The sequence below is a fragment of the Trachemys scripta genome, chromosome 12 (assembly GCF_013100865.1).
Source record: "Trachemys scripta elegans isolate TJP31775 chromosome 12, CAS_Tse_1.0, whole genome shotgun sequence".
Taxonomy (NCBI): domain Eukaryota; kingdom Metazoa; phylum Chordata; order Testudines; family Emydidae; genus Trachemys; species Trachemys scripta.
Genome location: NC_048309.1, coordinates 32519914 through 32662584, shown reverse-complemented (window position 1 = coordinate 32662584; position 142671 = coordinate 32519914). Strand labels below are relative to the sequence as shown.

General features: G+C 49.8%; 3 protein-coding genes across 3 annotated transcripts; 1 reads left to right on the top strand and 2 right to left on the bottom strand.

Moving 5' to 3' along the window:
- Positions 1 to 2348: 2348 nt before the first annotated feature.
- On the bottom strand, positions 2349 to 15228 carry LOC117886222 (CMP-N-acetylneuraminate-beta-galactosamide-alpha-2,3-sialyltransferase 2-like). Its single transcript, XM_034787886.1, has 7 exons — positions 15038 to 15228; positions 11942 to 12544; positions 9523 to 9713; positions 7938 to 8117; positions 6970 to 7015; positions 5871 to 5990; positions 2349 to 3742 (listed from the first exon to the last, which is right to left on the bottom strand). The coding sequence occupies exons 2-7, from the start codon at positions 12224 to 12226 to the stop codon at positions 3575 to 3577; spliced, it is 990 nt and encodes a 329-aa protein (XP_034643777.1). The 5' UTR covers positions 12227 to 12544; positions 15038 to 15228; the 3' UTR covers positions 2349 to 3574.
- Positions 15229 to 26254: 11026 nt separating this feature from the next.
- LOC117886033 (arf-GAP with SH3 domain, ANK repeat and PH domain-containing protein 2-like) lies at positions 26255 to 103646 on the bottom strand. Its single transcript, XM_034787668.1, has 26 exons — positions 103437 to 103646; positions 93800 to 93874; positions 88982 to 89031; positions 88748 to 88877; positions 82241 to 82326; positions 81675 to 81750; positions 80175 to 80261; positions 78590 to 78690; positions 73459 to 73528; positions 72627 to 72714; positions 71726 to 71774; positions 70710 to 70873; positions 68180 to 68313; positions 67514 to 67605; positions 63472 to 63658; positions 47327 to 47412; positions 45524 to 45639; positions 38696 to 38763; positions 37407 to 37514; positions 36593 to 36815; positions 35805 to 35981; positions 35082 to 35145; positions 34121 to 34176; positions 33259 to 33404; positions 31581 to 31703; positions 26255 to 27326 (listed from the first exon to the last, which is right to left on the bottom strand). The coding sequence occupies exons 1-26, from the start codon at positions 103644 to 103646 to the stop codon at positions 27252 to 27254; spliced, it is 2841 nt and encodes a 946-aa protein (XP_034643559.1). The 3' UTR covers positions 26255 to 27251.
- A 2522-nt stretch (positions 103647 to 106168) lies between these two features.
- GDF5 (growth differentiation factor 5) lies at positions 106169 to 110462 on the top strand. Its single transcript, XM_034787479.1, has 2 exons — positions 106169 to 107089; positions 108790 to 110462. The coding sequence occupies exons 1-2, from the start codon at positions 106456 to 106458 to the stop codon at positions 109656 to 109658; spliced, it is 1503 nt and encodes a 500-aa protein (XP_034643370.1). The 5' UTR covers positions 106169 to 106455; the 3' UTR covers positions 109659 to 110462.
- Positions 110463 to 142671: the final 32209 nt, after the last annotated feature.

The window sequence follows — 142671 nt, the reverse complement described above, 5'->3', positions numbered from 1 at the left end:
ATTTCCCCATCTGGTTTGGGAACCAGAACCACTGGAGAGGCCCATGCACTTTTAGAGGGGCGGATTACAACCATTTGTAACATGTTCTTGATTTCCCTTTTTAGCGGTTTTGGCTTGAGGAGCCATCCGGAAGGGTTGAGCTTTAATTGGGCGAGCATCACCTGTGTTAATGGAGTGGTACGCCCGTTCTGTTTGTCCTGAGGTGGCTGAAAACATTGGCACGAAGCTGATGCACAGCTCCTGGATTTGCTGTTGCTGCTTATGCCCAAAGGTTATGGAAAGACTCACCTTTTCTATGCCACCGTTGCTTTTTTCTTTATAGTAGACTTCTTTAGGCCACTTAGCGTTGTCTTTTTTCTGGGCTGTAAAATGGAGAACCTTTATTTCTCAGGAATAAAAGGGCTTTAGAGAATTAACATGGTATACTTTGGATTTTAGAGTAGGGTTTGGGAACGCTATGAGGTAATTAACAGCTTCCAGGCGCTTTCGGACCATAAATGGCTCCTCCCATGAGGCTTTCATTTTATTGGCCTGAAGCACTTTCAGGACCATGACTTGGTCACCTACTCTGAAGGAACGTTCTCTGGCATGTTTATCATACCAGGCCTTTTGCTCCTGTTGAGCTTCCGGTAGGTTTTTTTGATCAAGGGCTAGAGAGTCTTTGAGAGTGTTTTGCAGTTTGGTTACACAGTCCAAAATGTTAGTTCCTGGAGAAGATGTAACCCCCTCCCATTGCTGCTTCACCAACTGTAATGGCCCCTTAACTTCATGGCCATAAATGAGTTTAAAGGTTGAAAACCCCAAACTGGGATATGGTACAGCCCTGTAGGCAAAGAGCAACTGCTGCAATTCTAAGTCCCAATCATTGGTGTGCTTATTTATGAATTTACGTATCATGACCCCCAAAGTTTTATTAAACTTCTCCACTCAGCCATTTGTTTGATGGTGGTAAGGGGTTGCAACCAAGTGCTTTACCCCACAAGCTTCCCAAACACGTTTTATGGTTTCTGCCAGAAAGTTAGTTCCCAAATCCATAAGGATTTGAACTGGTGGGAAGTGCTGGTACCAGGATAAAGGGATTGCTAGCCTGTGTATGAAAACCTGGGAAACCCAAGTTGCAAATGTCTGCCAATGCCTGGCTCACGCTTTTAGCCCTGATGTTGCTTAGAGCAAAATCCATGAAGGTCAGTATGTACAGCTTTCCTCTGGGTATTTTATTAGGGAAAGGACCCAGAATATTTACAGCTAGATGCTGAAATGACTTTCCCAAATGGCTTTGGTCCTATTCATCCTAGCGTGGCCACTAGGGTGATCGTGGGCTAAGCTCAAGAGCTTTTCTCTATACTTAGTTGGAACTACCAACTGTTTTGAGGATGCCAGTCCTCCTTGTGTCCACCAGAAAGGGTTTCCTTGTATAAGAGTCCTCCTTCTACAACAAACCTGGACCTATTAGAAGAGCTGAGAGGCGGTGGGTTGTTCTGTGACGCCGTCCAAGCTCACTTGAGGCTTTTATCCGCTTTCTGCTTTGCCTGGAACTGCTTCCTTGATGTTGGAGACATTAGTTCCTAGCTGGATTGTGGACTTGTCTTGGTCCCACTGGAAGCGATGCAGGTGATGCGGGTGTCTCCATCGATTGTGAACCGCTCTCCGCTGGTGCACTAGGTGGTATTTCAGGCTCCGGTTGAGCTTCTTGCACCAGTTTAGCTGCTGCTGGAGATATAGGCTCTGTGGGACCCTTTGGTGCTGGCTCCCCTGACTCTGGTGGGGTTGCAAGCACGGGCTCTGGTGCTGACTGCTCCACCAGTTCTGATCCTTAGGCTGGTTCTGGCTGGGTCCCAGGAACTGGATCTGTAACTGCTGCCATGGTCCGGGTCTGGGAATTCCTTCCTACAAGTTGATGCATGAAGGGGCATACGAATGTTTGGCATATGTGCCACTTAAATACCTTGCAACGCCAGCTATAACAGTGCCATGCAAACGCCTGTTCTCACTTTCGACTGACGTAAATAAGAATAAATGTAAACAAACTTGTTTGTCTGAGTGACTGGCTGAACAAGAAGGACTGAGTGGACCTGTAGGCTCTGAAGTTTTACACTGTTTTGCTTTTGAGTGCAGTTATGTAAAAAAAGTCTACATTTGTAACTTGCACTTTCACAATAAAGAGATTTCACTACAGAACTTGTATGAGGTGAATTGAAAAATACTATTTCTTTTGCTTATCTGGTTTTCAGTGCAAATATTTTTAATAAAAATAATAACATAAAGTAAGCACTGTGCACTTGTGTTCTGTTTTGTAAGTGAAATCAGTATATTTGAAAATGTAGAAAAACATCCACAAATATTTATAATAAATTTCAATTGGTATTTTATTATTGATTAATGGTGCAATTCAAACTGTAATTAATCACAACTAGTTTTTTAATCTAGTTAATTTATTTTGTGTTAATCGCTTGAGTTAACTGCAATTAATTGACAGCCCTATCTGGACCCTACTGTTACTTAATTAGTTACACTCCTGTCTTATGGAGCGATGGTCACCCAACGGCCTTCCAGTGTCATTGAGATGGGCCTGGCTGTGAGCCTTCTTCATGAGACACATATCCGGTGAAGGAGCATAGCCATATGTCTGCACCCCCAATAGATCCAAAAAATCCATTGGCCTTAAGCAGCTCCCCCCACCCCCACCCCCATCCTGCTGCTGGTTTTACTCTGGATACTCCCTTCTTGTAGATTTTGCAATCTCTTAATTGGCATCTGGCTTAGTAGGCAAATAGGCATCACTTGGTGAGGCACACAGTACACAACAGCCAAATGCTAGACAGGGAGCAGTCTATTCCCCCCGCCTGCAAGGGCCATGTCTGAGGTGTAACCTCCTGGGGACCTGCTTTCACTGCAAGGCTTTAAGATGCTCATTTCCAGTATGGCTACACAATGCCTTAAATATTACCCAGCAGCCATCCATGGCACAGTGCTGATGCCCAGGGGGGATTACTGGCTCTCGGGAAAGACCTCGCATGCCTCCCTTTGGTTGATTACTGTGCACACAGCTGTCCCGGGGCTCCCTGTAAAACCCTGTGCCCCCCTGTGAACGGCTCTTCAGCGTCTCTTCTCTCATTCATATTCAAAGTAACCAGCGAGCAGGTCACAGGCGCCCCGAAAAGCTGCAGCAATGTGCGGCTGGGCAGCACCACACACTGCAACGCCCCTGGGCGGCTTTGGGCAAGTCCCAGAGCCGCGGTTCCCCAGCTGGCCAATGGGACCCTGCCCAACCTCCCGGGGTGTTGAGAGGGTAAAGCCATTGCTGAGTGATGACGGGGGGCTGGCTACTGGGATAGCAAGACACCCCCCTCCAGAGCTTCCCCTCTCAGGGAAGAAAAGCGAGAGGAATGGGGCAGCATGGTCAGTATCTAGCTTTGACGAGTACTTGGTTCTGCTGCAACCCCGAACAGTCCCGCTCCCTGAGCCAGTGGGGCTGGGCGTGGATAGCGGAGCACCCGCGGGAGGAAGCGCTGCCTGTCCGGGGGATGGCGTTAGGGTAGCAGAGGCTGAAGACGCCCTGGAGAAGCCCCCTTAGCTAGTTATAAAAGGAGATTTTGCCTTCGGCTGCCAGTTTCTTGATGAGGGTGAGTTCAAAGCCAGCATTGTGCACGCCGGTCTTGTGGAAGGCTCCAGGGTAACGGTTCGCTTCCCAGTAGTGGTGCCAGTTCCCATTGTTGTCCGCACCGTAACCAAACACTGCCACCTGCATGCAAACAGGCGATGTCAGCAGAGCCCCACATGAATTGGGGGGTGGGAGGGAGGAGTGTCCCAGGGGTTAATATGAGCCAGGGCTGGCTCTAGGCACCAGCAAAACAAGCTGGTGCTTGGGGCGGCACATTTTTAGGGGCAGCAGGGCCGGCGCCAGAATGCTGCCCCTAAAAATGTGCCCCAGCTGCCCTAGCTCACCTCTGCTGCTGCTGCTGCCGCTCGCGCGCCATGGTGCGCGAAACAGCTAATTCGCACGCCGCTACTCACCCTCCCTCCCAGGCTCTCAAACCTGGGAGGGAGGTGGAGATCCTGAGTGGCCGCGGCGCACGAAACAGCTGATTCGCGCGCCGCTACTCCCCCTCCCTCCCAGGCTTGAGAGCCTGGGGGGAGGAGGCAAGGCTGGGGATTTGGGGAAGGGGCGGAGTAGAGGCGGGACCGGGGGTGGGGTAATTAAAAAATGGGGGGGGCAGCCAAAATTGTTTTTGCTTGGGGCGGCAAAAATCCTAGAGCCGGCCCTGGCTGGGGCTCACTGAGAGAGGGGTCATTTGAGGTATTTTATTATTTACATGTAATAAAAAGAAATAAAACAACATTTTTAATGGCTAAAACAAAATAAGAAATCCTCCCCCCATTCAAAAAATTATTTAAAAAAAGGCACAAGGCCCTAGCCGGTGAGCTCCCCAGGCCCCATGCTGTGCTCCTCGGGGACCACGCTGACCTGCCCAGGCCCCACGCTGAGCTATCCTGGTACTACGCTGAGCTTCCTGAGGACCACACTGAGCTACCCTGCTACCATGCTACGGTCCCCTGATATCATGCTGACCTGCCCAAGCCCCATGCTGAGCTGTCCAGGTACCACGCTGAGCTGCCCAGGTACCATGCTGCACTGCCCAGGCCCCACACAGCACTGCCCAGGTACCACACTGAGCTGCCCAGGCACCATGCTGCACTGCCCGGGTACCACGTTGCACTGCCTGGATACCATGCTGAGCTCCCCTGATAGCATGTTGAGCTGCCCAGGTACCACACTGGCCTGCTCAGGTACCACGCTGACCTGCTCAGGTACCACACTGACCTGCCCGGGTACCCTGCTGACCTGCCCGGGTACCATGCTGACCTGCTGCTAAAGGGAAGCTTCTCTTATGGATCGTAACTGGTTAAAAGACAGGAAACAAAAGATAGGGCAAAATGACCAGTTTTCAGAATGGAGAGAGGTAAATAGTGGTGTTCCTCAGGGGTCTGTACTGGGACCAGGCCTATTCAACATATTCATACATGATCTGGAAAAAGGGGTAAACAGTGAGGTGCCAAAATTTGCAGATGATACAAAACTACTCAAGGTAGTTAAGTCTAACACTGACTGTGAAGAGTTACAAAGGGATCTCACAAAACTGGGTGACTGGAAACAAAATGGCAGATGAAATTCAATGTTGATAAATGCAAAATAATATACATTGGAAAACAGAATCCCAACTACACATATAAAATGATGGGGTCTAAATTAGCTGTTACCACTCAAGAAAGAAATCTTGGAGTCATTGTGGATAGTTCTCTGAAAACATCTGCTCAATGTGCAGTGGCAGTCAAAAAAGTAAACAGAATGTTGGGAGATCATTAGGAAAGTGATAGAAAATATCATAATGCCTCTATATGGGCAGGGATGGTGTCCCTAGCCTCTGTTTGCCAGAAGCTGTGAACGGGTGACGGGGGATGGATCACTTGATGATTACTTGTTCTGTTCATTCTCTCTGGAGCACCTGGCATTGGCCACTGTCGGAAGACAGGATACTGGGCTAGATGGACCTTTGATCTGACCCAGTGTGGCTGTTCTTATGGACTTATGCATGGGTACCATGCTGAGCTGCCCTGGTACCATGCTGTGTTGACCTGGTACCATGCTGCAATTTGGGGCAGAGGCGAGCAGGGACACCAAGGGGGCCTACGGGCAGCCAGCTGCAGCAAGGGTGGTGTATGAGCTGGCTGCCTATGGTTTCAGCATGGAGGCTGAACCTGGCATCTGCTCCAGACTCCTCTGATCATAGCGTCTGGACAACATCTGTCTCCAACTTTTCCTGCCCTCATCACAGGCCAAGGGCATTGGCCCCACCCACTTGGACACTTACCTGATCACAGGTGTGCAAGGCAAAGAGCAATGCTGTGAGGCCAGTGGATGGATACCTCCCATGGTGCTGTGTCCACTTGTCATGGATGTATTTGAGAAAGGCAGGGTTCAAGATTAGCACCTGAGAGGAGGAGAACAGAACAGGGCCAATGCTATGAGATTCTGTCATCATCCTACCCAGTACCAAGAGGCCATGCCCGGAAGGCGCAGACCTACCCCTGCTCACTGCTGACACTCCTGTGTTCATCACTGTCCTGGAAGGGCTAGAGAATATCACAGTGAGAGCCCGTCTGGGACTGTGTGCACAGGGCTGGACACTTGTTGATGGGGCAGAGATTAGTACCTAGAAAGGGTGAACTTAGCTCCCATCAGGGCAGGAGCTCTATTGGATTAGTCTGCTCTGCTCTGAGATGAATGGCGCATCCTGGGTCTTGGCACGCTGCGGGCAGTACGTACCACCCGGTGCACAGCAGGAGAACACGCGCCACAGGGGCAGCCCACTCCTGAGAGCCTTCTGGGACACTGTAACCAGTTGTTGCCGGAAATGGCCAGGCCTGGGAATGCTACTCTTGGCATGCCAGGAGGATCTGGCAGAGCTCTCTTGCCCTTTGCTGTTTCCGAGCAGCGTCAGGAGCTTGGAGCTCTGCACTGGCTAGCTAGGAAAGATGGAGAGCTCCTGCAGCCAGTTCTGAGGAACACGGTCTATGAGGCTGGACTGGTTTGTCGCCTGAACGACTGGATTCCTAGTGTGTCTCAGGGATCCCAGAGCACAACTGGCCATCAGGCCTTTAACATGCTGGAAGCCACTTTACAAGCACCTGCACCAGACTCTAATGTACAGACTTTGTGTCGCCAGCTTCCCACGCAAGCGGGTTCCATGGTTAGTCCTTGGCCACTTGATCAAAGTTTACGGAAATTCTTAGACCCCCCCCCCCCCCCTTAAAGCAGTGTCAGGAAACTGTAAATGTCTGGCAATGTAACCATAAGGGCCTCTGATAACCGTCCTCCCCACAGACTGGCCATCCTCTACCCAGAGTCGGGAAGCAAATGTCCAGCACATGAGGTGGCTGGTGCTGGCTGTGTCCCCAGCCAGCCCTTACCTTGCTTCTGTCGGCTTCAATGAACTGTTTGACTCTTGTGTACGTGCTACAAAGGAAGAGGAAGCATGGTCAGTGGAAAGTGGTGTCTTCCGTACCATATGCATGGCTTTCTTCTGGCCCCACCCATGACTTCTACAATCCACCAGGGATGAGGCTAATGCCTGCGCAGACCTTCTTGGGAGCTGAATGGCTGCCTCCTCATCGGTGCGTCTGCTGGAGCTGCTGTCTCCTTGGCGCCATGCACTGACCTCAGCTCAGGAGCCAGGATGCCTTTCAGCACAATGCCATTAAGCCACTGAGCCAGCCCCTGGGCGCTGTGGAGCGTGTCTGAACACCAGTGCTGGAGCCATCAGCCATGAGACATGGCCCTTCCCCAAGGTCTGTACAAATGTTCTCACCCTGTCTAACCTGCTTCAGATCTGCCCTGTCCTTCGCCACCCTCTGGGGTTCAGTGAACCAAGCAAACATCATGTCTGGTGTGTGCCCCAGCCTGAGGGGGAGGAGCCCCTGAGCCTATCAACCTCCCAAGGGAGCCACTGAGCCCCCTCAAGGGACAAGGCAGGAGCAATCTAGCTTCCCAGAGCAAAGCCCCCATCCTGGGGGGAGGGGCAGCGCCAGTGTCCTGGGGACCCTCCATCCCTCATCCTAGGGTGGGGTCATCCTTCTGGGGGGCCTCCCGAGTTCCCTCTCCTTGGAGAAAGGGGTGAATCAGCTTCCATAAGTCAATGGAGCCTGGGCACCACCTAAGCCCCATCTCATGTGGGGATTTGTGCTGTGGGCACACTGGAGCCCACTGCCCCCTGGGATGAGCCAGCACCCCCAGAGCCCCCTCAGGCGTTGCATCTTGGGGAGACCCCAGAGACTGCTCAACCTCCACCAGAGGCAAATGAGCCATGCCCATCTGGAGCCTCCTGCCTGGGACACTTCCCTCAAAGGATCCCCCCGAGCAGATCAGGCCCCATGCTCACTAGCGCAGCTCGCCTGTGGAGAAGGCACTTGTCACCCATTTCAGGTCCAGTGGTTTAAAGGGGACAAGCACCAGGTGGACCCCAGGCGGGAGGTCCACAGCGCTCTCTGGGTACATAAAGCGGTGCGTTGTCCTCGTGCCGACATCCTCCTCGAACCCAGCAGTCTGCGCCCTGTTCATCCTGGGGGCACGAGGAGAGAGCGTGGCTCAGTCTGCTGTAGCATGCCCGGCCATACATGCTGGGACCCTGCACTCCCAGCCTCTCAGGGACCCTTCCTGGCCAGCTGGGTGGGGATGGGGCTCAGAGCCTGCTCTGGCCAGCTGGGTTAGGATGGGGATCAGGGCTCGCCCTGGCCAGCTGAGCGAGGATGGAGACCGGGGCTCGCCCTGGCCAGCTGGGCGGAGATGGGGCTCGGGGCCTGCCCTGGCCAGCTGGGCGGGGATGGGGCTCGGGGCCCGCCTTGGCCAGCTGGGCGGGGATGGGGCTCAGGGCCCGCGCTGGCCAGCTGGGTGGGGGATGGGGATCGGGGCCTAAGTTCCCTCTAAGCTGTGTGGCCATGCGACCGTGCAAAAGCCTATTAAGCACCGCACAGGAGCTCAAGGCTGTGGCAGGGAGAGATTCCTCTCCCCTAACCCCGGACCCAACCCAGCCCAGCCACAGACCTGCCACGGGCAGGGGAGACATGCCCCTCCCTTGGCCCAACCCGGCTCCGGCCTGGACCTGCCGCGAGCAGGGGAGAGGTGCCCCTCCCCCAGCCTCAACCCAGCCCCAGTCCAAGTGCTGCTGCCGGGAGATAGAGCTGCGGGGAGTTCTCTCTCCCCGTCACAGCCCCAGGACAGCCTGCACCCCCACCTGGAGCCCTCACCATGCCCCCCCCAACCATCTGCCCCAGCCCTGAGCCCCTCATCCCTGGCCCCATCCCAGAGCTCACGCCCCTAGCCGGCTGGGTGGGGGATGGGGCTTGGGGCCCGCTGTGGCTGGCTGGGTGTGGATGGGGCTCAGGGCTCACTCTGGCCAGATGAGGGCTCAGGGCCTGCCCTGGCTGGGAGGGAAGGATGGGGTATGGTTATTGCTATGGCTGGGAGGATGAGCTGGGGCAAGAGAGCCATCCTGGCCAGCAGGGAATGGGGGGGCTCGGAACTGTCTGTCGTCGTGGCCGGTGCTCACTGGGGCTGCTAGCCCAAGCTGGCTGGTTTTTTATTTTCAGATGTAGCCCCAGAGCTGTGCCCCGCTCTCCTCCAGCAGCTCCCAGATGAGCTGAGGGAAGACAGTGGGCGATGGTGATACAGATTCCAGGGAGTGCCTCCTACACGGCCTGGGAACTCCTTCCCGCCCAATGACCAGGTGGCTCTCATCAGCCTGGCTGCAGCACCAGGTGCCTCCTCACTGCTTGTTGGGAGGGAACAGCGCCGTGAGACACCCCCGGGGCAGGACAGGGTCCCAGGTTCATCTGCGCCTTTGCTGGGGCTCCATCCCAGGCCTGTGGGCAGAGATTTACTCTGCTCGACCAGAGTGGCTGCAGGGGGCCGGGCCCATTGGAGAGGTGGCTGGAGAGCAGGGGGTGAGCCAGCTCTGTCCCACTCACCTCAGAACCCAGTGGTGGGAGTCGATCTCTCGCCCGTAGTGGGAGCCCCTCAGGCGCCCGGAGTTCCCTACCACTGCACACGTCCTGCAGCGGGAGGGGTCCCAAGCATCCACCATTGGGGATGGGAGAATGTCAAACATTTGCTGGATTATTCCCTGGAGCTGGGCACGGCTCTTCGAGCCCTGCAGCTTCTAAAGGAAGAAGAACAAAGATAGGGCATGTCTGTGGTGCCACCAAGCCCAATGCCCAGCAGGGTGGTAGGGCCTGGGGGCTGGGCAAGGGCAGGCAATGCCTTCTCTGCAGGGGCCAGAAGAGCTGTGAGCCCAACCCCGCTGTGCTCAGAGGGCACACAGCACATCCCAGCTCCTGCTCTGTGACACCCCCTTTTTGCAGTCCTCCCCACCCTGCCTGCGCAACTTTGCCTAGGGCTGTCCCAACCTCCCTGCCAGCAGAGCTCTGCTGGCCACACGGGTGCATCTCCACTAGGTGTGTTGGTGTAATGAAGTTGGGAATTTCTGAATAATTTGTATGACCCTGGTGTGTGCCTCAGTTTACCTGATACATTGCATAGTTACCCAATAGGGGACAAGGATTAAGTTTGCTCTCAGGGCAGACTAAGGGTCACAGGTGTCGACTTTCCAAAGTTTCCCCAACCCGCCCCACCTCTTCCCATCCACACTCCACCCCCACCCCACCTCTTCCTGCCCAGTTCTGCCCCCTCCCCTGAGTGTGCCACATCCTCACTCCTCCCCCACCCCAGCCTCCCTGCATCCTGTGAAACAGCTGATCGTGGTGGGGGGGAAGGAGAGGGAGGTGCTCCACCCTCTGGTGGGTGGGAGGTGCTGGGAGGTGGGGAGGATCGATGGGGGGCTGCCGGTGCATGCTCAGCACCCACCCACCACTTTTTCCCTGTGGGTGCTCCAGCCCCAGAGCACCCACGGAGTCAGCGCCTATGCTAAGGGACATAGGTCTGGGTGGACTGACGCATCATTAAGGAACTGGTTGAAATTCACCCAGTTCAACAACAGGGCCAGAAAAAACAATGCAAGCTCCAGTGCCTCCTGGATTTCGCTGCCTCTCGGCAGGGCAATCAGGCAGAGAGCCCAGTTGAAGACCGAAGGACTGGAAGGTGGGCAGTGGGGCTTCTGGGGGACGCTGGGAGTTCTCTCACCTGGGAACTGACACAAAAGGTCAAATTGAGAGAGAGACAGAGACTGAAAATAGGGTTCACTACAGCATGGCTGGGGCTCTGGGCTGACCAGACTGGACTGTGCTAAGCTTCACTTTGTGCTAACCTAAGGACTTCCCATGCTGTGTGCCAGGGGACTAATAAACCCAACTGGTTTGAAACCCCTGTTTGAGTGTCCCTGTAAATACTTTGTGAGGTGTGTTAATCCCTGCAGAGTGGACAAGTCTCTCCCAGGAATCTGTCTCAGTTGGACTCACTGAACAGAGCTCACAGTATGAAGCAGGAGTACTGCAGCCCCAGAGGTTCCATCTTAGGAGGCAGTGAGACTGGGTGGCCTACCCTGAGGGAAGAGTGAGACCCCTGGGGATCTGGCACATCAAAGGGTTCCTCCAAGAGACTGTTCTAAAGCTGGGGGTGTAGCACTGAGCTTGTGGCTCCATGAGGTAGCTAACACACAGTCCCATCCTGATGCAGACCAGGTCAGCTGAGCTAACAGGCCAAGTTAACACCGATGGGGAGCCCAGACTTCCCTCGATCTGTGATCTTGTGGGAACACTCCAAACAGCCTGGCCTTCCCTTGAGTGTAAGTGTCCTAGTGAACACAAGGCCAGAGAGTGCAAGCTCAGCTCATGGGCCCCTGGCTGCTCACTGCAGCTCCCACTCTCTGGGCTCCCAGAATTGCTCCTGGCAGAGCTAAGCACAGCTGTACAGGCAGCTGCAGGTGTCAGAGCAGGGAGCTGCAGGCAGTGGACAGAAGCAGCCAGCAGGGACTTGGGAGGGGCCAGCTGAGCAGCTTGCCCTGCAGACCAGAACTGCCGGTAGGCGTGCTGGTCGCTGCCCTTTTCTATCCCAACCTCCTCTTCCCAGAGGGATCCATGTGGGGGTGAGAGGAGCACAGAACAGGCTCTCTGCGTGGGCAGCTGCTTGGGGAATGTGAAAGCACCCTGGCCCGGCCCTATGCCCCCAATCTGGGAGCACAGCAGCAGGGGCAAGCACCCATCCCCACTAGTCTCTGCTGGCCTCTTCAGCTGCTACAGCCTGTCTCCTGGGACCAGTCCTACGAAGAAGCCAGCCCTTTGTTTACTACCCACCCGTGCCATGGTGCCATGCCCCAGTCTACTGCTTTGCCCTTGCCGCAATGCTCTGAGGGGCCCAAGGGTGGGCTCTGCTGCCAACGGCCACAGTAGGAGGTGCCTGCATTGGTTTAATTGCTGTGATTCTGTAACTCACCAGCCACCACAACAGAACGTCTGGGGCGATCTTGGAGGTGTGCACCGTCAGCAGGGGATTTATCGCTGAGTCGTACCGTTCATTAAACCAGGCTGAGCTGCTGAGCTCCACAATACATCTGGCACAGCCACAGGGCTTGGCCTCTGAGACAGACAGAGGCCGCAGCATGTCTCCAAGCCTCCAGGAAGAGCCAGAATGCCCCAGGTACAAGGACTGATGAACCTGCCACAGGACAAGCACTGTGCACAGGGCTGCAGCAGCCCACAACTTCCTCCAGTGCTGCATCCTTCACTCCACCAGCTCCTCCCTGCAGAACTTCAGTGGGTCCGTTCCATGGGGAGGGGGCCCATGTGGGCTGTTCAGGGTCACTGCCTGTGGGTTCCTGGGCCCCGTCGTAGTTTCCCTGCTCTTACGGGATGAACAGGAGCCTTTCCTGGGTAGCTGCAGATCCCCAAGAACAGAAGGAAGGGACAGGCATGTCCAGCACACACAGGAGCCACTGGAGGTTTCCAGCCCTGATTCCCAAGTTAGCATTAGCACCAGTCCCCCATAGCTCTGTGCAGGGGACAGCTTCTTCCAGGCTTTGGCTCTCTCTGTCCCAGCCTGAAACAGACCAGATAACGAGTATCAGTACAGATTACAGTGCCAGGGGAGAGTCTTGCAGTGACTTGCCATCACTCAGGACAGAGTCTGACAGCACTGACTAGGCCGAGGACAGGAGGAGGTGATACCTGTATGGTCTGCAGTGGAGTTACACTGGAGCTGGACTGGGTGGGAGGATCACACCACAACTGGCACTGATTCTGTGCCAAGATAGTGCAGAACTGAGGCTGCAGTTTTCAAACTTTGGAACCAAAAGTTGCGCACCTCAATCCAGAGGAAAGCTTCCAGCGCTGTGGGCAAGTGAGGTGGAGGCACAGTTCCTGTGAGAGACTTATAAACCCTCCTGTTCATCTATGTCATAGCCACATCTGTGGGTAGGTCATCACTATGGGACCTAGCTGAGCTACAGGGGCAGAGCTAAGGTGGTTTGAATGTTCCGGCTTTCATGTGTTTCTTTCTGTAATTAAAATGCTCCAATATGTTTTTCTAAGTAATGTAAATGTATTTGTAATTTATTGTTACGGTAATGGCCGGCGGGGAGAGCGGAGCCCTGGCCGAGCTCTCCGCCCTCCTCCCGGGGCTCCGGCCGCCAGCGGAGCCGCAGCGGGCTCGCTGCCCTCCCCCCGGCTCTCCGGCTGGTCGGGGAGAGCGGCCGGCGGCCCGGCTCGGCGCCCTCCCCTGCCGCGCTGGGGGGTGAGGGGGGGGAGGGGCGGAGGCTTTTTTTGCCTTGGGTGGCAAAAAAGCCAGAGTCAGCCCTGGTAAGTAGATCAGGAAATGTCTAGGAAGACACGATTAGGTTTATCTCTTTTTATTTCTTTATGGCTTGTGGATTCCTCTGTGCTAACCCCAGGTGCGTTTGTTTTGCTTGTAATCTTTAAGCTGGACCTCAAGAAAACTATTCTTGATGCTTAATCGTCGTAATTGTTTTTTTTTAACCTAGCAAAAGCCTAAGTTCCCAGATGTATTTTCTCTCTTTTTTTATTAATAAAATTTATCTTTTTTAAGAATAGAATTGATTTGTGTGTCTTAAGAGGTTTGTGCACATGCTGTGTAATTAGCTGGTGGCAACAGCTGATTTCCTTTTTTTTCCCTTTCTCAGCTCTTCCCCGGAGGGGGGGTGAAAGGGCTTGAGGGAACCCCACAGGAAGGAATTCCCAAGTGAGCCTTCCTGGGCTCTCAAAGGGGTTCTGCACTTGGGTGGTGGCAGCATCTACCCATCCAAGGTCAGAGAAAAGCTGTAAGCTTGGGAGTTTAATACAAGCCCGGAGTGGCCAGTATTAATTTTTAGAATCCTTGCGGGCCCCACTTCTGCACTCGGAATAACAGAGTGGGAATCAGCCTTGATAGAGGCAATACAATTTCCAGGCACATGGATTGCCAGTGCAGGGTTCTGGGGGGTTCCATGGTATCATAGAGGTTAAGGCCAGAAGGAACCTCCTGCAGGTCACTAAATATCACCCACTACATAAAGGATGTGGACAAATTGGAGAGAGTCCAGCAGAGAGCAATGAAAATGATTAGGGGGCTGGGGCACGTTACTTATGAGGAGAGGCTGAGGGATCTGGGATTATTTAGTCTGCAGAAGAGAAGAGTGAGGGGGGATTTGATAGCAGCCTTCAGCTACCTGAGAGGGGTTCCAAAGAGGATGGAGCTAGTCTGATCTCAGTGGTGGCAGATGACAGAACAAAGAGTGATGGTCTCAAGTTGCAGTGGGGGAGGTCTAGGTTGGATATTAGGAAAAACTATTTCACTAGGAGCGTGGTGAAGCACTGGAATGGGTTACCTAGGAAGGTGGTAGAATCTCCATCTGTAGAGGTTTTTAAGGCCTGGCTAGACAATGCCCTGGCTGGGAAGATTTAGTTGGTGTTAGTCCTGCTTTGAGCAGGGGGCTGGACTAGATGACCTCCTGAGGGCCCTTCCAACCCTAATCTTCTATGATTCTATGATCCTGGTACCCCTGGTTTGAGCCCCAAGACTTGAACTAGACCAAAGCATTTCAGTCCTCAGGAGACTAAGCTGTTGTGTGTAAAAAGCAGCAAATGGGAGCAGCTGAGGGGGTGAGGACTTGTTCCTAGGGAGCTCTAGACTCTAAAGGCCTTGCCCTCCCTCCATCTGCCCGGCGCAAAGGGAGCCGACCCTTCCCCAGCTGCACTTAGCCACGCCACGGGCCTGGGTGAAGACCAAGCAAACGCTGCTCCTCTGAGGAAAGATGCAGTCAGTGGAGAGCCAACATGGGGTGGCCGCCTCATGCAGCCCTGGTGGCTGATTTAAAACAACAAAAAGCCGACCCAGGCTGGAGGCGCCGCATCCAGGAACCTGCTCCCCACCTGAGCGAGCGGGACAGTCTCCCTGCCCCTCCCCCCAGTCCGCCAAGATGCTGGGCATGCCGGCAGGGCCCGTGTGCTGGCACATGGCCCCTGCGGACTGCGTTACAAAGACGCTGCTGTGCCAGAGCAGAATGTAGGCCCCGTACTTGTGCTGCTGCACACTCACCTGGGGGGGAGGGGGAGCACCTCACCCGGCGGCACTAAGACGTGAAGATGACAAGTGAGCGTCCCAGCCTCAGAGGCTGCGGGGGGGCTTCAGCATGCCCCTTGCAGCCCCCAGCACTCTCCCTGCTCGCTCACTGCGCTGGGCGGGGAGCACACTTCCGTTCTCTGAACAGGAACTATTTGTGCAGAGCACAGGGGATATCTGCAGCCCAGAAGCCTGATAACAGCTCAGCCCTGTGGAAATGGCCTAAGGAACATGCGCATTGAGGTCTGACTGACAGCATCCCAGGGCTACCAGAGCAGGGCAGGAGAGCTTGTGCTGGGCTGAGTGACTCACTGGGGGGTTTGGGGAGCCATTACTACAGGTGCTTTCCTAGCCACCCCTCAGAGTGGGTTCTGGGACTGCCACACAGCTCCCATGGAGCAACCCTGCACAGGCCTGGCCTCCCCTGGCACCCTCAGGGAGGGAGAAGCCAGAAGACCCTGCAAAGCCACATGGCTCTCAGCCCCTTGGCTGCATGGACCCATGCAGCAGGGCTCCCCAGACAGTCCCATAGGGCCCTCTGCGCCAGGGGGCAGACACAAACCTTCTGCCCCTACCGAGGGGACCTTGTGGCTGATGCCCCTTCCCCACTGGTGATCCAGACCCCACAGGATCCCAGAGAGCAGCGTATGCCAGGGAGGTGCTGTCCCCTCCCCACAACCCTCTGCAAGGGTGCCAGGGTGATGGCCCCCCACAGCACAGTGTCCAGGCCAGCATATGCCTCCTAGGGCACTGCAGACCTCAGTCCCACAGGGAGAAAGGTCAGTATGCTCAAAATCTAATGGCTGGGTTTGGGCTCCAGCCTTCTCCTTGGGATGTGCACACGCACCCCTCCTCCAGCCCCCGTCTCTCCTGCCGTCCCTGTCCCGCCCCCCCCCTTCCAGCAGCTGGTCCAGCATGGAGCTGCTCTGGTTTTCCCCACCCCTGCTGCTGTCACAGGCACATTGTCGCTGCTACCCAGCCTGAGGAAGTCGGGGAACGGGGTCCTGCCGGGCAGGTTCCCAGCCCAGGGAGGAGGCCCATGGGGCTGCTGATGGGGGAGGGGCTGCCTGCAGAGATGAGGCAGGGGAAAGGAATCCCATGCTGAGCAGCCTCCCAGTGAGTGCCTCTCCTCCAGCCTGTGGAGAACCCGTGCAGGCAGCTCCCCCAGCCCTTGGGCATGGGTGGAGAGTGACTCCAACAGTGGCTTAGGCTGCAGCACACCAGGCCTGGCACACAGCTCTGCTCCCAGCCATTCTCACTCCCCCAGGCAGGCAGGGCAGGGCCATTACTGGCTCTGGAGGAAGAGATGGGGTACAACCCTAGGGACGGCTCTTTCAAGCCACAAAGTAGTTCCCAATGGGTGGCACAAGGATGATTGTCCCCAGCGGCTCCCTTGGCCTATTACTGAGCCAGTGGTTCTCAAACTGTGGGTTGGGAGCCCAAAAGTAGGTCACGACCCCGTTTTCATGGGCTCACCAGCGATGGTGTTAGACTTGCTGGGGCCCGGGGCTGAAGCCACCACCCGAGGCCGAAACCTGAGTCCCACCTCCCAGGGCCGAAGCCAAAGCCTGAGCCCCACCGCCTGGGGCTGAAGCCCAAGCTCAAGGTGGTAGTGGTGGGGGTCAGGCTTCGGCTTCAGCCCTGGGTGGCGGGGCTCAGGTTACAGGCCCCGCCACCTGGGGCTGAAACTCTTGGGCTTCAGCTTTGGCTCCCCGACTTGGGGTGGCAGGGCTCAGGTGGATTCAGGCTTTGGTTCCCCCCTCCTGGGGTTGTGGAGTAACTTTTGTTGTCAGAAGGGAGTCACGGTGAAATGAAGTTTGAGAACCGCTGATAGGCTGCCTGCCTCTCCCACTGGCCAGAGTTCAGTCTTATCACCTGTGCGCTCACACTGGGGCCTGCATTGCTCTCCTGCCATCCAGCCAGAGCCACCACCCCTCTGAGCCATAGCCTGCATCCTGGCACAGTTCTCAGACTCTCCCCCAGTTCCTGGGAGGCTGCCTCTGCTCACACATAGCCGCTGGCTTGCTCCTTGGGCCTGATCCTCATGCCTACCCCAGACTGAGCCTATCCCACAGGGCATCCTGGGAAGGGCAGGGAGCCACATCAGCTTTCATGCTCTCGGGGACACCAGAAGAATGGCACAGCAGCCTTGGAGGTCTCATTCCCCAGAGAAGTGCAGTGCTCCAGATGCATACACAATGGTGAGGGCACATATTTCCTCAAACTCAGCCTCACTGGTCGCATATGAAGGTATAGATAGAGGTGACAGTGTACGGTGTACTGGTATTATGGTGGCACAGTAGCAAACCCATTGTTAGGCATTTCTTTTTAACAGGAGTGAATGTCACAATTTGTTTTTAGAAGTGTTGCAAAAATAGATATGAACAAAATGTAGTCATTAAAATGGTATATTTGATTGTTCTGTGGCGGACTGGTGCAGGTCAGATTGATGCAAACAGAATACTAAGATTTCAAAAGTGGCCACTTGCAAACTATGTGAATGGGGCATCTCACCATTACTCAGATCCTTTTTGCAAAATCAGTAACATTCTGGGGTGTGCTTGTGTCTTACTCAATATTTCCATATGCTAGTTGGGACCGTGCCATCAAGAAAGCTGTCACATCCTGCCCTTTATGGGTTTTCACGGTTTTACTACTTCCTAACAACCACACGAAGCCAGTGTATTTGTTTCTCTTTCCGGCAGGGCAGTAGATGTGACACAATGCTGCTGCGACAGGACTTGCTCAAGTAGAAGATAAGCTGCCCTGTTTCCTGCGTGGGCATTATTCTGTTCAGGACTGATAATGCAAATAACCCTGAGCATGCTAATTGGATTTTCCAAGGTGTAGTAAATAAAGGCACAAGGGGCATATATATATATGAAGGGCCACTGAGACCGGTGGAAAATTTGCTAACAAAACTGTTTTCCACGGAAAATTGGATTTTCAACAAAACAATTTTTTTGAAAGTATCTGCATCCTCTGGAATATTTAGATATTTTCATTAAAAAACATCACCCCACAAACTGAAAATTGGGAGATGATGTTGCAGCGCCTCTTAGTTGTAGTTTGGTGCCTTGTCCACATTTTCCTCTATGGTCCAGGCTCACCCAGCTAAACTACATCTCCCATGCTGCACCATGGCCAGGGATTACCATGATTCACTGCCTCGCCTTCCCAAGAGGAAGACCACAGTGTATCATGGGAGACACAGTCAAACCCAAGAGTCCAACCTACAAAGGTGAATGGGAGCACAAGCCACCTGAACCCCAGCTCCTATGAGGCATCGCAACAGGATTCCCAAGTCAAATCTTTTGGTTTTCAGCTGAATTCTTTCCATTTTTGACTGTTTTTTTTTTTTTTTTGGTATTTCCATTTCCACTGAAAAATTAAAATTTTCCAAAGAAAATTTAGAAAAATATGATTGTTCCCTCCATTTTCATTACATTTTCCACATCAAGTCCCATTTTTCAACCGAGTGACAGCTCCAGCCTGAATGCCACCTGTGCAGTCCCTGCTGCCTTCCCTTGTGGTGCTGACGTACCGGCTGTTCATGAAGGATCAGGCAGCACAACTGCACCATTGCCTTCGGTCACTGTGCATCAGAGCCAACAAAACAGGTGGGACGAGCCAGATGCACAGATCCACCCTTCCCAGGCACTGACTGCTGGCAACGCTCACGCCCAGCCTTGTCTCAGCCCTGTGTGCGCTGGGCGCTGAGGCTGTCCACAGCCCTGTACAGGGATGCTGGGAACTTGTCAGGAACAGAGGAGGGCAGAGGAGAAGCAGAACTCAGAGGGAAGGGGGCTGTTATTGCGGATTCATAGTTGGGGGGCACCCATGGAAGCCAGCTGCTTCCCAAAGCCCCATCCTGCAACTGCAGTGCAAGAAAGGGTGGCAGCAGCCAGCGTTGGGTGAAACTGCCAGGTCCTGGCACACATCCCAGCTCAAAGGAGAGGAGCATGGAGGCTGACTGTGTTTATGACCCTACCCCCCACAGACCAATGACACAGTGGTGTGCACTTGGCTTTGGGCAAGGCCTACCCCTCTACCTTCACAGCTTCCCCACCCAGCTCACAGCAGCGTGTGCGCACGGCCCCCCTGCAGGGTGGCAGTTGCTAGCGAGTATGTGAATGGCTTTGGGGCTCATTAGGCAGGGGTGGCTACAGGTCCTTGGTGAGTCCCTTGGATGGCGCACGGTGCTTTGGAGACAGGGTTTCCCCAGCTGAGTACTGGGATTATGATAGACAGTGGGAAGAGGTGGCATGTGACTCTGGTGTATCCAATGCCAGATACTTAGGGGAGTGGCATAGCCATTTGGCCTCTGTGGCTTCGTTTGCTGTGGGAAAGGATGTAGTGCAGGCTTGTGCCTGCAAACCGGAGCAGGATGGGGTGTGTGTGGGAGGGGTCTTTTTTCCTTCTCCCCTTTCTTCTCTCACATATTTTAGCAGTTGGAAGAGTAGTGTGTGAGGTTAAAACAGGTTAAAAGAAAGCAGAAAGCCTACAAGGAATGGATGATGGGATGGATCAGCAAGGAAAGCTACCTCTTGGAGGTCAGAAAGTGTAAGGAAAAAATGAGAACTGCAAAAAGCCAAGGAGAGTTGAACCTTGCAAAGGAAATTAACACCAACTGTAAAAGGTTCTATAGCCATATAAATAAAAGAAATAAAACAAGGAAAGAAGTGGGACGGCTAAGCACTGAGGAAGGAATGGAGATTAAAGATAATCTAGGCATGGCTCAACACTTAAACAAATACTTTGCCTCCGTTTTTAATAAGGGTAATGAAGAGTTTGGGGTAGTGGCACAGTGGCTAATGGGAATGAGGAGACAGAAGTAGAAATCACCACATCCAAGGTGTAAGTCAAATTCAAACAGTTTAATGGGACCAAATTGTGTGGCCTGGACAATCTCCACCCAAGAATATTAAAGGAACTGGCACATGAATTTGCAAGCCCAATAGTAATAATTTTAAAGGCATCCCTAAACTCAGGAGCTGTACCCTATGACTAGAGAATTGCTAATATAGTACCTATTTTTTTAAAAGGAAAAAAAGTGATCCAGGAAACTACAGGCCTGTTAGTTTTACCTCAATTGTACGGAAGGTCTTGGAACAAGCTTTGAAAGAGAAAGTAGTTAAGAACATAGAGGTGAACGGTAATTGGGATAAAATACAACATGGTTTTACAAAAGGTAGATCGCGCCAGACCAACCTGATCTCCTTCTTTGAGAAGATAACTGATATTTTAGACAAAGGAAATGCATCTAATCTACCTGGATTTCAGTAAGGCATTTGATACAGTTTCACATGGAAAATTATTAGTTAAATTGGAGAAGATGGGATTAATATGAGACTTGAAAGGTAAGCAACTGGTTAAAGGGGAGAGTACAATGGGTCATACTGAAAGGTGAACTGTCAGGCTTGAAGGAGGTTACTAGTGGAGTTCCTCAGGGATCAGTCTTGGGACCAATATTATTTAACATTTTCATTAATGACCTTGGCACAAAAAGTGGGAGTGCACCAATAAAACTAGCAGAGGACACAAAGTTGGGAGGTATTGCCAATATGGAGGAAGACCAGAATATCATATAAGAAGATCTGGGTAACCTTGAAAATGGGAGTAATAAAAATGGGATGAAATATAATAATGCAAACGTATGCATTTAGGGACTAACAACAAGAATTTTTGCTATAAGCTGAGGACATATCTGTTAGAATTGACAGAGAAAGAGCTGGGTGTATTGGTTGATCACAGGATGACTATGAACTGTCAATGTGATGTGGCTGTAAAAAAGGCTAATGAAGTCCAATAATGCATCAGGTGAGGTATTTCCAGTAGAGACAGGGAAGTGTTAGCACCATTATACAAGGCACTCGTGAGAACTCCTCTGGAATAGTGTGTGCAATTCTGGTCTCCCATGTTTAAGAAAGATGAATTCAAATTGGAACAGGTGCAAAGAAGTGCTACTAGGAGAATCAGAGGATTGATGCCTTATGAGAGGAGACTCAAAGAGCTTGGCTTGTTTAGCCTAACCAACAGAAGGCTGAGGGGAGATATGTTTGCACTCTATAAATACATCAGAGGGACAAATACCAGGGAGGGAGAGGAGTTATTTAAGTTAAGGGCTAATGGTGGCACCAGAACAAATGACTATAAACTGGCCATCAACAAATTTAGGCTTCAAGTTAGACAAATGTTTCTAAGGCCTGGTCTACACTACGAGTTTAGGTCGAATTTAGCAGCGTTAATTCGAATTAAGCCTGGACACGTTCACATGACGAAGCTCTTTTTTTTTTTACTTAAAGGGCCCTTTAAACCGGTTTCTTTACTCCACCTCCGATGAGGGGATTAGCGCTAAAATCGGCCTTTGCAGGTCGGAATTGGGGTAGTGTGGACGGAATTCGACGTTATTGGCCTCCGGGAGCTATCCCACAGTGCTTCATTGTGACCGCTCTGGACAGCACTCTCAACTCAGATGCACTGACCAGGTAGACAGGAAAAGCCCCGCGAACTTTTGAATTTCATTTCCTGTTTGCCCAGCGAGGAGAGCACAGGTGACCAAGCAGAGCTCATCAGCACAGTTAACCATGATGGAGTCCCAGAATCGCAAAAGAGCTCCATCATGGACCGAACAGGAGGTACGGGATCTGCTCGCCATATGGGGACCTCTGGTGAGTGTACCTTTGTAAATATTACACATGGTTTAAAAGCAAGCGTGTTTAGTGATTAATGATTAATTTGCCCTGGCAATCGTGGCCAGTACAGCTACTGGAAAAGTCTGTTAACATGTATGGGGATGGAACGGAAATCCTCCAGGGACATCTCCAGAAAGCTCTCCTTCATGTACTCCCAAAGCCTTTGCAAAAGGTTTCTGGGGAGGGCTGCCTTATCCCGTCCACCATGGTAGGACACTTTACCACACCAGGCTAGTAGCACGTAGTCTGGAATCATTGCATAACAAAGCATGGCAGCGTATGGTCCCGGTGTTTGCTGGCATGCAGACAACATCCATTCCTTATCTCTCTTTGTTATCCTCAGGAGAGTGATATCATTCATGGTCACCTGGTTGAAATGGGGTGATTTTATTAAGGGGACATTCAGAGGTGCCAGTTCCTGCTCGGCTGAACAGAAATGTTTCCCGCTGTTAGCCACGCAGTAGGGAGGAGGGGTGAAGTGATCATCCCAGAGAATTGGGTGTGTGTGGGGGTAGTTGGGTTTGTGCTGCATGTTAACCTGGAAACCGCAGCCCCTCCTTTTACATTGCAAACCCATTTTAAATGGCCAACCCAAGGGGTGCTTGGTATGGGAAATGAGGGCGCTATTGTTTGAAACCATTCCCACATGTTAAGAAGGTTAAAAAAGCCAAAAGACTGTGGCTTACCATGGCTGCCTGCAAGCCGAAATCTATTGCCTGGCACTGCATGAGTGATCTCTCACACCAAACCAGCAGGCCCTCAATATAAGAGGAAAAATGCGACCTTGTAATGAAAGCACATGTGCTGTGTAATGTGAACAGCAAAATTTAACGTGAAAGAGTGTACCCATTGTTCTCTAAAATGTGTCTTTTTTAACCACCTCTCCCTTCTCCTCCACCAGCTGCAAATGTTTCTCCTTCACAGAGGCTAGCGAAGATTAGAAGGAGAAAACGGCGGACTCGGGATGATATGTTCTTGGAGTTCCAGATGTCCTCCCACGCTGACAGAGCACAGCAGAATGCATGGAGGCAGTCAATGTCAGACTACAGAAAAGCACAATATGAACGAGAGGAGAGGTGGCGGGCTGAATCGCGGGATGAACAGAGCAAGTGGCGGGCTGAAGATGATAGGTGGCGTCAGCTTGCAGACAGAAGGCAAGAGTCGATGCTCCGGCTGCTGGAGCATCAAACTGATATGCTCCAGTGTATGGTTGAGCTGCAAGAAAGACAGCAGGAGCAGAGACCGCCGCTACAGCCCCTGTGTAACCAACAGCGCTCCTCCCCAAGTTCCATAGCCTCCTCACCCAGACGCCCAAGAACACGGTGTGGGGGCCTCCGACCACCCAGTCACTCCACCCCAAATGATTGCCCGAGCATCAGAATGCTGGCCTTCAATAAGAGTTAAAGTTTTAAACTGCAGTGTGTCCTTTTCCTTCCCCCCTCCCTCACCCATCCCGGGCTACCTTGGCAATTATCCCCCTAGTTGTGTGATTAATTAATAAAGAATGCATGAATGTGAAGTAACAATGACTTTATTGCCTCTGCAAGCGGTGCTCGAAAGGGGGAGGGTAGGGTGGGGTGGTTAGTTTACAGGGAAGTAGAGTGAACTGGGTGTGGGGGGCGGAGGGTTCATCAAGGAGAAACAAACAGAAGTTTCACACCGTAGCCTGGCCAGTCACAAAACTCGTTTTCAAAGCTTCTCTGATGCGCACCACACCCTGCTGTGCTCTTCTAACCGCCCTGGTGTCTGGCTGCAGGTAATCAGCGGCCAGGCGATTTGCCTCAACCTCCCACCCCGCCATAAATGTCTCCCCCTTACTCTCACAGATATTGTGGAGCGCACAGCAAGCAGCAATAACAATGGGGATATTCTTTTCGCTGAGGTCTGAGCGAGTCAGTAAGCTGCGCCAGCGTGCTTTTAAACGTCCAAATGCACATTCCACCACCGTTCGGCACTTGCTCAACCTGTAGTTGAACAGGTCCTGACTACTTTCCAGGCTGCCTGTGTACGGCTTCATGAGCCATGGCATTAAGGGGTAGGCTGGGTCCCCAAGGATCACAATAGGCATTTCAACATCCCCAACAGTTATTTTCTGGTCCGGGAAGAAAGTCCTTTCCTCCAGTTTTCGAAACAGACCAGAGTGCCTGAAGACGCGAGCATCATGTACCTTTCCCGGCCATCCCACGTTGATGTTGGTGAAACGTCCCTTGTGATCCACCAGGGCTTGCAGCAGCATTGAAAAGTACCCCTTGCGGTTTATGTACTCGGTGCTTTGTGCTCTGGTGACAAGATAGGGATATGGGTTCCGTCTATCGCCCCACCACAGTTTGGGAATCCCATTGCAGCAAAGCCATCCACTATGGCCTGCATGTTTCCCAGAGTCACTACCCTTGATATCACCAGGTCTTTCATTGCCCTGGCAACTTGGATTACAGCAGCCGCCACAGTAGATTTGCCCACTCCAAATTGATTCCCGACTGACCGGTAGCTGTCTGGCGTTGCAAGCTTCCACAGGGCTATCGCCACTCGCTTCTCAACTGTGAGGGCTGCTCTCATCCTGGTATTCTGGCACTTCAGGGCAGGGGAAAGCAAGTCATAAAGTTCCATGAAAGTACCCTTATGCATGCGAAAGTTTTGCAGCCACTGGGAATTGTCCCACACCTGCAACACAACCCAGTCCCACCAGTCTGTGCTTGTTTCCCAGGCCCAGAATCGGCATTCCACGCCATGAACCTCTCCCAGTAAAACCATGATTTGTACATTGCTGGGGCCTGTACCTTCTGTGAGGTCTATGTCCATGTCAATTTCCACATCACTCTCATTGCCCTGCTGCAATTGCCTCATCGGCTGGTCCTGGTTTTGCTTTGGCATGTCCTGGCTCTGCATATACTCCAGAGCAATGCGCGTGGTGTTCATAGTGCTCATAATTGCCGCGGTGATCTGAGCGGGCTCCATGATTCCAGTGCTATGGTGTCTGGTCTGAAAAAAGGCGCGAAACTATTATCTGACAGAGGGAGGGAGGGAGGGGTGAGTGACGACATGGCGTACAGATACAGGGAATTAAAATCAACAAAGGTGGCTGTGCATCAGGGAGAAACACAAACAATTGTCACACAGAATGGCCCCCCCAAAGATTGAACTCAAAACCCTGGGTTTAGCAGGCCGTTGATTTCACGGAGGGAGGGGGAAGCAAATGAATACAGAACAAATCTATTTTTTACATCTTAAGCTGGCAGCCGACGGTGCAGCATAACTGATAGCCCTCGGCATCTTCTGGGTGCTTGGCAGAAAATAATGGGCACTTGGTAGAAAATAGTGTACTACGACTGATAGCCGCCATCATCATTGGGAAGGCAGCAGAATATGACTGGGGGACATATGGAGTTTCAGCCATCATCTGATCGAACTGCAGTATGACGATGATTGATACCAGTCGTAATACACAATCTACTGCCAAAAGGCAAGGGGCTGATGCTGTGTAGCAATGCAGCCCCACGTCTGCCAGCACCCAGATCGTCGATGAAGGCTACCAGTCGTAATACACCATTTACTGCCAAAAGGCAATTAGCTGCTGCGGTGTAGCAATGCAGTACCACGTTTGCCGGCACCCAGAGGACATATGGTGACGGTGAGCTGAGCTGAGCTGAGCGGGCTCCATGCTTGGCGTGGTATGTTGTCTGCACAGGTAACCCAGGTAAAAAGGCGTGAATCGATTGTCTGCCGTTGCTCTGACGGAGGGGGAGGGGCCTGACGACATGTACCCAGAACCCCCTGCGACACTGTTTTGCATCATTCAGGCATTGAGATTTCAACCCAGAATTCCAATGGGCGGCGGAGACTGCGGGAACTGTGGGATAGCTACCCATAGTGCAACGTTCCGGAAGTCGACGCTAGCCTCAGTACTGTGGACGCGGTCCGCCGACTTAATGCATTTAGAGCATTTTATGTGGGGACACACACAATCGGCTGTATACAACCGATTTCTATAAAACCGGCTTCTATAAATTCGACCTAATTTCGTAGTGTAGACATACCCTGACCAACAGAGGAGTGAAATTCTGGAATAGAGCTTCCAAGGGGAGCAGTGCGGGCAAAAAAAACCTAAGTGGTTTTAAGACTGAGCTTGATAAATTTATGGAGGGAGTGGGATGATGGGACTGCCTATAAGGGCATGTCGCCGATCTGCGACTGCTAGCAGCAAATAGTTCCAATGGCTGGTGATGGGACACTAAATGATGAGAGTTCTGAGTTACTTCAGAGAATTTTTTCCCAAGTGCCTGGCTGGTGGGTCTTGCCCACATGCTCAGGGTCTAACTGATCGCCATATTTAGGGGTTGTGAACGAATTTTCTCCCAGGTCAGATTGGCAGAGACTCTGGGTTTTTTTGCTTTTGTCTGTAATGTGGGGCACAGGTCACTTGCAGATTTAAACTAGTGTAAATGGAGGATTCTCTGTGCCTTTAAGTCTTCAAATCATGATTTGAGGACGTCAGTAACTCAGCCAGAGAGGTCTATTACTGGAGTGGGTGGGTGAGGGTCTATGGAGGTCAGACTAGATGATCACAATGGTCCCTTCTAGTCTTAAAGTCTATGAGCTCTCTCCTGTCACATGCCCCTGTCCACTGGGAACATTGATTGGTGTTTTTCTGTTCCAGCACAGCTCTGCCGGTGATTCCAGTGTGGCAGCTTTGGTGGAAAGAGGGCTCTGAACAGGGCTGGTAAAAATGCCTTAGCCTTAGCTATACTCCAGCTCCCACTAGTAGTAGCACCGGAGCAGAAAAACACTGAGAATTGTTGCCAGCACAGACAGGAACTGGTGCAGTTTCTATGGGTTTGGGTGTCAAAGTGGCTGCCAAGGTGAATGACTGGTTCAAATGGGAGAATGGAAAGAAGCCTGTTTTGGGCAGCTTCCTGGCTGGGATAGTGGAAGGGTTTGACTGGAATGGGACTTGGGGCCTGTTTGAACCTGAGTTAACTCACGTTGATTGGGAGGAGAGTGGATGTTAATCTGGAAACTAGGGCTGAGTGTGGAACAGACATCTGTGGTGTGTCTAGAGTGGCATTTACTATCCAGTTAATCAGCAGTCAGTTATCCCATGTTAAAACAGGCTCCAAACTCTGGTGTCTCTAAACTGGCATTCTCCCAGCTTTGGCCACTCCCAGCCAGCACCATGCAGGAGTGAGTGCCGCACTGCTGTGTGGGAGGCTGCACACTGAACAGTTGGAGCTGAAAGCAGGACTCAAAGACACCCGATAGGATACTTGATTGCAATTCAGGAGACAGGCAAAGCCCTGACCCCTCCAAGCCCCGCTTTGGGCCCCGTGGGCCGAACCACATACTGCAGGCCTGAAGGTGAGAGTGACAAGGTACAAGAGATGAGACAGCACAAGCTCGCCAAGTGTGTTCTCTGCAGGAAGCCTGCTGAAAACAGGGAGTCTGGGGGATCTGCACTTTGAGCAGCTGAGATGTTCCTTCTTCTGTCAGCCATCCAGGTCCTATTCACTCAGCACGTGAACAAATGATGCTGGGAAGACGCCTTTCCTGTGGGGCTGCCCTTCAATCCAGCCGTTCTGTGAAGAGAAAAGCCAGCAAAGGCTTAGTCAGCTATGGCTCTTCCATGGGGTTGGGTAGCCAGTGGAAAGGAACTGACTACAGTAATGACTGCAAGCCATTCCTAAAGCAGCCCGGACAGTGCCCAGCCACTCCAATCTCCACACTAGCCAACTCCCCTGAGAACAAGGCCAGGTTCTGGGCAGGTTACGAGGTTCTCAGCAAGCTTGCATTAGTTACTCTAGTCTTTCCTGAATCACTGAAGGCAGAATGGTATTGTGAGTGGATCTCGAATCCGGGCCCCTGGATCCCCAGGCAGTGCTCAGTCCACAGCCACTACCCAGCAGCTCACCTGAGCCACTGGAGAAGGGAACCAATGAAGCTCTAGCTCACAAAGGGCTCTGCCTCCGAAGCTCCTGATTGGGGGGAATGTCCAGCACCATGGACTGGCTGGGGAGCTCTGTTTAGATCAGAAAGGGACAGGAAGTTGTCTGAGCAACAAGAGGAATCCCTGGCTGGCTGCTGCTACTACTACTATGGACCCTGCCTGCTTGCATGACTCCTGGTTCCTGCCTTCCTCCCTGTTGCGGTCATCCTCATCCCAGACCCCCGTCTGTTCCCAGTTCCTGCTTTCCTGCCTCACTCCGCATCCCTGCTCCTATGCCCGACCCCGATGCTGACTCCAGCTTCGACCCGTGGCATGGCGCCTGACTCTAGCCACGAGGCCTGACCACCCAGGCCCCAATCATTACAGGAACCAGGGCACTGCCATCCAGGGTTCCAGCTAGGGTTTCCAACTGTCTAATAACCCAAACCCAAACACCCTTGCCCTGCCCCTTCCCCGAGGCCCCGCCCCGCTCACTCCATTCCCCCCACCCTCACTCACTTTCACTGGGCTGGGAGGGGGTGTGGGCTCTAGGCTTGGGCCAAGGGTTTTGGAATATGGGAGGGGGCTCTGGGCTGAGCCTGGGGCAGAGGGTTGGGGTGCAGGAGGAGGTGCGGGGTGCAAGCTCTGGGAGGGAGTTTGGGTACTGGAGGGAGCTTGGGATTGGGGGTTGGGGTGCGGGCTGGGGCAGGGAATTGGGGTGCAGGACAGGGTGTGGAGTGCAGACTCTTGGAGGGAGTTTGGGTGCAGGAGAGGTCTCAGGGCTGGGGCAGGGGATTGGGGTGTGAGAGGGGGTGAGGGGTGTGAGTTCCAGCTGGGGGGTGCTTACCTCGGGCGGCTCCTGGACGGCAGTGCAACTAGGCTAAGGCAGGCTCCCTGCCTGCCCTGGCCCCACACTGCTCCCGGAAGCAGCCAGCATGTCCCTGTGGCCCCTGACTCCGCAGCTCCCATTGGCCGGGAACTGCAGCCAATGGGAGCTGCAGGGATGGAGCCTGCCTTAGCAGGAGCCACCCAAGGTAAATGGGGCCGGGGGCACCTCACGCTTTCCCCTCCGCACACCGCTCCCGGAAGCGGCTGGCACGCCCCCGGGGAGACAGGGGGCTCCGTGCGCTGCCCCTGCCTGCAGGCACTGCCCCCGCAGCTCCCATTGGCCGCAGTTCCTGGTGGGTGCTGGGGAGGGGGGCGCAGTGCTCGGGCGGGGGGAGTCGCATCCCGGGGGGGCATGGGTGCTGGGCGGGGATTCGTGGGGCTGGACCAGGCTCCCTACCCAGATCCTGGGAAGTGGTGATCCCAGCTCCCTAGCTCCACATGCTGCGTCTGCTCCGCCCCAAGCCCCGGGCCTGCAGCTCCCATGTGGAGCTAGGATCTGAGGGAGAGGAACCCCCCCCCGCCCCCCCAGTAAGCACTGGCCCCAATCCCAAGCCCTGAGCCCACACCCGAACTCCTTCTGCTGGGGGGCAGAGGGGCCCTGAGACTGCCCCAGCGGCAGCCAGTGTTATCTGAAGTTAGGAATAGCGTCTATGCATCTATTACAAATGTGTTTACACCTGGGGAATGCAATCAGTCTAGATGGCTGGCTGGGAAGGGCCATTAGGGAGAACAATAGGTCTTAGAAGGTGCTAATCTTCCACCAGGGAGCCTTCCTGGGAAGTCTTCTTGAGGACGCTGCAAACAGCCTCTGAGTCATGGCTGCGGTGGCCCTACAGGGACATGTGACCACTGGACTCCATGATAATACTAGTGTTTTTCCACTGAGCAGGCGTGGGAATCAAACTGGGAGACAAAGGATTCCCGCCATATGCAAAAACTATTTAAGGTAGGGGAGCAGGGCCGGCTCTGGCTTTTTTGCCGCCCTAGGCAAAAAAGTCACCCGCCGCCCCCCCTCGCCCCAGCGCGGCAGGGGAGGGCAATCCTCCACCGGCCGGAGCACCGGGGGGAGGGCGGCGAGCCCGCCATGGCTCTGCTCTCCCCGGCGGCCAGAGCGCCGGGAGGAGGACGGAGAGCCCCCGGCGGCAGGAGCGCCGCGGGAAGGGCGGCAAGCCCAGTCGCAGCCCCGCTCTCGGGCTGGAGCGCCCCGCCGCGCCGCCCCCCTCCAGGCGCTGCCCCAAGCACATGCTTGGTGGGCTGGTGCCTGGAGCCGGCCCTGTAGGGGAGTGACATCTCCGTGGTTCATTCTTCACTGACTCCCTGCCCAAGAAAGAGGACTGAACTAGGGGAGAAGGGCTTAATCCAGGCTAGAGGGTTGTCTAGCCTGTGAAAGGAATAACTGGAGTTTTAAGCTGCAAGCAAGGGCAGGTTGCCTTCAAGAATCTCTGCAATCTGCCTAAAACAACATTTAGGGTGAGAATTTGCTGCACATATCCAATTTCTTTAGAATATTGTTTAGATTGTGTTTTTGTTTTATTTGCTAGGTAATCTGCTTTGATCTGTTTGCTATCCCTTATAATCACTTAAAATCTATCTTTTGTAGTTAATAAACTTGTTTTGTCTAAAGCCAGTGTGTGGAAATCATAACTGTGGGGCAGAAAGCTGTGTATATTCCTCTCCACATAGAGGGCGAATTTCATGAGCTTATGTTGCACAGATCTCTGTGCAGCGCAAGACGGCATAATTTTGGGTTTACCCTCTAGAGGGGGAGTGCACTTGAGTACTGGGCAGTACCTTAGCTGAGCCTTCCCATGCAGAGCTGATCTCAGCATCTGTGTGAATCTGCAGCTGGGTGTGTCCCTGCCTGTATGTGTGCTGGTAAAGTGCAGGCTGAAGCCCGAGGGAGGGCTTGGCAGTACAGTGTTAAGGGAACCCAGACTGGTGGGTCAGGCGGGCTCAGTGGTACCCCAGTCCCAGGTGGCACCCCAGAGATGGGGGAGAGGGGACCCGTCACAATTATTATTTTTTAATAAAATGGTGACATCTGTATTGTTTGTCTTGGAAGAGCCAGCCATAAGTTAGATTTCTAGATGTCCAGTAGAGATGGGACAGGTACAACTGGTTCCCAATATTCTAACATTTGCATTTCAAGTTTGTAGCTGGTTAGCGCAACAGCAGAACCTGAAGTGCTGAACGAGAGTAGGTGTGACAGGAGCAAGCGGATTAACAGGTATCAGTGCAAGAGGCAGAGGGAAGAAAGAGCCAATGAGGGTTTGGGCGAGCACATCAGAGTGGAGAGTGCAGAGGGCTGGGTGCAGAGCTCTGGAGATCAGCAAGGCAGGAGTGGGACTGCTCAGCTCTAACCAGGAGACCATGAAAAAAACAGGACAGCGCTCCAGGGGAGGCAAGGGAGGAAGGCAGCTTGGCTAAGATTCTGGGAGCTGTGGCTAGAGAGGGGCTTGGTGTGCAGGTCAAGGGGACATCAGCATGTGTAACCCACACACCTCCTGGGTTTCTGTCCCATCTAGTGGCACCGAGACCACTTAGAGAGAGAGTTAAAATGAGTCTGCTCTACAGCCTTAGTTAAGAGTCAGTGGCTTTTAGTTCATGCAGTAGAGACTCATACACTAAGCTCCAGAGACCCCAGGTTCGATCCCACCCACCAACAACCAATGTCTGTCAGTGTTACAAGTAGGGGCTCGTCCGGGATCTCAACTGGGAAGCCTCTGAAGCTTGGGATGTGCTTCCTCAGCTAGGGGAAGTATGTAACCCATACACCTGGGTGTGGTGTTCTGTCCTGTCTAATGGCACCAAGACCACTGAGAGAGAGAGAGAGAGAAAATGACCTGCCCTACAGCTTCAACTAAGAGCCAGTGGCTTTTAGCTCACGCACTAGAGACTCATGCACTATGCTCCAGAGGTCCCCAGTTTGATCCTGCCCGCCGGCAACCAGGGCTCTGTCGGCACTACACATGTGCACCGGAACCTGCAGTGCTGTACTACAGTGTAGTCCGATACTTACCCACCAATTGCAGTCCTCCTCTTCGGCCACAATGATGATCTCCCCCGCACGGAAGGTCAGCTCATCCTCACGGTCAGCCTGACAATCATACAGGGCTCGGACCCGGAAGAAGCGCGGTTTACTCTGGAAATCAGGAGGGGAGAACACCATCAAGCCTGGATCCCTTGTCTAATGCGTCCTGCACCATGCTCTTTGGTAGACACAAACACTTGCAGCCTGAGCACAGTGGCATTTTGGTCCCCAAGCCCCTGTGCACTCAGGGCAGGAGAGAATCCCCTCCAGGCTCATGGGTGGGGAACACCAACCAGCATGGGAGCAGGTGAGTGAGGGACATGCCATGGGGCCGCAGGGGAACAGGCTGGGAGAGTGCTGGGGGGAGAGGGGAGGCGAGTGCTGGGTGGCTGTGGGTGCTTTGGGAGCTCTGGAGGGGGTGGCGAAGGGCTGCAGGGGTCCAGAAGTGGGAGACTGTGTAGTGTGGCGCTGGCAGCTTCCTAACTGCAGTGTTCTTCCATATAATTGCCAACTTTCTAATTTCTGAAAACCGGACCCCTTGCCCCGCCTCTTTCCCCCCAAGGTCCCGGGCCCTGCCCTGCCTCTTCCCCAAGGCCTTGCCTCTTCTCTCAAGGCCCTGCCTCTGCTCCACCTCTTCCCTTGAAGCCCCACCTCTTGCTGGCTCCTCTCCCCCACCTTCACTCGCTGCTCTATCCTCCCCCTCTTTCCTCTTGCTTGATCCTCACCACCTCTCTCCCCCTGCCCCCACAGCTGGGCTCCCTCTGCTTCTCCCTGGCTGGGACAGGAGCTGCAGCCTCATGCGGACCCTGATGTCTGCCTGCCCATGAGATGCAGTGGGAGGATGTGGGTTGATGGCCTGGCGCCTCTCTCCCTCCTGCGGTAACCGGACTTTTGGTGTCTGGTCAGTAAATCTGACTGGACACTGCTAGGTCCCCTTTTCGACCGGACTTTACAGTTGAAAACCGGACACCTGGAAACCCTATAATCTTCCTGGAGACAGCAAGTCCTGTGTCCTTGTTTATTTGCTGCCCTGCGGGCCTTTGGGGGAGAGGGGGGCTTGTGTGGAGCTCTCCCGGGGGCAGGGAGCCAGGGGGAAGGGTTGGTGCTAGGAAGGGAGAGGTGGGAGAGTGAGGCACAGGCTCTGGCCTCCACAGGGCACCCCCAGGAGACTGAGGGCCTGATCTGCAGCATGCAGTCTTCACCTTGCACTGTGTGTACCTTCCCACCACACACACGCCTGCGTCTGCCCGGGCAGAGGAGCTGACACGTCCCCGGGGATGCATGCTCACCCACTCTGCATGTGCTTTCAGGGGAAGGGAGCAGGCAAGATGTACAGGGACCCCAGTCCCTCCCTTCAGAAATCAGGCCCTGTGGAGCTGCTGGCCGCAGGGCAGTCTGCTCCGGCTGTGGGGATAAGAGGGATGAGCACCTAGGGACTTGGGCTAGCCTCTGCTCCCCATGGTGTTTTGTGAATGCCCCCGCAGGGGGAGGGCTCCATGCCTGCAATCAGCTCCTGCCATTTCCACGTGGCTCTGCTGCCCTCTGAGTCCTGGGGTGCCAGCAGGGCAGCGCTGGAGTTAGAAGGGGGGCACGTTTGCCAACATTACAACCAAATACGGAGAGAAAAGGGGGATCTGAGCATGATATCCCAGACCAGAGCACCTACCAGGCCATCCCTCCTTGGGATCGGGGGCGGCACGTCCTGTGCTGGGCCAGGGCCTCCACCTGGGTCTTGTGAGGGCCACGGCAGCCCACGGCTTCTTCCTTTGCTGCGGCTGGCCTCAAAGAGCGTCTCCACTGTCTCCAGGGCAGCTAGGACACCAGCAGAACAGTCACCAACTCCCTCTCTTCACAGGCAATCAGCACCACCCACAGGGCAGCACAGGGCGCTCAGCCCCACCCTCTGCCAGCCAAGCTCCCTCACTACCCTGGGCAGCTGGCTGGGCAAAGGAGGGAGACAGGAGAACAGCTGGGCTGGGGCAAGATGGCAGAGGGCAGTGGGGCTGGGGTTAGATGGCGGAGAGCTGGGCAAGGGGAGGGATGGCAGAGGGGCTGGGGGAGAGGTACGGTGGCGGAGGGGTGGGCAGGNGGGGAGGGATGGCAGAGGGGCTGGGGGAGAGGTACGGTGGCGGAGGGGTAGGGCAGTGGAGGGTGGCAGTGCTGGGTGAGGGGAGGGATGGCAGAGGGGCTGGGGGAGAGGTACGGTGGCAGAGGGGTGGAGCAGTGGAGGTGGCAGTGCTGGGTGAGGGGAGGGATGGCAGAGGGGCTGGGGGAGAGGTATGGTGGCGGAGGGGTAGGGCAGTGGAGGGTGGCAGTGCTGGGTGAGGGGAGGGATGGTGGAGGGGCTGGGGGAGGGGTGAGATGACAAAGGGTGGTGGAGGGGGTTGGAGAGGGATGGGATGGTGGCGGGCAGCTGAGCTAGGCGGGCAGTGCCTCCAAAGTGAGGGGTGCAAGGGCAGGAAGCTGGGCCCGATGTGGCAGGCCGCGGGTAGGTTCTGGTAGCCAAGCAGGGCTCAGGTCGTCCTTACCAAGCTGTGTCGTGTCCTTGGTGGTGGAGTGGCTGGTGCCCTGGCGGGATCCGGTGCTGAGGGAAGCCGCAGAGAAGGGCTGGTCACTCAGACAGGAAGAGGATGGGTGGGGTGCAGAATGGGGCCCCAGGTACCCTGCGCTTCTGAGGCGCGGATCGGTGGGCAGCAGATCTCAGGTGGGCCCCAGGGCTCTGTGGGATTCCCTTGCTGGCTGCTGACTGCCAGCCAGCCCGACTGGCAGGCAGAGCCACATAGGAGTATGACACTAGCTGAGTTATGGGCTTGGCCCGGGGTCTTTCTCCAGTGGTGGAGGCAGCCCATCCAGGAGCCCCGCCACATCCAGCCGTGCTGCAGCCTCCATGGAGGGCAGCCTGGGCTCCTGCCATGGGGAAGGGGACAGGAGATGAGAGGGCAAAGCCTCACCGACACCTCGCCATAATGCCACGGCCACCACCCCTCCCACGGGAAGGGGCCATTGCACAGGGCAGCTGGCCAGACATGTCCATGCCAGGGAACTGGGACATGATATTTAGCAACAGCAGCACGTGACACCCAGAGCCATCACCAAGGGTCCCAGTCCTGGGAAAGTGGCCCTGGGAGACAATGGCTGCAGATGGCAGCGTCCCCCTGTCCCCCTCTCTCCCACCCCACCTGTTTCAGCCTCCTGTTGGGTGCGAGGCACAATCAGGACACTCACCTCCCCTGAACACTGACAAGCCGCCAGCTGTGCAGGGAGCTCCCAGAGAGCCCCAGGTTACCCTGCCCCACAGAGAGGCCTTCTGCCCAGGAAGCTCTCCCCTGTGATCCCCAGAGGCCCTGCATAGCTCGTCCCAGGTTCATGGGGCTTGTAGAGCCAAGTGACGTGACTAGGCTCCAGCTCTCTCAGCTTCATGTGAACTCAGGCCGAGGCTAAGGGGTGCCAGGGCCTTGCCCCTCAGTGAGCTCAGCCATGGGGAGTTACCTCAGTCTCCTGGGAGCGTCTCCTGCTGCAGAATGGCCTTTGGGAGGTGAGGAGGATCCAGAATCTGACCGGGAGAAGAGAAATGGCCTGGTATGTTGCCCGCGGGTGGTGCCTTCTCGGCAGCTGCTGACCCACTGCGGATGGGCAATGCGCACATCCACGCCATGCCCCACCCCTACTCAGCACCGGGGACACCCTCCCGGGCACGGGGCAAGCGTTCAGCTACTGCCGTAGCACCCCTAAGAGCTGAGCCTGGCCCAGAGTTGGGAGCGATGTACTACGCCAGCCAGGACGGCCAGGGATTCCCAGGTGCAGATGCTTTGCACTGGGATCACATGCGGCTCCGAGGTTCAGTACATTCCCCCATGCTCCACAGGCCTGGCCAAGGAGCTTCAGATCCCCAGGGAAGGGAACAATCCAGGGTGAAGGGCTGGCACAGGGTTAGTCCCTGGCAGCTGCACGGTTCAGTCCGCTGCCATCTGCGGATCCTCTCCATCCCTGTGCTCTCTGGCCTTCGGGGGGGGGGTGCATCTCCCAGGATTCAACTGGAAGGGCCAGACCCTGCAATCCCAGGGAGCTGGACATGCCCACCAGGCCAGGACTGACAGGAATGGTGTCTACCTCGGGCAGGGATGGATCCAAGGGTAACGGAGACAGAGTGAGTGTCCTCAGCTCCCCAAGCTTCTTCCCCACAGAGCCCCATCCTGCTGGCCAGTCCCTTACCTGGAGCCAGGCTGCTTGGGCTGGGCTGCGTGGGGCTGAGCGGCACCCAGGGCACAGGCTCTGATGAGGTTCGTCTGTGCTTGATGCTCAGAGGTAGCGACAGGATCTTCCTGACTCCGGGGTCCACAGCACTGGCCAGCAGGCTGGCAGGAGGAGCGGGCGGGGGCACATTGGGAGCTACACAAAATCAACAGCAAGTCTGGCACTGAGAGGAGAGCAGAGGGAGAGGGAGGGGGACATGTACAGGGTGGGGGCTACTGACAGTTTCGGTGGAAAGGGCCTCAGCTGGTGTACATCAGAGTAGCTACATGGACATTAACAGCAGGGCTGATTTACACCTGCTGAGAATCTGGCCTGAGATGGACAAAAACTTAGAGGGGCTGATACTGAATTGCATGGATAGCTACTAATGCTGCCCCTTGTAGCTGGGGGGCTGCCCCGCCTCAGCCCCTGAGAGGTCACCGCCCTCCCCACATGGAGATTCACTGAAGACATTTCCTCACAGACATTTGCTGCAGGTGGATTGGTCTGGGCCTGACTGCTTTGACAACGCTTGCTCTAGGCCTTGGCCCAGTGGTGGTCAGCCCCGGGGTTGGGGAAGGGAGCTGCAGGGATGGGGCATTGTCAGTGAGGCCAACAGGACAATGAACTGCCAATTTTGCCCAGGATAAGAAGGAAGGGCATCGCTATTGTTTGAAATCTGTCCAGCCAGACTCCCTTGCTCTGGGGCTGGCCCTACCCCACAAACCCCACTGCTGCGGCAGGGCTACCATGAAGGAAAGTCTCACCTCGGTTTACACTGCGTGGTGGAAGAGGCGGCACACATGGAGCAGAGCCAGGGGCTGCTGGAATGTGGGAGTGAGGGTGTGCATAGATGTCATGCAATTTCCCCTGGGGAGCTGGAATTGCACCCTTTGAAAGCCCTGCTGCATTTCCCCATGGCTGGGAGGCAGTGGCAGATGAATGGTAGCAGCTCTGAGGGCGGAGAATGCGCTCCTTCGGGGAACCCAACTGAAAAGAAGAGACAGGCGTGTTGTTTATGTGGAGCTGTGAACTGATGAAGACTTTTGGTCACTGCAACCTGGGCTGGATTCAATCCAGCAAGCTTCAGCCGAAAAGCTCTTTCACCCTCAACTGCCGAGTTCCCTGAGCACGATACATGCAATGTGTCGTGCCAATTTCTAAGCAGGCAGACGGACGGACGAAAGAGTTCCACACCCGGTAAATTACTGTAACGATAATAAGGCAGGTGATAAACAGCAAATAGCATGGCTGCAGCAAATCCCATTCCATTCCAGCCCAGTTTCAGCTCCTGCGTTGATGGCACAACATGGAAGAGAAAATGGGTGCCGTATTTTTGCTCATCTTCAGTGAAGCATCCAATACAGTTTCACATGATAACCTCGAAGGGAAATGAGGCAGGATCAGAGGCAGCTGCAATAAGGTGGACAGGCAGGATCTGCACACGTAGCCCTGGTTAATGGCTCAGTGATGGGAAGAAGTGCTGAGCCAGGTCTGTGCTGCGTCCATACCAGTCAATATATATGTGGGCAAGAACCTCGGCTTGTAGCTGGGGACAGCTGTAGCGTGCTGGGATCTCACCTTCTCATCCAGATCATCGTCGCTCTCATACATGTCATCCTGGCCCAGCCGCCACTCATATTCCACGTGAACACGCATGTTGAACTGATTGTTTTGAGCCTGCAGCAGCTGGAACACAGAGGAATCAGGCTCAGGTCAAACTCTCTCCTATACCCACCTACAGTGCCCTGCATCAAGGCTGAAAGTGGAGTGGGCAGCCCAGGGTCACAGAGACAGTTCCTGGGGGAAGACACACCTCAGTCTGAAGCAATGGTTTCCAGCTGATAAGCATGGTACCCAGGCTGCCCCACCTCTACCTGGGGACTTTCCTACAACCTTCCTTCTCTTCCCAGGACACTGCTGTTTGCATTGGAGCCCTAACACATGGCCCTGGGCAGCACAAAAGCAAGATTTCTGGGTGGTTTCTGCGCTCTGGGTGTGGGATCCTGCCATATGCCAGCGGGAGATCATACCATGGCAGACCGGCTCTGAGCCCAGCAGCTATAGCCACAGAGACCTCTCAACCTGGCAAATCCAGACCATGTCCCATCAGTACTGACTCTGATTTTGTTAGCTGGGAGAAGAAACACCTCTCTAACCTCAAAGTCTGCACTACCACTAGAAATGTCTCCAAATTAGCTGTCCCATCCCCAAAGTGGGGTCTGAATGAATCCCATTCTCTGTCAGCAACAGCAGACCAGACATCTGCCTGAGGTCACTTTATGTCCTGCTCTGCATCCCTCATGGGTACCAGCAGAACCCTAGCAACTCAGACAAGGCCTTGCATCAGGGCACCAGCTGTCAGCCAGGACCAGCAGAAGCAGCATGCATTACCTGCAGCACTCCTAGGCGATCCTGGATGAGCCGGGGGGGCAACCCCCATCTCTCCCCCTACCCCTAAGCTCAGAACCCCCTACCAATCAGGCAAAGTTCAGGTCAGATTCCAGACCAAGAAGAGACCAACCTCACAGAATTCAGCCAAGTCATCACATGGAGCCCGGTGCAGCCTGGGCCAGAAGCTTAGGTGTCTTGTTGGCACTGTGCAACTATGGGCAATAAAGCCAAGTGCTATGGACCTCCACTGAACAAGAGGCAAGACCTTAGAAGGGAGCTATTTGCCCAGCACACTGCTAGAGCTATGCTGGAGGGAGTGCAATGTGAACTCAGGGAAGCACCATGCAGAAGCAGTGTGGTGGGGCTGCCACCTTCCCCTTCTAACGAGATCCAATCCCTGGCTTGCTACTGAGTGCCCCACCTGCTGCGTGGAGCTCACACTCCAAGGGTGGAGACTGTAAGGTGCCATTTCTTACCAGTTCTTCACATAGGGAGTGTCTCATGCGCTTGGCCACATCCAGGGCCGTCTCTTCAGCTTCATTGGCTGTGGGGGAAAAGCAGTTGTCATGAGCCCTGTGAGCGCGAAGGCAGTTCCTGCTAAGGAGTCTGTCCTGGGAGTTCCATGCTAACCCCTGTCTCCTCTAGCTCTTGCTCTGAGTGAGTGAGTTGTTTGAGTGCTTCTATGTGGGATGCAGGATTTCAGAGCTCCTGGCGCGGCGCTGGCACAGGGGAGTTTAACATTTGGCTGCCAAGCCTTGGGAGTTTTGGCTTCCCTCAGATCAGGACACACCTTTAGCCCCCTGATTGGCCCCCCGCAGAATTTGCTCTGCACACGAGCACAGATATGTGTATAGCCAGAGACTGTAAAGAGGAGAAAACAACCAAATAGCCCTTGCTACTAAATTAGGGTTACCATATTTTGTGCCTCCAAAAGGAGGACACTCCACGGGGCCCTGGCCCCACCCCCTCCCCCGCCCCAACTCCGCCCCCTCCCCAAAGTCTCCGCCCCCTCCCCTGCTTCCCGCAAACATTTAATTCGCGGGAAGCCTGGGCAGGTAAGGGGGAGTGTGGGGGGAGGAGGTGCGGCCCAGGCTGGCCCCCCCGGCGGCTCCAGCCTGGGTCGGCTCGGGCCCTGGGGTGCCGGCCCTGGCCCCCGGCCGACCACCCCCGGCCCGCCCAGCACTGCCGGCCCCCGCCGGCCCAGCGCACCCCCCGGCTCCCGGCCCCGCGGCCCAGCGCACCCCCCCGGCGGCCCGGCTCCCGGCCCGACCCCCCGGCCCCGCGGCCCAGCGCACCCCCTCGGCAGCCCGGCCCGGCTCCCGGCCCGGCACTGCGCCCCTGGACCCCGGCCCGGCACCGCGAGTCCGGCCCCACAACCCCGGCCCAGCCCTCCCTCCCGATTTTCCCGGACATGCCCGGCTTTTGGGGATTTCCCCCCGGACGGGGATTTGAGCCCCCAAAAGCCGGACATGTCCGGGAAAATCCGGACGTATGGTAACCCTAACTAAATGGTTCCTGTCACAGGAGGCAGCCTTTAAAGGTAAATGTGTGACACCGCTGACAAACGCGTGATAAAGATACAGACACTAATTAGTTCTCATGATTTTACTGCCCGCCTGAACTTTAAAGTGGAATTCTTTATAAATCTCAAAGGTCAAAAACAGGTACATTTTTCATACCCTCATGCACAGCAGATTATTAGCTCTTTGGTCAGGGCTCAAAAACAGCCGGCATATGCCCATACACCATACCAGTACTGCTCCACGCCCGCTCTTTTGTTCTCCAGAATCTCAGCCCTCGTTTTTTAAGAAAGGAAGTCTCTAGCTGTGAGCTAGAGTATCACTAGTGAGCAAAGTATCACTTGTGCAGATGTGTCTGCTTGAGTCTGGAATGGCAGCTCTGAAAAGGGTGCCCTGCCTCATTCATCTTAGGGAGGTGATTGCTCAGAGACCTAGATATGAACATTCAGGTGTCACCATGGGGAGCTATTTCCTCCCCCTGGACGAGAGGAAAGTGAGGGCCACACACCTGCCGTTTACTGAGTAACAGCTCATGTTGGTGCTGCAGGTGGGTGGCACTGGGCAGATGCCACAATTCATTTCTTCCCCAGTCTAAAAGGTGCTGAACCCAGCAGAGCCCAAATGTTGTTCAGGCCCTGCCAAGGCAGAACCAAGCTCAAGGAGCCCAGTTGGCACACGATCATATTCTGAACATCGACATAATCTACTGTGTCTCATGTCTCGTGCTGGCGATGCACCAGGGTGGAGCTTATTTTGTGGGCAGAGCCCAGAAGAGTAACACCCACCTCTCTCCCCAGTCTGACCCATCTTTAGCTTTGAAACAAAAGTTAGCAACCCTAGTCAGAATAGAGTTGAGCTCCCTCAGCCACTTAGGCCTGAATGCACAAAAGGACATAGGATGGTTACACTGAGCATTGCAACGCCGAACTCTTGGGCACCTAGGAAATCCTGGGAACACCTTGTAACTCTCAAAGCCTGAGGTAGGCGCCTAGGAGCGGGGAGAGAGATGCACCTTAGAATGCAAATCACAAAAGCCAGCAGGCTAGGCGCCGAGGAGATGCCAACCAGAGGGGTGTGCACTAAGCCCCAGCTCTCTCTCAGGCTACGTCTACACTACTGAGGGGGGATCGATTTCAGATACGCAAATTCAGATATGGGAATAGCGTAGCTGAATTTGACATATCTGATCCGACTTACCCCACTGTGAGGATGGTGGCAAATCGACCGCCGCGGCTCCCCCGTCGATGGCGCTTACTCCTATCTGGGCTGGTGGAGTATGCGTGTCAATTCGGGGATCGATTATCGTCTTCACTACCGGGCAGGTAGTGAAGACAAGCCCTCAGAAGCAGGCGCCTTTCTCTGCTAGTGATTCTCAGCCAGAAACCCTCTTTGGAATTAGGTGCCTACGCCAGTTTGCAAGAAGCGGGTGGGGGAGGGAAAGCGAGCAAGCACAAGCATGAGAATGACTCTGTAGTCTGGTGGAGAGAGCACTCATCCAGGAGGTGGAAGACCCAGCGTCCAGGCCCCCTGCTTCAATGATTATTTACTTCTTTATCTGCAGTGGAAGAAATAAACAACCATAGCTGCTCTGAGGAAACCTCTGCACATCTGGCCAAGAAAGCATTAACTAATATTACACTGATATGCACAGAACTCTCCAGGGAGAAGTCTGGCCTTGGATTCCAGCTGAGACTTACCAAAACAGGGATTCCAACCCAAAGACTTTGTCAATTTGCAGTTAAAGTCCAGAGAAGAGACCACATTGGACACATAAAAGCAACCCCACTCAACATTAACAGGTATGGATACCTAATTGATACCTAAACAATTTAGACATCAGCAACAACTTTCTCAATGCCCAGCACCCAAACAACTTTAACTGTGCCACCAAGAGAAAGCGCACTCCATGAACGAATTGATCCATCCATCACAGAGCTTTCTCTCAGAACTGCACCTAAAAGCATGGGCACATTACTTTTATTATAGAAAGCTTGTGTCACCATTTCAGGGTAACTGCACCTTTGACCCCCTCCGTTGTCTGCTCAAGGGCACCCTTTAGATCTCAGGCCTCCAGCCATCTCCCCTCTCCCTTCAGACTGGGGGTTTAAAGGTTGCAGTCCCCATGCAACTCACGGTGATTATTCCAGTAGATCTAACCTCGCTCAGCACCTGCATTTTACTTTGATCCTCCAAGGTCTGTGAGTTACCTGGTACCAGACAGGGGTTACCTGGTACCAGACAGGTTTCACAGAGCATAGAACATTGATTTTAGGAGAAAAGTATTACAGAGGAAATATATCATACAACAAAGAAAGGTCTAAACACATGCTAGTTTATCAGAGGTCGCCTATCATCCACGTGGGGGCTCTGGTAGGTCATAGTCCTTCAATCCTTTGGGTAGGGTTTGCCCCATTGGTCAAAAGATCATGTCAGTTTCTGGGATCAAAAGCAGGACCTCCTCAGCCAGTTCAGGCTGGGCCTTTACAAGCTCTTCTTTGTCTCCTGGGGCTCTTGAATGGTCTGAATTAGTCTGTGCAATTTCCCCTGGGGGTGGTACTTCTCCGGAGTTGTCTACCTGTCCCACGTCTGCAGGAATTACCCTCACTGATTGGAGCTCCTGGAGTGATTGGAGCTCTCCACCAGCCAGCACACACTGCCTGGCTTACAGCGATTGAGATAACATTTATAAAATCCCAAGACTAGTCTAAGATAGGCCTGTGTTTATCACATCTGGTACCCCTTGTCATCAATCAGGCTTTTTGTAAAGCTAAAATCCAATCCAAGACACTAAAGGCACTTTATCAATTCAGGAATCCCTGAATTTATATGTGTAACAGAGTCCTTGGTGGTTCCTCCCTTGGGGGTGGGGGAAGGGCAGGAACCTGACAATGCCCAGTTATCTGCACTGGGGGGGTCCCAGCCCAGGCCCCACTTCCTTACTATTTGAGGGTGGGGGGCTCTGCCCTTTGTGGGCCCTTTTAAGTCTCTCCAGAGTGGGGTATTAAAAATGAAAGTCACAAACCCCAACGCATTCAGGGATACTCCCTCCCAGTGACCCCAGCAAAAGGGGAGGGGGCAACAAGTCTACAGTGCACCAAGGTACTGGTTTTGGGGAAATTGCTCTGGCCGGGCCTCTGAGTCAGGCTCAGCCTGTCCATCTTACGCTGGGAGTCTGTTGTTCAGGGTGAAGGTCTCCTGGCTAGGAGTCACTCCTGCAGTCTGCAGCTTAGAGCAATCCTGCTCCTCTCCCACCCTGCTGACTGCAGTGTCCTCTCTTTAAAAGGCCTCCTCCCTATCAGACATGATTCACAGGGCCAAAGGGGTGGGGCTAGCCCTTCCTTGTCTGCACGGGGTCTATACACCCCATCACAATATGCATCTAAAGTTTGTTACAGGGCCCATCGGCACAGCATGTAAACCCATCCAAAGAGTGATTTTTTCCTACTACTAATACCATGCACCCCTAATTAAAGACATATCGTTAGAGACAAAGCTACTGTATGAACTAACCAGATCTTCTACACCAGCTGAGAAAGATCCACATTCATTATATTAACATAGGAACTGTGCACATCATCACAAATCAGACACAGAATTACACACTAGAGCAGAGGTTCCCAAACTTATTCGGCCTACCGTCCCCTTTTCAGAAAAAAAATTACTCAGCGCCCCCCTTTTCAGAAAAAAAATTACTCAGCACCCCCCTGGAAATCTACCTTCTTTAAGCGAACAAACAGAAAGATGCAGTGACAAATTTGTGTTCTTTTATGTATCTATATTTCTACCTACGTCCTACAATATAGTAAAGAAAGATGTGTTATTAGAATATCGCCCACGACATCAGGTATACAGTGGTTTTTGCGTAAGATGGCAAAAGACAACCAAACTAAAATACTAATGAAACTAATAAACTGGGTTTTGTTCTTTGCTCAGCATTAGATATATGTATTTGATATTAAACTGTCAAATATCAAACTAAATTTATCAAGAAATAATTAATTAAAAAATAATCAATATGCAATTAAAAATCAGTTAATAGTTTTAATTTAGTTTGCCCTTATTTAAATAATTGTTCCTTATTAACACATGCCTTATTTACCAATTAACACAGATGATTCGATAGATATAAATAAATGTTAATAGTTAACATTTTTTTATGATTTCATTCCCATTTTCGTTAATATTGTAATAAAAAATATGACAAATATATTGACTGTACACTTCAAATAGTACTGTACCGACACAAGCCTGCTACGATTTTATTATTAGTAAGCACTAGAGACACAGAAACGTATGGTAGATATGTAAGAAAATGTATAAAAATACTCACGTGTAAATTGCTGTTTTATTGAAACAACAATAATACAATTTGCTTTGTATGTGATCCGTAATCCGTAAAGATCGAAGGTATTGAATATGAATAAAAAAATTTAAATACTTATTGCACTATTGTTAACTGCTTTTTACACAATTAAGAAACAATCTAAATTAGATTTCATACATGTCGCCTATTTATAGTATCGTATTGTAAACAAGTCATTACACGCACATATTCCTGCCGATGCATGCTGGACTTCCCGACAATGCGCGACACGCTCGCCTGCCAACACTTGCTTGTTAAGAGCTGTTGGCGGACTTGACACCTGATCAGTTATAATTTGTGAATTTATTTGGAAAATAAAGTAATCACTACAACTTTAACTCTGTTACACAACAGATGAAACATGTACGAACGGTTTTTCAAAATTTTCTTATATTCTTTCTTTATGCTTCCACTGCCCCCTTATTTTTATTCAATGCCCCCCAATTGCACCCGAGGCTACTACTGCCCCCCTGGATCGTTCCAGCGCCCCCCAGGGGGCGGTATCGCCCACTTTGGGAATCTCTGCACTAGAGGAAGGACACATATAAGGTTAGGTAACAGGAACACAAGGGAACAAGGGAGCTCCCAATAAACTGAAAGCAAAGACTGCTGTTGTCTCTAGCAGAGGTCAGGTCAGGGCCTAACATAATAACACAAATGGAGGGGCAGAGTTAAGGTTGTTTGGGAGGTGGTCATTGAGCATTTTTCTCCTTAATGGTAAGTGTGTGTGTGTGCACATGCTCGAGTATAGGTTGTTGTCCAAACTGTTAATGTCTGAGGGGTTTAAGATGGGTTTATTGTAAGATGGCTCTTGACTTGCACTTAACCTTAACTGTAACAAGGTTTTTGTTTTAGAATTCTCTACATCTGCTTAATAGGCATTAGTGACGCCTCAAACATGCTCAGAGCTGCTTCAGAACCACTGGTCACTAAAATACAAGTAACTCCAAGTAACTTCCTGTGGCCTGGAATCGTCACTCCTGTATAAAACTCAGGGTTGTCACATTTACAGTCACAGCCTCTCCTGTCCAGGTATCTCCTGAAGGAATCAGGATTCTTACAGCCCACTGAGTCATCAAGGATCAGCACCTGACTTCTCTAACCCGAGCTAAGCCATAATCCCTGTTACACACCATGTACTGCTGACCCTGTCGGGGCACCTCAGCGCTGCTCCTGAGACACACTGCCCTGTGGATTGTCAATGCTACACATTCTGTGTATAAAAGCCACTTGGTTCTTCATGCTTCTTCTATTGCATTTGGCCTAGTACCTGGTGCAAAGGGCTTCTATTCTGTTCCCAGTAAGACATGCAAGGTGCAGAGAGCAGACACAGGCCTACGAGTGAGACAGTAAAAAAATCAGGAACCCAATCCCAACACCTTCTTCCCTGTTTGGAGAACAGAGCCCGTGCAGTCACTTACTGATGGCAATGCTGGCTTTGGCTCTCACAAAGAGCTTGAGGCACTCGGGTTTATTGTGGAGGCAGCAGTAATGAAGTGGTGTGTTTCCCTTCACTGTCTGCTTCACAAGGCTCCCACTGAAGCAAAGGACAGTCAGTATCAGTATGCTTGAGAAAGAGCAGTTCTCGTCTATAACAATAACTGCGTGACATTCAACCCCAAACCCTTCTCCCTAGCTCACAGGAATGAAGATCAGAACGGACACTGCCCAGCATTCGGGCTTTTAGCCAAGGCATGTGAACTTAGGGATGCCAAACGTCTGGCATATTGTGCGGCTCTTGTGCACTGGGCAGCCCTGCCACGACCTGCTGACAGCTCACCTGGAACCTCAGACATTTGACTCAGCTGCGGGTAGCAACTGCAGTTCATCCTGTGACCACAAGAGGCTGTTGTGGCACGTGGCTTCGGGCAGGAGGGGACAGCTCGTTGTGGGGGTGGGAGTGTGACACACGCTGAATGGAAGGGACTGACTGGGGCCCAGATTAAGACAGGGTCTGAAAAGGGTCGGGGGAGGCTGTCTCATCCCAAGCTGCCAGATGCTGCCTCCAGTAATAAATCACACAGCATTTATTAAAATAATTAGGATTGTATGCAAATTATGTGAGCATATGCAAATCTTCTCATTGACATGGAATTTCCCCAATCTTGGCAGCTGTGTGCATGTTCCCCAGCAATGGGCAGTGCTGTGTGGCTGGTACAATACCCGCTCTACTGCAGCAGCAGCCGAACTCAGAACACGATCCTGCACTTGCGTACCAGATCACACAGGGCAGCACATCCGTGAAGACACAGCGATGCCAGCATGGAATTTTGCATGGAGTGAGCACACAGTTTTATCAGCTTTCAAGTTTTACAACCATATACGGTTGCAGGGGAAATGGGGGTTAGAGATTAAGAGAAGAGTTCACAGTACTGGAGGTGATGCAGAAGATAAGGATTTAGAAGGATCATCTAAGAGGAAGGATGGTTTTGTATAGGCTGGAACCCAGGAGAGCTGAATTCCATTCCCAGCACCAACACACTTCTTGTGTGACCTTGCACAAGTCACTTTCTCCCTCTGAGTCTCCATTCCCCCTTCTGTACACCGGAGATGATGATAACGGATCCTGAGCTCACAAGGGTGCTGGGAAGATAAATCCATAAACACTTGGGAGGTACCCAGACACTGTGGGGCGGCCCTTAGGGAGACAGACTTTAGCACTGGTTCCACCCCAATCAATGGCACACTGGGCTTGAATGCAGAAGGAACAAAAATGTACCTCCTCTTGTTCAGGAAGAACCAGACTCACTCTGAAAACCAAGAGCTGGCCCTTGGGAAGCCCATCTTCGAGCCTGGCTGGCCTGGAGTAGTGGCTAATGGGATATGGAGCCTGTCACCAGTGGACTGCAATCAGGGTGGGCGTGCCCATTGGAGAGCTGTTCAGTGGCGGGGTGGGAGGAGAGGCTTGGGCTGAACCATCCAGGGGGACAGGTGTCCTAGTCGGAAAATCTCCATCACCATTGGCACTCATTGCTCCCCTCAGCAGAGAGTCCAGGGAAGGGCCATGGCCAGGAATTCCCCTCTAACCCTAAAGATGGTTTCTCCATGTCAAAACTAAGGCACTTCCACAGGGAAATGCCCTGGTGCTGTCCCCTGGTGGTACTTCAGGGGATATCCAGAGGCACTTAGTCTCCAAGGCTATCCAGCACTAACTCCGCTGATGACCTTATGTGTCTTATCCTGAGCAGACAGTCCTATCCCTGCAAGCGCTGCAGTCAGCTTACCTGTTCTGCACCAGAAAGTCTACAATGTGTAGAGAGGTTCGGTCAGCTAACAACACTGCCAGGTGGAGAACAGTTTCCCCGGGTTCCTGTAAACGGGACACAAACAGCAAGTGACTGGATGCACCTGAGTTTCTCAGTATCTCCGTACAAAACAAGCATGTTCTACCCCTCCGTAACTTCCAGGACTTGAAGAATTGCCACCATGGATCAGCGATGGGGCCTGTCTAGCCCCAGACCCTGTCTCTGACTGTGGCCAGTACCAGCTGCTTCCAAGAAAGGCACAAGAAACCCCAGAGTGGACAAGTTTGGAATAATCCATCCATAGGGGAAGTGTCTTCCTCACACCCATCAGTTAGAGGCTTGCTCACGTCCTGAAGCGGGGCAGGGTAGGGTTCATATCCCCACTCTTTATGTAATATAACTGCAGATGAAGTCATCAGTAATTAAGATCAGCAGTACTGCAGTAGTGCTTAGATCAGGGCCCCGTTGTGCAATCACCAAATGGTAAGAGACAATGGTGACATAGTTTCCTTACTAGGACACAGATCTGGAAGGGACCTCCTGGGACAATGGGTCCATCCCTGCTATCACCGGCAGCCCTGTCAAATTATCATTATTACAATAATAGTAGTGCAATAACCCACCCCCTGGCACTGGCCCCTGCTCCAGCTGCAATGCAGCAGCACACAATTCTGTCCTGGGGAGAGGACAGCCAATGGGAGAGCAGCTCAAACTGGGGTGGTGGCCTTGAATCCACCCAAAGGGGCAGTTGGGAAAAGCTGTTAGAGGAGAAGAATCAAGATGCTGAGCTAGCGGGTGAACCGGAGCCCAGGCGAGGTGAAAAATGAAAGAAGAACAGGAGAATAAAAGTAGGGGACTGGGATGTGAGGAGGAAAGAAGGAAAATAACAAGGGTTTCAGGGCAGGAGAAGCAGAAAAATAAACAGACTTGGCAGGCGTGAGCAGGCACTAATAGAGAAGGGAAGTAGAGGGAAATAGTATCTACAGACTTACCAGAGACAGGGCCCCAAGGGAAAAAACTGAAAGGAAACAGAACTGGTGAAAAAGAGACTTGATCAAAAAGCTGTGTTAGATTAAAGCAGATCCGAAAATGGTAAACGAGAAGCGCTACCGGCTTCGGGCAGCCCCCGTGCCTCCAGACCCCAGCCGCCGGCCGGGCACTTCCCCTCCCGGGCTCCAGCTGCTCTGCTCTGGCGACACAGGGTCCGGAGGCAAGGGGGCTGCCCGAAGCTGGTAGTGCTGGCTCGGGCAGCTTGGCTCTTAAACAGAGCCGAAGTCTGAGTCGGGGAGGAGCAGAGCAGCCGCGGGAGAGGAAGTGCCCGGCCGGTATTTTTCCCGGACATGTTCGGCTTTTTGGCAATTCCCCCTGGATGGGGGTTTGATTGCCGAAAAGCCAGACATGTCCAGGAAAAAACAGACGTATGGTAACCCTAAGTGATTGTGACCATGTAGTGATGGGATACAGTTCAAAGGGGCCTAATGCACAAATGAGGGCCCACTAGGTGAAGAAACCCCACTTGTAGATAAATTCTGTGAAAAGAGATACAGTCACAGGAACAGCAAATCTAAGGAGCCCTTCAAGTCAAAGAGAAGCAAAGAACAGGCCAGCAAGAGTGGAGCTGGACTTGCAGCCAAGGAGAAGAAAAGTTGACTCTTCTGTGAAGTGACACAGTCTATTGTTAAGGAATCTCTTTGTTCTTCTTAATAACAATCCATTTGGTACTAACTGCCCAGCATGTACAAGCCCCAGAGGTTAACAAGTTGGTAACCTATAGTTTAGTACTATGAACAGTAACTCTTTGGCAATGTTCTACATGATTTAAGCTCCTGGTACAATTTGGGGGTTTTCCCTTATAAAGTTCTAAAAATTTCAAAGGACCCATTTGTCTTGGTTTGCCTTTGCCTCTCCTCCCAGTTTGCCTTGCCTGCCTGGCCGGGTCACCACACTATAATCACACAGTATTAGCGGGGCACCCAGAGGCCACAAGTAGAATTAGGGTCTCGTTGTTTCACAGGCACCTGAGCTAAACCAACTGTTCCCTCTTCACCCATTTGTACTGACATGTACAAACCATTGCAATGTATCAGCAAGGTGTGATTTTCCTTTGCAGAAGCCATGCTGGTTTCTCCCTTACATCCAGTTCATCGTGGTGGTGTATAATTCTAATGATTACTTTAGTGAATTTTCCTAGTGCTGAAGACTCAGTGATCTGTAATTCCCCACATCACCCCGGGCATTGTTTTTACACTTGCTACCCACCAGCTGACCAGTACTGTAGCTGATTTTAACAAGTGATTACATATTTTATAAGCAGCTCAGCCATTTCATTTCTCAATAATAAACAATACCCACTCGGCATAGTGCACTTTTCAACTGTATATCGCACGGAGCTTTATAGTAAACACCCCATTTTTCAGATGAAAAACTGAGGCACAGACTTGTCTAAGGTTACACTTCAGGTCAACAGCAGAAGTGCCCTACTCTCCTGAGTTCATATCCAGTGCCCTATCCAAAGGGACCACAATGCCTCCCATTGGATTCCTTTTAGATGTGTGCCATCTGATCCTGGAGACTCAATTTTTCAATGATCAGTTTGCTCTAACACTTCCTATATTGACACCACAGTTTCTGGCAGTGCCTCATCTTTATTCCAAAAATCACTTCCTTATCCTCCTTAATTGTTCCCTTTAACCTGCAGCAGCCCAACAGACTCCCTAGTTCTCTCACAGGACAGGTGTCCTGCTTTTGATACACTTCAAACATGTCTTGCGATTTGTTTTTATGCCGTTAGCTATTTGCTCTTTGGATTCCCTCTTATGCCTCGTGATTTCCTTCAGCCATATTGCCTGACATAGTCTACATGTTCTTTTACAGGCTTCACTAGTGTTGGCTTTCCAGTTTTGGAAGGATACCTGTTTAGTTTATATAGCCCTTGAACCTGCCATTTAGCCAGGCAGGTTTACTTCCTGTCTTTCTGCTTCCCTTTCCAATTGAGGGTACATATGTTCTGGGCACTGTTAGGGTTACTTAAACAGTCTCCATGCTGAATTCAAGGGTTTTAATTGCCTCATTTCTTACGTTAGGGTTTTTTACTTGTTTCCTCCTTTTCTTGAAGTTTAGTGTCACCGGTGCTCATTACTGGAATCTTTCCTCCTCCTGGCAGCCTGCCACTAAGGGTGTGTCCACACTGCAATTAGATACCTGCAGCTGGCCTGTGCCAGCTGACTTGGGCTGGCAGGGCTGGTTAATTGCAGTGTAGACTTCTGGGTTTGGGCAGCAGCCTGAAGTCTGGGCCCTTCCCACCTCGCAGGGTCCTAGTGCCTGGACTCCAGGGCAAGCGCGAACATCTACACTGCAACTGACCAGCCCCTTAGCCCGAGCGAAGTGAGCCCGAGTCAACTGACACAGGCCAGCGGCGGGTTTTTAATTGCACAGTAGACACACCCATCGTGGCTCAGCTATTCTTACTTCTTGATTTAACTCCTGTGTAAGGGCCTGTCTACACTAAAAGCTTAAGTTGACCTATATTAGGTCGACTTACAGCCACCGCAGTAATTAGTCCACGCTACCTCCTTGGGTCAATGGTGCACATTCTCCTCAGGAGCACTTCCACTGAGGGGCAGCGTGTGGAACTGAGAGCCTGGTCTCATCTCTGCTGGCGGCTCCCTGCCGGAAGCCCAGCTGCCCCACAGGCTCCCGGCCTCCCCGCGGGCGGGCACGGGACAAGCCACCTGGGGCTTCTCGCCTCCCCGTTCCCTGCCGGGAGTGGGGTCCAGCTGCCCAGGCTTTTTGCCCTAGCTCCCAGCTGGGAGCAGGGTCCAGCCACCCAGCTCTCCAGGGGAGCAGGGAGCAAATGGGTTCCAGCTGCCTGGCTTTCTTGTCAATTTCTCAGCTAAGAGCACTACCAGCCGTTGTAAGTAAGGCCGTGTCTACACAAACACTGTCGCCCTAACTACACCGACATAAGCCCTGCACCTCTTGTGGAAGTAGTCATTATTTCAGTGTAGTAGGGCACTTACGTCAGTGGGACAAGGCTGTCGTGCAGACACTGACATAATTAGGTCGACGTAAGACAGCTAGCTGTGCAGTGCAGACCAGGCCTTACTTAGGAAGTTGAGAACTGCCTCTCGGCTTGTGTGCTCTACAGCTAGCTGTTCCAAGAAGCAACTGATGTGCCGTTTGCCCTGTCGAAGTCACTCATTTCATCGTTTTGTTAGGCTGAGTTCCTTCTCTCATTTCTCTCTACAGGTATCCCTTTCCTGAGGTAACCATACTATTTATAGAGCAGTGGCAGTGACTTCTGAGTTACGGTTGTGTTCTATTATTTCACTTGAAGCACGTATTATCTTTCAGACTTTGGTTTGAAAACCTAATGTATCTGTCCCAACTGTTCAGCCCATAATCTGAGTAATGTGTGAACTTTCTGAGGATTTCAATAAATCTGTTAATTTCTGAGTTTTAATCAGTTAAAAATTGGCCTTTAAAAATTATAACTCAAAAAGAATGAGTTTTATGATTATTCAAGCCTCTCTAGCTTAAAAACTATGGCACACAGAAATGCATGTAGGGAAAGCGTGGCGTCACTCTTCAGATGTGACTAGTTTGCTAATTAACAAAAAAAAGAGAATGTATTAGTGTTATTTACCATAATTAAATCTGTATGCACTGTGCTTAGCTTATGGAAAGCATGTTTTAAATTGGCCACCTCCGTTCTCTGATGCAGTGTGGGGAAGTCTTTCTGAAAAGTGTGAGAAAGGATTACAATACTGCCTTTTGTCAGATGCCCCCAGGAACCTTCCCTGTGTCTGAAATTGGGGCGACCACGGTGTATGGGGAGTGGGCAGTGCTTGTTGGTACATTGGTGTTGGGCTAGAAAAGATCACGGACAAAGGAATGGATGCTTTGCTGAGATCAGGATCTCGCTGAAACTGAGATACCGAGACAGCTGGACAGTTTTACAAAGAGCAAGATCTTCGACACAGTAGCAGCTGCTTTGACCATGACCTGGATGCAGGGTGGGTTGATATAAATCAAGGTGATTTAAATCATCAAGTGGGAAAACTTCAATTTAAATAATCAATTTTAATCAACTTTTCCATTTGTATTTATTATTTTCTAAAGAAAGGTGCATTCTCATTGGTTAATATAACTATGGGCAGTTGGGGCTGGCAGCCTGAGCCCCACCCCCATCAGCGGGGGAGCCAGCAGCCCAAACCCTAGCTCGAGCCCCAGGAAGAGCAGGGCCCGGCGGTTGGGGCATCCATCACACTGAGGAAATTTAATCTTAAATTCCTGAAACTATTCATTTTTAGGAGGGGGTTCACGAGATTTCATAATTTAGTGAAAGGGGTCGCAGGCTGTTAAAGTTTGGGAACCACTGCACTAATTGAATTTTTTTCCCCCCATGTTAACTTCTCCTCACACCTTCTATAGGTCATCTCGATTATCACTTCAAAGTTTTTTCTTCTGCTGCCACTGATAGCTCATCTCAATTGATTGGCCTCTTACAATTGGTATGTGTACTTCCACCTTTTCATGTTCTCTGTATGTATAAATATCTTCTGTCTGTGTGTTCCACTCTATGCATCCGAAGAAGTGGGCTGTAGCCCCCCACGAAAGCTTATGCTCTAATACATTTGTTAGTCTCTAAGGTGCCACAAGTACTCCTGTTCTTTTTATTAAAACACGTTGATTTACAACTAAATAGAGCTTTTACACTAGATTTGGTACATCTTTTTGCTGCCTTGGAGGGTATATTATGCCTACATACACTTATTTAATCAATTATATAGCTTAATATTTTCACATTCTTATTAACTGTACATTTTAGTATGTTAGAAAATGGTGAATGATATATTGCTTATTTACTAGATAATTAACTTTTTGCTCATGACTTATATCACACTACATTAGGATGGTAACAGGAACTTAATTAAACACACCATATATAATTTATTTTTATTAAACAAAATAACCTTAAATACACCTCTACCCCGATATAACGCTGTCCTCGGGAGCCAAAAAATCTTACCGTGTTATAGGTGAAACCGCGTTATACTGAACTTGCTTTGATCCGCTGGAGCGCGCAGCCCCACCCCCCCGGAGTGCGGCTTTACCGCATTATATCCAAATTTTTGTTATATCGGGTCACGTTATATTGGGGTAGAGGTGTATTTTGGATACATAACTTCTCTTACCAAAATGGGTTTCATATTTACCACAAATAATTTATTACAAGGACAGAGGGATTCACTGTAGTCAGTGAATGAAACTGATTATTTCAGGTCAGCCTGGAAAAAATTTCAAATATACCTGAAAGTGACTGGAGCTTAAGTCCCTACTCACCGAAGTCTCCTGAAAATGAGACAACAGTCTCCTAAGTGACTTAGGTTGTCCTTCCCTTCTCGTTCTTATTCATAGATTGGAAGAGAAACAAGTTTTTCTGCTTTTTGAACTCTCAATTGATTTCCTAACTTGGAATGAATTAGTCCAAATGAAAAAAATATTCTTTCTGTCCCTGCAGAAGACGCTACTGCTGTCAAAAGCTGGTTTAGCATTTCAACAAACCCTGGTTCCAGGTGCTTAGTTACTGACTGCCACCAGTTCAGTGGTATGACTTTCTTTAAAACATCATCAAACATGTCCTGTGTGAATGGTTCACCTCCAGCCCTGAAATTCATTATGGTTGATATGATTAAGGGATGATTATTAAATGCCCATATCATAGCAGCATCTTCTTCAGCAGTTAGACATCTACCCTGGTACTTTGGGTTGAGGATATTAGCAAGAAAGTGAGGTGGAGTAAGTGCTTGATCCATCTATTTCTTTACTGTCTACATTTCTTTCTTTAATGTCTCTTGAAGTTCTTTCCAAATGTTAAGAGCATCAGCAATGCAACAGCAATCTTTCTGTGGTTTGTCCAAGGCCATGGAAACTGCGCATGCTCTGTAGGTGCGGCTGGATGGGGTCACCTGGGCCCAGAGCTGCTCTTTAACCATCTCAGTCCCAGTGTGGGTTTTATACATCCCATCACAGAGCTATTTATTAAGAGCTGGCCTAGTCTGATGACAATTTGTGAAGAAAATCATGACAAAACAGATGAAACTATCACAGCCAAAGTAGCCACCATTGGACTAAAGAGAAACATAAAAGATATGCTGGATATACTGAAACCAGTTATCATAGAATATCCAACTCTGATATTCTATGATAACTGGTTTCAGTATATCCAGCATATCTTTTATGTTTCTCTTTAGTCCAATGGTGGCTACTTTGGCTGTGATAGTTTCATCTGTTTTGTCATGATTTTCTTCACAAATTGTCATCAGACTAGGCCAGCTCTTAATAAATAGCTCTGTGATGGGATGTATAAAACCCACACTGGGACTGAGATGGTTAAAGAGCAGCTCTGGGCCCAGGTGACCCCATCCAGCCGCACCTACAGAGCATGCGCCAGCTGGAGGTGGAGCTTGAAAGGGAGCCAGACAGCTCAGAAGGGGCCTGATAGGGCAGGGAGAGAGCACCTGGAGAAGGGTGCTGCAGAACCCTTTCCCTGGAAGACAGAGCCTGTCTGCTGTGCTCAGAGGGGCTTCCGGTCAGTTACTTTCCTTTTCTTTACTGCTTTGTGTCACACCGGGAGACTTGGGCGGGAGCAAGGGTGGTAGGAAGTGGCCCAGGGACGCAGTCTTAAGGCACTCCCGGGTGCTGGACATTGTTGCCTCTTACAGGGTCCTGGGCCAGAGCCCAGTGGAGTGGGAAGGTCTGGGCTCTCCTACCAACCACCTTTGTTACAGAGAGCACAAGGCCCCTCACTTCCAAACTCTGCCTTGAGGAAGCCAGGGGAGGGTAAAGACTTTGAAAACTCAGTGGTTGGGACTGGACATCTGGCGGAGTTCACAGATGGATGAATTCCTACCCCAGTCATGAGGGCCTGGGACCAGGGCCAGTGCTACCATTTAGGCCAACCAGGAGGTTGCCTAGGGCGCCAAGATTTGGGGGCGCCAAAAAGCAGCACCCCCAATTTTTTTTTTTTTTTTTTTTACAGCGGCCGCCGCGCTGGGAGGGAGAGGGAGTCTGAGCCGCCGCCAGCAGCCCAGGGGTTCCCCGGGTCAGCGCGCCACCAGCAGCCCTAAATTCCATTGTATATCTTGGGGGAGAATTAGTTTGGTTGTCCCCCGGGGGACCAGTGCCGTTCAACATGTTCATACATGATCTGGAAAAAGTGGTAAACAATGAGGTGGCAAAATTTGCAGATGATACAAAACTGCTCAATATAGTTAAGTCCAAAGCAGACTGCAAAGAGCTACAAACGGATCCCACAAAACTGGGTGACTGGGCAACAAAAGGGCAGATGAAATTCATTGTTGATAAATGCAAAGTAATGCACATTGGAAAACATAATCCTAACTATACATACAAAATGATGGGGTCTAACTTAGCTGTTACCACTCAAGAAAGAGATCTTGGAGTCATTGTGGATAGTTCTCTGAAAACATCCCCTCAATGTGCAGTGGCAGTCAAAAAAGTGAACAGAATCATTAAGAAAGGGATAGATAATAAGACAGAAAATATCATATTGCCTCTATATAAATCCATGGTATGTCCACATCTTGAATACCGCATGCAGATGTGGTCACCCCATCTGAAAAAAGCCATATTGGAATTGGAAAAGGTTCAGAAAAAGGCAACAAAAATGATTAGGAGTATGGAACAGCTTCCATGTGAGGAGAAATTAATAAGATTGGGACTTTCCATTTTGTTAAAGACACGACTAAGGGAGGATATGATAGAGGTCTATAAAATCATGACTGGTGTGGAGAAAGTAAATAAGGAAGTATTATTTACTCCTTCCCATAACATAAGAACTAGAGGTCACCAAATGAAATTAATAGGCAGCAGGTTTAAAACGAACAAAACAAAACGAACAAAAGGAAGTATTTCTTCACACAACACACAGACAACCTGTGGAACTCCTTGCCAGAAGATGTTGGGAAGGCTAAGACTATAACAGGGTTCAAAAAAGAACTAGATAAATTCATGGAGGATAGGTACATCAATGGCTATTAGCCAGGATGGGCAGGGATTGTGTTCCTAGCCACTGTTTGCCAGAAGCTGGGAATGGGTGATAGGGGATGGATCACTTGACGATTACCTGTTCTGTTCATTCCCTCTGAACCACCTGGCACTGGTTATTGTGAGAAGAAAAGATAATGGGCTAGATGGACCTTTGGCCTGACCCAGTATTGCTGTTCTTATGTTCTCCTGCTTTCTTTAGTAAAGCTGAAGCAAAGTGGTTGCTAAAGAAGTATTTCAAAATTTCAACAACATTTTCCTTTTTCCTGCAGTTATTCTTAAGTCGGTCCTACAAGATGCATCAAATGAGCACTGCATCCATATGTTGTAAGTTTCAAATTCCCTTCTGAAGCACTTGGAGGAGAGGAAGGTGATCAGGATCAGTCAACATGGATTCACCAAGGGCAAGTCATGCCTGACCAACCTGATTGCCTTCTATGATGAGATAACTGGCTCTGTGGATATAGGGAAAGCGGTGGACGCGATATATCTTGAATTGAGCAAAGCTTTTGATATGGTGTCCCATAGTATTCTTGTCAGCAAGTTAAAGAAGTATGGATTGGATGAATGGACTATAAGGTGGATAGAAAGCTGACTAGATCATCAGGCTCAAGGGGTAGTGATCAACCGCTCGATGTCTAGTTGGCAGCCGGTATCAAGTGGAGTGCCCCAGGGGTCGGTCCTGGGGCTGGTTTTGTTCAACATCTTTATTAATGATCTGGATGATGGAATGGATTGCACCCTCAGCAAGTTCGCGGATGACACTAAGCTGGGGGGAGAGGTAGATATGCTGAAGAGTAGTGATAGAGTCCAGAGTGACCTAGACAAATTGGAGGATTGGGCCCAAAAAAATCTGATGAGGTTCAACAAGGACAAGTGCAGAGTCTTGCACTTAGGACGGAAGAATCCCATGCACTGCTACAGGCTAGGGACCGACTAGCTAAGTGGCAGTTCTGTAGAAAAGGACCTGGGGATTACAGTGGATGAGAAGCTGGATGTGAGTCAGCAGTGTGTCCTCGTTGCCAAGAAGGCTAATGGCATATTTAGCTGCATTAGTAGGAGCATTGCCAGCAGGTCGAGGGAAGTGATTATTCCCCTCTATTCGGCACTGGTGAGGCCACATTTGGAGTATTGCATCCAGTTTTGGGCTCCCCACTACAGAAAGGATGTGGAGGAATTGGAGAGAGTCCAGCAGAGGACAACAAAAATGATCAGGGGGTTGGGGCACATGACTTATGAGGAGAGGCTGAGGGAACTGGGCTTGTTTAGTCTGCAGAAGAGAAGAGTGAGGGGGGATTTGATAGCAGCCTTCAACTGCCTGAAGGGGGTTCCAAAGAGGATGGAGCTCGGCTGTTCTCAGTGGTGGCACATGACAGAACAAGGAGAAATGGTCTTAAGATGCAATGGGGGAGGTCTAGGTTGGATATTAGGAAAAACTATTTCCCTAGGAGGGTGGTGAAGCACTGGAATGGATTACCTAGGGAGGTGGTGGAATCTCCATCCTTAGAGGTTTTTAAGGCCCGGCTTGACAAAGCCCTGCCTGGGATAATTTAGTTGGAGTTGGTCCTGTTTTGAGCAGGGGGTTGGACTAGATGACCTTCTGAGATCTCTTCCAACACTAATTTTCTATGATTCTATGATTCATTATTTTCTTTTAGATTTCTTCTCATTTTAGCTATTGTGACACTGAGCCAGTGAGGGTTAAGCAACCAGCCGGCTGGTTGAAGTAAAAGCAACCTTTAAGGACATATTAGAAGAATATTGAAATGGTAAATAGGGCCATTCCTTATAGATAGTTAGCAAAGCCATGTTAAATAGAATCATAGAACTGGAAGGGACCTCAAGAGGTCATCTAGTTCAGTCCCCTGCACTCATGGCAGGACTAAGTATTATCTAGACCATTCCTGACAGGTGTTTGTCTAACCTGCTCTTAAAAATCTCCAGTGATGGAGATTCTACAACCTCTCTAGGCAATTTATTCCAGTGCTTAACCACCCTGACAGGAAGTTTTTCCTAATGTCCAAGCTAAACCTCCCTTGCTATAATTTAAGCCCTTGGCTTCTTGTCCTATCCTCAGAAGTTAAGAAGAACAATTTTTCTTCCTTCTTGTAACAACCTTTTACATACTTGAAAACTGTTATCATGTCCCCTCTCAGTCTTCTCTTTTCCAGACTAAACAAACCCAATGTTTTCAATCTTCCTTCATAGGTCATGTTTTCTAGACCTTTAATAATTTTTGTTGCTCTTCTCTGGACTCTCTCCAATTTGTCCATATCCTTTCTGAAATGTGGCACCCAGAACTGGACACAATACTCCAGTTGAGGCCTAATCAACGCGGAGTAGAGCAGCAGAATTACTTCTTGTGTCTTGCTTACAACACTCCTGCTAATACATCCCAGAAGGATGTTTGCTTTTTATGCAACAGCATTACACTGTTGACTCATATTTAGCTTGTGGGCCACTATGACCCCCAGATCCCTTTCCACAGTATAGAGGACTAGAGGTCCTTTATATTAACTATAGACAAGAAGTCTTGAAATGTAGGCCTGTATTGTTAGAGAATCAGAAGTAGATACTAATTGTTTATGTTTATCTATATCTTATTAGAAGTTGAACACTGTGATCTAATTAGCTTGTAGATGCTAAACATTGGTTCCTGTCTGTAATGTTTCATTACTATATTCTATTGATTCAGCAATCAAAGGGGGATATTAATATTTAGATGAAACTTGTGGTTTAATAATATAATTGTCTTTATTTCTCTTTGAAGTTTGTAGTAAACTACCTATGAACTGTCTGAATGGTTAATTGCCTTATGCTAATCAATGCAACTAGTTATTGCTGTATGCCTAGGAAATAGAGAATTACTTCAAAGCAACAATGTATATTACCTATTCTTCACCTAAGGAATGCCTCCTATGACCACTTGCTGCCAAGAGGCTTATCAGCTGCACTTCGGCTATAAAGGAATTTTCGAGCCTGATCCTTACCATCTCAGTTCTGCTTAAACTTGGTCAGGGGAAGTTGAAGTTGCAAGACTGAGGTCTCCATGTCTATTCTGGATTAGCCCTGCAATTCTTATGGAAGATTTGAACAAACTCTGAATATGTACTGCCTATTGTACAATATCTTTTAAAATTAATTTCAGAAGGATTTCTACTAGGGCTATCAATCACAGTTAACGCATGCGATTAACTGAAAAAAATTAATCACGATTTAAAAAGTTAATCGCAATTAATCGCAGTTTTAAACCAATTGAATATGTATTAACTATTTTTGGATGTTTTTCTACATTTCAAATATATTGATTTGAATTACAACACAGAATACAAAATGTACAATATTTTACAAATACTGTAAAAATGATAAACAAAATAAATAGTATTTTTCAATTCACCTCATACAAGTACCATAATGCATTCTCTTTATTGTGAAAGTGCAACTTAATTTACATAACTGCACTCAAAAACAAAACAATGTAAAACTTGAGAGCCTACAAGTCCACTCAGTCCTACTTCTTATTCAGTCAATCGCTAAGACAAACAAGTGTGTTTACATTTACAGGAGATAATGCTGCCAGCTTCTTATTTACAATGTCACCTGAAAAAGAGAACAGGCGTTTGCATGGCACTTTTGTAGCCGACATTGAAAGGTATTTACGTGTCAGATATGCTAAAGATTCGTATGCCCCTTCATGCTTCAGCCACCGTTCCAGAGGACATGCTTCCATGCTGATGACACTCGTTAAAAAAATAATGCATTAATGAAATTTTGACTAAACTCCTTGGGGGAGAATAGTATGTCTCCTGCTCTGTTTTACCCGCATTCTGCCACCTATTTCATATTATAGCAGGCTACAACAGTACCATGCGAACGTCTGTTCTCACTTTCAGGTGACATTGTAAACAAGAAGTGAGCAGCATTATCGCCTGCAAATGTAAACAAACTTGTTTGTCTGAGTGACTGGCTGAACACGAAGTAGGACTGAGTGGACTTGCAGGCTCTAAAGTTTTATATTGTTTTATTTTTGAATGCAGTTATTTTTTGTTCATAATTCTACATTTGTAAGTTCAATTTCATGATAAAGATAGAGATATAGATATAGATATTTGAAAATATAGAAAACATCCAAAATATTTAAATAAATGGTATTCTATTATTGTTTCACAGTGCAATTAATCACACAATTAATCTTTTTAATTGTGCAATTAATCACAATGTTTTTGCACACTGTTCGATTTCCTTCTCATATACTGTATCCAGCACCCTTCCTGCAATGTCTGCTCTGCCAGGTGGAGCACAGACTGCTTGTAATGACTGAATCATGTCAATGCAATGTTTGTTCTGAACAAGACAAAAGGAAAAATGTATTGCATAAATGAACTGAGCAACCATTTCATCTATGGAGCTTTGCTGGAATGTGCTGGTCCTGATTACAAATGATTACAAGTTGTAGATATTGCAAATGATGGACATTTATAACCCCGCCTGTCTAAGCTGGACCCTGAAACAAAAGGGTCAAAAAGTCACTATTACTCAGTGCACTGTTTTTTAAAAAAAATGGGATTGTAAATGAAAGATTCCTCCTACTGAAGTTGTTTGAAATGATATAATTTATTCTAAACCCATTTTCGTAGGGAAAATAATTAATAAATCATAAGAATTATCTAATTTTTTGAACCTTTACCTCTAGTAACATACCAAACTGCTTAGAAAAATTTTTAACGCCAAAATTCATAAATGCCTAATAAAACTTTACTTTTAAACAGGTAAACTTCACCTAGGATGCTTGATTATACTGAGCAATAAAAGATCACTTCAGAAGTCCAGCAGTAACAGTAAAAATGTAATTGATAAATACTCCCACAACAAACATACCAATTATATTCTGAACACAAATATATTGAAATTCATAAGCAATTAATCCACTCAAAACACAAATGTATGACAATAATCTAAGTAATCATTTACTAGCATAGTAAAGCATGGCAGGCAGTCTGTAAGAATGGGGCAAAAATAAGTTTACTAACCAGCTGATTCAGATTGGTCAGACAAGTCCACATCAGCTTCAAAGTTATTGCTTTCTGAGCGGCCCTTTATTAACGTTGTTTCCTTTTGACAACCAGGCCTTGCGTTTCCTTGTTGCACTGTTTACATTTGACTCCTGTTCCCTTTTTACCCAGAGGTAAAGGAATTTCTTGAAAATATTCCCAGATAGGTTTTTTTTTTTTTAAATGAGCTGAAGCCATGGCAGTTTTCCCCCTTCCATTTCTCAGGTGTTGAAATCAACCCAAGAGGCTGCACTCAGATGAATACTGTCCCTTAGTAAGTTTCCATGGTGGGTGGAGTCATAAATATTCATAATCTGAGAACTGAGACGAACAGAACTCAGGGAGGGAGAAGCTATAAAACAGGAGTATGAGACCCCCCCCAGATGGGTTCAGTGGATGATCCTGGTGAGATATATGATGGTGTCTCCTGGAGTCACAGGCTGGGTCCCAGCACCTGTGATTACTTTCTCTGTCTCTTAAACCCAGTAGCACAGCCCCGGGTCCACCACAAGATCAGGCCCTTACCACAGCACATGACCTATTGCGCCATATTCATAAAGCTTGATCTCCAAAGTTCGATGTTTGTCCCCCGATTTTTTCTTGATATAGAAAAGCAGTGGCTCATTGAATTAACGTATTTATTTTTTATTTCAATGTTTAAGAAGAGATTATAATAAGTTCAGGCCTTAAATTTTGTATTAAATTCAGATTTCATTGGGAAAGAAAAAATATTATAATTTAAAAAACAAAATAAAAAAAATCAATTTTAAATTTAAAAAGTCTAATTGTTTTGGTAAACCACTGCTTTTTATCCACCTTGGCAGGACGCCGGTCACACTGCTGAGCCGATTCAAGAGCAGAGTATGAGCCAGTAGAACAGCTTTTCAAAGAGCTTTTTGGTGAATACCAAGATCTTATTGAAAGTGCTGAGAGCGAGCTCTGAGCCCGCTGGGTCTCTGACAAAGGTCCTACCCATCTTAAGGCATCGTCACTGGGCTGGAGACCCTATCCAAGTCTCCAGAGACCAGGAAAATCATATGTCAAAACACTACACTGGGGATCAGTTAAAATTGCTCTACAGAAAATCTAAAGATGACGGAAATACAAAGTGAAGCCATCCAATGGAACTTTCCATCTGCTCAACCCAGAGCCATGGCCTCCCAACTAGCACAACCGCACACCCCAGAAAATCAACCCCAACCCTAGCTCTGCCTCTGCATTCCAAAGCTCTCACCACCTCAAAGCCAGCAGCCCTCTGCTCTTACCGCCCCTTCTGCACAGTTTTGGAGCCAGACTCTCAGGAGTCCAAGGGATGCTAGCTTCAGTGCAACCTTACCTGAAACAAAGCACACTGCTTTCATGCACTAATAGTACAGCCAGTGTGGCCAACTCTCCCAAATTTATCACAGTCACGGCATTCTAGACCCTGCTGGAGCCAGTCTCATGATGATAGGAGAAGCTACAGCCTTAACACATTTTAGCTGGCCTGGAGGAAACCCCCTCTGAATGGCTGCTTCCCACTTCCCCACCTCCTGGGGAAGAACAGCCAATCATAGCTGCTGCAGGAGGCAGGAAAGGAAGAAAAACAAACGGCAAAGAAATTGCACATCTACCAAGAGTTTGTGCTTCCTGACAGGGCCAGATGGGGGCACTGCCTCTGGAAAGCCAACACAGGTGCCAAAAGCAGCAGGAGCAAGAAGAAAGAGCTGAAACCTCTGACCTAAGGTAAGAAAAACTGGGGCCGTGTAGCAGCAGCCACTGGAGACAGAGAACCCAGACCCCTTTTTGACCCTGGACCCTACCAGAGGTGTTGAGTGCCTTACCACATGCCTGTGTGTCAGTCTCTTATCGCAGGCCTGGGCACTGCCTCAGCACTGTGCTCCATGCCTGTCCCCCCCGGTCAGTGACGTGGTCCCACTGCCCCAGTCTGCACTGTCCCTGCCTGGGCTGCTCCCTTCCATCTACACTGCCTCTTGGGGCACCCAGCACAGCAGCACTCACCTGCACAGGCTCCAGAACAAGCTCACTTAAATCCACCTTTTCAGCATAGGCCTGGAGCAATGCAAATAAGTCCTTCCACCTGATGGCTTCCTGTAGCTCCTGGCGCTGGGCAGCTGGGCTCCTAGAGCTCCTCTTGGCGTATTTCCTCTCGACATACTTGGAGATGATGAAATCTTTCCGAAGGGCCCTGGGGTGGTGCCAGCATGGGAAGAGAGTTAGAATTCACATGGGAATGCACAGGCCCTGTGCTCCTGATCCCGATCGCTCCTGCTCCACTCCTGGGCAAGGCAGGCATAGGCTCAAGGCTGCCAAGGCAGGCAGCCATCAGAGAGGTGGTGCTTCCCCTCCTCTCCTGCTGCTGGTTCCTTCTTACCTCTGCCCCTCCTTTCCTCTTGCCTGGCCCCCACCCTCCTGTACCGCTCCCCAGATCATGCTCCAGAAGCACTGCCAACTCTCGAGATATTTGGTGCTGTCTTAAACTGCAGCTGCTGCAGTCAGGTGATTATGTGAGAATCACGGTTTCTATTCTTCAAAAGTCAGTTTCTGGCCACTGGAAGCAATGTCCTACATGTAAGCGAAAGGCCCACAAATCAGAAGGCAAAAGACATCATCATGATTGGTATGGAGAAAGTAAATAAGGAAGTGTTATTTACTCCTTCTCATAACACAAGAACCCAATGAAATTAATAGGCAGCAGGTTTAAAACAAACAAAAGGAAGTATTTCTTCACACAACACACAGTCAGTCTGTGGAACTCTTTGCCAGAGGATGTTGTGAAGGCCAAGACAATAACAGCATTTAAAGAAAGAACTAGATAAATTCATGGAGGGTAGGTCCATCAATGGCTATCAGCCAGGATGGGCAGGGATGGTGGCCCTAGCCTCTGTTTGCCAGAAGCTGGGAATGGGCGAGAGGGATGGGTCACTTCATGATTACCTGTTCTGTTCGTTCCCTCTGGGGCACCTGGCATTGGCCACTGTCGGAAGCCAGGATACTCGGCTTGATGGACCTTTAGTCTGACCCAGTATGGCCACTCTTATGTTCTTATCAAATGTTATCATCTCATGATATCTGGGCTTGACACATGATTTTGATGTATTGGGTTAGCAATGCCGCCCTGCCTCAGGGGCACTCTGTAGATGTCTCCATATGGATTGCAATGTAAGGCATGGTGCTGTGAGGTGAGGGATGGGCAGGGCAGGAGTTGAGGAGGGAGCAGAGCACCAGCATGGTGCACAAGAGCACATCAACCCCTGCTGCTGCCCTCTGAACAGGTGGGCTTCAGGCGCTTTCACCAGCGGCAAGCACTGCGGGTCACAGAATGCTGGAAGCTAGCGATGGAGACACCTGCTGGCCCTTCCAGCCTATCCTGGCCAGGGCAGGATTGTTCCCCAGGGTTTCTTTTGGAGCATTTTGTCCCATCTCGTTTTAAATATCCAAGTCATGGGATTCCTGCCCTGTCCCCTGGGAGGCGATTGCATCACCTCATATAGCTCAGGGGGCACTTCCTGAGATGCAGCCTCTCTTTTCTCTCTCAGTTTCCTCCCATTTCCCCAGGTTCTAGCCCCACAGATCACATTTAGACCACCCCATGCCTAGTTGTGTGTGCCCCCCAGACAGTCTTGCTTTAGCCACGTTCTGCAGATTGAGCTCTCTATTCTTTCCTTACAAAGCAGAGCCTCTCACTTCATGGCTGGTTCCATTGCTCTCAGGCCTTCGTCTATATCTTTCTGACAGGGCAATGCCCAGAGCTGGATGCAGTGTTTAGAGATTCATAGATGTTAAGGCCAGAGGGCCAATTAGCATCATCTAGTCTGACCTCCTGCAAACACAGGCCAGAGAACCCATCCAGGGATTTCCAGATCCAGCCCAGAACTTGTGGTTGAGCTAGAGCAGAGCTTAGAAGGAGACCGCCAGCCTGGACTTCAATGTCCAGGGGATCTCGAAAGGTGCCAGTGCAGTCACCTCCCTGGTCTGTGATTGACACTATAACACTCTACACCCCAGGGGAGCACCCTGTAACCCCCATATTCGTCATTTGTCTATAGTTGTGATATTGCATATAAAGCAGGCCATGTAAGGTATCACGGGAAAGGTTATGATCTGCTGAAACCCACTGTTCCATCTAAATATGTGTATCATTAATGCATATGAAGTTATGAGAATTGTGTTGCATGGTTGTCACTTAAATATGCTGTGGGTTTGGGAAGCGCCCAGATACTAGCTCCCCAAAGACAATAACCAGGGGGATAACTAACGCCCAGGCAGGTGTGAAACAGCCATTGTCCAGCAAGGGAGCTACAATACAATGACTCACTTGCACAAAGCCACACCAGGGGAATTGCTCAACCTTGCCTGGTGACTCAGCAATGGCCACCAGACATGCCTGGACATGTGTTCTCCAAGCACATGGAACTAAGGGTATAAAACAGAACACAGTGGCCCCATGCTCGGTCTTTTCTCCTCCCCTCACCTATGCTGCAAGCAACAAGGATGCTCAGAAGACTTCAACAGAGGAGACTGGCCCAGGTTTAAGGGACAAACCTGTATATTGAGAACTGTAAGATTCAGAGGGGGTGAGAACATTGCTTGATCTAAATACTGTCTAGTGTGATAAGAGTTAAGGTTGAGACTGAGTGTTTAAATTTTATTTTCCTTTGGTAACCACTTTGACTTTTTGCCTATCACTTATAATCACTTACAATCTATCCTATGTAGTCAATAAATTTGTTTAATTGTTTATCTTTACCAGTGAGTTTGCCTGAAGTGTTTGGTAAACGTGCTGAGGTTTACAAAGGCTGGTGCATATCCACTTTCCATTCATGAAGTGGTGAACCAATTAATAATTTGCATTGCTCAAGAAAGGGTCTCGAGCAGTGCAAGATGGTATATTCCTGAGGTACTAGGCTGGGAGCTGAGGGAATCTGGCTGGTGCCTTTCTCTCTGTGATTTGTGAGTGGCTCTGGGGGCATTCATGCAATCTAGCTGGGTGTGGGGCTCCACATGCAGTTGTACTGAGTGATGATAGCACTGGAGGGGTTTGCTGCAAGTGACCAGTAAGGCATTGTGAGAGACAACCCAGATTAGTCAGTTAAGCGGGCACAGTGGTCCCACAGTCCCAGCTTGCAACCCAGGGATCCTGTCGCAGACACCTTTATCCAGGCAGCCCAGATTCCCTTGGGGCACCTCAGTGCGCTGGAAGCACAGTGGAATTTGCTGACTGCTCTCCAGCAGCTGTTCCTGTTCCCACCTGCTGTGGGCTTATTTGGTGTTATTTCTCCCTAGAAGGACAGTCTTGTATTTTTCCAAAATGAATCTCACCTTGTTATTTCTATTGTGTGTTTACACTCCCTTTGCTGGATTTCTGCCCTCACTCACGCTGGACCTGATCCCCTTTTGGGCTGTGCCCAGCACTGGCATTTACACCTGTAAAATGCTGCCATTCCAACTCAGTAGCATCCACTGCTCACCATGCCCTGGGGCATACGACCTACTGTGCCCTGGGGCAATGGGGGCCTGGGCCCATAGTCTGATCTGAAATGTAATTGATGTGAAGGTCGTTACTGAAGAGTTGGCACCCAAGGGTATGCCCCTCCCATGACACCTTCCCATGCGGAGGAGTGTTTTCCAATGCACTCAGCATTGCTCTAACTGCTCTCATTGACACCCAGGGAAATCTACCAGTAACATTAAAGGAAACCGGGCAACCATGCTCCAGGCAGCTTTGGAAATCTCAGCCCTGAAGTCACATCCCTCCTGCTTGAACTGCCTCTCTGCTGTGCCTGTCCTTGTTAAATGCCCAGAGCAGTCTGTGGAATCCTCCAGAAAGAAATGCTGGCCGGCTCCCTCATTCCATGACTGAGCGTTTCCGGAGGAACCCAGGCATCTGTTCCAAGAAAATTGGGAGGGCGATTGGGAATATACAGTGCATTCCAAACAGGTGCAGGAGATAGGCTAAGCACCCCAATGCTCCACAGCTAATGCCCCAAAGCCCTATCCAGAGAGGTTTGTCTTGGCTCCGGGCTCCTGAGAAACTACTTACATATCACTGCCAGTTGTGGGCTTCAGCAAAGGGCTGGGGAGGTTGGCTTCCAGAATGTCGTTAAAGCCAGAATTGCCAATGTTCTTAGCCAGCTGCAAAACAAACAGGCACAAAACAAGTTGGCGCAACATACAGCGCCATGCTGAGAGCTGGGAGCGCATGCCAGCCAGTGTACCGGGGGGGGGGGGGGGGGAGGGGGCTGGGCAGTAGAGCCCAAGGGCGGGGGCCAGGTAATCATGGGCACAGCGAGCCCACCTCTCCCTGTAAGCTTGCTTTGTGGCTCCGGCCCATGTGCAGCAGCGGAGTGGGGGGAGAGCCCTGAGGGAGCGTGCGTGGGCGGCAGCGAAGCAGGGGGGCGCTCTGAGGGAGCACAGGCAACGGCAGAGCAGGGGGGGTGTCCTGAGGGAGCACAGGCAGCAGCAGAGCAGCGGGACGCCCTGAGGGAGTGCACGTGGGTGGCAGCGGAGGGGGTGCCCCAAGGGAGCGCAGGTGGTCACAGAGCAGGAGGGGTCTCCCTGAGGGAGCGCAGGTGGCGGCAGAGCGGGAGGGGGGTGCCCTGAGGGAGCGCAGGTGGTCACAGAGCAGGAGGGGTCTCCCTGAGGGAGCACAGGTGGTGACAGAGCGGGAGGGGGCGCTCTGTGGGACCGCGCATGGGCAGTTCCCTACCAAGAGCTCAGAGGTTGCAAGCTTGTCCAGAGACAGCGACTGGATGCGGGAGTGGTGCACGCCCATCTCCCGGTGAATCCCGGAGCACTCGATGCAGATCAGGATGCCCAGGTTAATGGAGAGCCAGGCTGGGTCTGTTGGGGAGACAGCGCATTGCTCTGGTTAGCCCCATTATCCTGCCAAAAGTGCTGGGTAGTCACGGGCACAGGGTGGGGTGGGCAAGGCACCTTGTCAACCATTCAGTCTCACTCTATAGTGGAGCATCTGAGTAGGGGGTGGAAATGGAAAAGGGAGAGGATGAGGAGGGGGGATGGACTGGGACAGAGACAGGAAAGGAAGGAGAGTGGAAGAGAGGCTAAACTGGGAATGAAGGTACATGGACAGTAAGAGCCAGATTCCCCTTCCCAGACCAGGTGCACTTTACTGAGGGAGTTCTTGTTGGGCCTAGAGCTGTCATAGCTCCTCTGCTTTCCTCCATGCAGCCTCAGTTGCCCCAGAGGGAATGGCTGGAGCACAATGCTCTGTGGCAATCTCAAGCTGGTGGATGGTCCCTCAGGGACCACAGCCAGCTGGTGCAGGTCAGAGCAACCCCCAGGATGCTTTAGTCTGTGCTGGGGGACAGGCAGGGAATCAGGGAGGCATAACTGGACAGAATAGAAAATCTGGGCTGTAGAAAAAAATGTGTGAATCATAGAATATCTGGGTTGGAAGGGACCTCAGAAGGTCACCTAGTTCAACCCCCTGCTCAAAGCAGGACCAATCCCATACAGATTTTTACAGCAGATCCCTAAATGGCTCCCTCAAGGATTGAACTCACAACCCTGGGTTTAGCAGGCCAATGCTCAAACCACTGAGCTATCCCTCCCCCCAGGAACAGGAAAGGGAAGTGCCATGGGGTCAAGGAGCCGCTTGCCACTTGACTTTACACAATTGACTGAGTGGAGGATGGCAAAGGGGGCTGTTCATGGCAAACATGTAAAAATAATTTGAAAATGTTCCAGCTTTGGATGGGGGTGGGAGGAGAGTAGGGAGTCCCTTCCCCCCAGCTGGCCCCTGTTGGGTCTGGGCAAGGAGCTCACCTTGGATACTGTCATCCCCCTGGAGTTTGTGGATGGAAGCGGACAGGTCTGCTGGCTGCTTTGCCATGCTGTTGCTGTGGGTTGTGCATGCTGTGCGCAGCGGCACTAAGAGCAGGTCTACACTTAAAATGGCACATCTGCCTGGTGCAGCTGCGCTGCTGTAGCAATTTGGTGAAGATGCTCTTTCCCCGATGGCCCACGGAAATGCGCTTTCCATCGCTGCCGGTAGTGATGGGGCTGCCAGACTCCGACACTAACTGGCTGGATGACCTTGACCAAGTCATTCCCCTCTCTGTGCCTCCATTCACCCTGGGAAAGGGGCAAGTGCTGATGGGGTTTGTAGGCTGCTGCCAGCGCAGAGGTGATCGTGCTGCCAGTGCTCCAGTACAAGGCCGTTCCTGGGGTTTCTTGCCCGACATCCCACCTTTAATACTCACAGATTCCAAGGCCTCATCTAATCTGTCCTCCTGCATACACAGGCCAGCGAACTCCAAATAATCCCTGTCTTCATTCAAAACTTGCCAGGGATGGAGAAGTCACCACTCCCCTTAGTAACTCCTTCCGCCAAATGTACACCTCCTTACAGTCTGAATGTGTCTAGCTTCAACTTCCAGCCACTGGAGTGTTAGATCTTCTCTGCTAGACTGAGGAGCCCACCGGCAAATATTTGTTCCCCACATAGGTACTTCTAGACTAATCACATCCCGCCTTAACCTTTTCTTTGTTAAGCTAACTAGAGTGAGCTCCTTGAGTCTATCACTGTGAGGCAGGTTTCTAATCCTTTCATCATTTGCGTGGCTCTTCTCTGAACCCTCACCAATTTATCCGCATCCTTCTTGGACTGTGGGCACCAGAATCGGACCTAGGATTCCAGCAGCAGAGGGCAGGAGTGACTGAGTGGGAGGAGCCAAAGGGCAGGAGGGAGGGGGGCTAGAGGGACTGATTTGGGAGGTGCAAAGGGCTCAGCTAAGTGATGGCTGAGGGGACGCAGTCTCCTCTCACCGAGCAGTGGCACAGCAGGATCCTTTCATTGATTCTGGGGGGTCCAAGGAACTTGAGGGCAGATCCTTGGTCCCCCTCCCTCAAGGCTGTAATTCAGGGAAAGCTCTATGTGGGGCTCCTGCCAAACCGGGTATTTCTGCAGGAGGGAGGAGTGCAGGGCATTTTCCCAGAGAGTTGTGGAAAGCCCCTGAATGGTGCTGGTGAGGGGGGTGGGAGCAGTGGTGTGCTGGCTGGGGTGGGGGTAAGGTGCCCAGATGCTCCCTACCACCCATGGCTCCGGCAGCCCCATGCTGTGAGTGGAGTCCAGGGCTGCGGAGGGGCTAGCGACTGCCTTTGGGACGGCTGCTGGCTTGGCTGAAGTACGGTCACTGCATCACTGTGCTGGGTGCTGACTGTGCAGCGGCTCTAGGGTGTCTGTCCCTGTCCCATCCCCCCATGACTACGCTCACCTGGTGCTGAGCAGTCACAGCACACACTGTTCCCTGGCATGCACTTGATTTCCTCGATGATGGCCCTGGTCAGCCCCTCCATGCTGCTCTCTCGACTGCCATGCACCCGGCTGAATGCCACGTTGAGAGCCTCCTCCTTACTGTTGCTGAGAACAGAAATCCAGCTGCGAGGAGGAGGAAGCTGCTGTCAGAGGGGCCCCTGTTCCATGTCAGCAAGGGGGTACGGGCTCTGTACTCTGGTGCACGGGGGAGCAGCGGCGAGGGCTAGGCATGAGCCATGGCTGCCCTGCTGTGCTCAAGGCTAACATGGGGAGGGTGATGGGGCAGTGGAGACCTCGAGTTCTGCACATGCATGTTGCTCTGAAGAGGGACTCTGCCCCGTGGCCTCAGCCTGGCCCTTGGCAGGAGCCCCAGAGTGGCTGCAGAGCAGCATCTCAGGGCTGCAGAGGTGGGCACTGTGCTTCCAGACCTGCCCAGCACCTTTTGCCTTGCACCAACACTTGCCTGGGGTGGGCCAAAGCATTGGCTACAGGCCTGTGCAGGCTCAGAGGAGGAAGGCTCCTCCCCACACCTCATTACTGGCAGGAACTTGGTAGTGAGGGCCAGTGAACTCAGACAGGCCATTGACAGAGGCAGCCCAACAGAGAATGCCACTTTTCAGCCGCCACGTCCACAGCTGGGGATGGGCAAGAGAAGGAGGCTGGAGGCAGCAGAGCTTTGCAGGCAAGTCCCACTGTGCTGGCTGGTGCTAGGGCCAGGCAACATGGAGCCTGCTGGCTCTGCTGCTCCACACGCAGGCCCAGGAGCCGTTGAATTCCAGCCATGGCCTTGGGCAAATCAGGCATCAGCAGCCTCTGCCTCAGCCTGGCTACGCTGCTGCCCTCCCTCCTGGAGGGGCGAGGAGGACACAGGGCTCCAGCCTGTGGCAGAAGAGTGAGATGGCTCCCATTCAGCAGCTCTCAGGGCTGGTACTTGTCCCCCCCAAGGAGCCGTTCTGCTCCCACCCCGGTACTTACGCGGTGCATTCCTGCTCGTCCTCTGCCAGGAAGTGGTACGTGCGGTTATCTGAGATACACAGAACCATTTGTGTTTAGACCTGAAACAAACCAGCACCCAGAGGGAACCAACGCCGCCCAGAGCCAGCTGTCTGCGCTCCCCAGATGAGGGGTGTATGGCACAGTCCAGCACACAGAGAGGGGCCGCTCCTACCCCATTCATTCACTTAGCCTCTGCAGCCAATGTGCATAGGTTAGCACCCTGCCTGCCCCACCCGAAGGTGGTGCCAGGGGGGCCAGGTGCAAGAGCTCTGGACCACATGCCCGTAAGCCGCAAGCATCTGAGGCTGTGAAGGTGCTGCATCACTGAGCTCTACCGCTCTTGCTGTCAATCTTTCCTCAGCCCCAAGTCCTTTCAGGAAGCCATCCAGGGTGTTGTGTTTCACTGAATTGCACGAACAGCACCCAGCAGAATGGGCCCTGACTCGGAGCTGCAATACCAATACCTAGGAACTCTTGTGGTTGGCTAAGCTGCCTGCATTACAATGTGTTTGTAACTGAACCTCTGCTTTCCTCCTGCTAGTGCCACCCACCCAGGCAGACATCGAGCATGGACATACTCCAGCGAATCCCGCTGAGGAGATTCCCTTTCATCACAACACCCCAGTTCAGTGTTTGTCGAGCAGCTTGAAAGCTCAGAACTGCAAACGGCCTCGCAAACATGCCCTGTATCCCCATGCCCTGGGCCTGGCTTATAGCTCCCCATTGGAACCACACAATCAGTGCCCCTGCCATGCACCTTGCTGCCTGCTTGCATTGGTTCTCTGACATGCCACCTTCTCGGGGCCCTGAGTCAGAAATCCAGCACGCGGCTGCCAATTGGGCCTTCCCCAGGCATTACGAAACAAAGAATGGGACTCACGTGAAATGAGGTCGAAGCACTTCCTATCATCCGGGTTCGGCTTCACTTGGCAAGTCAGCAAATTCAGCTTGGCTGGTGGGCGGTTTAGCTAGTGGATGGAAGATGGAGCCTTAGTACTCGCAGCATTGCTAGGACAGCAACCCCTGGGGGCAGGTCCCTGCCATGCTCCCAAGCGATTAGGGTCATTGAGGCAGGGAACAGGGTGGAAGAACTTTCCAGCGGTTAGGGACAAACCTAAACTTGGGAGACTCAGGTTCAAGACCCTGCTCTGTAAGAGCCTGGGGAAGTCACTTAGTCTCTCTGGCCTCAGTTCCCCTCTGTCCATGGGGATAACAGCCCTGCCCTGCCTCCCTTGGGAGCTGTGAGGGAAAATCCATTGAAGCCTGTGAGCACTCAGCTAGGCCAGTGACAGGAGTCAGACAGAATGCAGTGGGCCTTCCCAGTAACCCAGGCACATTCTCCTTGCTGGTGCTGTCATCAATAACAATAAAAGAAATCACAGCAATGACCTTTCCCCTGCTCCCGGATGCTTGGTGCACTCGCCATGCAGGCTCTCAGTCTGGGCAAGACCCTAGTGCCTTTGCCTGTGGTCCACTGAGGGCACAGGGACTCCAGCCTCAATGGAAAGACTCCAGTGGGCATTGGGCCAGGCCAGCAGCATGGGGCCGGAGAAGATCATACTCCAGGGATTCCAGTCAGGCTCAGGGAAAACCACTAGACTCACTGTGGGTATCATCTGCACAACCCCCTGGAAGGGACTGAATCCCACAGGCCTTTTCAGCCCACCACTTCTGAGCATGGGCCATGAAGGTGATGAAGGCACCGGCCCTACCGTGCTGTGAAAGATGGTCAGGTAGCCATTCTGGATTGTGCACTTCCTCTTCTGCCAGACCTTCCTCAACCTGAAAATGAACCAGGAATTCTCTCATTTCAAAGGAGATGCTCAAAGTCCTTCTGCCCAGGGGGCTGGAGACCCCTTCAGCCAGGGACCAGCCTGTCAAAGGAGCGTGCAGAGCAGCACCACTGCAGGTAGCAATGCAGAGAGGAGAGGAGGGCACAGCTAAGGCCACAGCTTCTGCTCCTGACAAACTGCCTGGCTCGTGCAGGCGGGGGGTTGTAGCAAGAGCAAGGCGGGGCAGCCCTTGGCCTGCTGTGATCTGAGTGAGGTGGCCTGTGGCACACCGCAAGAGGCGTGATGGACGGGCAGCACAGCCTCTTACTGGAGACGATGTATACAGCATTTTCCCTAAGCAATGGGCTGCCATTGCTGCCAGTCCCAGCCTGGCAGAGCTCACTGCTAGGATGCGCTCCAGGCCGCTCAGTTCATGTGCTCCCTTCCACTTCTAGCTGTAGCCCTTGTCATGTCCTAGATTCTTCTCCTGCCTTGATATTTACACCCCACAGGGGTTTGTAAATTGCCTTGTCCCCTCCCAACCTGCAGGCACGGCTCAGCCAAGCTGGACATGTTACGCCCTTCCAGTCTCCTTTGCACATCAATCCCTTCGGCCCCTGATCATTTCCAGGGTTTACTTGGCCTCTTTGCTGCCATATTGCACTGCAAACTCATGATGGATTTGGAAGTGTCTGTAATAATCTATGCACGATACAAGGTGGGCAAGGTAATGTCTTTTACTGGCCCAGCTTCTGTTGGTGGAAGGGATAACCTTCCAACTTATACAGAGCTCTTCCTCAGGTCTGGAGAAGGTAACCAGAGTGTCCAAGCTGGAGGTTTTTAAGAACAGGTTAGATAAACACCTGTCAGGGATGGTGTAGAGCAGGGTTTCTCAACCCGTGGGTCAGGACCCAGCACTGGGTCACCAGAATGTTTCAAAAGGTCGCATGGCAGCTCCTGTGATTCCTGTCCCACGGGTCAGGCTGGACTCGCCTCCCTGCTCCAGGCACTGCAACCTCTGAGGTCCCCACGCCATTCAGATTTGGCCCAGCTGTCATCATGACAGGAGTCCCAGTGCGCCAAATGGGAGTGAGTGGCACTGCCACCTCAGGAGCCAGGTCACAACTCCACTCTCACAAAGTCAGGGGAGCAGGGCCAAACCTGAGCAGCGCTGCAACCCCTGAGATTGCAATGCCTAGAGCGGAGAGCCAAGTCCAGCCAGTCCCACAGCACTGGAGCTGCAGGAGCCACCACTCTGGGGTGAGTCCTGGGCAGGATCCAATTGAAACCACCCGAGGGCCTCTACCCCCAAACTATTTACTGGGTTGTGACAGGCCATAAACATTTACAAATGGGCCCCGAGTCCACAAAGGTTGAGAACCACTGGTCTAGATAATACTTAGTCCTGCCTCAGTTCAGGGGTTTGACCTAGATGACCTCTTGAGGTCCCTTCCAGTCCTAAATTTCTACAATTCTAAGGTGGAACAGATTGTTAAGCAAAAGGGTTTCACATGTTGTAGGAGACCACTTAAAATGAAGTGGGCAATTAGCACCTTTGCAGTGGATGACAATGGAGGGTTAGTAGGCAGCAGGGTGTGTTACAAATTGTTTTAATAGACCATAAATCCAGGGTCTCTGTCTATGTCGGTGTAACTTACGTTGCTCAGGGGGGTGGTTTATTCACACCCCTGAGCGACATATGTTTTGCCAGCATAGGCGGAAATGTAGATATAGCCTAAGTTCCCAGGCTCATCTTTTGAAGGTGTTGTCCAGGTTTCCTTTGAGAGCAAGGACTGAGAGGTCAAATGTGGTGTGAGCATTTTGTGAAAAGTGTTTGCCTACATGTGATCTGGTGTTTTTGTCTTTTTCATTTTTCTGTCAGAGTTAATTCAAGAGCATAGTGATTGTCTAGCTTCAGCCACATACTTGGGGGATTTGATGCAGTAGATGAGGTACACCTCATGTTGGGATAGGCATGTGTAGGACCCATGGAACTTGAAAAGTGTGTTGTGGGGAGTATTGGTCATCATAGCAATGGAGATATGTCTGCAGGTTTTGCATCTGTTGTTCTGGCAGGGTCTGGTGCCGCTTTGAGTTGTTGTGTCATGGTCAGTGGGGAGCCTGCTTCTGATGATGAGCTTAGTGAGGTTTGAAGGCCAGAAAAGGGGTTCAAGAAAGATTTCTTTCAGGATGTAGTCCCCATCAAATATGGGTTGTATCTGTTTGATGATACCCCATATGGATTCCAATGTGGGGTGATAGGTGACAACTGGGGGTGTGCAGTCAAAGGCTCTCGCTTTTTCTGTATTGAAGCAGGTTCTTCCCAGGTATTTGGGTGGCCAGTTCCATGATGCAATCTACTTCTCTGGTGGATTGTCCTTGCTTCGTGAAGGCAGTTTTAAGTGTGTTAAGGGGTGTATCCCTGATTTTCTCCTCGGAGCATAGTCTGTGATATCTGAGTGCCTGGCTGTAGATAACAGATTTCTTGGTGTGTTTGAAGTGGTTACAGGATCTGTGAAGGTAGGTGTGGTGATCCATGGTTTTCTTGTATATGGTTGTCTGTGGTGTTCCTCTTCATGGACTATTCTGGAAAAATGCCCCACAAAATCAATGATATACTTGAGATACATCCTCTGAACAGATGCCTTAGACTCCCTCATAGATTTCCACCACAACTTTAACAACCACCATTCATCCATTGAACTCTCTCTAGAACACTCCCACACCAGCATCAACTTCCTGGACACTACGATCAGCTTCAGCAATGGAACCCTACAGACAGTTATGCACAAGAAACACATGTTTCTACCTTCTACCTTCAGAGATCCAGTAACAGTCCCAGACATGCCAAGAAATCTGTTATCTACAGCCAAGCATCAGATGCCACAGAATATGTTCCCGAGAGAAAGTCCAGGATACACACCTAAACACACTTAAAACTGCCTTCACTAAACAAGGACACTCCATCAGAGAAGCATATTGCATCATTGAATGGGCCACCCAAATATCCCAGAAGAATCTATTTCAGTAGAGGGAAAAAAACCCTTCTGACTGCACACCCCTAGTTGTCATCTACCATCCCACACTAGATACAGCGTATCATCAAACAGTAACAACCCACACCTGATGCGGACTACATCCTGAAAGAAATCGGTTCTAGGCAGCTGGGAGTGCGGGGGACTGCGCATGGCAGACTGGAGGATGCTGGCAGTGCAAGTGGCGGGTGCAGTGACAACGCTGCTGGAGTGGTGACTGCACTGCAGTTGGTGGCGGCACCGGTGAATGCAGCAGTGTTTCTCTTTGTTCTCTGTCCTGGACTACTTGGGAGCTGCAGCAGCCAGGTTGATATGTGACTTCTCACCCAACTGGGCCTGGCTCGCGGAGGCAATGCTGCATTTAGGGGCAGTCCCAGACTGGGATCTGTCCGTATGCCCATGGCTGTGCTTCTTATGGTCAGAGCAGGGCTTGTCAGGCGGCGGCAGTATCGACAGATACATGGGCACATAGCCTCTTCCACGATGAACTTACAGAGACAAAGTTCCCTGGCTTCCCGTGTTCAGGTTGGGAACAAACGTCAAATGGTGCAGTGGGCCACAACATGGGCTTCGCCGAGGCAGTACGGCACTGTTGGTGCTCGTCGCTCACAGAGAAGGAGCGCAGGCACAAAGCGCAGTTTCTGAAGCTGACTTGCCAGGGCATAGTCCCCAGGTGAGGAAGTTTCCCCAATGGGAGAAGTCTGAAAGGAAACCTAACTAATTACAATACATTATAAAAACAAGAAAAATACTATTTGTAACTATGTACGCAAAGGCAGAACAGACTATCAACTCTCTTAGCTAGGCTAAGAACGCGGAGGAACAGGGGTTCCAACTCTGCCCATGTGGCGGTAAGAGGGAATTGGAGCAGAGTCGATGCACACAACCTCTTATAACCTTGGCTGTGAATACAAGGACAATGCATGATGCACGTCCGGGTCAACAGACACTGCTACAGAATTGTTCCCGCTCTGACACATGATGCACATGTGCACCCACGTTTGGAATCCATAGAGGGCCATCACTTGAAGAAGAAAGAGGTCTCTATCATAGCAGGAGTCGTGTGTAGGCCTGCTGTTGTTTTAAAATCCTTTTCTCTCATTAAGCTGTTACTGCTGTTCACAATAGACAACAGGAGCAGTTTGGGTCACTGTATTCATCACGGCTCCCCAAAGGAAGAAACACAGGTTCCTAGTCCAGTCGGACCTGTTGGTCAAATGTGGTTGGAAAACAAGGACCGGTCTGAGTGTGGGAAATCACAGGACTCCACTCACAGAAGTGAAAGCTAGAGGCCTCAGATCTGGAGGAGATGCATTCAGAGCGACCCAATGGAGACAGGTGCAGCCAACCTTGATCTGGGACACCATCATCGTACGCGTCTCTTAGCATCCCAGCTGCCCTGTGTTCCCTCCCATTGCGTATAAGACAGTGGAGCAGGAGACTTGGCTTCTATTCCTGGTTCTGCCATCCACCAGCTGTGGCCCCTTCACTGCCCTGTGTCTTCCCTGCCCCCTCTGTCACAGAGGGATCATGGTACTGAGCTCCTGTGAATGGCTTTGGTCTGTGCAGGAAGATCATTGTTCCATCATTTAATATCTTCCTTAATGTTGTGGGGAGCGACATTAGTGAAGTGTTCAGGGGAGGCTAACCCGGGCAGAGTGTCATGCCACTGAGCATGGGGAGGATAGGAAAGGGACCTGGAAAGACTTGGAACTGGTAGAAAAAAAACAAAGGAGGTTCAGCTTGGGAGTCTGCAGTGAATGCTCCTGGGACCACGTGCTGCCATCCCTAAGCCCAGCCCCCACGCAGATTGTCACTAGAAACTGCCCCCCCCATGTTATTTCTCATTCCCCTTTGTTTATGCTGCTGCCCCTAGTTTTCATTGCACACAGCACTGTTCCCATCTGATCCAAAATGAACGCATTGTGAGGGAGACACAGTATCAAGGTCAGCTCAGTAACTCAGCTGAGGGGGCTGCGGGGCTGCACTGGAGACCCTTAATGTCTACGCTACAGACTAGCGAGATCTGCACTTACCCATCACTTTTCTTAAAGAGGTTCCCCGATTTCTCAGTCCCATACTGCTTGTTCCCCTGCAGCTGGTGCATGTTGTACCGTAGCTGCTTGTTAGCAGAGTCCTAGTAGACAGAAAGAAGTCGCCGTTAGCCCATGCCCATCTCTCCCTAGGGTGACTCCTCCTGATGGGATATTCCAGACTGGCATCTTAGAAAGGTCCCATCCAGGGAGGAGATGTGATGTTAATACAGAGTGCAGCGAATGTGGCAAGAAGCAAACTCGGAGAGCAGTGTCCAGGGAGCAAACACAGACTGAACCAAGTGGTACAGAAAGCCACAGATCCCTCAGTCTGCTCCACAGCACTGCCCCATACCCAAACTGGGCATGGGAAGGGAGAGGGAGCCCGGCCCTGTTTCCAAACCACTGCAGGGCAGTAGTGACTGAAGCCATTTCTGCCTAGCCGCTCTCTGTGGCCTGGCTGAAAGGAGGGGTATGTGGGAGGGGACATGGCCACATCACAAAGCCACCACCAGAACAGGCCTTTTGCAGTAGCGGCAGCAGAGAGGCCAGTGACAGAGTAAGCCCTGGGGAAGCTGCCAGCGTGCTGGGTACGTGAGTGGTCAGGTTTGGATCTCCTGTCATTGGGGGGGTGCTTAATGCTGAGGGGAGTAGGTGGGAGTCTTACCAGAGGGTTGTTGGAGGCCTCCTCCCCCCATTCCAATCTCCCTGGGCCCCCTCATCTCCTTGTCTTCCCACAGCCTCTGGCAGGTACCAGAGGGGATCCTGCTGCTCCCTCTGTGCTCATCCCCTCTCTCTGGAGTCCCTACTCCCCACAGCTAGGGCAGTCTGGTACGGCCCAGCCTGGGGATGCTGCATGCCCCACACTGCACTGCCCGTTGGCATGTGCACAATCCCCAGGGAGCCTGCAAAGGGGGCATCACCAGGGTTGCAGGTGAGGCAGTCAGGACGGGCTGCCCTGGGTAAGGCCGTCAGGACGGGCTGCCTTGGAGAGGGAGGCAGTCAACAATCTCAATAGGCAGAAACCACGACAACACCTCAGCCTCAACCTACTCCCCTGGGACAGCCAGGCATCTCCAGCAGCTGGGTCTCTGTGGAACAGGAGGAGCGTGTTGCCGGGACAGAGGGGTGAGGGAGACATGCCCTCCACTTCCCATTCCCCAACTGCTCTGGGAAGAGTGGGCTCCAGTCCCCAGGGCTGCAACTCCAGCACCTTCCAGGCACATGAAATTCACTCACAACATCCAATCCACAGCCTCCAAAGGAGAACTCTGCAGGGCCATGGATAGAGCAGAGCCCTCACCATCCCCCTGGCTCCTCCGGATTTGAGCAAGGAGAGCTGCTTCCCTTTGGCCCCTTAGCTCCCTGGGTGGGGGGCAGAGCCCACCTCACAGGGCTCAGCCCATAGCCAGGAATGAGATGGACTTGCCATTGCCACCCTGCACATGCCTTGTTCCCTGCATGAGCTCCGGGGATGCTGTGCAACGCACAGTATTGGGCCGGAGTGACTGCTCTGATCAGTTGCTCCCCATGAATACTCCACCAGGCAGCCGTAATGGCAGTGCCTAGGAAGGGGGACACGCTTTACCTCTTTCTGCTCCAGTTGTAATGCTGCTTTCAGGTGATCCCGGAGGGAGCACAGCTGCTGCTTCTCCTCGTCCTGCCTGACCTTCATCTGAAAGGCATCACACCACAGTGATTCGCTTTGCCTCTGTCTGTACATCCCACTCATTCTCTCATTCTCTTAGGCAAGACAGGCATTTCTCCCCCACACTACATAACACATGAGTTTCCATTCCTGTGGGAAGCACCATATTGAAAACACGGCCCCCCCGTGCAGCACCACGGCACAGGGCACGTACTACTGTAATACAAGCTTCTCCAAAATCCCATCTCCTCCAGAGCAGCTTGGACAGAGCTATCTGCAGGTGGAGGGAACAGCAGTGTTTCCTCAGCGCTCCTCAAATGAAGCCATAGTGGCTATGGTTTGACTAAATAATATAAACAACGTTTGCTCAGGACATGTCATCATTACAACAGCTGTTTATGTTTCTGAACCGGGCACTGACTATCCAAAAGTCTGAACCTCAATATGGTCACCTCTTGAGATGAGTCAGTAATGAAAACAGTTAACAGGATCAAAAGTTCAGTTTGCCAGAAAATGACAGTTAATTTTCAACGTGCCTGTAGGGCAGACATAGCTGAAGGGTTTGTGTGTTTATAGCATTAACAGACACTGCAAGTGCTGTGTATTATGCCTTGTTCTTCATTCCTTGTATTGAGACAATGTATTGGAGGGTTTTTTTAAATGTTGTTTGTATTAATGTGCTACAAATGTAAAGAGACCAAGAGTGTTAAAAGAACTGGCACTGAGCCTTTTCTGGAGAACCCACCTTGGGCTGGTGAAGTCAGTCTCCATGCAAAATATCAAAACCAGCCAGCTGTACATCTATTAAACTCGAAATTACTGTGAGGGAAGCATGTAAGGAAGGCTCCAAAATTACCTGCAGTGTGTCTGAGGGCTCAGCACTAAAGATCAGTACTCCACCCAAATGAGGATTGCAACCTCGTCCTCATCAGAGAGAGATAACAAAAGCAGCGCTTTAAAAAGATGATAGGACCATGGAGTGTACAGTAGCATCCTCAAATCTTTTCATGAGCTGTATGCACTTATCCTAGCTATCAAGCCCTGGGAAATTTCCACTTAGCCTTTAAATCTTCTCTACTTCCTTAGGGGTAGGACTAACATATTTCAGGTTCCCAAAAAGAGGATATGGCTGGAGAGAGGAGGAGGAGGTGCTGGGGGGAGAGGGGTTGGGGTATTTGGTGGGGAGGCTGCAACCTCAGCTGTCAGCCCCCCACGTGGGGTGGGGGGAGGAGAAATCCTGGACAATTACTAATATTTTAAAAATCTACCCAGATAGAGATTGGCAGACCAAAACCGAGGTCATGACCCAGAAAAGCTGGACATATGGGAAGCCTCCTTAGGGGTAAAAAGAGACTGAAGGGGGTAGACATTCTTCCTGCAGGGCCCATGCCCCCCTCTTGCCTTGGTCCCTGGTGAGCTGGCGTTATGATGCATACTCACGCTCTGTAGCTCAGGGGTGAGCTTCTCTATCAACTGCTTAAGCGTCTCTGTTGCCCTTAAACATTCCTGGAAAAAACTAACAGGAGAAGCGAATGTGAGAGAATGGTTTGAACTGAAGCTCCTAGCATTGACAGTGCTGCATGTGAACAACATGCCGCTGAGCACTGCGGTCCTTAGAGCCTTTGCTTTGCTGTGTCATTATTAACCCTCTTGGGCCAACAGTCCTGGCCTCACACACCTTATCATTATCAGGAACCCCAGATTCTCATAATAACCAGTGACAACAAACCGAGGAGTGGGAAGCCAGCACTCTAATTGCTTTTGTATTGTACTGTCAAAATGCAAGTACCAAGTACTGTAACTTGCAGGACAAACACAACCGTAGAGTCCTATGGCTACACCATCTCCAGAGGGAGAGGAAGCTGAGCATGTTACCACATAGGTGGAGGGTGACTGCAGGATATTTGTTCACTGCAAAATAAATCAATGCCCAGGTCTCCTCAGTTAAACTGGGGACCTTGCAAAGAAAGGGAGGATAGGGAATAAAGATGACCGATCACTCTTACTTGAACTGAGCATTGCAATGCTTGATGTGGTTCTGCAGCAAGTCCACTCCTTTCTTGGTTTGAATCTCATTCACTTTGATCAGATACTGAGGGGAAAACACACCCAGGAGTTGGTTCTTGTTACCTGCTGGGTTCTGCATTGTTTACTTATCACCCTCTGTGTTGCCATGACTTATGATTTGGGCTCCCACTACTGCAGTCTTGCCATTCTGTGCTAGCTATAGACTTCCTGGGAAGCGAGCCAGAGACCAGCAGAGACTGCCTAACACAGTGTTGTGTAGCCTTAGTAGATGGTGCACTGATCTGTAAGCCTGGAGATTAGCCACAGCTATTCCACTAGCTCCTATTCACACTTCTGTGCTCTTCACAGCTCTTATTGTGAGTCAAGCTTTCATACAGATTCACTGAACGGGAGTGAGGTCATTTAATGCTAACCCAGGGCTCATACTAGAAGGCCAAGTCTCATTTACTTTGCCACACACCTCAGAATATACCTGTCAAACTAGGCTCTCGTGTATCGCACGATAACCCACTCTGGCTCGGTTAATCTCTAGAAGCTAGACCACATATAGAATGTTATGACTCCACTTCACTTCCATACTGGACAGGTCTGGTTCTTAAGGTCAGGTGTCAACGACTCAGGTGTTTACATCCAGAGGTCTTGGGTTCAAACCCCAGAGATGCCCCAAACAGGTACATTTAGCTACCCAGTCTGTAACCACAACACCACAATCTATTTTCAGAGCCAGAAATAGAAACCAAGAATCCTGATGCACAGTGTTCCACTGTCTCACAAATATTTGTGTAACCCACTGCCTGTGTGTGTGTTGTGGCTCCCTATCGGATGGTCCAGCATAGAGAGCAACAACATACAGACCCCAGTTACTCCTGTAATTAATGTGGAAGTGGTCTGTGTTGAAGGCTTAAATATGTATGTATAACAATTAGTGGAAGGACTCTGAAGTAACTACTGGAATGACTTTACATTGCAGAACCTTGTAATTAGAAGTGAATGTGGATGCTGTGCTAGTTTCTTTTACTATTGCATTTTCAGGGCATGAATTTGGCTAATGGGAGCTGGCCCTTTAAGAAAAGAGTGTGGCTGACAGTGTGTTTGAGATTAGGAGTGCGTGGGAGATTTTGCCTGTGTGAGCTCCAAAGTGGCCAGAACGTGAGTTAATAAACTCATCTTTCCAGAAAGCCACCTCCCCCTTCCTTTCCCGGTCACTCTTATGAGGGAACGGATGATTGAGGGTGTTGCTACAGACCTGTTTGCCCCTGTGTGGCTGTCCAGTCCAGCAGGGATACAAGCTTGTTCCTTTCTAATGGTAGCAACTACTGTATGGAAGTTACTTAACACGTCCTGGGTTTTGTTGCTTATAATGATGCCAAACTTTAACAAGCTGGGCTGAACTTATTCATGCCGAATATATGCCTCAGGCTCAATAATTTTGGAAAGTTTCAGCAGAAACGGTGTTTCCAGGGATGAGGTCAATGACAGCTAAGTAATTTTTAACAATACTGACCAACTTTCCAGCCTTTTTAACGCACTGTATTTCTTATTATGTGCACTGTGGCAGCAGGAGACAGGCCCAGCCCCGAGGAGCATCCAGCCCCCACAAGAAAGAGAGTTACTGAGTTTAAGGCCAGAAGGAACCACCCAGATCATCAAGTCTGACCTCCAGTATTGCACAGGTCACCACCTCCACCCAGCACCCACACATGAATCCAACACTTGAAATGAGACCAGGAAGAAAGACAGACCCACCCCGGAGGGGCAGGGCTAGAAGACAGGAGCAGAGTGCTGGACAGCAAACGGCATGGCAGGGCTGGGGTTTCTCTTCCCTTCTGGGTGACAGGTTTTTTTTCAGTTCTGTTCTTTTCTTTTTCAGTTTTTTTGTGGGGGGAGGAGAGAAAGGGTTGGCTTAGTTTATTTCTGTTTCTCTTACAAGTATTATAGGGCAGGGGAGGGGAGGGGAGAAAAGAGCAGGGGGAGGGAGAGAAGGAGAGGAGCCTGGGGGGCACTTGGGAGTCAGACTGTGATGAGTCAAACTGTGTGAGGAGGGGGTAGGAAGGAGCTAGAGCTGGCAGCCAAATCAGCACAGGAGAAGAGTGCTCCTAGCAATGCTGCAGATAGCCAGCTGGGCTCCTGGGACATCATCAGTGTCTGAGGGCCCCAGTAGGGTTGCCAGATGTCTGTTTTTTACCAGAACACCAGGTTGAAAAGGGACCCTGGTGGTTCTGGTCAGCACTGCTGACCAGGCCATTAAAAGTCCGATTGGTGGCACAGCAGGGCTGGCAGGCTCCTTCCCCAGCTCCGCAGCGCAGCTCCTGGGAAGCAGCCGGCATGTCCCGCCAGCTTGGGGGCGGCCACAGCGGCTCGACACACTGCTGCTGCCCCGAGCGCCAGCTCCGCAGCTCCCATTGGCCAGGAACCACAGGTAGCTGTGGGGGTGGTGCCTGCCAGCAGGGGTGGCACACAGAGCTACCTGGCCGCTCCCGAACTGGAGGAACATGCCAGTCACTTCCCGGGAGCCACCTGAGGTAAGTGCTGCCCGGAGCCCGCACCCCCTCCTGCACCCCAACCCTCTGCCCCAGCCCAAAGCCCCCTCCCACACCCTGAACCCCTCCTTTTTAGCCCCAGCCCAGAGTCCATACCCACTCCCACACTCCAACCCCCTGAGCAGCCTGGAGCCCCCTCCTACACCCCAAATCCCTCATTCCTGGCTCCACCCCAGAGCCCACACACCCAGCCAGAGCCCTCACCCCTCCCACTCCCAGAACCCCTCAGCCCCAGCCCAGAGTCCTCTCCTGCACCCTAAACCTCTTGTCCCCAGCCCCATCCCGGAGCCCTCACCCCCTTCCGCACCCCAACCCCCTGCCCGGTGAAAATGAGCAAGCGACGGAGGGAGGGGGGATAGAGTGAGCTAGGGGGGGCTCAGAGAAGCGGTGGGGTCTCAGAGAAGGGATGGGGCAAGGGTATTTGGTTTTCTGCAATGAGAAAGTTAGCAACCCTGGGTCCCAGAGAGGCCAGGCCCTGTGCCTGTTCCTGTTAATAGAGTTTCTCTGACTCCGGGCTGGGATTTCCTACCTGGGATTTCTTTCTGTCTCAAGGAAATGATCCTTGGTACCCTGGCCAGGGGTCCCTGCATAGTTCTGGATCCAGGAGTGCTGGGTGAGCAGTACTCCCAGCTGTGCACCAGCCAGTGGTGCCGGAATGGAGGGGGGGGCAGGGAGCCAGGGCACTCCCACCTTTTGAAATTGGACAGGCCTGGCCCGTCCACTTTTTGGCAGGGGCCCTCCTATTCCCCCCCAGGCCCCGTCCCCCCTCAGCCAGGACAGCGACTGGAGCCTGGCTGGGGAGCCTGGGCAACTGTGGGGAGCCGTGCCGCGGACCCTCCACTTGCCAGGGGTGAGGGTGGGGTCAAGAGTGGCCTGTTTCCTCGCCCTGTGGGCCCCCCACCCAGGGCAAGAGGGTCCACAGCTCCCCACATGCGGCTCTTACCTGGACATGGCTTGGCTGGGGGGCCGTAAGTAAGAACCACGTGGACAGCTGCCCTGGCCCCTGGCCCCCGCCCCTACCCCTGCTTTTGGGCAGGCCATGCCGCCCTTGGCACCATCTTTTCCCCTCCCCTGCACTGCTGCAGTGCCAAATGAGGCTCCTTGCATTTGCTCATGCCAGCTTGGGTTTAAGAGCTCACTGGCTCCAGAATTTGGAGCAGGGACTCAGCATTTTCAGGGGCTGTCCTGGGGTCAGAGAGGTACCTTTGCTCTCCCTGGGACACGTGGGTCAGATTTAGTTGGCCGAGTTATAAGGGGCAGAAAATTGCCATTTGCACATGCTCAGCATAGATTCTTAAGAATATAAGAACGGCCATACTGGGTCAGACCAAAGTCCATCTAGCCCAATATCCTGTCTTCCGACAGTGGCCAACGCCAGGTGCCCCAGAGGGAACGAACAGAACAGGTAATCATCAAGTGATCCATCCCCTGTCGTCCATTCCCAGCTTCTGGCAAAAGGAGGTTAGGGACACCATCCCTGCCCATCTTGGCTAATAGCCATCGATGGACCTATCCTCCATGAATTTATCTAGTTCTTTTTTGAACCCTGTTATAGTCTTGGCCTTCACAACATCCTCTGGCAGAATTCCACAGGTTGACTGTGCATTGTGTGAAGAAATACTTCCTTTTGTTTGTTTTAAACCTGCTGCCTATTAATTTCATTTGGTGACCCCTAGTTTGTGTGTTATGAGAAGGAGTTAACAACACTTCCTTCTTTACTTTCTCCGCACCTGTCATGATTTTATAGACCTCAATCATATCCCCCCTTCGTCATCTCTTTTCCAAGCTGAAAAGTCCCAGTCTTATTAATCTCTCCTCATATGGAAACTGTTCCATACCCCTAATAATTTTTGTTGCTCTTTTCTGAACCTTCTTCAATTCCAATATAACTCACACAGTATTTGAGATGTGGGCATACCATGGATTTATATAGAGGCAATATGATATTTTCTGTCTTTTTATCTATCCCTTTCTTAATGATTTCCAACATTCTGTTCGCTTTTTTGACTGCTGCTGCCCATTGAGTGGATGATTTCAGAGAACTATCCACAATGACTCCAAGATCTCTTTCTTGAGTGGTAACAGTTAATTTAGACCTCGTCATTTTGTGTGAATGGTTGGCATTATGTTTTCCAATGTGCATTACTTTACATTTATCAATACTGAATTTCATGTCCAATTTTGTTGCCCATTCACCCAGTTTTGTGAGATCCCTTTGTAGCTTTTCGCAGTCTGCTTTGCACTTAACAATCCTGAATAGTTTTGTATCATCTACAAATTTTGTCATCTCGCTGTTTACCCCTTTTTCCCGATCATTTATGAATATGTTGAACAGCACAGGTCTCAGTACAGACCTCTGGGGAACACCACTATTTACCTCTCTCCATTCTGAAAACTGACCCTTTATTCCTACCCTTTGTTTCCTATTTTTAAACCAGTTACCAATCCATGAGAGGAGCTTCTCTACTTGCTTGTAAATTCACTGAATGTTCCATTGCACCGCGCATGCTCCCTGACCCCTCCAAGGAGGAGGGAACTTGTGCAAGCTACATTTAGATGGCTAGGACAAAGGCTATACCCAGGGCCCCATGGGAGCTTTCTCTGGATGTTTCCAGTGCCCCATGCAGGACCAGCCAGACTGGGGACTCCGGGGACTTAGTGGGGGAGGAGGAGAGCATTTAACAAGGAGGGGGTTACATTTATGAGGCAGCAGGGAGCATTAAGGGGAAGGGACAGGCTGTAGCTACAGTGGAACCTGGCTGCTGCTCAGAAAGGACTAGAGGCTTGGGGGTGTTTAATGAGGTGTTGGGCGAAGCTGACAAGACCTGAGGAGCACCCGAGTCAGACAAAGCAGCTGTCTGGATGTCAGGAATAGCAAGAGCTCTGTACCCAGTGAAGGGCGGGACACAAATACAGCTGGCCTGGGCATGGGCAGCACATGACTCCCACATTTGGGAGGCTGGGCATGAGCGCTGGAAGCTCCTGAGAAGTGGGGGGGCCACTGGTGTCCAGACTGTGGCCCCACCCCCTGCTCTGCCTCGAGGCTTGGCCCCCTTCCCCGAGGCCACCCTACCCATCTTTGCCCCCTCCCACCACTTGCGCTTCTTCGCCTCCTCCCCCAAGGCCCCCACCAACTGCTCGCACCTCTCCACCCCCCTACCTGCCCACCACTTGGCGGGTGGAGAGGCATGAGCGGCAGGCGGGACCACAGGGGAAGAGGACAAGCACAACGGGGCCTTAGGGCAGAACATGGGCCAGACTATGGCACCTTTTTGGTGGCAGGGCTCCAAAGACACAGGCTGGCAGCACCCGCCTGTTTGGGGAGGCTTAGCATCCCCTGGCCTCTTCTACCCGCTGCCCATGGGGAAGGGAGAGCGGATGAGCACAATTGTAATTTCTGTCCATTGAACAAGGTGTCAGACTACAGGAAACAAGGCATCTGGTCAAAAATGAACACTAGAAACATCTCTGTGCCAAACAAGAAGCTGAAAAGCAGCCACTGGGACCTAGGCTGGCTGGCAATGGAAGAGGCCTTGATACAATCCTCACAATCCTTCAGACTTGCATCTGAAGAAGTGAGGTTCTTACCCACGAAAGCTTATGCTCCCAATACTTCTGTTAGTCTCAAAGGTGCCACAGGACCCTCTGTTGCTTTTTACAGATTCAGACTAACACGGCTATCCCTCTGATACAATCCTCACAAAGACATTCAATTGGAGTTAAAAAAAAAAACCCACAACCATGTGAGAATTAGGGGTCTTTCTCTTCAAGAGTTTCCTCTCCCCATCCCTGAGCCACTCTGCACCTTCCCTCCCATGGCCCGCGGCTGAGACTTCCAAGTTCACGGCAGGTGGGAGTTGCGGAGAAGAGGCCAGTGCTGCTCAGTGGAAAGGGTCATTGCTCTAGGTGCTTGGGATGCTGCTGCTCCCTCCCATCCCCCCTTACCTCACACATGTTTAACTGGAACATCCTGCGCTCCTTCTCCATCTCCTCCGCGATCTCCCCTCCCACCACCTCGCTCCGCACCAGCCCGTGCTGCTTCGCCAGCTCCCGCTTCTCCTTCTCAATCTTTGTGCTTGAAGAAAGGGAAAAAAAACCCTGAAAGGCTCTCTTGGGCCAGGCTTTATTAGAATTGGCTCCCAGTGAGCCTGAGTAGAGGATGGGGGCAGGTCAACTTACAGTTTATTCTCATAGTCTTTCCAGGCTTTGTCAAAAGGCTTTTTGAAGTCCTGGTAAGAGACGGGTAAGTGCTTAGTGACATTCTGGCATGGCAGAGCTTTCTACGCACACCACAGTGCGCTGCTAGCCTGCCTAGCCAGGGCCCAAATGTGCACTCTAGCCTGTTCGTTATGGCCACGTCAGCTGCCCAGCTAGTAAGTCAGCTTGGTCTGTGTGTCCCATGTAGTGGTATCCTATGGACATGTCATTCCGAACCTGCAGGGGCTGGAAGCTGTGCAGGGGACACCAGAGTGCTCTCTACAGCTACCCCCTCCCCCTCACCCCCATGCTGCTGGAGTGAAACTGTCGCACTCACCAGCTGGAGAATCTGCGTCATCTCACTCTGCACATCGCTGAGAGTGAGTTCCCCTATTGCTCATGCAGCGTGCATGAAAGTTAAAACAGGAACACCCCCCCCCAAAACACATGCACACACACAGACCCACACGTGTGTATACACAGACCCAGAGCCACACAGACATATGTTCACAGATGTGTGCACACAAGGATACACAGGCACGTAGATTTTAAAGCCAGACGGGACCATTAGAACATTTAAGCTGACCTCCTGGCTAGCACGGAATATTCAGTTTCACCCCATTACCTCTGCATTGAGCCCAGTAATTCGTGTTTGGTTAAAGCATCTTCCAGAAAGACAGCCAATCTGGATCTGAAGACACCAAGAGATGGAGAATCCACCTCTTCCCTTCGGAGTTTGTTCCAATGGTTAATCACTCTCATGGTTACAAATCTGTTTGGCTTCAGCGTGTAGTTGTTGGTTCTTGTTCTGCCTTTCTTCCCTAGGTTAAAGAGCCCTTTAATAACCTGGTATTTTCTCCCCAGAAAAGTGTCACAGATCCTAGCTAGCACCCCTTCCTGGCTGCCGACTAGGATTGTTGCAAGAGAATCCAAGCTGTGCTGTGGGTTTCCAGGGGGTTCCAAGCTCCTGGAGCCTGAATGGAGCCCAGCCACTATCTGAAGCTCAGGGTCCCTAAGCACACTCTCAGGCCACAGACCTTTTAGCTGGCAACCCCCAACTGTTGGAACCTGCTGTCCAGCCACTTAGCCCCTCTGGGCACAGCGCTGACCCTTCAGACTGCCCTGTACTCAGACACCCCTCTGCCAGAACTCCACCCAACAGCAGGAAGCTTCTGCTTTACACTTCAAGTCTTTCAGGGGCAGACAGCAGTTGTGAAGCAGTCAACACACACGCATGCACACACACATTTTATTCAATATATCAACTCTACGCTCTTTACACTTAGGCCTCGTCTACACTACAGGGTTAGGTCAACGTAAGACAGCATCCACACTGCAATGGTGCTCCCACCGATGTACGTCACCCACTGCATCGACTTAACTCCACCTCCACGAAAGGCGCAGCGCTTAGGTCGATGTAGTTAGGGCGACAGTGTCCACACAGACACTGCATTACTTACATCGCCTGTTGGCGCTCAGCTGGGTGCGGGGCTGACATCTGGAACCTCCCTCGTACCCCAGCAGAGCTGTCAGCGCCAGGACAGCGCCCCCAAATCATCACTTTTCTTCCCCTTTCAAAAGAGAACAGAGCAGGGGTACATGACAAGTACTCCAAGGATGTTCTACCCACCCTCCCCCATTTCGACAGCGCATCTGCTTTACTACTTATTAATTTAAACTTCATACAGTCAGTCAATCAACAGATAAACAGTTCCAATCACCACACCAAAACAGTTTCATGACAACATTATAGATCAGTTCCCAATCCCCCCCTCCTTGGGGCAAGGTGAAGTGTGTTTGCTCCCCCCATCCCCCTCAGGTTTAATTACACCTCCAGTGACCAATGTGAAACTATAGATTAAGGGGCAACTTTCTCCCTCCTTAACCTCAAGACTCCACCCAGCGGTTGCTTCACACCTCTCTAGGGCTTTTCCCACATTCTGCCAAGCATCGTTATTTGGCAGCACTCTACTATCCAGAGTCACCCTCATTCCAGGGGAGCTCTGACTCATCACCTTTCAGCTGTGCCTCAGTTTCCCTTTCCCTGCAGAGTTTTGAAACCTACCACCTATTAGCAGTGCCTAGTTTCCTTGCTCTCAGTGGAGTCGTGGGCCACAATGTTGCTTAGCTGTCCCAGTATCCCACAGCTATTAACATTCTGTCCCAGATCCTAGCAAGTGCCTCTTCCTGGCCTCCCCCTGGGATTGCTGTGAGGGCAATCTCAGCCTCTGTGCTCGGGATTCCCAGAGGTGTATCAAGATCCTGGAGCCTGAACAAAATTCAGCCATGGCCCCTGTCAGAGGAGGTATTTATATACACAAGACTTATTAAAAATTAACATCAGTGAGCCAGAGAACTCCTCAGCCAACACTTTTAGGCCTTCTGGGTGCAATATTTATCCCTAGCTGCCGCTGCTAACATCCTCCTCAGTTACTAATGGACTCGGAAGTATTTCTTCAGCCTCGTGTGACACAAGCACATCATCCTGCTTCTTTCCAAATCCAGAACAGAAATATTTATTGAACACTTCTACCTCTTCTGCATCCTTAACAATTTTACCATCTTCATCTAATAATGGGCACGTGCAAACACAGCTATCAATACAGAGAAGCACACCTGAAAGCAACACACACTTACACACATGTACCCGGGGTCAAGATGGATTCTCCACCACTGGCAATTTTTAAACCAAAATTGGATGTTTTTCTAAAAGTTCAGCTCTACTTCAAAGAGGAATTGATTCAGGGAGATTCTCTGGCCTGTGCTATACAGGAGGTCAGACTAGATGATCCCAATAGGCCCTTCTGGCCTTGGAATCTATGCAGCTAGGAGAGCCATGCACACCCAGACACACCCATAGCCACATGTGCACACACAAACACATAGTGGGGTGAGTTCCCTGGGAGAGTATATGTTAGAGACCACGGGGGTGGGCAGGAAACACCAGAGGACGGGGGGCGAGGAGGCCATAGGGGCCGTACGCTCACACCAAAGGGGCCCCACTGAGAGGTCACAGCAGGTGTACATTTGCCCGTGGAAGGCCACAGAGGGCATGATTTGACCGGGGAGGGGGCAGGGGTTTCTGGGAGGCCATGGGAAGTGCACACTCACCCCAGGGGAAACCCTGCTGGGAGGTCACAGGAGGTGCATACTCGCCCAGGGATGCCCCGCTGAGAGACCATGGGTGCCATGCACTCACAGGGGGACTCACTGGGAGGCCATGAGACATGCACTTGCCTGGAGGCTCCCTGGCAGGCCACATGGGACACGCACTCACCTGGGGGTGCCCCAGGAGGTCATGGGGGACATGCACTCACTTGGGGGCTCAATGGGAGATCATGGGGGACACACACTCACCTGGGGGCTTCCTGGGGGCCATGGGGACACTACGGTTGTCAACTGTCTAATCACAGAAACCCAGACACCTATGCCCCGGCCCTGCACTGCCCCTTCCGCAAGGCCATGCCCTGCTCTTTATCCACCCGCCTCTATCGCTTGCTCTCCCCCACCCTCACTCACTTTCAGTGGGCTGGGGCAGGGGGTTGGGGTGCAGGAAGAGGGTTGGGGTACAGGCTCTGTGAGGGAGTTTGGGTGCTGGACAGGGCTCAGGGCTGGGGCAAGTGGGTGGGGTTCAGGAAGGGGTGGGGATGCTGGCTCCAGGAGGGGGCTCAGGGCTGGGGCAGGGGTCTGGGAGGGAGTTTGGGTGCTGGACGGGGCTCAGGGCTGGGGCAGGGGATTGGAGTGCAGGAGGGGGTGAGGTGTGGAGGTTCCGGCTGGGCAACGCTTACCTCGGGCGGCTCCCAGGCAGAGCACAGCGGGGCTAAGGCAGGCTCCCTGCCTGCCCTGCACCATGTCGCTCCTGAAAGCGGGTGGCACGTCCCTGTGGCCTCTGGTGGGGCAGAGGGCTCCATGCGCTGCCCCTGTCTGCAGGCACCACCCCCGCAGTTCCCAGCCGATGGGAGCTGTGGAGTCGGGGCGGGGGCAGTGCGCAGAGACTCCCTGCCCCCCTCCCAGGGGCTGCAGGGACGTGCTGGCCGCTTTGGGGAGCAGCATGGGGCCAGGGCAGGCATGGAGCCTGCCTTAGCCCCGCTGCACTGCTGGACTAAAATCTCCTGGTTTGGCTTCAGTAGCCTCTGGGAGATAGAGCCTGATTCTGGGAGACTGCCAGCAAAACCAGGAGGGCCGGCAACCCTGGGACACGCACTCAACAGGGTCTCCTTGGGAGGCCCTGGGGACATGCACTCGCCTGAGGGCTCACTGGGAGGCCACGGGGACACACAGTCACCGGGGGAAGGGCTTTCTGGGAGGCCAGGCACACTCAGTGCAGGGGGCGTGCACACTCATCCAGTGAGGGAGCTGATTGGGAGGCCATGGGGGGCGCTCATGCGGTGGATGTAATGAGAAGCTATGAAGTATTTGGGGGTAAACAGGTTCTTTTGTTCCCACGGGACTCCCCTTGGTTCAGCTAAAGGGCTGTAGGCAAATTGGGTCACAGAAGGGGGAGGAGTGAAGAGGTGGGCGGGGACATTGCCCTGCTGTCAATCACATCTATGCCTGCATCCAGGCTGGAGAGCAGCAGTGGCAGGTGGCTGCAAGCCAAGGCCCTGGAGACAGAGATGGAGTTTTCTGGAGGGCTCAGGAGCATTGCTGGGCCCAGCTGCTCCCACAGAGCTCAGAACCCAGCTCTAAGCACTGCTACTGCCTGCTGCTAGTGAAACGGGGGGGGCAGGGAACATCCTTCAGCTGGTGCAGCCCCTCTCCCAGGGCCCATCCTGACAGGCCTGCTCAGCATCTACTCACCCCTTTGAGCTCTTTTAAGTCTCTCTTTACCAGTGAGTCCAAGGAAAAGTTAATGTTGTGAGACAAGCTCTGCAACTGGAAAGAAAAGAGAGACCCTGAAGCCTGCGTTGAGTGCCCCCAGCACAAAGCCAGGCAACAGGTCTCACCCGCTTAGCAGCCTACAGGAGGATCCCCCTCAGTGCTCTCATCCTGGACAATGGCTCCTTGGGGAAGCACTTATCTTACAGATTCTGTTGATTGCCATCTTTTCCCATGAGCCCTGATTCTGCAGCTGGAGGACAAACTCGGCAACCTCCACCCCAACTGGAGCAGGCAGGGTGTGGAGGTGTCAGGGGGAGCTCTGTATCATCCCACGCACCCTCAGGCAGGAACAGGGGCTGAGACTCCCTGCTGGTTCCTCACATTGTGTGGGTAGCTCAGAGGTTGTGAGGGAAAAGCCGGTGTGCATTGGCAAAGGGCAGGGTGGAAAATATTCTCCCACAACCAAATCCAAGGGGATTTTCACCAGCCTTCTGTAACGCATATGTCTGTCCCACTCCAAACACAGAGCTTCCAGAGCAGTTCAGACAGAGAAAGAGAGTTTGATACGGGCAAAAATGTTGGCTACTTTTCATTTTCTTAATTCTCAAAAAAAACAATTCTGCTCATATTTGAAAGAAAAAAAAAAGCCCTCAGACAGAAACCAGAGATGGAAAATTCCAGCCTGAAAGATGAAACTTGTCCAAGTTATAAGCAACTAAACAAGGGCCTCTAAAATGGATACATTTAGCTAACCATAACTAGAGAGATCACGTGCCAGCTCTAATTCCCAGACAGGAAACCTCATTCGCTTTTAGTTATCACTATACAAGGGATTTTTGAAACAAGACAAACACTGCAAGGAAAGGAGATTAAGTCATTTCACCATCTATTCTACTCTCTGAATATATCAGATACCCCAATAACTTCAAACCACAACCAAAGTCTAACTCAAAATGCAATTAAAACCTTAACTCTGACCCTTACAAGTGTGTTCCCAGCAGGGAGCGGATTCTGAGCAGGGTAATTCAGGAGTTGACAGAGTTACACAGGTGAAGAAGATCAGGCTCTGTATCATTTGTATTTCAGAAGAATCTGAAGGCTACAACTACGATGTGTTAGGTGCTGTACAAAGACATAATAAGAGCCAGCCCCTGCCCCAAAGGGCTACATTCACAAGGGGATTTTGATGCCTACCTGCCCTTTAGGGGCCCATGTCCAACATGCAGGCACCACTGGCATTCACAAAACCCCTGCTCAGCTGCCAAATATATTCCCTACATTCCCAACAAGCATGTGCAAAACTGCCTATGTCCTGATGACAGTGCTGAGCAGCTCGGCACCCTCGCTTATGCCTAGCCCTGGGAGTCTCAAACGAGACATTCTCTATGTAGCTGTCCGCGGGGCCCAATCCAATAGGCATACTCAGAGCCTTCCTCTCCCAATATCCAATAGCCTGGTGGTAGGGCACTCCCTGGGGTGTAGGAAACCCAGGTTCAAATCTGCCTGACCTGGGGCAGGGATTTGAACCCAGAGCTCCCCCATCCCAGATGAGTGGTCTGGGCACAGGACCACCTCTGTCATTTTTTGTAAGCAAAGACCTAATTCCTTTTGCTGCTCCTTGGCATTTCCCACTGGCTGGCCCAAGTGGCTCCCCGCTCAGCATGCTGGCACCTGAGCAACCCTTTCTTAGGCTCCCCGCTTCTCCAGGCATGCATGGGGAGCGGGGTGCTGAACTGGGGCTGAGGAATCCACAAGGTGGCCGGGTGACTAGGAGTTGGCGTTGCAATGCCCAGGTCCCCCTTGTGAATGTAGCCCAAAGCACTTAGCCCCATACAAACCATGACCCACACAGTGCTGCAGCTCTCGTGTCTCTTCCAATCTTTGGTAGTTTTCTTAAAGCCCCAGCTCCTCGAGTCATGTGAATAGGTGAGACCATCAGCTTCCATTAAAAAAGGAAGTTTCTAGTCCTCCTTGTTGTGGAGAAAAGCGTGGCAACATGACCTGAGTGCAGCCCACAGGCTCAAAAGCAGAAGGCAAAGTGAAAGAATCTGTTTATGTTTTTAAATCTCATGACTGTTGGAAGGCCTAACTCAGGCTTTTTAAATACTTGGGAGAAAGGACACTGGCTGAACTTCGCCGATGGACTTGGAAAAAATCAAATCCTGGGAGAGGAGCCTGTCTCAGTTCAGGGCAGGTCAGCTGGATCCCACAGTAAGGGCAGCCACTCTGGGCATTCAGCTCCCTAGTTAATTGCCTTTCCCAACACAGACCAGCTGCCCTAGGACACCTGTTTGCTTTCTCTTCAGAGACAGAGAACAGTGCAATTGCTACAGATACAAGTTACCACCAAAAATTAATAAAGAAGTAAAGATTTGATCAATTATAGATCAGTACGAGTTTCAGAAGTATTAATTTTAAGTTCAAAAATAGTACAAATGGAAGCAACAAAAATGAAACTTCACGCACATTTTCAGAAACATAACACCAAACAATGGTGTATTAATTCAGTAGAATATCCATCAGCCCTATCTTATCAGTGGGAGGAGAGTGTTTGTTTTCTCACTATACAAAGTAATGGAATTTGGCGTTGCCGTGTAGGAAGGAAAAGACGTAAGTCATCTTCAGTAGAAAGCCAGGAGCAATACTTGGAATTGCGGTTAATGCTGACTCGCATAGTTAGGTGGCTGAAAAAGGAGCGAGGGCTTTAAAAGCCCCATGTGTTAACTCACGAAACTCAGATCCCACCGATAACCAAAAGTCTGCATCTGGCATTTGTGAACATTTGTGCTGCAGTTCCTTGTCACTTGACAGGACAATAAGGCTTTCCTCTTCTTTTGAAGACAGCATATCTGTGGGATTCGGCTTAAAGCTGATGGGTTCCTGGTCCATTGATTACATTGGTCTTTGCCCACTTCAGGAAAGTATTCAGAAAACTGCTCCTGCGGACCTCCTAAATGCTGAACACTTACGTCCTGGATGCTGTCAACAGACAGATCGCTGCATTGTTGCACAATGTCCTCCAGCATTGAAAACATGGAAACAGATCCCTGCTGCACACGTGAAGACCACAATGTAAGTCTGTTAATGAATGCTGCTATCCGATCATTAGCAATGAGAACATTTGCATCTCGTCCCTGAAGTGCCGCATTCAGAGAATTCAGTCACTCAAATATATCAGCCAGATATGCCAAGGATATCCCATGATTGTCACTGAAACGCTGTACAAGTGGAGAGTTATCGGCAAGAAGAATACAGACTTCCTCACGCAGTTCACATGGATGTCCAAGGGCAAAGTGCTGACAAGACTAACAAACTTTTGCATGTAACAACAACTGTGTGTAGTTTGCCTCCATCTCTTTGCATAAAATGTCAAAAATCCTTGAATTAACTAGTTGCGACTTTATAAAGTTTATAATTTTTACTGCCACTGAAAGACCATTGCTGAGCTCCTCTGGCATCATCTTAACAGCCAATGCCTGTCTGTGGACCATACAATGATTCCAGGTAGCTGTAGGGGCCACTTCTTGTACCTTTCTCACAATCCTGCTATGCCATCCTGTCATAGACCATGCTCCAGTGCTGCAAATTCCAAAACAACATCCCCAGTCAAGACCAGTGTCTTGGACAAAATTATTTAATAGTTTTAAAAGTTCTATATCGGTTGCTTGTGTTGGAAGTGGACGGCAAAACAGAAATTCCTCTTTTAATTCTGTTGCTGTAGCAATTCGACTATACATCAGTAGCTGTGCAGTACTTGATCTATCTAGCTGAATTGAATAACATGGGCTCTGACGAATACTTTCTAGGAGCGTCTCTTTTACATTGGGGCCATCTCCACAACACGGCGTGAAACTGTGTCATTGGAAAATGGGATCACGTCTAGCTGTGATGCTGCTTTCTCTCCTATCATGACCGTGCATGTATATCCTTTGCAGCTGGAAGTAGTAGTTTCTCACCTATGTTGTGCGGCCTACCAGCTTTGGCAATGCGCAAAGCCACACAGTAAGAAACCTGAGTAGCCTTCATGTTAACACTTCAACAACTTTTGTCCTATTCACTCATGGAGTTTCCTCTGAAAAAACTCTAGGTTTAGCTACTCAGGTAACATGTCTTGTTTTGAGATCCTGGCATAGCTTGCAGGGCAGCATACTGTCATTTGCCAGTTCTTCACCACATACAACACATTGAAGCTGCTGGACCCGCTCCATATAAAGCTCAGTTTGAAATAAGCTTTGTCATATTTTCAGCTTTTGCATTTTGCTGAGATGTTTGCAGCTGCCCTCACTTCGGCTTTTGTTGTACACTTTACTTCCTTTGTCACAAAGCCATCCATTTCTCGTGTTAGCTCTTTCTCGCTGTAAGCGTGTTGCTGCTAATGGTTTTAAGTTCTTGGGGGGAAACCACACAAAGGACTGGTCACAGTTGCTAAGAGAGCCCTGTGTGGGACTAGTGAAGAGCCCTGCAGTGCCCGGTGTGGCTGTGGCTCCCCCTGTCTCCGTGGGGCAGGCTGCGGCTCTGGTGGCGGGAGCCAGGGCTGAGAGCCAGAGTCGCAACCTGCCCCGCTGTGACAGCGGGAGCCCAGGCTGAGAGCTGGAGCTATTAAAACACACACACACACACACATACATACAGAGAGCTTGCGCCTCCCTTTACACATTCCCATGCCTCTCTTGGGAGGTGTGGCCCATACTTTAAGAACTGCTGTTCTATACCCATTACCTCAGAGGCCTCATGGACTGTGGAAAACCTCCAACCAGTTCCCCATTGAGCTGACGCCTCAATATAGTATGTTCTCTTTCTTTTGAGCTGCCAGAAACCTTCTCCAATACACTTCAGGGGTCAGTTTAAACTTCAGCCACAAAGCTTGTTTTCAATTATCATAATCTTTGCAGTCTTCCCATAAGGGTAAAGATGTCCAGGGCCTTTGCCCAGAAAGCAGTGAAGCCAGGTCCCTTACCATGTTCCCTTGTCCGAGCTTATTTAATTCACATAGTGAGGAAGTCATTTGGAGTCTATGCCACTCACGGGCACAGGTCCATGGTGTCTGGCTCCACCTACTGGACAATGGTTCTGCTGCCACAGTTTCTCCATCTTGATCTGATATTGAGGCTCCCTGTCCTTTTCTCTCTTCTACTGCTGGTACTGGCGCTAACGTTGGGTCTTAGGGTACGTCTATACTTACTTCCGGGTCCGGCAGTAAGCAATCGATCCCGGAAGTGCTCGCCGTCGACGCCAGTACTCCTGCTCCGCGAGAGGAGTACGCGGAGTCGACGGGGGAGCCTGCCTGCCGCGTGTGGACCTGTGGTAAGTTCGAACTAAGATAGTTCGACTTCAGCTACGTGAATAACGTAGCTGAAGTTGCGTATCTTAGTTCGAAGTGGGGGGTTAGTGTGGACCAGCCCTTACTGGCACTGCTGTGGGTCCCAGACTGCTCTCTCTTGCTCTAAATCTGCAAGCTGCTGGGTTTCCAGATGCACTCTGTCCCTCTCCAGCTGAAGCCTCTCCTGCTCTACCTGTTGGGCGTCCAGCACTCCTCTTGCAGTGGTGGCCTTGGTCTGGATGGAACACAGTAGCTGACTGTCAGCCTCTTCCCTGTTTCTCTCCAGGGCGTTGAGTCCAAATTTCTCCCTGTCTGCTGGGCCCTCTGTCAGTAGACTGGATGTTCTCTGTGAACATGGACCATCATTCCTTGACATTAGAATATAGCAAATCAACTAAATATGATTTTATTCTATCTTCACGGCTAATCTCCCTTTCTCTGCATAGCTCAACAACAGATTTTTCTTCAGTTGTCCATAATTCATTTTCCCCATCTCCCTTTTCATTGTTCCTTTCCCCAGAGAGACTACTGAGGCTTTTTTCTCTGTGCCTCTCCTGTCTAAATAACTTGCTTTTGCTGCTGTTGGCATTTATGCAGTTGACACTGTTAAGAGATCCCACCAATGCTGCCACCATAGAGATTGTGGTTCAGGGTGGCTGCACCTGGATTTCCCCTCTGTGGTTCAGGAAGGGCACCCACTCTCACACTGGTAGCTCCCCAGCCATTGCCTTTTTGGGTGGAGACCCACAGCTCTCTCCCCTCTGACCAGGGTATTCCCAGACTTCACAGCTCCCTGTCTTCACTGTGTCATTCCCAGCACAGACCGGTTGCCCAAGGACACCTGTTTGCTTTCTCTTCAGCAGGGCCGGCTCAGGCTTTTTTGCCGCCCCAAGTAGCGAAGGAGATAAAAAAAAAAAAGCCGTGATCGGCAGCAGCTCTACCGCGCCGCTTCATTCCTCATCTCCGAGAGGGACTGAGGGACCCGCCGCCGAATTGCCGCCGAAGACCTGGACATGCCGCCCCTTCCCATTGGCCGCCCCAAGCACCTGCTTCCTTCCCTGGTGCCAGCCCTGCTCTTCAGAGACAGAGAACAGTGCAATTGCTACAGATACAAGTTACCACCAAACTCTTCCTAAGCAGGCCAAGTATATTCCATAGGTACAAAGCATTACCAAGAAAACAGTAAAAGAACAAAAGAACCTACCCGCATGCTAATAAGCTCACCAGAGTTACCCCAACTCCTTTTAATACCGCACCCTAGGAGCATCCTTGTGGTTACAAGGTCATCAGAGCTTCAGCTCAGAGCAAGCACCCAGTCATATGAGGCTTCAGTAGGCCAAGTCCTTCCAACCCTCCCCTAAGGAATGGGGCCATTCAAGGTTCAGGGGTCCTGCCCATTTGCTGGAGTAGGGAGAAGGCCCTGAGACAGGTTAAACCCCAGGCTTTTATGCAAAAGTCTTTTCTTTGTCTGATGGGCTCTGGAGAATCCAGTCTGCACAAGCATATGCAGCTCTCTCTGGGGGGTGACTTCAAAGGGCTGGGAATGGAGGAGGTACATTAGTATCCCCCCTCCCTGCTAGAGAAGGGGCACACACTGCCACAACAACACAGCCACAACTGCATTTTTCATACTGTGCCCAAAGGTGTTAACCCCAATTTCATACAGTTTAACTTAACTCAATAAAGCTTATCTTCATTCCATCAGGTTTGTCAGGATATTGCAAATCTGTCACAGAGCCTCCTCAACTGGGACAGAATATATTAGATGAAAGCTGTCAGTAGGCTCAAACCAGAAGGCTCAACCTGCAAATACTTGCTGCTAGGACTGCTACTTACTCCCATCCAGGAACTGCTCCCAGTAGGAACTGCAGGCTCAGCGCTTATCTTTCTTTTTGTAGGTGTCGGTGTGGTTGGGGGCCCTGTACTGCACAAGACCATAGTTATCAAATTTGCTGCAGAACTCACCATTTATGCAAAGCTGGGCTCCAAAACCTGAGTTTCCACTTTTTTTAAATGAACGTAGTTAACCTTGAGTATGACTGATGTAGTGTGGCATGCCTGAGTCTGCAGACAGCCTGAAACAGTAACTCTGAAAGGTGTGAACTGCCCCATTTATCTCAGTCAGGGCCCCGGTGACTCTGATTCTGCGGCCAAGTAATCTGGCCATGGAATTCACCATTTCTGCCATGGAATTCACCGTTTTCCTGCAGCTAGGTGCCTGACATTTATTTTTGTCTCCCTGCCCTGCTTGGACCTGCCCGTAGCTGCCACTTTCTCTTTAGCTCCTCGCACAAGGGGTCTTAACTAGACACCCATGTACGCTCCCTGCATTGCTCCATGGAGACAGGCAGCAGGGACTGGGGAGCCAGAACAGGAGTCCTGCCTGCAGGGAGGGGATAAGGGGAGCAAGAGGTGGGGCTGGGCAGCTGGGCTGCCTGCAGAATAGTACAGGAGCCACGGTCCAGTTACTGGTGCTGGGCCCATGGAGAGCAGAGCTAAAGGCCCTTCCTTGAACTGTACTGCAGCGACACAGCTGCACCACAATAGCACTCAGTGAAGATGCTGCTGACGCCAACAGGAGAGCTTCTCCTGCCGGCGTAGGTACGGCACCTCCCCGAGAGGCGGGAGCTAGGTAGCTATTGTCCCTCCCTACTATTGCAGGGCAGAGCAATGGCACTTGTAGTTCAGATGCCTAACACTTTCTATTATAAACAGTTCCTGCAGCTGTGGTGAAGAGCTCTAATGCCCCCAGGGCTTGCATTAGCATTTTGGAATTTGGCAAGAGGGTGGCCCCAGGCCCAGGGAGGGATCTAGTGGGGACCTCATGGAATCTGTTCAGATTTGCTTGAGTTACACACTGTTAAAAATCACCACTGCCTGCCGATGATTCACACAGCCAGCTTGGCCTGGGCTTGCTCCCAAGCTCCCCCAATGTTCCCTTTGCATTGCACATGCTCTACCCCACACCTCACTTCAGAAGCCCACATGGCATGGAACCCGCACACAGGGCACAGCCAAAACGGATCCGCCTCCTGCTGCTGCCCATCGAAACAGCCTCAGTCTCAGCTGAACCCTGACAAATACAGAGCTGAAATCAGGCTGGCTCCCCGGCGTTGTTATAACAAGTATTAGAATGATAAGAATCATAAGAATGTGTTTAATGCTCAGACTTTATTGAATGCTCATGCGTAGCTGCCTGCACCAATCTCACCTTTACCATCGTATCCCAGAATGGATAGTGATATTTGAGCAGTTTGTCTTGTGAGCCTCTATGACTGTGTAAATGACCAAACAGGAGAGAGCCACTGACTAGTATGAAGGGCTGACCTCTAACAAGCGTTTCTCCCTTCCCAAAAGGAAGGGGTCATCCATACCAGATGGACAGTTGTGGGATACTGCAAAAAGAAGACAAAAGATTTTGTTGTTGTTCTGCTTCTCCCCATGAAGATGAGTCAGGCAAGTGGACTCCTCCCATCAACTGAACTGAGTTTGCAGATCACAGCACATGGCAGGAAGGAGATAAAAATGCCAAACAAAAGGAACCTGAGATCTCTTTGCTGCTTGAACTCTGGGGGACAAAGTTTTCAAGGCATAAGCAAAGGATCCCCAGCTGCTTAGCGTGGGTTAGCCCTCAGGAACATATAGTGCTGATTATAGAAGCTTTTATTACCTTTTGGAACTTAAGCTTGGAACTCATTTGTGTATCTATGTTTACCTACTTTCACCTTGTAAATAACTCGTTTCTTTTTCCTAGTAAATATATCAGTATATATCAGTAGCTTATTATAGGACTGGCTACAAGCATTAACTTTGGTGTGAGATCTAAGGTGCAACTGACCTGGGATAAGTGACTGGCCCTTTGGGACTAGGAGTAGCCTGAGTATTGCTGTGATTCTTGGTGTAAGGGACCAGCTATCACAAAGGCAGGCTCACCTAGGTGACAAGACAGATGGGAGTAGCCAAGGGGACTGTATCTGACTCCATGGTTAGGCTGTTGTAGTGCCTGAGGATTACACCTGATACTTGGTTGGTGATATCTGAGTATAGAACTCCCCACCAATGTGGGGTGTAGGCCCTGCACCCTAACAGCCTGCCTTGAGGGGGGACTCACGCTCTGAGCACTGCAGGCAGCATTACAACAACTCAGTCCACAATTACACCATCACATGCTATTTTGTCCATATGACAGTGGCTTCATTTCTGGGTGAGGAAACCAACTGGGCCCCTCTACCCCTGACATACGCCCTGTGGCTGGGAGAGCACCCAGGCCTGGGGCACTTGGGCAGCAATTCTTACCAGACCCTTGACTGGGGCCAGCAGCTCCCGGGAGAACTCGGCAAAGGAGAGGAAGGCACCGGCCAGTTGCTCGTCACCATCACTCTGGTAGTTTGCAGAGAATTTTTCCTGGGCTGCAATATGAGCTTCTATGTGGCTAGCGAGATCTAAGCACAGAAACACCAAGCCCCAATCAACATGGATAAGGAGAGCAGAGAAGGAAGCTACCATCGGCTGTCCAGTCACCCACACCTCAACCCCCTCCCCAGACAGCTGTCAGCGTCTAGGCCAGAGTAGGACAGGGCTGGAAGGGGGAGTCAAGTGGGAGAGAGAATCACTGGGTCTGGGGGGTGGACAGGTGAGTGCAGGGGGAAGGTGGGGATTGGGGGNGTAGCTGCTTCACTGCTTTCTTGTGCTTATTTCCCTCACCCAAAACAAACAAACAAACAGAAAATAACAAAACTGTGACCTCCTCCTAACTGTCCTTAGCCACTGCACTTAAGACTCACTTAAAATCACAAATATCAGTGCTTAAAGTGTGAACTCCACTTGGGGTAACAAGCTGTACATACACCCTGCTCGCTGCACCACTGTGATGTTCCCCTGGTGTTATCTGGACCAGTGATCTGCTAGGTCACTCCAATCCCTGAATCTGGGGGCCAGCCTTACACTGCTCCGCTGTGAGAACCCCCACTCCTGGGCTATTCACACACAGCCCCTGGCATGTAAGCTGCTTGGATTATGCAACGGAATGACACTAGCCAATATCTCCGGTCCCAGACACAACCCTAGGAACCTCCATCTTGCAGTGTCCAGTTATGCCTGCTGGACGCTGCAAGATTATATGAGTTTGTCAATTTAACAAAGAAATTGATATGTACCAGGCTTGTTATCCCAAGGGGAGTCTCTGACACACTTCAAACCAAACGCACTGCTTCAGGTAGAATAAACAAATTTATTAACTACAAAAGGTAGATTTTAAGTGATTATAAGTCAAAGCACAACAAGGCAGATTTGATCAAATGAAATAAAAGCAAAACGCTTTCTAAGCTGATCTTAACACTTTCAGTGCCCTTACAAACTTAGATGCTTCTCACCACAGGCTGGCTGGTTGTCCTTCAGCCGGGCTCTCCCCTTTGATCAGCGCTTCAGTCGCTTGGTGGTGGTGTCTGTAGATGTAGGTGGAAGAGAGAGGAAGAGCATGGCAAACGTCTCTCCCTTTTATCATGTTCTTTCTTCCCTTTTGGCTTTGCCCCTCCCCCCCTCAGGGTCAGGTGAGCATTACCTCATCACAGTCCCAAACTGGCCAAGGGAAGGGGGGGTGACTCACTCGAGAGTCCAACAGATCCTTTGTTGCTGCCTAGGCTAGTGTCCTTTGTTCCTGTGAGGCTGGGCTGGGTTTGTCCCATACATGCCCTGATGAGGTGTGAACTGGAGAGTTTTGTCTGGGCTTGTTTTAAGCCATGAGAACACATTTTCATCCTCATAACTATATACATGAAATTACAACCTATAACATTACTATAACAACAATGCTCAGTGCATCATGAGCCTTCAAAGACACCCGACATGACAAACTTTGCATTGGATACCACACAATCATATTATAAGGATTGAACATGGGAGTGCGGGGTGTTTCCCCCAAAATACAGGGTGCCACAGCTACCTACGCCAACAGGAGGGCTTCTTCCATCAAAATAGCCCTGTCTACACTGGAGGTTAGGTCAGTATAACTATGTGGCTCAGGGGTTTTTCTACACCCCTGAGCAATTTAGTTATACCAAGATAACTTGCTAGTGTAAACCAAGCCTGTGACTGGGAGTTTTAGAATCATGTCTCTCTGGCTCCCTCAATGCCTTAGGTTGACAGAAACTCTATTTTCCTGCAGGGGACACTGCTGCTTAATTCTGGACAGAATCAGAACTGATGGGTAAGCTCTATAGTCAGGGAACGTTACAGAAATGGGGAAATCTGGAGAGGCATGAAAATGCTGTCTACAAATCAGGGAAACATTCCCTCTGTATTTCATGAGGCTTCAGTTCATTTGTTCAAGTGTTTGCATCAAACTGAAATTAACTTTATTTTCTAAAAGTATAACAATAAATGGCTTCAAAATATGTTTATTGTGTGAATGGATGCATATGACATTGTTAGCAAAGTCCTTCAGTTACCAAACAAAAAAGCAACTTCACTGTTGCAATTATCAGGAAAAGATTCCAAGTCCAGAACTGTTTGAAATATGTCTTATGAATCATAAGATATTTGAATGTATTTATTCCAATAGATTCTGTACAAGATTCATACTGTTAGTTTGTACTTTGTTCTGTTTAAATGTGAAGTTCATCTAAGGCTAATGTAAAGGTCGTATTGCCACTTTAAAAGGCATCCTCTGGAGTTTTGATCGTACAGAGTTGTTTCACATGAAGCAGAGTATGACTCATGCTAATGGAAAGGGTAAAGAAAATTTTTTTTAAAGAAATATATCGCAGTTAAATTAGTTTAGACAGCATGACATCAGAGAGTAATTAAATAGGTTTTTGTTGGAATTCCGTTTCCAATTCCTGAGTTCAGGTTTGTAAAAAATTTCTAAGCACCTGCAGGTCTCTGTGTGTGAAATATTTTCACTGGAAAGGATTCAAAACTTTAAAAAAAAAAAAGAAAGAAAAAGAAACTTGTAACACAGAGGCAGCATTACGCCATTCTTCCTTCTTGGAAAAAAAACCCTTCAGATTTAAACAAGACTCCTTCAAGCTTTCAGTCAGTTTTACAGAAGAAAAAGGGGTGGTAAACCTTCTCTTTTCAAGAACAAGTTCTTTTTAGCTGCTAACTGAGGCCAGGAGAAGATTAGATCTGAATAAATGAGCATTTCCACTATGGGACTGGATACAAATGTTAAACAAACAGATTTAAAGTGTATTAAGCTTAAAAGAAAACTATTCCTGCTGACTTCAGTTTTTAATTTCTTTCATGTTTTCTTATGCCAAACTGGAGGAACCTTTTCTGATTTTTTCTTTAGTGGCATTCAAAGGAAGACCAGAGGATGAAAATCTTGCACTTTCTCACTTTATTGCTTTGGCACTTGACTTGGTTTTACCTAGTTCTAGTTTCTGTAGTGTTGAGTAATTCCGAAGCAGGTCAGAGTAATCCAGGATCCAAGTTAGGATTGTTAAAAGCAGAAGGAAAAGAGACAAATCCCTCGCCAAGGGCAGGTACCTTTAGGACTGGAAACCATGGATATAGTGCTGGGACCTTAAAGGCGAGAGCTAAAAGCAATACTGTTCAAGCAGCAGCTCTCTTGGCAAAGAATAATGAATCAAAGAAGAGTCTCTCTAGAGAAGGGACCACAGACACAAAGGTAGGACAGTCCCCAAACAGACAATCTGGAGTAAGGACAGTGACCCCAAAGGTTCAGAACCTTGGCAGCAAAGCCTCGCTCAGAAAAACTGGCACAGGCAATACTGATGCCAGTTCTTACAAAACCAAAAAGACTAAAGAGCCTGTAACACAAAGGGAACCTAAAGAGACTTTCAAACACCCCCCTATAACGCCACATGAATACATGCTCTCCCTCTACAGGACTCTCTCGGATGCAGAAAGAAAAGGCATTAATGGAAGTGTAAAACTGGAGACTGGACTTGCCAATACAATAACAAGCTTTATAGATAAAGGACAAGGTAAGAAAGGAGCTACAGCATTTATGAGTGTGAGTGTGTGTGTGTGTGACATTGGTATGTGTGTGATGCATGTCTGCATGTATTGTTAATTGAAAAATAATGCTCATTAAAAATAGCTTGACTGATTCGAATGTAATCAGAATCATGTAACTTATAGGCAGTTTTTGTCTTTTCAGTTTAAGCTTAGAAGATTCTTCTGGCAGCAGGACATAGTATTTGTACGCTAGTTAAGCAAAACATTTAGGGACACATTTTCAAAGGCTTTTTGATGCCTAAAGATGCAGCTAGGTGCCTAATGGGATTTTCAAAAGCACAGGGGCACCTAACTCCTATTGAAATGAATGGCTGTTAGATGCCTAGGTGATTCTGAAAATCCACTGACTGCCTGTTTGCACGTTTAGGTGCCTAAACACCTTTGAAAATATGACTCGGAAGCTTTTTTCATACTTAAACTACAGTCGTTGGTAAAATACCATTTTATTTCTTGTTAGCCATATGTCTACAAGCATATGGCGCTGTAAAGACAGTGCTATTTCTGTGCTTTTCCAGGAGCAAAACAAAGAGCTTCTTTGTGAAAATGCTGGCCTCTTCAAGGGGAGACCTGAGACTCTGTGGCATGAGTTTCTGATTGTGGAAAATTTTGAGAAAATTGAGCTAGCCTAGTGCACCCCTTCCTCCAATAAATGAACATGCTTCATTTCCTGTTCATCGCGTAGCTTCTTATTGGTGAGATGGACAGTGTCCCAGATCAGGTGTTCACCTGACTGCTCAAGTAGGGCAATTGGAGCCTAATGCTGCTCTCCATGATGTTAGGATGCATTTTTTCAGGGATTTCAGTGAGCATTGATGGTGCCCATAGAGAGCAACTCCTGGGAATGCTATGGATGAGGGAGCAATGATGAGGCTGTCACCTGACAATCCATTCTAGAATGGGGACACAGAAGGCATTTAATGATCACAATTTGGCTGCTGTAGAGAAATGGAATGCTGTTCAGCAGAGCTGCATTCCAGATGAAATACTTGATTCTCCTTTGGAAGACAATGTCAATGTAACATGCTGAATTTAAATAGCCATTTTTCTTAATAATGCTTCTTATGAACCTTACCAGGCAATCATTCTGGGGGTTATATTTTTTGCTCCGTCAGAATAAGTTGTGAGCCTTGTGTAGTTAATAAAGCAGTTGTCCTGGTGCCTGGCAGTTCCTGGAGGATTTGGGTTTTAAAGGACAAATTAACCATTGTACTGTCTATTGGTGAAACTCACCTCTGTACAGGGGGCCACCATGAGGTCCAGGGACCACTTAAGCCCCACTTCAGTCCTATTTCAAGAATGTAAGTGGTGGCTATGCACTGTGAAGGCTCACACTTGAAGGAGGAATCTCTGCCAGTTGATACTTTGGGGCCAGAAAACACACACAGGTGAGATGACATTTCTTTGGCTGAAACAAGAAGAGTTCAGAATGCCATTTCACTACTGAGTCGTTAAGCTCCTCTGAGTCTCAGCTCAGAGCAGATTTTTATGACTGCGTCCGTATTGGTTAAAAGGCTCTTTATTATGACTTCCAAGACTGTGGGCTAATAGCGAGTGACCTTGTGAGTTTATGAGCAAACTTCAGAAGTAACAGGAGGAATTTTAGAGCTAATACTCATTCTTGTTTACAATAAACTTAAAAGTGTATGTGGTTTTTGTTTTGTTTTAGATGACCGAGCTCCAGCCATAAGAAAACAAAAATATGTTTTTGATATCAGTGCATTAGAAAAAGATGGTTTGTTGGGGGCAGAGCTGCGGATATTAAGGAAAAAGCCCTCTGAGACCTGGAAGCCTCATTCTCCTGGGAAAACTTCCCAAGTGAAATTGTTCAGTTGCCCCACAAACAGACAAGCAGCAACTCTCCTGGACTCTCGCACTGTCAGCATTGCTGATACACCAAAATGGGAAGTATTTGACATTTGGAAACTTTTTAGGAATTTTAAAAACTCCGTTAACTTGTGTTTCGAACTCGAAGCTTTTGATAGGGGGAGAGCTATTGATCTAAGGAGTATGGGATTGAATAGAACAGGGAGGCAGGTCAATGAAAAGGCTCTCTTCTTGGTATTTGGGAGGACAAAAAAAAGGGACCTGTTTTTCAATGAAATCAAGGCGAGATCAGGTCAAGATGACAAAACTGTTTATGAATACTTATTCAATCAGCGGAGGAAGAGAAGAGCTCCTCTAGCAACGAGGCAGGGGAAGAGGCCCAACAAGAACCTGAAGGCAAGGTGTAGTAAAAAAGCTCTCCATGTGAATTTTAAGGATATGGGCTGGGATGACTGGATAATAGCCCCTCTGGAATATGAAGCTTATCACTGTGAAGGGCTTTGTGAATTTCCTCTTCGATCTCACTTAGAACCCACCAATCACGCAGTTATCCAAACGTTAATGAACTCAATGGACCCAGAATCTACTCCTCCAACTTGCTGTGTTCCAACCAGACTGAGTCCTATTAGCATTCTCTTTATAGACTCTGCAAATAACGTGGTCTACAAACAATATGAAGACATGGTAGTGGAGTCATGTGGTTGTAGGTAGCAGCACAATCCCTCACATTAATACATTAACAAAGATACTTACAAAAATTGACAAGAACCTCTTCTCAAACAAGAGTAACTAATCCTTTTAGCCCTAGCACAAGTATGTTTACAACAACGGTAATAAGAAACAATCTGCTAAAATCTCACTGTGTCTGTATGTCTCTTAGTGGTAGACACATTTTAGCAGTAGTTCAATATGTTACACTCCAAAGTTAGCCCAGAATGGGGCTTTGAGTAAAGAATTCCATAATCATAAGAGAATTGTTCTCACTAAAGATCACTTCCAAGGAAATTAAAATTCCATACCACAAAAAGCTTTGCTGTTTTAATCCCTAAGGATATTGTTAAATGTAAAGTCAATAGGCAGCATATACACCTCTTAAAAAACATTACTGTTCCTTTAAATGTTGTTCTTAAGACAAGTCTGAGTCCCACTTCCAATATCTTCCTCCCCATGTCCATTAGGAAATGTGTGAAGAGAATACTAATGTCTGTAAGAGAAAATAATGTCCCTAAACACTCAGAGTTTGGTGTAAATAGTTACACTGTAAGATTAACTTTTCCAATTAGCTCTTACAATCATGTGTATATGAAAAAAAATCATTAAATATAATAATGTTGATTTAGTATTCGATTGTACATGGAGCTAGATAAATGCGGAAGCATATTTGTTTCGATGTATGTTTTGTTCCAAGCTTCATCTCTTTCTTAACTATTCACCCTATCCACTGGTATGTTGCAAGTTGTATTACTCTGTGTAAGGTTCAAGCTGTTCTCAAGTGCTCGTAGTAAAATTACTCAGTAACAGCATAAAATGTAATAAATTATTGACACAGTGCTGTGGTGTAGCTAGCTCTCTTAATCTGCACAATTATAATTTTACTAACATCATTTGCTTTGAATCCTGTACAATAAATACAATGGAAAGGGAGCTGTCAGTAAGGCAGGGTGCTAACGGTGTCGATCCCATGTTTGTGTGTGTACCTTTGATTGCCTCCAGTTGCATTTGTTCACTGTGGAAGTATCAGAAGAACTATTTGCTGAGAGAATGCAGGATGGTAGGGTGTGGGGTAAAGGGTTTATTAGGCTGAGTGTGGGATGAGAGTGGTGATTGCAAATGAGTGCCCCTAACCTTTAGTGCACTGTATTGTGTGCATGCTGCATCTATTTTAGAAATATTTTAAGGTATGAATTTGTCTTGGGACTATTTTTTGTATCCCTCCACTGTGGGTCAATGGCGTGAGGAGCCCCACACTGTCCACCTCGCCCCATGTGCTGCAGTGGGGTGGGGCAGTTGGCACAGAAGCTGACTTCTGCTGGCTTTATGCAGGAGGGGTGCCACCCCTCTGGTGAAACACAGTGAGACTCCAGCTCTGTTGTGCTGCCTGTGCAACTCAAAGGTACCTGATCATAATGGAGAATCTGGCAATTATATTTTTAGATCTAGAAAAATGATTGTAGGTAACTTCCCAATGTATGATCCCTTTCCAATGGTATAAAGCTTCTACCTGCAGGACTGAATATGACCCATCCTGGGCCTTGTGCCAGGGTGATTTTTATTTTTTTTACAGGGCTGGGGGAGATGAGAATTCTGCGTTTGGGGACTAAAGGGGGAAGCATCACTCAACAGCAGGTTGATATACATTTTAAAGTGATGGCTGCCTGAAGCTGCTCAGGGCTTTGTAATACCTTATTAGAATAAGTCCTGGGGAGATGGATCAATGAGCAGGTAGTTAAACATGCATGGCTCTGCAGTTTATCCCATAGTTCTGAAATCTGCCTCATGGTTATCACCCACACACAAGTGCTATATATTCAAGTACAAGTAGCTATTAGAAAAGGAAAAATGCCATTGTTCTGTGTATGCTGTGTAAACAAGCTCGCTGAACTTACATAAGGACTTTTTGTACTGATCCGTACATTGGTTTGTCTAAAAAAAAAAAAAGCATTCCCCCATCCCTTGGACTGAAACCAACACAACCTTTCCTGAAGGTAGAAAAATTTGGTGAAGTTTCTTATTCTGTTTGATGGAGGTTGTTGACAGCTCTTGAAGCCTGGGGCGGGGCAGGAAGCAGAAGGAACTCAGTACCCTGAGGAGATTTGCAACCCAATTATGTAGCTCAAAGAACCACAGAGTCATGTACTTCAGACATGAGCAAGATCAGCTTGTCTTTCCAGCCATTTGTAAGGAAAATTTCCCCCTTTCTTAATTTCATCTCACAGATTCTAATGCAGATAATTTGGATAAGCAACTGCTGGGAACTTCTTCAGACCAAACCTCTAAGCTTTACTCATCACTACGGGCTTGTCTACACTACCACGCGGGGTCGATCTAAGATATGCAACTTCAGCTACTGAAGTTGACGTACTTAAATCTACTTACCGTGGTGTCTTCACTGCAGTAAGTTGACAGCTGGTATTCTCCCGTTGACTCTGCTTGCGCTTCTCATTCTGGTGAAGTATCGGAGTCGATGGGAGAGTGCTCAGCGGTTGATTTATCGCGTCTATACTAGCCACGATAAATTGTCCCCCGCTGTATTGATCGCTGCCCGCCAATTCAGAGGGTAAAGTAGATAAGCCCCACCTTTCACTACAAAGCTGGAACTTTTAGGTGAAATTACAAAGAGATTTGCCAAGAATTCCAAGGACCATAGATTTCAGGCTCTTTCTCACATGTCCAGTTACTACCGCCTATCCACCTACCTTCACTGCCTGATACCACACTGCCACAACCCTTTGTGAAAAGTGTCTGCCCCAAATGTACTTTTGTCACTAATGCTGCATCAGAAGGCAAGAAGAAGAAACATTATACCAGGGAGCATGGGAGCAGGAGACATGATGGCTGGAAGCATGACAATAGGAGAGAGACATGGAGGATTTGTTTGTGATGCCCTACTACAATTCTTCCTGATTCCATCTCTTTCTGCCAGTCCCACGGCTGTCATTCTTACTGTCATACTTCTTAATGCTGTGCCTCCTATGGCAGCATTCTCCTGTCATGCCTCCTGCCACCATTCTGCATACTGCCATACCTCTGCACATGACAGATAATGGCATAGAGAGTACATTTATAAAGTTTGCAGATGACACCAAGCTGGGAGGGGTTGCAAGTGCTTTGGAGGAGAGGATTAAAATTCAGAATGATCTGGACAAACTGGAGAAATGATCTGAAGTAAATAGAATGAAATTCAATAAGGACAAATGCAAAGTATCCACTTAGGAAGGAACAATCAGTTGCACACATACAAAGTGGGAAAGGACTGCCTAGGAAGGAGTACAGCGGAAAGGGAATTGGGGGTCATAGTGAATTACAAGCTAAATATAAGTCAACAGTGTAACACTGTTGCAAAAAAAACAAAAATCATTCTGGGATGTATTAGCAGGAGTGTTATAAGCAAGACATGAGAAGTAATTCTTCCACTCTACTCCAGGCCTCAGCTGGAGTATTGTGTCCAGTTCTGGGTGCTACATTTCAGGAAAGATGTGGGCAAATGGGAGAAAGTCCAGAGGACAGCAACAAAAATAATTAAAGATTTAGAAAACATGACCTGTGAGGGAAGATTGAAAAAATTGGGTTAGTTTAGTCTGGAGAAGAGAAGACTGAGAGGGGACCTGGTAACAGTTTTCAAGTACATAAAAGGTTGTTACAAGGAGGATAGTCCCAGAAACAATGGGCTTAAATTGCAGCAAGGGAGGTTTTTTGGCCTGCTAAACTCAGGGTTGTGAGTTCAATCCTTGAAGGGGCCATTTAGGGATTTGGGGATTTAGTTGGGGATTGGTCCTGCTTTGAGCAGGGGGTTAGACTAGGTCCCTTCCAACCCTGATATTCTATGATTCTATGAAAACACTGGGAAAAAACTTCCTGTCAGGGTAATTAAGCACAGGAACAAACTGCCTAGGAAGATTGTGGAATCTCCATTACTGGAGGTTTTTAAGAACAGGTTAGACAAACACATGTCAGGAATGATCTAGTTATTACTTAGTCCTGCCTTGAGTGCAGGTGACTGGACTAGATCACCTATTGAGGTCTCTTCCAGTCCCACACTTCCATGATTCTATGATTTCTTGCTGCCACACCTCCTGTTACTATATCTCTCTTTTACTATCATGTGCTGTTGAGAAATCTGTAAGCTTGTGAACAGTATTTACTGGACTCAGCTGGCATTAAGGAAGCATCAGGTGAGGTTCCATAGTTAAGATTGAGATGAATTAAAGCAATTCTCCCCAAATTTACAACAATTACTCTTTGGGAACAGAGAGTTTTCTGAGAATTTACAAGTAAATCCATTAGTTATTTTACAAGTTAAAGTTAATTAACAATGAGCTCTTTGAGAAATTTAGCATCCGTCTGTTCAACCTTTTCTCTGTCCCAAATTTCAGAGTAGCAGCCGTGTTAGTCTGTATCTGCAAAAAGAACAGGAGTACTTGTGGCACCTTAGAGACTAACAAATTTATTTGAGCATAAGCTTTCGTGGGCTACAGCCCACTTCATCGGACGCATAGAATGGAACATATAGTGAGGAGATATATATACATACAGAGAACATGAAAAGGTGGGAGTTGCCCAACCAACTCTAAGAGGCTAATTAATTAAGATGAACTGTTGTCAGCAGGAGAAAGAAAACTTCTCCTGCTGACAACAGTTCATCTTAATTAATTAGCCTTTTAGAATTGGTTGGGCAACTCCCTTTTCGTGTTCTCTGCATGTATATATATCTCCTCACTATATGTTCCATTCTATGCGTCCGATGAAGTGGGCTGTAGCCCACAAAAGCTTATGCTCAAATAAATTTGTTAGTCTCTAATATGCCACAAGTATTCCTGTTCTTTCTGCCCCAAATGATATCAGTAACCTAATTACAGATATTCAGATTTCCCATACAGTTAACATTCAGTGAGATCTTGTGATTAGACTACTTTTGAAGAAATATTATTATCAGCTGGATGGAACCTTGTTATGGGTTGAGTTAAAATCCCCACCTAACATAAAAGGAGTGTGTGAACCTACCCTGGATCTTTGGGCTGAGTATTGTTTTGATAGTTGTGTGTGTAGGGGAGAAGGCAGAACAGAAAAACTGGGAAAGACATAGAGAGACAGCCAAACCTAAAGGAGCAGCTGAAAGCACGGAGATTGACCCTGGAAACAACCTGAGGAGAGGTTATTGCATGAGGCAAGCACACTGAAAAGAGATCTCTTGGTGCATTGAACAAAAGAAGCTGTTTCTGCTCTTTGATTCCTTCTGCATTCAGTAACACAGGACTTTATATATTCGTTGTAAATAAACAAAACTACATGAAAGAAAATACCAGACTTGATCAATTTCTACTTTCAGCTGGAACATCCCGAGAACCCCAAAACTTTGACAAGCTCCTGGGATAAGAAAGGAGCAACATTGGTACTCTGAGGATTGGGATCCCGTTTAAAAGGAGAGAAATAGGGAGCTGGTACGCCTGCTGAATCAAGATGGAGCAAATGATGGAATGCTTGCAGAAATAAAAGATGGCCAAGGGAAATTGAGTGCTGTTTTAAGTCTTGTTTTAAAGACTTCATAAGGGAACTAAAGCAGCATTTGGAGGATTCCCAGAAAGGGCTGAGGATTGCCTTGCAGGTGGAGGTCAAATCTCTTTTGGAGCAACTACTACAAAGTGTCCAGACGGGTTGGGAAGCCAAGCTGCAAAGCTTCCAGGCTGGAATGGCAAGATAGATCAAAGAGGTAACCAAAAACCTGACTGCCATAGACCAGAGATTCTTCCATGAAATAGTGGAGAAAAGGCAAGCTTTAGCCAGCTTGGAATATTCTAACAGAGATGAGCTGCACCAAGGACTTCAGGTGCTGAAAATTCAACTCCAGAAGGAAATTGAAGGGTCACAGATCAAAATGGAAGGCAGCCACCTGGATGAGGAATTGAATCAGACACAGGCCTGGGTCAGACCAGACATTTACAACAGTTTTCTAGCCTGATTGTAACCCACAGAGGCCAAGAGGGGAGAGGTCAAGCTCTCTGAGCTCCAGCAATGCAAAAACCCCACTATCTTTGAGGAAAAATTCCCTGGGAGGCTTATTTGGCTCAGTTCAACATTATAGCTCAAATCAATGGCTGGAAGATGGGCAGAAAGGGAGGTTACTAGTGGTCAAAGGGGTGACCCAGCTCTGCTAGTGCTGCAGAACTAACCACCAGAAAAGAGACTAAGATATTCAGACCTGGTACTAGCCCTGGACATGTGGTTTGGAGCTAGCCATCAATCTGAACTGGCCTGAGCACAGTTAAGGGCTAGAAGGAGAAGGAAAGAAGAAGCCTCACCTGAACTAGCAGAGGACCTGCAGAGACTTGTGTTCCTAGCATCTCCGGATACCACCAAGGCCTTTCAGGATAGATGGGCAATGGACCGATGTCTAGATGCTCAGCTGGACTTAGACTTGCAGATCAAGAACAATAAAAGGAGGCCAAAAACATTCTGAGAGGCTGTGCAATTTGCTACAGGACTTGTATCTTGCAGCAGTTCATAAGAGGAAGCAGCTGCTAGTGACGGAGAAGCTGATTACCATGAGTCCTGTAAGTACAACTCTTTTTCTAATATGTATGATGAAAGGGGGATTCTAATCTTGTCCACAGCCCTATTGAGTGATTGGAACAATCATAGAATCATAGAATATCAGGGTTGGAAGGGACCTCAGGAGGTCATCTAGTCCAACCCCCTGCTCAAAGCAGGACCAATTCCCAACTAAATCATCCTAGCCAGGGCTTTGTCAAGCCGGGCCTTAAAAACCTCCAAGGAGATTCCACCACCTCCCTAGGTAACACATTCCAGTGCTTCACCACCCTCCTAGTGAAATAGTGTTTCCTAATATCCAACCTAGACCTCCCGCACTGCAACAATGATAAAATTGGTTTGTAAAACAAGAAAAATTGGCAATAATGCAAAAATTAAAGGAAAGGAAAGAGCTGGTACTGTGACAACATTCACCACAAAAAGAAGGATTGTTATAAATTTGAGGCAGGCCAAGATGCACTGTAGCAAGTGCCTAGTGAAAGCCTCTCTCCCAGTTAGGGAAATGGAGGGACATCAGACTGAGGGGGCAAAGCTTGGGGGTACAAAGATGAGCCCCACAGCTTATGTTTAAATCTGGGCAGTTAAACAACAATAACGGGAGTTTGGCTATTATGTGTGTAATAGGACCTGTGCTGTGTATAGGGATAATTGACATGAACTCATATATAACAGTTATTCGACCAGACTTGCTAAAAAGGTTAGGGAATAGGGGATCCCAAACTGACCTGCCTAATTGGTCTGAAACGGAGGTAGTGACTAGGGCAAGGCCACATGTCCAAAAACGGGGAAAACTGGACTTTCAAAATTCGAGCAAGAGGTCTGGGTGGATGAAATAATGGATGAGCTAATAATTGGCTTAGATTTCATTATGGCTAATAATGTATAATCAGTGCCAGGAAAGGTGTCTTACAAATTCAGTCTATGGAAATTGCCTTTAAAGATATGGCCCGAGTGAGACAAATGGTTTATAGGTAATTGGTTTACAGTGAATGAACTGCCCTTCCTCTGGGGGCAGAAATCATTATAACAGCTACATGCTATGGAAGGTTTCCAGCAACAGAAAGATGGGGAATATTTGGAATCTGTGCTGAGATCCAGGGTCTTGGGGGAATCTGAGAATATGTCTACACTGCAGTTAAAAACCCACAGCTCGCCCGTGCCAGCCCACTCAGGGTTGTGGAGCTTGGGCTAAGGGGCTGTTTAATTGTGGTGTAGATGTTCAGGCTTGGGCTAGAGCCTGGGCTCTAGGATCTGAGAGGTGGGAGGGTCCCAGAGCTCAGGCTGCAGCCCAAGCTGGAACATCTACATCTCAATTAAATGGCCCCTTAGCGTGAGCCCAAGTCAGCTGGCACAGGCCAACTGTGGGTTTTTAGTTGCAGTGTAGACATAACTTTAGTTGCTAAAGTTCTTGTGGAGCTGAAACAAGAACTGATCCCTGCTTGTTTGCTGAATGTTTCTGACAAAGAGCAAACAGTGAAAAAAGGGTCTGCAGTTGCGAAGCCAGCCAGTGGTTCTGGTAAATGCTGATATAGAAGAAAACAACAAGGGGGAAAGAGGCTCCCAGAGTTTCTGTTGGACTTGTTCCAGCGCAGTGCTGTACACTTAAAATGGGGAACAGCAGAACTAAGGCTTGGTCTACACTACGGGGGCGGGGGGGGGGGGGTCGACCTAAGATATGCAACTTCAGCTACGTGAATAGCGTAGCTGAAGTGGCGTATTTTATGTCGACTTACCTGGCTGTGAGGACGGCGGCGAGTCGACCGCTGCCGCGCCGCTGTCGACTCCACTTCCACCTCTTGCCGCGGTGGATTTCCAGAGTCGACAGAAGAGCCATCGGGGATTGATTTTATCGCGTCTTCACTAGACGCGATAAGTCGATCCCCAATAGATCGATTGCTACCTGCCGATTCGGCGGGTAGTGAAGACATGCCCTAAGTCTAAGAGACTTCCTGGTTAGGAATCAGGAGTTGTTCTCCTAGTCCAACAAAGATATAGATTGTACTGCCCTGGTCAAACAAAAGATTGATACTGAGGGAACTGACCCATTAAACAGCCACCCCATTATCTACCCATAGGAAAAATGAAAGAAGCACAATAAATCCTTTAAGAAATGTCTCTGGAAGGCCTAACTGAGCCTTCAAACAGCCCTTGGGCCTCACCCATAATTCTGGTTAAGAAAAAGGACAGCAGCACCAGAGCCTGTGTGGACTATAGAAAATCAAATGAAGTCAGTTTAAAGGATTCTTATCTGTTATCACAAATAGATGGTACCCTAGCTTCTGTAGCAGGTTCAATCTGGTTTTCCACACTGGATCTTAGGGTATGTCTACACAATCGATCCAGCGGGGGTTGATTTATCATGTCTAGTCTAGACACGATAAATCGACCCCGGAGCGCTCTCCCGTCGACTCCTGTGAGAGGTGCAGGCGGAGTCGACAGGGGAGCAGCAGCAGTCGACTCACCGCAGTGAAGACACCGCAGTGAGTAGGTCTAAGTATGTCGACTTCAGCTACGTTATTCACGTAGCTGAAGTTGCTTAACTTAGATCGATTCTTGCGCTTACCCCCTCCTCCCTCCCGTGTAGACAAGGCCTTAGAAATGGGTATTGGCAAGTGGAAGTGTATCCAAAAGACAGATAAAAACTGCTGTTACAGCAGGACAAGACTTGTGGTAATTTAAAGTGCTGGCTTTTGGCTTGTGCAATACACGAGATGCATTTGAGAGAGTAATGGAGAGGGTGTTACATGACATACCCCGCTCAGCCTGGCAGTTATGCCTACAGGATATCCTGGTACATGCTAAAACATTTGAGCAGGAAGTAACACATTTACGAATGGTCTGTGATAAGCTGAAGCTGGCCAATTTGAAACTGTCACAAGGTGGCTGGCCCCTGTAAATGAAGCAGGTCCAGCTCCCCCGTGCCAAAACCGGTGGCCAATTAAGAGGGTGGATCAGCTCCCCGGGGTTATAAAAGCATGTCTACACAGCATTTTGGAGTGAGTCTCCCAGCCTAGGTCAACAGATTCAAGTTTGTGGGGTTCATCCTCATGCTCCAAAAATAGTTGTACAGACAGTGCTCTGAAATTGCAACTCAGGCTGGAGCTGGGGCTCTGAAGCCTAGGGAGGGAAGTGGCCTTCAAAGCCCGAGCTGCAGCTTCAAAGCACTGCCTATAATGCTACTTTTAGAGAGCCAGCACAAGTCCCGCTAGGCTGATCTTTTTATACATACAAAATAATGGGATCTAAATTAGCTGTTACTATTGATGAAAGAAATTGGAGTCATTGTGGATAGTTCTCTGAAAACATCTGCTCAATGTGCAGCGGCAGTCAAAAAAGCGAACCGGATGTTAGGAACCATTAGGAAAAGGATAGATAACAAGACAGAAAATACCATGCCTCTATATAAAGTCATGGTACGCCCACATCTTGAATGCTGCATGCAGATCTGGTCCCCCGTCTCAAAATAGATATATTAGAATTGGGAAAGGTACAGAAAAGGGCAACAAAAATTATTAAAGGTATGGAACAGCTTCCATATGAGGAGAGATTAAAACGACTGGGACTGTTCAGCTTGGAAAAGAGACGACTAAGGGGGCATATGATAGAGGTCTATATAATCATGACTGGCGTGGAGAAAGTCAATAAGAAAGTGTAATTTACCTTCACATAACACAAGAAGCAGGGGGTCACCCAATGAAATGAATAGACAGCAAGTTTAAAACAAACAAAAGGAAGTACTTCTTCACACAATGCACAGTCAACCCGTGGAACTCATTGCCAGGGGATGTTGTGAAGGCCACAACTATAATTGGGTTCAAAAAAGAATTAAATAAGTTCATGGAGGATAGACCTATCCATGGCTATTAGCCAAGATGGTCAGGGATGTAACTCCATGCTCTGAGTGTCCCTAAACCTTTGACTGCCAGAAGCTGGGACTGGACAACAGGGGATGTATCACTCAATGAATGCCTGTTCTATTCATTTGAAACATCTGGCATTGGCTACTGTCAGAAGACAGGATACTGGGGTAGATGGACCATTGGTCTGACCCAGTATGGCTGTTCTTATGATGCTTGCTCCAAAGTGCTGTGTTGACATACCCAAAAGATCAAGGCACCTGGGTTCTAGAGAGAAGAGGGAGCCAGTAAGAGGAGACTCAGAGAGTCCTGGTGAGAATCAATCAGGAGACTGGTGAGGATCTCTGGGGAAAGCTGTAGAGAGCAGAAAACTTTGTGTCGGCCCTCCTTGGGAAGAGGGAGGAATTGGCTATGAGACTTTATGGGACCTGGAAGAAGGCTGAAGGCAGGAGAGCATCTAGAGGGAGCTGTCTGGTGGCGCTAAGTTGGGGAGCTGGAACCAAGGGCTGAAGGCGGGGGAGCAGTGGAGGAGCTTACCTACTGACATCTCCAGGGCCGGAGAGCTGGATCCAGAGGAGTTGTGAGAGAGCCAGAGGGAGTGAGGGATGCTCCCCTGGCAAGGATGGCCCCAGCAGAGAGGCTGTGGAGGTTTCCCCAGGAAGAGCCGGTTGCACTCCAGCTGGAAGAGCTACAGAGACTATGCTGGTAAAAGGACAGGAGAGGACTGTGTTGGAGAGCCAGGGCATGGTGAGGGAAGCCAGGACTGCGCTGGAGAGCTGGGACGTGGTGAGGGATGGCAGGGATGTATGTTGAGTGTACTTGTGGGACTATGCTGGGGGATTTTTACTCCTGGGGGAACTCTGCTCCCCTGCAGGGATGCAGAATTCATATCTTCTGCAGATTTCTTGGCTCCCCTGCAGAAAAATGGGGGTAGGGGACCATACAGCAAGTGTGAAAAATTGGGACGGGGGTGGGGAGTAATAGAAGCCTATAAAAGAAAAAGACCCAAAAATCAGAACTGTCCCTATAAAATTGGGACATCTGGTCACCCTAAATGGGGGAGCCAAGAAATCTGTGGGGAAAACACGCCCCTTCTCCGGCAGCTCGGGCACGTCTGCTGTGAGCAGCCAGCAGCAGAGAGCAGATCACTACGGGGTGAGTCGGGGGGGAGGGTGGAGGCTGGGCATGCGTGCGTGCATCTGTGGACAGACCTAGGGGCTGGGGTTGGGCACGTGCCTGTGTGCAAATGGGTGAGAGAGACTCACTCTGTCCCTGTCCCTCTCGCTGCATCCCGGGCTTGGAGGCATAGGACTGTGTGAAGCAGGCTCTGTCCCTGAGGCCGAGCAGAAATGTAACAGCTAAGCAGGCAGGCTGCTGATGTTCCCATTGTTAGTTAATTGTTCCCATTCTTAGTCAAGTAAGGCTTCTTTCCCTTGCCAGGGTGGTGTAAAGAAGTCTTATTGTAAATGACAGTACAGGCAAGTCTCATCTTACGCTGGGGTTACGTTCCACTGTCAGCACGTAAAGCGAAAATTGCGTATAGTCAAAATTACATTGAGTGGAATGGTGGGCGGAGTCGCCCGCACTACAGGTACAGTATTTACATTGTTATTTTTCTCTTTTTGGGGTGGTTTTTTTTTTTTTGGTTTTGCTGAACGCGCAAAGCTGAATTCGCGCATGTTAAATGCACATAAGATGAGACTCGCCTGTAACAGAATCCTCAGCTAGGAAGGTCTGTAAGCTTTCTCGCTTTTTCCCCTGTGCCAGAGAGGCACAATGGGATTAGATGACAGCTCAAGATCTAATTTACTTATCCATTTAAAAAAAAAATTCAGGATAATGATTAGCAAAACTGTATGACTTTAATGTGTGAAAGTCTGAGCAATTTAAAGTGGCATTCTACTTTACAAAACACCAAAATAAAAGTGATGTAATTTACATGAAAACCCAGGATTATAACTGGAATGCAGGGTATTGGTTACCAAGTATTTGTAACTTAACTTTCATGTATTTAGAAAATGCTGAACAGTTATTGTGGGTTTTTTTCTTTATGGTACACCTCTACCCTGATATAACGTGACCCGATATAACACAAATTCAGATATAACGCAGTAAAGCAGCGCTCTGGGGGGCGGGACTGCACACTCCAGTGGATCAAAGCAAGTTTGATATAACGCGGTTTCACCTATAACGCAGTAAGATTTTTTGGCTCCCAAGGACAGCGTTATATAGGGGTAGAGGTGTAGTTTAAATAAATTACCAAAATAAGTGAAACTGGTGTGATTATATTGCATTATTTTGACAAAATATGCAGAATTTTGGATTTTTTGGTGCAGAATTTTAGATTTTTTAGCGCAGAATTCCCCCAGGACTAGATTTTGGACAAAAGTTGTGGGACTTTTGTGATATTTATGTGCACGGGACTTTTGTAATAAATGAACCCCACCATGGCTGTTTGCCCTCAGAAAGGCTTTGTGGACTATTCCTGGGGATTCTGAAGGAGGGAAACTGAGGCAGGTATGTGTCATGCTGTGGCCTGCAGCAGGAGAGCTCTCATGTGGGGCCGCCAATGGCAGAAACTGAACCAAAAGAAATGCTAGGGAAAATGTGAGGCCAGCCTCTGACAAAATGAAAAGTCTGTATGATCATATGGGGAAACTTTTAAAAGAGGGCGCCTGGACTGATCCCACAGTCTTAGACAAAAGATGATAGGAGCCCTAAACGGGATAAACCTTGGGAGGGACCCTATACAGTACTGACACAAAGAAATGAAGGATAGGATACAGTGGGGTCCCAGGACTAAACCCAACCTTATCCATAAGGACCATTTGTAAAGATATCAGGGGGACAGAATTTCAATTTGGCTGCCCCCTGTATCTGAGGCTATGTCTACACTACCGTCTATGGCGGCAAAACATATGTCGCTCAGGGTGTGAATAAACCACCCCTCTGAGCAACATCAGTTACACTGATATAAGCGCTAGTGTGCACAGCGCTGTCAGCAGGAGAGCTTCTCCCACCGACATAGCTTCTACTGCTCGCAGGGGTGGTTATTTTACACCAACGGGGGAGTTCTCTCCTGTCGGCATAAAGCCTCTTTACCAGATGTGCTGCAGCTGTATTGGGGCAGCTGTGCCATTGCAGCACTGTACATGTAGACATGGCCTGAGAATGTATCTGTGGAAGCTGAGGCTGCAAAAGTTGGTATAGAGGTGTATTCCCCATTAGAACAAAATGGGCAGGGTCTGAGTCAGCCAGCAAATTCCACAGAAACAATAGATGTACCTCAGGAGCACACTGGATGGAAATCCAGTGAGCGAAAAGCCCCAATGAGATTTGGGTGGAAATAAAGTTCTTTTGGGTTGGTGATATGAAAACATCTTAACAGAAAGACACTGTATATATGTCAGTAGCTTGTATCACTTTAAATTTGTGAAACTATTTCTTTTCCTTTCTGCCTGGGTTGGGTTAGTGGTTGCCACCATTTTAGGCCTCATCAGGACCATGAGTAAAGCTGAGGTGGGGGGGTGTTATGAGTTGGGCTGAGTTAAGCCCCACCTAAAACAAAAGTGTGTGAACCTGCCCTGGAGCTTTTGGCTGAGTATTGTTTAGGATAGGTGTCAGGGGAGGGGGAGGCAGAACAGGAAAACTGGGAAACAGCCTAAAGCAGCAGCTGAAAGCACAGAAGCTGACCCTGGAAGAAACCTGAGGAGAGGTTTTTGCATGAGAGGAGCAGGTTGAAAAGACTGCTCTTGGTGCTGAGAACAAAAGAAGCTGTTTCCTACTATTTGATTCCTTCTGCATTCAGTGATATGGGACTTTGTACATTCTGTGTAAATAAACAAAACTGCATCAAATTAAGTACCAGACTCCATCAATTTCTGCTTCCAGCTGGAACATCACCAGGGCCCCCAAACTTTCAGTAGCTGCTCGGGTCAAAAAGGGGCAACAATATGTTAGGATTAATGGTCATTTTTTGCCATTATTCTTCACAAATGAAAGTTTCTTCTTCTGAAGAATAGTGTGCTACAGAAAATTCCATGAAGAACTATCCTCTTTCAAAATGGCTGCCATCTCCCATTATTCTCAATATAAATAAAACTGCCCTTAGCAAAGATGCGCTCTTCAAAATGGCTACTGTTTCCAATTTATTTCCAAACGGGAATGAAGCCAAACTGCTCTCAGGGAAGATGGTAGCCCCTGACAGCATAGTTAACCACTTTCTTCCCAGAGGGCAGATTGGTTTCACTCCCACAGTGAGGTGGTGGCTATTTTGGAATAGGGCACCTTAGCTATTAGTAGACTGTAGCCTTACCCCCATATATTGAGAGCTCTAGAATCTGGAAATCTGGCCAGAACTTCTGGCTGCTTTGTGCTGTTCCAGAAAGGTGCAGAATGTACTGATGTATCTGGCTGTAAAAGTTAATATAAAAATATTTGAGGTTGCTACTTCATAGGTAATGTCTTTGGATTTTTCATTTCATATATGAAATTTTAAATAATTAAAAAAATGTACAAGGAACATAATTTAAAAACATACAGATAAAATCTATGCTAAACAGGACTTAAGGTTGAGAGTACATATCAGTATTTTATGGGTAAAATCATTACAGGAATGTTATAATTATCCCAAAACCAAGCATTACAAACCTAGGGAATTCAGAGTTATGGTTAAAGATAAAAGACATACAAATATGTTAAGGTGTGGAAAAGTCATTTTAGGCACCCAAACAACCTTAACTCAGCCATAGAATGAGACCATAAAGAAAGAAAAACCCTACTATGTCTTTAAAAATCAACTTAATCTAATCTGGGACTACAAATGCTAAAAAGCATTTAGTATCATTGTATGTTAATTGCATGGCATCACTAAAGGGCAAAGTTAAGGTTTTCTTTTAAGTTTAACTTCAACTCTGCACTTCCTTGATTTGCAATGCTGTTTGGGGGAATAAGGAGAACATCCTTATAATGGTTTTACCCTTAAATAACTCAACCTTAATTTTTATTTGGAAACTATTGAATGGCCTCAATGGTGGTGTAGAATATAGACTATCATGCAGACTTTTTGCTGATGTACTGTAACTGCCATAAAGGGGTGTCTGGAGCAGGCCTAAGTCTCCATAATTGATTATCAGGGTTATGGATCACTGAAGTCTGCAGTATTATCTGCTTTTCTGAAGGTAATTCCTGTATTCCTTATATGTCTAAAGTTTTGGGAGCAAAGTAGAACCACTTCCAAAGTGAGTTGCCCATTAAATCTTTTTTAAATTTCACATCATTTTTAGTATATTTCTGTTCACAATTGTAAATCTTGCCAGGGTTTCTCATAAAAATTTGCAGTTTGAGATATTTGGAGCTAGAATAGAAACAGACATATTCCAGGCTCAAAAGTACTACTAACAGTGGCCCTGTCTCTAACTACTACAAATAATAATTATCACAGAAAAACTCAAAAATACAGTCCAGGTGGACTTCATTCAGCCAACTTCCTTTCTGAATACAGAGGGTCAGCTCTAGGGCACCAATGTGGGAATGACGCACATGGAGAAAGTTGGGAAAAAAGCAGAGGCCGTTGGAATCACAAAAACTCCACACTGTTTTTTCTACTGGTAATCCTAATACAGTGTGCAAAACCTGGCACCCCTAATTATTGGTACTGTCAGCGGCCCCACTTTCCATGGGTGAACTGGCACTTGCAGTCCAACGGTAAAAGCACGCAGAAACACGAGTGATAAAATAATACAGGTTAAAAATTCAACTTTCCATGTTTATGACAGCAGGTTTCACTTTCACTGAGAATGCCTCATTTGTATTTTCTTTTTAGGGTCATTAGCTGTCCCTTGAGAGTCTTTGTAAAGGTCCAAATTTCAAATAAACAGAACACTATAAGACAGGTATGTAAAGCTAATTTTTGTTGTATTTGGCTAAAATATGGGTACTAAGCTAATAGGTAAACATAAAAGTATGCCATTTAAAACAATGCATTCCCATTAGTGTTTGAATATGTGCCTATACTCCATGTACACTTTTACATGGTTATGTCATTTCCTGTGTAAAATGTGCTTGTTTATACAGCAGCCGTATGAAAGATGCAGTAACCCGCTATGTAGGCTATTTGAAGCTGTCTTTAAGAAACATAAAAACCCCTTGACCCTTGTATAATAAAAGGTGTTAAAAGATACTGCTTTTACAACATCTTAGCCAAGCCTAATAAGAATGTACAAACCAAACAAAAAATCCGTAGTCATGGTCAATCACATGTTATTTCATGAATTACTATTGCTGTTGGGTAATAAAATGGTATTTTTAAAAGACAGACACAAAATTACACCAGATTTCACTGCTTCTCAACAACTTCTAATAAAGAGGGAAATCTGAATTTATTTTTGGAAGACAAATATCTATAGTAAATGCCCTTTGCTGGGTGCTTAGAACAGCCTATTTATTCTAGAAATTATCTAAAGTTCATTTATGCATTTATCATTTTGTCTGGTGGAATTATCCCCTTGTCCCCTGAAACCTAAGAATCATACTAACTGCAGTGATAAGGGCTGAGCTGATCAAAAGAAAAGCTCCCAGACACTGGGCTCAGACAGAATCTACACCTTGACCAAAGAGCTATCCAAAACGGAGGAGGAGACTGCATAAGCAGCATCAACCGACAGACTGTGTTAGGAGAGCAACTATTTGCTGAAATCTATTATTGCGAAGTCCTAATGGAAAAGATTCACCTTCCTGTGACTCAGCTGTCCAGCAAAATGATCAACAATAATAATGGGGAGACCCTCTGTCTCTAGGAACCTGAAAATGTCCTTGTTTATCAGGCCTGTCCAGATGTCCCTTTTGGTATGACACAAAATGTCATGTCCCAGATTTTGCCAGGCCTGCAGACTCTGGTGCCCTGGGTGAAGCTGCTGTCTAGAGGAGCTGGTGACATTGACAACAGGGGGTTGCCATCTTTCCAATTTCTGAAGACTGGACACCTCTGCTCTGCCTCCTCCACCTGTAGCCCCACCCTCTGCACCACCACCATCCCCCAGGGTCCCACCCTCCACTCACTCCCCCCACTCCCTGCACCCAGCCCAGGGACCACAGCACTCTCCCCACCTACCAGTTACCTTTGATTGGGGGGAGGCTCTCTCCATAAGCCACTCACACAAGTCTGTGGAGGAGCTAGGAATAGAAGCCAAGAGTCCTGACTTCCAGCCCTCACTGCTCTAAGCACTAGCCCCCACTCCCCTCCCAGAGCCAGGGAGAGAACCCAGGAGTCCTGACTCCCAGCTCCTCTCCCCCAGCTCCTCCAGGCCCCCAACACGGAGGCAAGAGACCATCCCAAACATGCCCAGGTGTCCCCTGCCCATCTGAGTCCGTGGAACTGGGGCAGAGGGCTGCTCGCTTCCATCTAGGGAACTTGCCCCATTGTTTGTAGCCACCCCCACATCCCTGGCAGCCACGACCCGCTTGTGCTGGCTGGCTCCAGAAAACGTACATGGAAATATTGGATCCGGGGCCTCCCTGCTTCTCCCAAGGGGTTAAATGAACCTTTGCTCCTGGTTCCTCTGCACCTCACAGTGAGGGGCTACCTCAGCTCCAGCTGGGGCGGGCTGGCTGCAAAGCACTAGAGCTTGACAACTTCTGCCGCCTGGCGCGAGCGGGTGTCCGAGTTCCCAGAGAGTGGCGTGGGGGCGGTTGGGCTTCTACCAGTCTTCAGAGGAAGCAGCCCCACATGGTGTGCCAAGCCCAGGCCCCTCTGCAGCCAGCAGGGGAAAGTGGAGCAGCGCCAGGTGCTGCTCTCCAAACAGCCCCTCTCCTGACAGCCGTGCCCCACAGGTAGCGGGCTGCCCCCTTCCTTTCCATGGCCTCTCTGGCGTGCTCGGAGCTTGCCCTCCCCTCGCCCACTCTGCTCGCAGTGCCGGTGTGAACCTGCGGGTGCTCCCCTTCCCCAGCCCAGCCCCCTCCTCAACTGGAGCCACCTCCCCAGGCTGCAAGAGGCCCAGATCTCTGAGGCTCTCCGTCAGCAGCTGAACAGGTGCCGGACTTCCCACCCTCTAGGCAAGGAGGCTGATCATGGTTACTCTGGTAAGTGGACTTTTAGCATCTTTCCAGACTTTCTGGTTGAAAACCAGACACCTGGCAACCCTACAACAGGCTGACAAGAACATGTGCACCTGAAAGCCATCCTACCACCAGGCCTGTCCACATGTTGACAATTTGCCATCCCTCCTCTAGACCTTCTTATGAACACAGCACACGAGTCCCTGAATCACCCTGTTGCCACATTAGCAGTCAAATCCACAGGGTGGCAGGGAAAGAGACACGGTGCCTGGCTAAGAACTGCCCACCTTCCATTCTCTTTCCCCTTCTGGAATTATACATTTACTTTCAATGTATTATTCAACTGCTAGATCTCTCTGAGCTTTACAGAGTTTCAGACAAGGGCTGGTTCCCGATAAATGAGTGAGACAAAGATGGTGCTAGAGCTTTGTGGAAGCCTGCTGGTGTCACACCCAGGGTGTGAGCAGTCTGACCCAGTGATTAGAGCAGGAGCTGGGAATCAGACTGGGTCAGATACTGGAAGATCAGAGTCTAAGGCAGGGCAGAAGGCAAACCAGGAGTCAGAAGACAGGCAGGTTCAGGTTACCAGATCAGAAGCAGCCTAAAGCAGGGAAATACCAGTTGCATAGACAACTTCCTGTTCCTGTACTGGGTTTTTATAGGCGTTATGAACCAATCAGGACCCCCAGCATTTTGCCAGTCAGAGTCCAGGACTGGAGTCCTCTCTCAGGGTTCAGCTTCTATTCTGGCAACTGTTAACAGGACACTGGGTAGCAGGTTAGACCTATCTGTCCTGTAGAGGAGTGTTCGAAACCTGTGGTCTCTGATAGTTGGTTTGCATCTGCAGACATGGGTATTTTCTATAACAAATGTGTCTTGTTCACAAAGATTTCTGATGCAAAAGACTGGTTGTTGTGACTACAAAAAGAAGTGTTTCATATTGTTGCTCCAGACTGTATCAACTTCAACAGACCCCAGACCTTTGAAGAGGCTGAGAAGATTGGGATTGTTTACTGTACAAAGAGATGACCGAGGGAACATAAAATTTATAAAATACTGGATGGTCTTGAGACGGTAGATCAGAAGCTTCTGTTCTTCCTGTCTCAAAACAATCATAGAATCATAGAAGATTAGGGTTGGAAGAGACCTCAGGAGGTCATCTAGTCAAACCCTCTGCTCAAAGCAGGACCAACCCCAACTAAATCATCCCAGCCAGTGCTTTGTCAAGCCGAGCCGTAAAAACCTCCAAGGATGGAGATTCCACCACCTCGCTAGGTAACGCATTCCAGTGCTTCACCACCCTCCTAGTGAAACAGTGTTTCCTAATATCCAACCTGGACCTCCCCCACTGGCAGTTGAACCCATTGCTCCTTGTTCTGTCATCTGCCACAACTGAGAACAGCCGAGCTCCATCCTCTTTGGAACCCCCTTTCAGGTAGTTGAAGGCTGCTATCAAATCCTCCCTCACTCTTCTCTTCTGTAGACTAAATAAGTCCAGTTCCCTCAGCCTCTCCTCATAAGTCATGTGCCCCAGCCCCCTAATCATTTTTGTTGCCTTCTGCTGGACTCTCTCCTATTTGTCCACATCCTTTCTGTAGTAGGGGGCCCAGAACTGGATGCAATACTTTATATATGGCCTCACCAGTGCTGAATAGAAGGGAATAATCACTTCCCTCCATCTGCTGGCAATGCTCCTACTAATGCAGCCCAATATGCCATTAGCCTTCTTGGCAACAAGGGCATGCTGTTGACTCATATCCAGCTTCTCGTCCACTGTAATCCCCAGGTCCTTTTCTGCAGAACTGCCACTTAGCCAGTCAGTCCCCAGCCTGTAGCAGTGCATGGGATTCTTCCGTCGTAAGTACAGGACTCTGCACTTGTCCTTGTTGAACCTCATCGGATTTCTTTTGGCCCAATCCTCCAATTTGTCTAGGTCACCCTGGACTCTATCCCTACCCTCCAGCGTATCTACCTCTCCCCCCGCTTAGTGTCTCCACGAACTTGCTGAGGATGCAATCCATCCCATCATCCAGATCATTGAACAAAATCGCCCCCAGGACCAATCCCTGGGGCACTCCACTTGATACCGGCTGCCAACTGGACATTGAGCCATTGATCACTACACATTGAGCCTGATGATCTAGCTAGCTTTCTATCCACTGTACAGTCCATTCATCCAGCCCATACTTCTTTAACTTGCTGTCAAGAATACTGTGGGAGACTGTATCAAAAGCTTTGCTAAAGTCAAGGCATATCACATCCATCGCTTTCCCCATATTCACAGAGCCAGTTATCTCATCATAGAATGCAATCAGGTTGGTCAGGCATGACTTGCCCTTGGTGAATCCATGTTGACTGTTCCTGATCACCTTCCTCTCCTCCAAGTGCTTCAAAATTGATTCCTTGAGGACCTGCTCCATTATTTTTCCAGGGACTGAGGTGAGGCTGACCCTGACTCTTCTTCTTCCATTTTTAAAGATGGGCACTATATTTGCCTTTTTCCAATCGTCTGGGACCTCCCCTGATTGCCATAAGTTTTCGAAGATAATGGCCAATCGCTCCGCAATCACATCAGCCAACTCCCTCAGCACCCTCGGATGCATTGCATCTCATGGACATTGCATTGCCTCATGGACTTGTGCATGTCCAGCTTTTCTAAATAGACCTTAACCTGTTCTTTCACCACCAAGGGCTGCTCACCTCCTCCCCATACTGTGCTGCCCAGTGGAGCAGTCTGGGAGCTGACCTTGTCTGCAAAGACCGAGGCAAAAAAAGCATCAAGTTCTTCAGCGTTTTCCACATCATCTGTCACTAGGTCACCTCCCCCATTCAGTAAGGGTCCCACACTTTCCCTGACCTTCTTCTTGTTGCTAACATACCTGTAGAAGCCCTTCTTGTTATCCTTCACATCCCTTGCTAGTTGCAACTCCAATTGTGCTTTGGTCTTCCTGTTTACACCCCTGCATGCTCAGGCAATATTTTTATACTCCCACCTAGTCATCTGTCCAAGTTTCCACTTCTTGTAAGCTTCCTTTTTGTGTTTAAGCTCACCAAAAATTTCTCTGTTAAGCCAAGCTAGTCGCCTGCCATATTTGCTATTCTTTCTGCACATTGGGATGGTTTGTTCCTGCGCCTTCTATAAGGCTTCTTTTAAAAACAGCCAGCTCTCCTGGACTCCTTTCCCCCTCATAGGCGCCGACTTTCCCTCTTTCCTCTGGGAGCTTGACCCCCACTTTGCCCCCGCCCCCACTCCACCCCTTCCATGAGGCCCTGCTCCTGCCCCACCCCCATTCCAACTCCTTCCCCAACTCCACCCCCTCCCTGCCCCTATTCCAACTTCTTCCCCAAATCCCCGCCCCAGCCCCGCCTCTTCCACACCTCCTCCTCTGAGCATGCCACATTCCTGCTCCTTCCTCTCCCTCAGGGAGTGTGCTAACACTTCAAAACAGCTGTTTGGCGGCGGCCGGGTGGGAAGTGCTGGGAGGTAGGCGGAGGAGTGGGGAAGTGGTGCACTCAGGGGAGGAGGAGGAGGTGAGGCGGGGGGTGAGGGGAGCTTGGCTGCCAGTGGGTGCAGAGCACCCACTAATTTTTCCCCGTGGGTGCTCCAGCACCGGAACACCCATGAAATCTGCATCTATGTTCCTCCTCATATTAGCCTCCCAGATGATCTTGCCCATCAGTTCCCTGAGGGAATCAAAGTCTGCTTTTCTGAAGTCCAGGGTCCATATTCTGCTGTTCTCCTTTCTTCCTTTTGTCAGGATCCTGAACTCGACCATCTCATGGTCACTGCTGCCCAGGTTGCCACCCATTTCTACTTCCCCTACCAATTCTTCCCTGTTCGTGAGCAGCAGGTCAAGAGGAACACAGCCCCCAGTTGGTTCCTTCAGCACTTGCGCCAGGAAGTTGTCGCCAACACTCTCCAAAAACTTCCTGGATTGTCTGTGCACTGCTATATTGTTCTCCCAGCAGATGTTAGGGTGATCGAAGTCCCCCAGGAGAACCAGGGCCTGTGATCTGGAAACTTCTGTTAGTTGTCCAAAGAAAGCCTCATCTACTTCGTCCTCCTGGTCTGGGTGGTCTATAGCAGATGCCCACCCCGATCACACTTGTTGCTCTCATCTCTTAACTTAACCCAAAGACACTCAACAGGCTTTTCTCCAGTTTCATACTGGAGCTCTGAGCGATCATACTGCTCTCTTACATACAGTGCAACTCCTCCACTTTTTCTCCCCCACCTGTCCTTCCTGAACAGTTTATACCCATCCATGACAGTGCTCAAATCATGTGAGTTACCCCACCAAGTCTCTGTTATTCCAACCACATCATAGTTCCTTGACTGTGCCAGGACTTCCAATTCTTCCTGCTTGTTTCCCAGACTTCTTGTGTTCGTGTACAGGCATCTAAGATAACTAGCTGATTGCCCTACTTTCTCAGTATGAATCAGGAGGCCTCCTCTGTTGCACCCTCCTCCTTGTGTTTCCTCCCTGTATCCCACTTCCCCACTTACTTCAGGGCTTATGTCTCCATCCCCTGGCGAGCCTAATTTAAAGCCCTCCTCACTAGGTTAGCAAGCCTGACTGCAAAGATGCTTTTCCCTCTCTTCGTTAGGTGGATCCCATCTCTTCCTAACAATCCTTCTTCCTGGAACAACATCCCATGGTCGAAGAATCCAAAGCCCTCTCTCCAACACTACCTGCGCAACCATGCATTTACCTCCACAATTTGATGGTCCCTACCTGGGCCTTTTCCTTAAACAGGGAGGGTGGACGAGAACACGACTTGCTTCTCAAACTCCTTTATCCTTCGTCCCAGAGCTACATAGTCTGCAGTGACCCACTCAAGGTCCTTCTTGGCAGTATCATTGGTGCTCACGTGGAGAAGTACGAAGGGGTAGCGGTCCGAGGGCTTGATCAATTTCGGCAGACACTCCATCACATCCTGAGTTCTAGCTCCAGGCAAGCAGCACACTTCTCGAGTTTTCTGGTCTGGATGGCAGATGGATGCCTCTGTCCCCCTTTGAAGGGAGTCCCCAACCACCACCACCCATCAGGGCTGGCTCCAGGTTTTTTGCCACCCCAACCGGCGAAGCAGAGAAAAAAAAAAAAAAGATAAAGCCGCGGCGGCACTTCAGCGGCAGTTCTACCGCGCCCAGAAGGACTGAGGGACCCACCGCCGAATTGCTGCCGAAGACCTGGACGTGCTGCCCCTTTCCATTGGCCACCACAAACATCTGCTTCCTTTGCTGGTGCCTGGAGCCGGCCCTGCACCCATCTCCTCCTCTTGGGAGTGGTAGTCGTGGAACCCCCATCCCAAGGACAATGCATCCCATGCATTCCGATTGCTGGGTCTCCTTCTGATATCTTCCCTCATTCTCACAATAAGAACAGGAGTACTTGTGGCACCTTAGAGACTAACAGATTTATTAGAGCATAAGCTTTTGTGGACTACAGTCCACTTCTTCGGATGCATATAGAGTGGAATAAATATTGAGGAGATATATATACACATCTCCTCAATATTTATTCCACTCTATATGCATCCGAAGAAGTGGACTGTAGTCCATGAAAGCTTATGCTCTAATAAATTTGTTAGTCTCTAAGGTGCCACAAGTACTCCTGTTCTTTTTGCGGATACAGACTAACATGGCTGCTACTCTGAAACCTGTCATTCTCACAATGGGTGAGTCAGGCTCAGGTGATGAGTCTCAGAGCCCTGCCTTGGAGGGAATGGGTGTGTGGTGGGGCAGATAATCCTCCACCAGTCAAGAAGGGGTTAAAGAACCAATCAGACCAAGGCACCACACCTGTATGGCTTGTTAGGCCTGGAGACAGGCCCTTAAAAGGAACTCAGCCCAATTGGGGGGTACTGGGTACTCTGAACCCAGCAGAGTGAGAGCCCATATCTTCCGGACTGGAGCACTGGGTTATGTAATGAAAAATGGCTTGAGAGCTCTGCCAGCCCAAGCCCTCTGAGAAGACAAGATGGCCCAGTTTATTTTTTTTTTTGCTGAAACCCCCAGGACTAGCTCTTGGCCTATAGTTGCACAGAAGGGTGGGAGCTGAGCCATCCTGTGGAACCTGAAAGACTGCTTCCCCTCCTTGGCAAGAGGGAGAGCCTGGCCTTTCACAGGCCCTGGAACTATTTCCCTTTTTGTTTTATACCCCGCAGAAGGAGGCAGACTTGGTAACAGGCACAGTCAGAGGGTTATATTCTATACCCTGGGTTTGGACCACAGTAGGGTTGCCAACTTTCTAATCACACAAAACCAAACACACATGCCCCACCCTCTTTTCTGATGCCCCGCCCATTCCTAAGGCCGTGCTTGCTCCATCGCCCTCCCTCCATCGCATAATCTTCCCCACCCTCACTCACTTTCACTGGGCTGGGGTAGGGGGTTAGAGTGTGGCAGAAGCATGGGCTATGTGCTGGGGGTGCAGGCTCTGGGGTGGGGCCAGGGATGAGGGGTTTGAGGTGCAGGAGGGGACTCCAGGCTGGGGAAAGGGGTTGGGGTATGGGGGGGGTGAGGGCTCTGGCTGGGTATGGGGCTGGGTATGAGGGGTTTGGGATGCAGAAGAGGGCTCTGGGCTGGCTGGGGCAGGAGGTTGGGGTGCGGAAGGGCATGAGGGTTCCAGCTGGGGGTGTGCGCTCTGGGGTGGAGTGGGGGATGAAGGGTTTGGGGCACAGAAGGTGACTCCAGGCTGGCTGGGGTAGGGGGTTGGGGTGTGGGAGGGGGTGCGGGGTCCTGGAGGTGCTTACCATGGCTCCAAAGAAGTGGCCGCCAGGTCCCTGTGGCCTCCAGTCACATGGGCAGCCAGGCGGCTTTGCGCTGTGTGGCACCGATCCCCACAGCTCCCATTGATCACAGTTCCTGGCCAATGGGAGCTGTGGAGCCAGTGCTGGGGGCAGGGGCAGCGCCTAGAGTCTGCAGGGACCTGGCGGCCGCTTCCAGGACCTACGAGGGGCCAGGGCAGGTAGGGATCCTGCCTTAGCCCCAGACCCCCACTGTGCCGCCGACCAGAGTCACCAATGTCCGGTCAAAAACTGGACGCCTGGCAACCCTAGACTACAGGACTGCTGTCACCTAGGGAATGAAGTATGAGGTAAGTGAAGCTGTGTTCACCCTAAGGGGGCAACCTCAATATATAAACTTCAACAGGGACATGCAATGAAATTAAATGGTGGGAAATTCAAAATTGAAAAAAGGAAATACTTTTTCACACAATGTGTAATTATTATCTCACCAGCAGTGTTTTGAATAACAAAATGTATCAAGGTATAAAAAGACAAAAGCATAGTGAGAGCCAATGGCTGGAAGTTGAAGCTAGACAATTCAGACTGGAAACAAGACATAATATTTTAACAATTTAGGGTAATTAATAATAGCACAATTTACCAATGGATGTCGTAGATTCTCCATCACTTGAAGAACTTGAATGCATTTTCTCTCAAAGCTCTCTTGTAGTTCAACCAGTAATAGTGGGCTTGATGCAGGAATCACCGGGTGAGATTCTGTGGCCCCCAGCATGCTATAAAACCTCCATAGCCTACCTGTGCCACAACAACTGTTTTTTTGCATATAAAAAGGGGTCGCAAGCAGGGCAATTGTTCAGGGCCCCTCGCCACAGGGGAGCCAAACACGCTCCCAGAGCCTCCACCCCAACCCCCCTGCCCCAGGTCAGAACCCCCACCCGCACTCTAACTCCATCCCAGACCCCACACCCCAACCCACTGCCCCAGCCATGAGCCCCCTCCCACACCCAAACTCCCTCCCAGAGGCTGCACCCCCAGCTGGAGCCCTAACCCTCTCCCGCACTCTAACTCCCTGCCCCAGCCCAGTGAAAGTTAGTGAGGGTGGGGGAGAGCGAGCGATTAAGGGAGGGGGGCTAGAGTGAGTTGGGGGACGGGGCCTCAGAGAAAGGACAGGGCCTCAGGGAAGGGTCAGGGCAGTGGGTGGGGCAGGGGTGTTCGGTTTTGTGCAATTAGGAAGTTGGCAACCCTAGGGGAAGCCCTGAGCCTCTGTGCCCCCCCCGCGGGACTGGAGCTTCGAACGCCAGCTCGCCCCACTGCAGGGGGAAGCCCTGAGCTTCTCCCCCGCGCAGGGCAGTATGTGGCCTGTGATTTATTTTTTTTCTGTGGGTCAGTGGCCCCTGATAGAAAAAAGGATCCCCACCCCAATTTAAGAATAGAGGTTCCACTAGAAACAAGAGAGACTGATGAAAACAAACAGTTACAATACCAAACAAAATAATAAAATGTGAAGTAGGCCCTGCACTTCTAAAAGTGACAATTCCTATCTAATAATGTAGTGCCCCCCCCCCCCCCCCCCCCAAAAAAAAACAAAAACAAAACAAAACTTCAGTCCGTTGCAGAGCTGGCTGGCTTCTTAGCAACCAAGATCCAATTTTTCATGAAATAGTCCCACTTAACAGGATATTTCCTCAGTGAATGGATCCAGAGGGCCTTTCCTCACACCATGTTGTACTGAAACAGCCTTTTGTCTCTATTCCTAGTCAGAGCAATCCCCTCTCTGTTGTAATGTTCCCTTTTTACCTCCAAATGGTTTTGATTGTTTGCAGTTGTCTCTGGCACTTTGCCATTGACAGTCTTGGGCTGGAGCAAAGCTAGACAATTGCATTACATCAGCGGCTAACCAGGAGGGCTGACAACTCCCTCTTGCCTGAATGAGCCATCACTGAGATATATAATCCCCTGGTGACTAACTTTACTCCAGACCATAAAGCATACTTTCAATGTAGTTACATTATTCCTTAAAATATTACTCCTACATACATCTCGCAATGATTGAGTTTTGAAAAATTATGAGCTTTCTGTAGATACCCTACATGGTGCCTCGTGTGGATAAATACCGTGAAAGACGTGTTTGATGTAGTAAGTTTGTCAGGCCTGTGACGAGGGTTGTTTGCAAAGAACAGGGGACCCTTTGCCAAGAGACCTCTGTGTCACACCTCCCCCGCTGACTTTGATGCAGTAGGGCTAGCCGCTGGCTATTCTGCAAGTGTCAGTTCTGGGCTCTCTTTTCTGGACAGGGCATCTGCAACCACATTTTCTTTCCCCTTGATGTGCACAATCTTGGTTTCATGTTCCTGCAGCACTATGCTTCAGTGCAACAGCCTGGAGTTGGTACCTTTGGTTCTGTATAAGCACACCAATGGAGAGTGATCTGGAGCCCCTAAATTTTCTATTGAACCGATCTGTTTTAACTGTTTGACAGCCCATATGATTGTGTAGCTTTCTTGCTTTGAGAAAATAGTTTTGTTCATTGGGGGTCAGTTTTTTACTTAAGAATGCAATGGGGTTGCTCTCCCTGCTTGCATGATTGGTAAGCCTGGTATTGGATGTTTCTGTACACTGCTCGAACACTTTATTAAAATCAGGACATGCCAGAACTAGCTTTTCTGACAGAACCTTTTTTTACTTTATCAAAGCCCTTTTGACAAGCTTCAGTCTACAGTAGTCTAGTTTATTCTTTTTACAAAGGTCTGTGACTGCTGATACAATATCTCTACAATCCTCTACAAACCTACAATAATAATTTCCCAAGCCTATGAAGGATTCTATTTGCTTTTTAGTTTGGGGTACAGGCCAGTTGACAATAGAGTCCACCTTTAGGGGATGAGGATGAATTTGTCCTTCCCCCACCCAATGACATAGATAAAGGACTTTAGCTTCTCCTTGTCAGGGGTGGAGGTGTTTGGTGTCTGAGCCCAGCAGTACTGCCTAGTGATAATACTGTGGGCTGTGTCGCCCAGTGGTGAGAGTCAGTGGCCAGAGGTAGAGGAACCCAGGCCCTCCCTGTTCTACCAGATTTCAACCCAGGGTCCAAAGAAATAATAATTCAAAAATGTGTGGCCTAGGGGGTGGGCACCCCTACGCCTGCTCCCTGGGCCACTTCCTACCCCAGCTTCTGTTCCTCTGTTGGCATCCCTGGTTTACCTTTGAGTCCCTCCTGATTTTTGTGGTCTTGCTGCTAAAAATGGCAATATCATCCATATAAGCAAGTGCAAAGACAAATAGTCTGTGTGACACCTGGTTAACAAGCCTCTGAAATGTGCCTTAATTAGTCCAAACAGTAATACATTGAATTCCTAGAGACCTGAATCAATTATGAAGACAGATTTTTTAATCAAAATTTTGTACAGTACAAAGATAAATGTCTTCCTGAAGTGTAAGTATGTTACATCAACACTATTACCTTTATAAACCAAACTTGTAATCTCATTCAAAAAATCAAATTAGTTTAACAAGATCTATTCTTCATGAACCCATGTTGATTTGCATTAATTACAATACCCTCTTTTAATTCCTTACGAATCAAGTCCTTATATCAGCTGCTCTATTATCTTGTCTGGAATAGATATCAGGCTGTGTCACAAATATAAAGGGAAGGGTAACAACCCTTATGTATGCAGTAACATAACCTCCCTCCTGGCCAGCAGTACAGAATCCCCTTACCTGTAAGGGGTTAATCTGTTCAATTAACCTAGTTGGCACCTGGCCAGAAGGACCAATGGGGAAAGAAGATACTTTCAAATCAGGAGGCAGGAGGGGGAGAGGAAGGTTTGTTTGTGCTCTCTTTGTTGGTTCCCTCTCGGGACAAAGAGAGAGACCAAGCAGGTAAACCAGTTCCTAACAAGATCCTGAAATGATACATCTAAAATTAAAGAAATTGTAAGTAATAGCAAGGAAATGCGTTAGATTATCTTTTGATTTAGCTTGTGAATTTTCCCTATGCTAAGAGGTAATTTTATTCCTGTTTTGTAACTGGGCAGCAGAATCAGAGGGAAATCCTCTGTGTTATAAATCTTTTTATTTACTCTATAAAGTTACCTTCCATCCTGATTTCGCAGGTGTGATTCTTTAACTTTTTTTTAATAAAATTCTTCTTTTAAGAACCTGATTGATTTTCAGTGTCCTAAAAACCAGGGATTTGGTCTGTGCTCACTTTGTTAACCTATTGGTTGGTATATTATTCTCAAGCCTCCCCAGGAAAGGGGGTGAAGGGGCTTGGGGGGATATTTTCAGGGGGATAGGACTCCAAGTGTCCCTCCCTGAATGTTTGTTTAAATCACTTGGTGATGGCAACAATACCGTCCAAGGACAAGGAAAGGAATTTGTGCCTTGGGAAGTTTTTAACCTAAGCTGGTGGAATATAAGATTAGGGGGTCTTTCATGTGGGTCCCCACATCTGTACCCCAGAGTCTAGAGGGGGGAGGGAACCCTGACAGGCTGCCAGTCCTATAAATTACCAGGGTCATTCCATTGACCCTTTTTTAAAATTGGCACAAATTAGCTTGATTCCAGTCTTCTGGAACTTTGCCAGTGCTCCAAGAATTATTAAAAATCAACGTTAACGGTCCAGCAAGCTCCTCTGCCAGCTCTTTTAAAAGTCTTGGATATAAGTTATCTGGACCTGCAAGTTATTTTCTTATTTTAAAATGTCTAACTGGCCTTAACATCTATGAATCAATGAATGAACAGCATTTGTGATGATAACACTCATGAATCAAGGAAAGTAAATTTGCTAATCTGTGGCTGTGATGGAATATACAAACCCCACACTTGACAACAAGAGGTTAAGAAGCTGTTCTGGGCTCAGCCAGCTCTGCCCACCACACCTGCAAGACATACACAGGGTGGAGGAGAAGTTTAAAAGAGGAAGAGAGCAGCTCACTGGTGGGCAGACCAGGGAAGAGAACAGGCTTTCAATCCTCAGCTTCTGAGGAAAGGGCTGACTAAAGACAAAAGCTTCCCTGATAATCACTGCCTGAAGATCCCTCCCTGAGGAATCAGAGGGCCAGATCCTGATACATCATGAGGGGAGGCATTCCGCTCTCTCTCTTACTAACTCAGTTTATTTGTGTTAATACCCCTTGTTTTTTGTTTATGGACTGCCCCAGAAGGGGAGAGAGATTGCAGCAACATGGCTGGAGGACCAAGGCACAGGATGAGGCAGGCCACTGCAGAGGCAGAGCAGCCAGTGGTCACAGGCCCCCAAGGGAGACAGAGCTGCTGGATCCCCACTTTGAACTTTAGGGTACAAATGTAGGGGCCTGCATGAAAACTTCTAAGCTTAACTACCAGCTTAGCTCTGGTTCGGCTGCCACCATTTCAATGGATTCCATTCCTGGGAAACCTTGAAAAACCTTCACCAAATCCCTGGTGAATACAATTTCAACCCCCCTGGGATCTACAACAGGGAGAAATTAACCATCCCCCTCCTTCCTCTCACCAACTCCTGGTGAATCAAGATCCAAACCCCTTGGATCTTAAAACAAGGAAAAATCAATCAGGTTCTTAAAAGAAAGCTTTTAATTAAAGAAAAAAGGTAAAAATCATCTCTGTAAAATCAGTATGGAAATTAACCTTACAGGGTAATCAAACTTAAAGAGCTCAGAGGACTCCCCTCTAGTCTCAGGTTCAAAGTACAGCAAACAAAGATAAACACTCTGGTAAAAGGTACATTTACAAGTTGAGAAAACAAAGGAAAACTAACACGCCTTGCCTGGCTATTTACTTACAGGTTTGAAATAGGAGAGACTTGTTTAGAAAGATGTGGAGAACCTGGATTGATGTCTGGTCCCTCTCAGTCCCGAGAACGAACACACTCCCCAACAAAGAACACAAACAACAGCCTTCCCCCCCCAAGATTTGAAAGTATCTTGTCCCCTTATTGGTCCTTTAGGTCAGATGCCAGCCAGGTTACCTGAGCTTCTTAACCCTTTACAGGGAAAAGGATTTTGGAGTCTCTGGCCAGGAGGGATTTTTATAGTACTGTACACAGGATAGCTATTACCCTTCCCTTTATAGTTATGACAGCTGCCATGCCATGCCTGGCCACAAGGAGACACCAGCAGTGGGTCAACCCTTTCGCGACTGGTGCAGAACATGGGAGAGGGGGAAGGAGTGACTGACCCAGATGGTCTAATACCCTCGACCTATAGACATGGGTTGGTAAGTCAGATAACATGGACTTAGAGCCTCTTCTCAAGTGGATGAATGAGAACCAGCAGCAGGCAGCCCAGCAGCAGCAAAGCTCCTGCAGCAAACAGCTGTCCAGCAGCAACAGCTAGTCTGGAACCGAGGGGCACAACAGCAGCAAAGGCTGGTTCAGCAGGTAATAGCACTGATGCAGAGTCTCCCTGGGTCTGCTCCTCCAGGGGCTGTAGGCCCTGGCCTAGTGGCCCCACCTGTGCCAGTGAAATTCACAACAATAGGCCTTGAGGATGACCTGGAGGCCTTCCTGACATGTGAGCGAGTGGCGACAGCAGCCCAGTGGCCACCTGACCAGTGGGCCACCCTGTTGGCACCTTATCTGACAGGACCAGCATAGGCTGCATATTGGGGGCTGGATGCGGCATCTGTCCAAGACTATGGGCAGGTGAAAGCAGCCATACTCAACAACCCTGATATCATGGAGGGGACCTTCTGACAGAGGTCCCATGGGGAGAAATAACCCTAGGAGCTGAGCCCTGCTTGGTTGCCCAGAAATTAAGAGGCCTATACTGGAGGTAGTTAAAGCCAGAGACTCGGACTGGAGTTGAGGTGGCCGAGCTCATCATGGTAAAGCAGTTCTCTCACATTCTTCCGGCCAGAGGTAGGGACTGGGTGCTCATCCACTGGCCAGAGTCCCTAGTCGGTTCTGTCCAGCTGACAAAAAATTATTTAGCTGCAGAAACCGCTCTGGCAGCATTACGTAAGCAACTGCCTGAGACAGGGCCGGCTTTAGGCCGATTCAGCCGATTCGGCTGAATTGGGCCCCGCGCCAAGAGGGCCCCGCGCTGCAGCTGTCCGCCCCGCCCCCAGCTCACTTCCCCCTCCTCCCCTCCCCTGAACACTCCGCCCGCTCCCCTGCTTCTCTGATTCGCGGGAAGTCTGAGACGAAGCAGGGGCGGGCCAGCAGCACGAGGTAAGCTGGGGTGGGGGTGGTGGGGGCGGGAGAAGGGCTCCGGGGAGGCGTGGCCCGTTCCTGCAGGCCCCAGCGGCTCTGGCCCGGCTTGGCTCCAGCCCGGCCCCCGGGGACCGACTCCAGCCCGGTCCCCGCGGCTCGGGTCCCCCCCCACCGGCGCGGCTCGGGTCTCCCCGTCCCCATCCCCCCCGCGGCGCAGCGCGGCTCGGGTCCCCCGTCCCCCCCGCGACGCGGCTCGGGTCCCCCCGTCCCCGTCCCCCCCGCGGTGTGGCGGGGCTCGGGTCCCCTGTCTCCCCCCGTCCCCCCGGCGCCGCTCGGCTCCCCCCCCCCCCCCCCCCCCCGGCCCCCGGGGGCCCCCCCCCCCCGCCCCCCCCCCCCCCCGCGGCGCGGCTCAGGTCCTGGGGGCGGCTCGGGTCCCCCCGTCCCCGCGGCACGGCTCGGGTCGTCCCCGCGGCGCGGCTCGGGTCCCCCCATCTCCCCGCCCGCGGCGCGGCTCGGGTCCTGGGGGCAGGGCTTGCAGCAAGCCCCGCCCCCAGGAATCGGGCCCCGCTCTTGCTAAAGCCGGCCCTGGCCTGAGACCAAGGGAAGGTCCAACCATGGGAACTGGCAATCAGATAGG

Coding starts and splice junctions, on each gene's coding strand:
- LOC117886033 (XM_034787668.1), bottom strand. CDS start 103,646: ATGGTAGCTTCCTTCTCTGCTCTCCTTATCCATGTTGATTGGGGCTTG. Junction 78,691..80,174: donor TACAACTGGAGCAGAAAGAG/GTAAAGCGTGTC, acceptor TCTGTCTACTAG/GACTCTGCTAACAAGCAGCT. Junction 47,413..63,471: donor TTGTTCTGGAGCCTGTGCAG/GTGAGTGCTGCT, acceptor TCCCGTTTACAG/GAACCCGGGGAAACTGTTCT.
- GDF5 (XM_034787479.1), top strand. CDS start 106,456: ATGAAAATCTTGCACTTTCTCACTTTATTGCTTTGGCACTTGACTTGG. Junction 107,090..108,789: donor CTTTATAGATAAAGGACAAG/GTAAGAAAGGAG, acceptor GTTTTGTTTTAG/ATGACCGAGCTCCAGCCATA.
- LOC117886222 (XM_034787886.1), bottom strand. CDS start 12,226: ATGCAGCACTGGAGGAAGTTGTGGGCTGCTGCAGCCCTGTGCACAGTG. Junction 8,118..9,522: donor TCCCACCACTGGGTTCTGAG/GTGAGTGGGACA, acceptor TCGTGCCCCCAG/GATGAACAGGGCGCAGACTG. Junction 5,991..6,969: donor TTGAAGCCGACAGAAGCAAG/GTAAGGGCTGGC, acceptor TCCTCCTCTCAG/GTGCTAATCTTGAACCCTGC.